The sequence below is a fragment of the Mus caroli genome, unplaced genomic scaffold (assembly GCF_978045245.1).
Source record: "Mus caroli unplaced genomic scaffold, Mus_caroli_1 scaffold_14, whole genome shotgun sequence".
Classification (NCBI taxonomy): Eukaryota; Metazoa; Chordata; class Mammalia; order Rodentia; family Muridae; genus Mus; species Mus caroli.
In genome coordinates this window covers 52,888,061-53,030,071 of record NW_028227269.1, presented here as the reverse complement: position 1 = coordinate 53,030,071, position 142,011 = coordinate 52,888,061, and the positions used below count along the sequence as shown (strand labels likewise).

The 142,011-nt window shown below is 44.4% G+C and overlaps 2 protein-coding genes, 7 non-coding genes and 3 pseudogenes across 12 annotated transcripts; 7 read left to right on the top strand and 5 right to left on the bottom strand.

The window, feature by feature from the left end:
* Positions 1 to 22,751: 22,751 nt before the first annotated feature.
* On the top strand, positions 22,752 to 64,096 carry Snx6 (sorting nexin 6). Its single transcript, XM_021178804.3, has 14 exons — positions 22,752 to 22,835; positions 22,982 to 23,029; positions 34,774 to 34,878; positions 35,382 to 35,492; positions 39,521 to 39,642; positions 42,285 to 42,408; positions 44,732 to 44,827; positions 46,698 to 46,803; positions 49,751 to 49,826; positions 53,255 to 53,294; positions 55,864 to 55,950; positions 58,469 to 58,628; positions 58,702 to 58,787; positions 63,382 to 64,096. Exons 1-14 carry the CDS (start codon positions 22,830 to 22,832, stop codon positions 63,433 to 63,435), a joined length of 1,221 nt encoding a protein of 406 aa, XP_021034463.1. The 5' UTR covers positions 22,752 to 22,829; the 3' UTR covers positions 63,436 to 64,096.
* A 7,007-nt stretch (positions 64,097 to 71,103) lies between these two features.
* LOC115032860 (U1 spliceosomal RNA) lies at positions 71,104 to 71,267 on the top strand. The gene has a single exon (XR_015045307.1). It is a non-coding gene; the product is annotated as a U1 spliceosomal RNA (small nuclear RNA).
* A 3,578-nt stretch (positions 71,268 to 74,845) lies between these two features.
* Positions 74,846 to 75,009, top strand: LOC147001238 (U1 spliceosomal RNA). Its single transcript, XR_015045304.1, has one exon. It is a non-coding gene; the product is annotated as a U1 spliceosomal RNA (small nuclear RNA).
* A 2,246-nt stretch (positions 75,010 to 77,255) lies between these two features.
* Positions 77,256 to 77,726, top strand: LOC147001237 (jupiter microtubule associated homolog 1 pseudogene; annotated as a pseudogene).
* A 797-nt stretch (positions 77,727 to 78,523) lies between these two features.
* On the bottom strand, positions 78,524 to 78,687 carry LOC147001236 (U1 spliceosomal RNA). The gene has a single exon (XR_015045302.1). It is a non-coding gene; the product is annotated as a U1 spliceosomal RNA (small nuclear RNA).
* Positions 78,688 to 92,318: 13,631 nt separating this feature from the next.
* Positions 92,319 to 92,482, top strand: LOC147001235 (U1 spliceosomal RNA). The gene has a single exon (XR_015045299.1). It is a non-coding gene; the product is annotated as a U1 spliceosomal RNA (small nuclear RNA).
* A 710-nt stretch (positions 92,483 to 93,192) lies between these two features.
* Positions 93,193 to 93,656, bottom strand: LOC147001234 (jupiter microtubule associated homolog 1 pseudogene; annotated as a pseudogene).
* A 2,293-nt stretch (positions 93,657 to 95,949) lies between these two features.
* Positions 95,950 to 96,113, bottom strand: LOC147001233 (U1 spliceosomal RNA). Its single transcript, XR_015045315.1, has one exon. It is a non-coding gene; the product is annotated as a U1 spliceosomal RNA (small nuclear RNA).
* Positions 96,114 to 99,674: 3,561 nt separating this feature from the next.
* Positions 99,675 to 99,838, bottom strand: LOC147001232 (U1 spliceosomal RNA). The gene has a single exon (XR_015045308.1). It is a non-coding gene; the product is annotated as a U1 spliceosomal RNA (small nuclear RNA).
* A 5,744-nt stretch (positions 99,839 to 105,582) lies between these two features.
* On the bottom strand, positions 105,583 to 105,746 carry LOC115032849 (U1 spliceosomal RNA). Its single transcript, XR_003838508.1, has one exon. It is a non-coding gene; the product is annotated as a U1 spliceosomal RNA (small nuclear RNA).
* An 873-nt stretch (positions 105,747 to 106,619) lies between these two features.
* Eapp (E2F associated phosphoprotein) lies at positions 106,620 to 132,521 on the top strand. 4 transcript variants are annotated; one of them, XM_029484846.2, is made up of 7 exons: positions 106,632 to 106,864; positions 109,749 to 109,930; positions 111,235 to 111,330; positions 118,493 to 118,604; positions 124,066 to 124,179; positions 128,808 to 129,087; positions 132,442 to 132,521. In XM_029484846.2, exons 1-6 carry the CDS (start codon positions 106,791 to 106,793, stop codon positions 129,073 to 129,075), a joined length of 846 nt encoding a protein of 281 aa, XP_029340706.1. In that variant the 5' UTR covers positions 106,632 to 106,790; the 3' UTR covers positions 129,076 to 129,087; positions 132,442 to 132,521. The 4 variants fall into 4 exon arrangements, with proteins under 4 accessions (XP_085686501.1, XP_085686502.1, XP_029340706.1 ...); XM_029484845.2 differs by lacking the exon at positions 132,442 to 132,521 and adding an exon at positions 130,146 to 130,458; XM_085830375.1 differs by lacking the exon at positions 132,442 to 132,521 and having other exon boundaries at positions 106,620 to 106,864; positions 128,808 to 130,458.
* On the top strand, positions 122,758 to 123,415 carry LOC115032796 (centrin-4-like; annotated as a pseudogene).
* Positions 132,522 to 142,011: the final 9,490 nt, after the last annotated feature.

The window sequence follows — 142,011 nt, the reverse complement described above, 5'->3', positions numbered from 1 at the left end:
CACACCTTTAAACCCAACACTCGGGAGGCAGAGGCAGGTGGATTTCTGAGTTCGAGGCCAGCCTGGTCTACAAAGTGAGTTCCAGGACAGCTAGGGCTATACAGAGAAACCCTGTCTCGAACCCCCCCCCCCAAAAAAAAAAATCTGGGCCTTTGAGCAGGGATTCTTCTTCTCTTCCTTTTTTTTTTTTTTTTTTTTTTTTTTTTTTTGGTTTTTTTCGAGACAGGGTTTCTCTGTATAGTAGCCCTGGTCTTCCTATTATTCTTAGGTTTGATCTTTTCATAGTGTCCCAGATTTCCTGGATGGCTTGTGTTGGGAATTTTTCAGACTGAATCATTTCTTTGACTGATTTATTTATGTCTTCTAGTGTCTTCAATGCTTAATAGCCTCTCTTCCAAATCTTATTTTTGTTGGTGATGCTTGTGTCTGAAGTTCCTGTCTACTTACCTAGATTTCCCATCTCCAGCATTCCTTCAGTCTGTGTTTCCTTTATTGCTTCTATTTCCATCTTCAGGTCTTGAACAGTTTTACCCATTTCCTTGAGCTGTTTGTTTTCTCTTGGCTTTCTTGACATTCTTTAAGGGATTTACTGATTTCCTCTAATTATTTGATTGTTGTTTCCTTGATTTCTTTTAAGAGATTTATTCATTTCTCTTTAAAGACCTCCATTATCTTCATTAAGTTGATTTTAAGGTTTTTTTTGGGGGGTTGCGTTTTTTGGGGGGAGGTTCTTTTTCAGGGTTTCTCTAACAGCCCTGGCTATCCTGGAACTCACCTAATAGACCAGGCTAGCCTCCAACTCACAAGATCCACCTGTCTCTGCCCCCCAAGTGTCTGAATTAAGGCATGTGCCACCATGCCTGTCTTAGAGTTTTACTGCTGTGAACAAACACCATGACCAAGACAAGTCTTATAAAAACAACATTTAATTGGGACTGGCTTACAGGTTCAGAGATTCAGTCCATTATCATCAAGGTGGGAGCATGGCAGCATCCAGGCAGGCAAGGCACAGGCAGAGCTGAGAGTTCTACATCTTCATCCTAAGGCTGCTAGTGGAAGACTAACTTCCAGGCAACTAGGGTGAGGATCTTACGCCCACACCCACAGTGACACACCTACTCCAACCAGGTCACATCTATTCCAACAAGGCCACACCTCCAGATGGTGCCACTCCCTGGCCCAAGAATATACAAACCATCACAACGCCCATCTTAAGGTTGTTTTCTTATGCTTCAACTGTGTTGGAGTCAGGGCTTGCTATGGAGGGATGGCTGTGCTCTGGTTGTTTTTGACTGCATTCTTACATTGATGTTTAAGCATGTGGGTTTGGAGTGATTATAGGTCTAGGTGCTGATTTCTGGGCTTGTCTTTGTTGGATGGGTGTTTTCTTCCCTGGTTTCTGTTTCCTCTCTGGTCTTCTGGCTGGAGTAGCCTATTGTTGAATAGAGGATGGCCACCTAAGTTAGGAACTAGACTTCTTATGGCCTGAATGTCCTCTTGTTAAGCAGGGGATTTCTCTCCACCTTAGGGTCTGAAGGTATATTGATGTGTGTGCCTTCTGATCTGGCCCAGGGTCCTCTGAAGTTCAGGAGACCTGGCCTCTGTTGGGGTAGGAGGCCACTAGAGGTGTGGGCCAGGATATAGTGATGAAGGAGGGGCAGTTGGAGTTGGGGTTTTGTTGGGTGCTAAGGGTTAAGAATGTGGGCTTCTGCTCACTTCCCTTCTTGGCCCTGGGACCCCATCTGGCCCCTGGGACCCTTAGACCCAGGTAGGCCTGCTTGCTGCCACCGTCTCTGTGAGCTAGTGTGTGCACCAGCCCTACTGTGTTTAGAGGGCCTTTTTTCCTTGGTGTCCTCCTGCCCTTGTCTCTTTCTGCCATCTCTTCCTCAGGGTTCCCTGAGCCCCGGGGGGAGGAACCTGATGAAGATATCCCAGTTAGAACTGAGTGTTGGGAGATCCCTCACTCTCTGTACATCGTATTTTTCTCATCTTCTGCAGGAGGAAGCTCCTCTGATGGTGACTGAGAAAGACCCTAGTCTAGGAGTATAGCAGAATCTTGTTAGAAGCCTTTTTATGGCTATGTTCCTTCAGCAGTTAGTATTTGGTGTTCCCCTAGGCCCCTGGCCTATCTGGCTGCAGGTATTTACTCGGCCACCTGTCTGTTTTGGTTTGAGAAAGGGTCTCACTCTGTGTAGCCTTAGCTGTTCTAGAGCTCACTATGTAGACCAGGCTGTCCTTGAACTCACAGAGATCCCCTTGCCACTGCCTACCAAGTGCCAGGATTAAAGGTGTGCACCACTACACTTGGTACCAGCACTCAAATTTTAGGCCTGCTAGGATTGCATTATTAGCTTTTGGAGACAGCTCAGGCTGGCCTCCAACTCACAATGAACTACCTTCCATTGCTTCTTGATTACTAGGGTTAAAGTCATTCACCACCTTACCCGGCTGGATTGTATTATTTGTTTGAGACAAGGTCTCTAGCCCAAGCTGTTTTCAAACTCCCTTTGTAGCTAAGTATGACCTTGAACTCCTTGTCCTCCTGCCTCTATTTTTCCAGCACTAGGGTTGCAAGCATGCTCCACTATGCCCAGGTTCAGTTACATGACCTTTTATAGTACCATCACAAAAGAAAATCAGCAGGGCGTGGTGGCCCACGCCTTTAATCCCAGCACTCGGGAGGCAGAGGCAGGCGGATTTCTGAGTTCGAGGCCAGCCTGGTCTACAGAGTGAGTTCCAGGACAGCCAGGGCTACACAGAGAAGCCCTGTCTCGAAAAACCAAAAAAAAAAAACAAAAACAAAAAAAAAACAAAAACCCAACAACAAAGCACACATATTTATATTATAATTCATAACAGTATCAAAATTACAGTTGTGAAGGAGCAACAAAAATTGTATGGTTGGGGGTTTCCATAACATGAAGAACTGTATTAAAGGGTGGCAGCATTAGGAAGGTTGAGAACCACTGGTTTAAAGGATAATAAAGGAAAGACTGATATAGAAATGGTAGTAAATTACTATTAAGAAGATGAAGGGATACCCCAAGATAATTGTGGCTGTGGATCTGTTACCTTCCAACTCTCTGCAATTATCACATTCTAATCAGTTTGCAGTCTTCAACACAGGGAACAGTTCAAAGGACATTCTAACAACATTCTAAGAAATTTTTTCCAATGTTAGCTTTCCAGTCTCAAGACCAGGCTGCCCAGTCAGCGGCGGCTCAGGTATTTGTCATGTGACAGGCCTTGCATTCCAGCTCCAGTTGTGACATTACCTTTCATCTGCTTCTGTCTGGTGCCCTCTCCTCCACTTTCTTCCCCAATGGCACTTTCAGTCTGTCATTGAGGACAGCTGCCGCACTGGGGTAAGACTCCCAGTCTGCACTCTGGCTACCATGTTCCATTTTCCCAGAAGACTCCCTCACTTACTACCCTAACTGCTGTCTTATACTAACCTGTGTGTGAAACAGGTCCCAAAGAAACTCAGGATGCCTTTTTAATACACCAAAGTACAAGCTGGCTTCCTGGTTCCTGTCCCAGAGTCCTGGCTCCTTCCAACACTTCTCACCCCTGACTGCTACCCTAAACCTCCCCAGCCCCTGAGCTCAGCTTCCATTCTCCCAGCCTCTGATTCCCATAAAAACCTGCCATTTCAGCCACCAGGTCTCTTGTCTTCTTTGTCATCGTGGTCTGCTACTCTTGGCTCCTGGGCCCCTCTCTTGCTCCTCTCCACTTCTTCTCTTGCTCTCCCCCATCTCTCTCCTCTCTCATGCCCTGATCTTTTCTGCCTGCTTTCTTCAGTCTGGACTCTTTCAGATGCCTCTGGCTGTTTTCTCTTGTTGTTTTAAGTAACTAAATTCCAGTTGTTCAATCTTACTATTGAAGACTCAGGAACCTGATGCTTGGTGAAAACCTGCTAGCTCAGAGAGGCAGAGAAAGCACCCAGCTGACCTTCCTACTCCACCAAAGTCCCAGAAGGAAAGGCTCTTCCTCCATGATGTCTTAAAAACCCTTCAACTCTGTCCCTCCTTTCTGTTTACTTATGTTCAGTTCCTGTCTGCTGGTTGTTTGCTCTGTCTCTTGACATAGGGTTGACTTTATTTAGGTCTTGGGTTAAAGGTGTATGCTATGGTTGAGCCACAACACAGGGTTTTTTTCTAGTTCACAGTCTAGGGGTTCACAATGTGATCAAATATCCTGCCACATTTTCCATAATATCTACAATAAAAACCCTCTCCTCCACCATACCTAGGAATAGTAATGTCTTCATTTTCATTCAATATTGAAATTCCAGTTTCAGGCTGGGCATAGTAGCACCTGCCTTTAATCCCAGCAGGTAGAAAGGCATTTGAATCTCTGTGAGTTTAAGTTCAGCCTGGTCTTCATAGGGAGTTCCAGGGCAGCCAATGCCACAGTGACACCTGGTTTCCGGGAAAAGGAAGGAAGGAAGGAAGGAAGGAAGGAAGGAAGGAAGGAAGGAAGGAAGGAAGGAAGTGAAAGAACCTAGTGGGGAAACCCCCACTCAACTCCCAATTCGGCGTGCACCCAAGAATCAAGAACAGAACAGAACGCCTTGATGTAAAAACATGAGGTAGTTTAATGGCGGAGCTCTGGGTCGAAATGTATCTCACGCAGGAGAAAGTGGTTTCAACCACGAGGCTTGAAAGCTAGGGATTTTTATAGAAAAGGGGTGGGGCTGGGGGAGGAATTGGCTCCGTTTCTCATGATTGGTTCATTTAAACATCAGCAGACTGTTAACATTTAACTTAGGTCAGAAGGGCGGGAGATAGGGAGGCGCTGGGCCAGTCCAGCATGTCATTCTCTTTATCTTCATGGCCAAGCAGCCTCAGGAATGTCTTAATGACGGGCCTGCCCGGGCATGTCCTGGCCTATTCTGCTATGTTCTCAGCTCCAGTTTCAAAGCTCACAAACAACTCTTTGGGCTATTTGACATAAATTACATGAATCACAGGTCTCAAGTTTTATTTTCTTTCATTCCCCTCTTCTTCTACTAAGTAATTCTAATCTTAGAATTTTAGAAGTCTATATCTATGTGGAGAATAGAAATCATACTCTTTTTCTATAAGAACAAAAACAGAATAAGAAAGAATAGTAGGGGCTGGTGAGATGGCTCAGTGGGTAAGAGCACCCGACTGCTCTTCCGAAGGTCCAGAGTTCAAGTCCCAGCAACCACATGGTGGCTCACAACCATCCGTAACAAGATCTGGCGCCCTCTTCTGGAGTGTCTGAGGACAGCTACAGTGTACTTACATATAATAAATAAATAAATCTTTAAAAAAAAAAAAAAAAGAAAGAAAGAATAGTAAACAGAACTAGGCAGGGACCCTTCTAGTGAGGCTTAAAGGTCTGGGCATGATGTAGGTGTACGTGGATCAGATCTTGAAAGACCCACAACGTGAGGACTCCCCCACGTTCTGACTCAGGAGAGGCGACACCCCAAATCACACAAGAAACAGTCTTGCTGCAACTGCAAGAGGATTTTTATTTGAGAGCGTTCTCGGGCCCATGGTCATACACCACGCAGGGGTAGAGGACCATGGCGCGCTGAGTAGCTGAGTAAGGGGGTATTTAAAGGAAGAAACAACAATTCATGGAGGTGGGGAGGGCGTTGTTGGAAAATACCAAAAATACCAGTTAAGAGTCACAATGAAGTATAAAGTCACAAGTGTCAGGTTATCTCTCAAGACAGTTTCTAAGAGCCCCTAACAATCTAAGAGCCCCTAAAGATAGCACATTTGCATTGCAGGTTCCAGTAATGGTCAGGGTGCCATTCTTTGAATTGAACCCAGGAAGCGGGTAGGTGGAGGAATGTCGCTATCTGTTTTATGACCAGTACCTGGAGCACTAAGCCACAAAGGCTACACTCCCAAGCCTGGGCCCAAAAGCCTCGAATTTTGTTTTTACTTTGCTATACCTTTTTAATACTTCTTCAATCTCTGGCTGGAACTGGTGAGATGTCTTTTGTGGTACCCGGCTAGTTCGCTGTAGCCAATTGTGACCAGCCTTCTTTCTGCACCACCTGCAAGCCTTTTAACTTAGCATACAGATTATTATTACAACAACATATAGGGTTTTGGGGTTTTTTTAAGATTTATTTATTTTTATTATATGTAAGTACACTGTAGTTGTCTTCAGACACTCCAGAAGAGGGAATCAGATCTCATTATGGATGGTTATGAGCCACCATGTGGTTGCTGGGATTTGAACTTCGGACCTTCAGAAGAGCAGTTGGGTGCTCTTACCCACTGAGCCATCTCATCAGCCCAACATGTAGGTTTAAACACATCATTTAAGACAGTTTGGGCATGGGGAAGGAGCACCAAGTCTGCACCAGTCTCTTTGGTTAATCTTGTCAAGGTGTCTTTTAGAATTCTATTCACCTTTTTTACTTGTTCTGAGCTTTGGAGCCTGTATGCACAATGTAACTTCTAGTCAATCCCCAATAACTTGGCCAGTCCCTGATTTACCTGGGCAACAAAGGCAGGTCCATTATTGGACCTGATTTCCTTGGGTATCCCAAACCTCGGGAAGATTTCTTCTAGGATCTTCTTGGCTATCACATTGGCCATCTCAGTCCTTCAACCGCGAGGCTACTGCCATCTGTGTACCAGCTCGAACTCTCAGGCCAAGGCTGATCTGATCCTTCAGATCATTTCGAGTACAAGTTTCTTCTGCCAGAACATCAGCGCAGTGATGAGTAGGTGAAGTCTTGGGCAGTAGGGTAGCGAGATTGAGGACAGCAGGTGGAGCAAAGGTCACTTGTTCAGTCAACAAAAAGCTCTGATAATGTGTCACAGGAGCGTTGGTTGTTATCCATCAGTCATGGGGCTTTCAGATAATGCTTTCAAGAGTGTGGGGTGCCACTACAGTTATTTGCTGTCCCAGAGTGAGCTTATTAGCATCCTTGACAAGCAGAGCTATGGCAGCAATAGCTTTCAGACAAGAAACCCACCCACTGGCAACAGGGTCTAACTTCTTGGGTAGGTAAGCCACTGGCCTTTTTCAAAGTCCCAAAGTCTGAGTAAGAACTCCTCTGGCGACCCCTGATCTCTCTTCCACATAAAGAGTGAAAGGCTTGGTTGGGTCAGGCAAAGGTCAAGGCTGGCCGTCAGTAGGGCCTTTTTAATTTCTTCAAAGGCTTTCTGGTGATCTGGGATCCACACAAACACCTCCCCTTCCTTGGTTAGGGGGTACAATGGGGCAGCTAAGGTCGCCAACCCAGGTATCTAGAGTCTGTAGAAGCCAGCGGTACCCAAGAATTCTCTTACTTGCCTTGGTGTAGTTACAGTCTTTTTCTGGCTTCTTTTAGCCACTGTTTTCCACCTCGAAGGGTGTATCTCAAATAGATAACTTGAGTCCGAAACAGCTGAGCCGAAGGGGAGAGAGAGAGAGAGAGAGAGAGAGAGAGAGAGAGAGAGAGAGAGAGAGAGAGAGAAAGGGAGAGGAAGGAAGGAAGGAAGAAGAAAGAGAGAGAGAGAGAGAAAGGAAAGAAGGAAGGAAGGAAGGAAGGAAGAAAGAAAGGAAGAAAGGAAGGAAAGAAGAAAGAAAGAGGGAAGAAGAAAGGAAGGAAGGAAGGAAGGAAGGAAAGAGAGAAAGGAAGGAAGGAAGGAAGGAAGGAAGGAAGGAAGGAAGGAAGGAAGGAAGGAAGGAAAGAAGCGGGAGAACAATGAATAATAAAATGTCAGTCAGTCTTTGGGAGGTTTAGTAGCACACACATGTAATCCTTTCATTTGGAAGACTGAGGCAGGAAGATAACCCACCATGAGTTCAAGGTCATTCTGGGTTATATGGTGAGACCATATTTTATTTTATTTTATTTTTTCGAGACAGGGTTTCTCTGTATAGCCCTGGCTGTCCTGGAACTCACTTTGTAGACCAGGCTGGCCTCGAACTCAGAAATCTGCCTGCCTCTGCCGCCTGAGTGCTGGGATTAAAGGCGTGCGGCACCACTCCAGGCTAGAGACCTTATTTTAATAAAACAAATTTCAGTGGTTACACCAGTCACTGCTTTCAAGTAAGTTACCATAAACGTTATTGGTTTCAAACCACAATCATTCAACTAGGCATGGCGGCTCACACCTGTAATCCTAGCGACTAAGTCAGGATCATTGTCACAAATTGGAAGCTACATAGTTCCTGGAATAGCCTGGAATACAAAGTGAATTCCTGTCTCAAACAAACAAACAAACCAACCACCAACTGGGTGTGGTGGTAATGAACCACTGTTACTCCAGCACTGGAGCAGTGAAAACAGGAAGATTGGGAGTTCAAGGTCATTCTTGGCCACTAGTAACTTTGAGGCCAGCCTGGGATAATGAACACCCCACACACCACACACATACAAAAGAACAAGGTGTTGAGACAATGGCGTTTGGTTGACTAGACTGGGTTTAAGGCAGACAGTGGAGGCACAGTCAGGATTAAGGCCCAGGAACCCAGTCATTTCCTCTTGTACTGTTGAAGCTCCCGAAAGGGTTAAACAAATAAGTTCTCTCCCAGGACTTAGCTTTTGGCTGCTCGCCTGAGTAAGCTGCAGATCAAGTCTTAGTAATGATATGTTACACTCTCCTTTCCTCCAAACCCAACGCTGCCCAACCAGAGGCTACAGGAAGCAGCACTTTTGGCCGAGAGGCCAAAGAGCATGGCATTAACAGGTTTATTATAAGTGTGTGTGATGGTGGTACATGACATGGGACATGTCAGAGGACATGTGTGTGGAGTTGTCTTGCACAGTGAGCTCTTTACCAGATGATTATTATTCTGAAGATTCTCTTCCTCCTCCTCCTCCTCCTTTTCCCCCTCCTCCTCTCGCTCCTCCTCTTCCTCCTCCTCCTCTTCCTCCTCCTCTTTCTCTTCTTCTTCTTCCTCTTCCTCCTCCTCTTTCTCTTCCCCCTCCTCCTCTCTCTTCCTCCTCCTCCTCTTTTTCCTCCTCCTCCTCCTCTTCATCCTCCTCTTTCTCTTCCCCCTCCTCCTCTCCCTCTTCTTCTTCCTCTTCCTCCTCCTCTTCTTCTTCCTCCTCCTCCTCTTTCTCCCTCCTCCTTGTTCTTCTTCTTCCTCTACCTCCTCCTTGTCCTCCTGCTCCTCCTCCTCCTCTTCTTCTTTTTTCAATTTGTTGTGTTTTTGGTTTTTTTTTTTTGTTTTGAGACAGGGTTTCTCTGTGTAGCCCTGGCTGTCCTGGAACTCACTTTGTAGACCAGGCTGGCCTCGAACTCAGAAATCCGCCTGCCTCTGCCTCCCGAGTGCTGGGATTAAAGACATACACCACAATGTCAGGCAGTCTTACTGAGTTCTTAATTTTCTTTTTTAACATTTATTCAATTGGGGGAAGGGATGTTTATGGAAGCCATAAGAGAGGTTATAGGAATTGGTTCTGCTATACCACATGGGTCTCAGAGGTCAAACTCAGGTTGTCAGGCTCCGTGACAAGTGGTAAGCTCTTTTAACTGCTAAGCCATCTGACTAGTCCCCCTTAAAATATTTTTGTTTGAGCCGGGCGTGGTGGCGCACGCCTTTAATCCCAGCACTTGGGAGGCAGAGGCAGGCGGATTTCTGAGTTCGAGGCCAGCCTGGGCTACAAAGTGAGTTCCAGGACAGCCAGGGCTATACAGAGAAACCCTGTCTCGAAAAACCAAAAAAAAAAAAAAAAAAAAAAAAATTTGTTTGATTGTGGGTTTTTTTTCTTTTTTTTTTTTTTTTTTTTTTTTTTTTTTTTTTGGTTTTTCGAGACAGGGTTTCTCTGTGTAGCCCTGGCTGTCCTGGAGCTCACTCTGTAGACCAGGCTGGCCTCGAACTCAGAAATCCGCCTGCCTCTGCCTCCCGAGTGCTGGGATTAAAGGCGTGCGCCACCATGCCCGGCGATTGTGGGTTTTTTATTGCTTGTTTGTTTGTTTTGAGACAAGGTCTCACTATATAGTACTGGCTGGTCTTATACTCACAATGATCCACCTGTCCCCCTCTGCAGCGCTGAAGTTAAAGGCATGTGCCACCACACCGAGCTGTAAGGTACAGTCTTACCTCTAGCATAGCTTGGCCAGGAACTCACAATGCTGCCCAAGCTGCCCTCAAACTCAGCATTCCCCTGCCTCAGTCTCTTAAATGTTGGGATGTATACATAGCCTACCATGTCCAATTTATGTTTTGTTTGAGGTTCACAGGGTTAGGAGTCCTATAGACCTTTGTAAAAGCAAGATGAATAAACAACCCTGGTGTTCACCTACATGAAACCTACACCCTACCCCCCTTCTTTGCATAATTGGCTCATTTAAGGGCAAGAAGTGCAGCTCAGTGGTAAAGTGCTTGCCTGGCATTTACAGGACCCTGGATTTTATCTCTAGTACCATAAAGAAACAGCAAGGAAAGACGTTATGCTTTGTATGACCGTGTATGCCTGTAATCCTACCACCAAGAGACAAGAGACTAGCCTGGTCTATATGTCAATCAAAACAGGAGATGCCATCCCTCCCCACTCAAGAGATAGTCATTCAAGTAAAGCTGGATTCTTGATCATGTCTCAGAAAACAATTTTAAGATGAGACTGAATTTATTTTTTACGATTTATTTATTTTTATGTGCCTTGATGTTTTGCCTACATGGCTATCTGTGTGAGGGTGCCAGATGCCCTGGAACTGGACAGACAGCTGTGAGCTGCCATGTGGGTGCTGGGAATTGAACCTGGGTCCTTTGGAAGAGCAGCTAATGCTCTTAACCACTGAGCCATCTCTCTGGGTCCCCAGTGTGAGTTTATTAAGATAAAGGAGAATGCACACTTTAGGTTTAAATGGAGGCTTTAGAAAATGGAGCAGATAACCTAAATGCTTTACAACTGGAGAGTTCCCCTTATGGAGATATACCTATACCTATACCTATACCTATACCTATACCTATACCTATACCTATACCTTTACCTATACCTATACCTATACGTATACCTATATGTATATTTTTTTGAGATAGGGTCTCATGTAGCATAAGCTAAGGATGACCCTAAACTTCAGCTCCTCTTACCTTCACTCCCAAGTACTGGGATCACAGGAAGGCTAAGGCTACTAGAACCAGATCCATAACTATCCAAGTTACAGTGTTCATAGCATATAATTTACAGTAAAGTTTAAAGATAAAGCAAATAAAAACAAAGTTTAACAATTAAGTAAAAACATGGTTTACGGGCTGGCAAGATGGCTCAGCAGGTAAAAGCACTGACTGCTCTTCTGAAGGTCCCGAGTTCAAATCCCAGCAACCACACGGCGGCTCTCAACCACCAGTAATGAGATCTGACGCCCTCTTCTGGTGCTACAGTGTACTTATGTATAATGATAAATAAATCTTTGAGCCAGAGTGAATGGGCCGATGGGAGCAAGCAGAGGTCCTAAATTCACAAGAAGGCTCACAATCATCTGTACAGCTACAGTATACTCACGTACATAAAATAAATAAATAAATCTTAAAATACAAAACATGGTTTACTCATTTCTCTTACCTAAAGCATTTCCTTTTCTAAACAAAATTGAAGTGTAGTTTCATGAGGTTTGGATTTAAGGATCACAGGAATTCTAGATAGTAAAACTCAAGGTTGCAAGTATCCTGGCCCTGACTAAGCATGTTTATTGTTGTTTCCGACAACCCGTGTTTGAGAAGTCTTTAGGGAAGCACACATTCTCTCTCCAGGCAGTCTAGGCATTATCAGCTGTGGTCAAATTCTTGCCCTTTGGTCAGCAGGAAAGGCAAACCAGATTGCAGGGAGAGTGCTCTTCCCTTCCTTTGTCCCCTTAATTAACCGCTCTTGTGTAGGGCCACATAGCTGTACCCAACAAGAAAACAGAAGAGACAACAGAAAAGAAGGCAGGATGGTCAAAAGGAAGCCAGCCACAGTGGTGCACATCTGTAATGGGGCACAGCGGAAGCTGAGGCAGGAGGATTGGTGAGTTTGAGGCCCCATCTTGAAAACATACTGAAACCCTGTCTGAAACACAAATGACCCAGCAAGATGGCTCAGGGGGTAAAGGTGCTGGCTTGTCTAAGCCTGAGGACCCGAGTTCCATCACATTAAGAAAAAGGAGAACGACTCCTGAAAGTTGTTCTCTGACCACCACATGTTCACGCTGCCTCCCAATAAATACAGAAATCGATAACTGTAAAAAAAAATGTTTAAATAAATATCAAAAGTCAAGGCAGGAAGAATATTAAGCAAGAGATAGATTCAGTACTTGGACTGATGCATGAGAGGATCGTAAGACCTAGGAATGCAGAAGGCAGAGAGGGCATGGACTTACATCTCCTGCAAGTCTCTAGGAGGTTCCTAGTCTGCCCAGCCCTGACTTTAACCACGTGAGGTGTACTGGGGGTAGATGTAGGCACATCATTCCCAGCCATTGTCCATTGAAACCTCTTACCCAGCTGCTCCTAGCCTGCCTCCTTTACAGACTTTAATGGAAGTTTCTAGGCATTGGGTACCAAGAGTTAGGCGGATGCTGTTAAGCTCCACGAGAATGACAAACTTTGAAGAAAAAAAGAATACACACCTTGGTCACACCATACGTTCATGACCTTTACAACCTCAGTGTCTCGGTGAATTCTGTACAACCGAGGTTGGTTTCCTCTGGAAGTTTTTAATGTTTTCTAAACAACAGGTAAGGAAGGTACCTGGTCTGTTAAATGGGAGAGGGGTAAAGAAATAATCGGAATAAATGTAGAATTCAGCGTGTGCAGCCTATGTGCTTCTAAAGTGAGGACACACACACATGTTCTGTGTTACTTACCTTTAGATACTGCAGGGCTAAGGAAGTTATGTACACAGCGAGGCTGAGGAAGTGACTAACTAACCTGGCTGTGGAATCTCGGAGTAAATAATTCATTTCTGGACTCCAGAGCAGAAACAAACAGCAGGAGGTTGTGCATGCATGCGTGCGTGCATGCGTGCCTGCGTGCGTGCGTGCGTGCGTGCATGCCTGCGTGCGTGCTCTAGGCTTCTCAGAAGGCCAGGACTAAATCCATCCTAGGTGTGGTGAGGAAGGGAACAGATAAAGGGTAGACAGACAGGAAGAGGGTCTAAGCCAGGCATGGGGACGTTATATTAGGGCCTAGGCTTTCTTTTCTTTTTGTCCCCTCCCTCCCTCTCTCTCTTACTTTCTTCCCTCCCCTTCCTCTTCCTCCCACTTCTTCCCTCCACCCTCCTTTCCCTTCCTTCTCCTCCCCCTCTTCCTCCTATTTGAAACAGGTCTTGGTATGTAGCCTAGGTCTTGCTGTTACTACATAGACCAGATTGCCCTTAAACTTGTGGCAATCCTCTTGCCTCAGCCTCACAAACACAGAATCTGCTACCATGCCTCTCCTTATCTGAGCCCTCTGAAGACCTCTATTCCCACCCAGGCTTCAGTCCAGCTCCACCAGGAGTTTCGCCATGGCAGACCTGTTGCACAGCACAGACTCTCGGCTGACTCCGGAGTTTGAAGAGGGGCTCACACAGGTTGAAAGATTTGGAGGTTCCACAATACCACGGGGAAAGCCACACACCTCCAGGTTCCCTCTGCCTGAATGGAGCCACACTGAATAATAAGGGGGCAGCCTGCTGGTGCCTCACATCAAAGGACTCCCCTGGGAAGGAAAAAAGCCTCAGCTCAGGGCAGTAAACCTCCAGAATCTTAGCCTAGAAATGGAAAGCTGTAAAGTTTAGACATCAAAATTTAGAGACTTACATTTGGCATGCAGTCAGTCAGTCAGTCAGTCAAGACAGAGGCTCATTATACAGCCTGCTTGTCCTGGAACTCACTATGTAGAACAGGCTAGCCTCAACTCAGAGATCAGCTTGCCTTTGCCTCCCAAGTGCTGGGCCTAAAGGTATGTGACACTGTGCCTGGCTAAACTTGGTATTTCAGTATTTACAAAAGCAAACTCAATTTCATTTAAGTGGCAAGTCCAAGACTGAAGTCCAAGCAATTCTGTCTGATTTAAGTCAATGTTTGGAAACCCCATTCTCTAGCTTTTCTGCTCGCTGTCCTACTTCCTATTTTTCAGCTTCTTTCTGCATTTTATTGCAACTCAAAAACTATTTACTGAAGGTCTGTTAAGGACTTGTCCCTAGTCTACTGTCATAGCAGACAGACAACTTTCTTTAAGATTTAAGTAGGGGTTGCAGAGACGGCTTGGCAGTTAAGGGCACTTACTGGTCTTACAGAAGACCTGAGTTTGGTTCCCAGGACCCACACATCAGGCAGCTCTCAAACAACTGTAACTCCAGTTCCTGGGGATCTGACACCCTCCTCTCTCCTCCAAAGGCATGCAGATGCTCATATGAACATATTCCTACACAGACAGATACAGACATACTCAAATGAAGATAAAATAAATCTTTAATGGGCCAAGCAATTCTCAGAAAATAATAATCTCATTATAACAAACAGCTGTAACAGGTGTGTATTTTTGTTTTGTAAGTTATGTGTGAGTGTGTTTTGTTTTATTTGTTTTGTTTTGTTTTGTTTTGGGGTTTTTCAGAACAAGGTTTCTCTGTGCAGTCCTGGCTGTCCTGGAACTTTTGAGGTTAGACCAGATTGGCCTCTGCCTCTTGAGTGATGGGATTAAAGACTTGGGATACCAGACCCGGGAGTGGGGAGGGTGGGGGTGCATGCGCAGGTATCCCATGACACTCATGTGATCAGAGAATAACTTGCCAGAGTCAATTCTCTTCTTCCATCAGGTGGAGTCATGGAAGTTTGAACTCAGGTCCCTGTCTTGGCAGAACATGTTCTTACCTGCTGAGTCATCTCACCTTGTGTCTTAGTTACCTCTCTATTGTTGGGACGAAACACTACAACCAAAGTAACTTACTGAGAAATCCTTCAACTGTTCTATGGTTTCAGAGGGTTGGAGTCCATAATGGAGAAGCAAAGGCAGGACGGCAGCAACAGCTGAGAGCTCACATCTTGATCTGAAAGTAGGAGACAGAGAGTCTCTTCTGGAAAGATAGCCCAATCCCAGAGACACGCCTCCTCCAACCAGGCCACACCTCCTAATCCTTCCCAAACAGTTCCAACAACTGGGGGTCAATCCAAACATAAAAACCTTCAGAGTGCCAGGCGTGGTGGCACACGCCTTTAATCCCAGCACTCGGGAGGCAGAGGCAGGTGGATTTCTGAGTTCAAGGCCAGCCTGGTCTACAAAGTGAGTTCCAGGACAGCCAGGGCTATACAGAGAAACCCTCTATCTCGAAAAACCAAACCAAACCAAACCAAACAAAACAAAACCAAACCTTCGGGGAGTCATTTTCATTCAAACCACCACCACATTTGCTATACATAGTCTTTAAAAAAAATATTTAGTGTATGTGTGTTTATATATGTGAATGTGCACACCATGGCCTGAGTGTGGAGGTCTGAGCACAACTTCAGGGATAGGTTCTCTCTAACAACCATGGGGGTCCCAGGGATTGAATTAGGTCATAAAGTGTTGCAGAAAGTTCCTTTACACACCAAACCATCTCACCAGTTTTTAAAAATCAATTTAATTGCGGTGTGTGTGTGTGTTTGCCATGGAGCATATATGTTAGGTCAGAGGACAACTGTAGGAATTAGTTCTCTTTCTATCATGTAGGTCAGAGTTTGAACTCAGGTTGTCAAGTCTGGCGGCAAGTCCCTTCAATCCACTGAGTTATCTGGCCAACCCCCTGCAAGGTCTTTTAAGTATAGGCTCGCAGCCAGGTGCCAGGCACATGTCTATAATCTCAGCACTTAAGAATTGGAAGCAGGAGGATCAGAATTTAAAAGACATCTTGGGATAGAGAGAGAGTTTGAGGCCATCTGGGCTGTGTGAGACAGAGAAAGAAATTCCTGTGTGTGTGTTGTATGTGGGCAGTGCATGCATATGACATTACATGTGCATGAGCCCATGAGTGAGAATTCAGAGGCCAGAGCAGGATGTCATGTATTCTTTTCTATCACTTTCTACCATACTGCCTTGAGATAGGCTGTCTTGATGAACAGGGTTTTTTATGTGGGTGCTAAATATTCAAAGTCAGGTTCCCGTGGTTGTAAAAAAAAAAAAAAAAAAAAAAAAAAAAATGTTCTTATTCACCAAGCCATTCCCCTCCTCCTTAAACTTTTTTTTTTTTTTTTTTTTTTTTTTTTTTTTTTTTTTTTTTTTGGTTTTTCGAGACAGGGTTTCTCTGTATAGCTCTGGCTGTCCTGGAACTCACTTTGTAGACCAGGCTGGCCTCGAACTCAGAAATCCGCCTGCCTCTGCCTCCTGAGTGCTGGGACTAAAGGCGTGCGCTACCACGCCCGGCTTCTCCTTAAACTTTTAAAACAGATTTATCTGCTTGTTTGTTTGTTTGTTTTGAGACTGAGTTTCTCTGTATAGCCCTGGTAGTTCTGGAACTCATTCTGTAGACCAGGCTGGCCTCAAACTATTTTTATTTAGTTAGTTTTATATTTATGTGTATATGGATGTGTATGTGCCATGGGTGTCTATGGAAGCCAAAAGAGGGAATCAGATCCCAGGAGCTGGAATTACAAGATGTGGATGTTTTAAAAGAGCAGCCCAAGCTGAGCATGGTGGTGGTGGTGGCGCATCCCTTTAATCCCAGCACTCGGGAGGCAGAGGCTGGTGGATTTCTGAGTTAGAGGCCAGCGTGGTCTACAGAGTGAGTTCCAGGACAGCCAGGGCTATACAGAGAAACTCTGTCTTGAAAAACAAAAACAAAACAAAAGAGAGCAGTTCATGCATTTGAGCCTGGAACCACCTCTCCAGGCCTCTCCTTAACTTTTATAACTTTTTGTGTGTTAGTAATATCAGTTACTGATGCTTAGTGCTTTTGGTTTTTTTCTGTCCTGGAATTCACTATGTAGATAAGACTGAGCTTGAATTTGAAGAGACCCACCTGCTTCTGGCTTCCAGGGCTAAGATTAAGGGTGTGTATGTCCGAGTTCGGCTGATAATTACATTTTAAATCACTCACAGAATAAAGCTTGTGCCCTTTACTCAGTAAGGAAAGCTTGGGTATTAGCTAACCACATCATTGTTTCAAGGACAAATTCTCTTTATGCACATGAGTTTTTTGCTATGGAACACAGCTGCAGTGAGTACCATAGGTCTTTTTAGTCATTTAAATTATGCTAATTGTATTTCCAATCCTGTCCTGTATGTTTTTTATAAGTAAGGATTTTAACATAAAACATATCATCTTTGGCATATAAAGATTACAGTGTCTCTGGGCTTCATTTAAATGACATTTAAGACTTTTGGGTAATGACTGATGTAGGGCCCCTGAGATGGCTCATGGGTAAAGGTGCTTATGTGCAGAGCTGACTACATCAGTTCAAGACTTTGAACACATGGTGAAAAGAGAGAAACAACTCTCAAAAGTTATCTCTGACCTCCACATGTGCCACCCACCCACACTCACTCACATCACACACACAAATATTAATAAATAAGAAATTTAGGGGGCTGGAGAGATGGCTCAATGGTTAAGAGCACTGACTGTTCTTTCTGAGGTGCTGAATTCAATTCCCAGCAACCACATGGTGGCTCACAACCATCTGTAATGGGATCCAGTGTCCTCTTCTTTCGTGTCTGAAGACAACTATGTGTACTCATGTACATAAGTAAAATAAGAAAGAAATTTAAGCACCCGGGGGGCAGGGGGTGGGGTGGGTAAGAGGCAGGCAGATTTCTGAGTTTTAGACTAGCCTGGTCTACAGAGTGAGTTCCAGGACAGCCAGGGCTATACAGAGAAACCCTGTCTCAAAAAACAAAACAAAACAAAAAAAAGAAAGAAATGTAAAAATAATCAAGGCTTCTGAAGTGTTTTTGTGTGATCCTCTCAACCTTCATCTACATGGCCAAACAGGACTCTGCTATGAGTTGTACACAAATCCTGCTCATTAACTGCAGCTGTGTGTGTGTGTGTGTGTGTGTGTGTGTGAGAGAGAGAGAGAGAGAGAGAGACAGACAGACAGAGGGAGGAATAGAGGGAGGGAGGATCCCATGTGGCTTCCACTGGCCTCAAATTCCCTTTATAGCTGAGGAAGACCCTGTGGTCCTGTTTGGGCTTATAGGTGTTGTTTTGGGAGGGGTGGGTTTTTTGTTTGTTTGTTTTTTTTTTCGAGACAGGGGTTTCAGGGTTTCTCTGTGTAGCCCTGGCTGTCCTGGAACTCACTCTGTAGACCAGGCTGGCCTCTAACTCAGAGATCCACCTGCCTCTGCCTCCTGAGTGCTGGGATGAAAGGTGTGCGCCACCACGCCCGGCCGAATTTGACATTTCTTAAGAGCTTCAATTCAGTGAGATAGGATGGGGGACATGGCAAAGTCGGGAGATATTCAAACAAGGAGGGCTTAGAATTGCAGTGTGAACAATTTGGACCATTACTGGTGGACATTAGTGGTGGCTCTCATTAAGACAACTAGGGGGCTGGAGAGATGGCTCAGTGGTTAAGAGCACTGAATGCTCTTCTGAAGGTCCTGAGTTCAAACCCCAGCAACCACATGGTGGCTCACAACCATAGGTAATGAGATCTGACTCCCTCTTCTGGAGAGTCTGAAGACAGTTACACAGTATACTTACATATAATAAGTAAATAAATCTTAAAAAATGTTAAAAAAAAAAAAAAGACAATTGGGAGCTAAAGTGCTTGCTACTGCAAGCTCAATGATCTGAATTTAAACTCCCCAGTAGTTACATTAAAAAGACAAAAAACAAGCCAGGCATGGTGGCGCATGCCTTTAATCCCAGCACTTGGGAGGCAGAGGCAGGTGGATTTCTGAGTTCGAGGCCAGCCTGGGCTACAAAGTGAGTTCCAGGACAGCCAAGGCTACACAGAGAAACCCTGTCTCAAAAAACCAAAAAAAAAAAAAAAAAAAAAAAAAAAAGACAAAGAAAACCAAAACATGGACATGAACATGGTAGCCTGGGCCTATCTATGAGCCCAGGACTGGGGAGGCACAGACAGGAGTATCATGGGGTTTGATGGCCAGAGTGACCCTGTCTTTAGCAATGAGGAAAAGCATGATAGAGAAAGATAATACCCTTCAACCTCTGACCTTTCTCTCAGGTACACATGGGGCACACTGTGCACAGACATGCATATACATCTATACAGCCATAGCTTGAACACATGAATTACTGAGTGGAGTAACCTTGCCACCATCCACATCTGTGTTGTATGATGACATCTGGAAGCAGTGTGCAGGATAAGGGAGAGAGATGGGAGCATAAGAAAAATTAGGAGATATTCAGTAGTGATCGTGCACACTATAATCTCAGCACTTAAGAGGCTGAGTCAGGAAGGTCACAAACTTGAGGACAACCTGGGCTACACATTCACCTGGAAAGTCTTGGGAAAAGATGACTGATAATTGCTAATGGCCAGAGAAAAGACATGAACGGTGACTACGGAGGAATAAATAAAGAAAACACACACACACCCCACAAAAATTAAGCCAGGTGTGGTAGCAGACACTTATAACCCTGGCATCAGGAGGAACTCTGCAAGTTTGAGGCCAGCCTGGTTCACCCAGGTCACTTTGGCCAGTCAGAGGTACATGTCTCAACAACCATAAAGCCAAGGCATGGTCTATAACTTTAATTTTTTCAAATCCTATTTTTAATGATTTTTTAAAAGACTTTATTTATTTTATGTATATGAGTACACTGTTGTTGTTTTCAGACACACCAGAATAGCACATCGGGTCCTACTACAGATGGTTTTGAGCCACCATGTGGTTGCTAGGAATTGAACTCAAGACCTCTGGAGAAGAGCAGCCAGTGCTCTTAATGGCTTAGTCATCTCTCCAATCCCTTAATGATGGTTTTTAAATGCTTTAACCTTCCTTGTAACCCACTGCCCATCAGAGGTAGTGGAAAAGAAAGGATACAGGGGAAGTGGACCTGTTTAGAAAGGTTCTTTGGAGCAACTCCCATCTGTGTTGTCTGGAAATCGACTGTTCAGGTCACAGGTCAGCAGGCAGTAGCAGCTCGATCCACTTGCAAACACCTCACAGATACACCAGCAGTCCAGTTTAGTAGAGTCCGTTTAGTGACAGCAGAGACACCCTGACCTCAGGCCTCTCCTCGAGTCAGCAGGAGGGACCAACAGGTACACCAGAAATTCTCAGCTGTGAATCTCTCAGGGAAGCAAAGATCAGCTATGAAGAGAGACCTACAAGTGTTGCCCAGCTAGCTTTACCAGCAAGCCAAGTTCTATTCCATCATTCAGTAGAGTCCTATTTATGCCCTCCAAATATCACGTCTCCTCCACGTACCTTACCTCAGCCTTGGCTTTTGCCTCCGCATGTGCATCCAATCAGCCTGAGTCCTTGGAAGCAGCAACAAACTGTAACACACCACAGAAGTTTTTTGGTGCATTTCTCTCTATGCCGTCCCAACAAATGTAGCTCAACTATGCAATGTAAGGCGGACCAATACATGCGTGTTAGCAAAGAATCTTTCATCACGTGTCCTGTCACGTGCTTGCTTTAGCAGCACATCCTCTTCTCCTGTGTCTGCTTCAGACAAACGTTCCTTCACAAGTCTGCCTTAGCCTTTCACCTGTGTCCACTTTAACAAAACGTTCATTCACGTGTTTGCCTCAGCAAAACACCATCTAATCAACTTTCCAAAGAACCCTTAAAAAAAAAAAAAGATTTACTTATGTATTTACTTTATGTGCCTGTTTTGTTACTGTTGCTCTCTTCAGACACACCAGAAGACACATCAGAAGAAGAGATTAGATTCCATTACAGATGGTTGTGAGCCACCATGTGGTGGCTGGGAATTGAACTCAGGACCCCTGAAAGAGCAGTTAGTACCCTTAACCACTGAACCATCTCTTCGGCCCCCTAAAATCCCTTAAAGTAAACTCAGTGGTCTCTCTAAGACCATGGTTGAGAGGAAGTTCTTATTATAGATACAAGAGAGGGTACAATCAATTGGAAGAATCCAGAGCAAGGAGAGAAAGTAGAATTTACATGAGCAGCAGACTGGACCAGGGCATGAAAGGAGAAGGGGGGTGGGGAGAGTGAAAGAGGGAAGGAAAAGAGAGACAAGAGAGAGGGGACCAAGAGATCACATAGGTGGCTGGAGAGATGGCTCAGTGGTTAAGAGCACCGAATGCTCTTCTGAAGGTCCTGAGTTCAAATCCCAGCAACCACATGGTGGCTCACAACCATCTGTAAGGAGATCTGACACCTTCTTCTGGAGTGTCTGAAGACAGCTACAGTGTACTTACAGAGAGAGAGAGAGAGAGAGAGAGAGAGAGAGAGAGAAGAGAGAGAGAGAGAGAGAGAGAGAGAGAAAGAACATGGTCAGAATGCAGAATGGCAGGGCTATATAGGAATGGAAGCTGGGGAGGGGAAGCCTATGAGCTGGAGATGTTTAGGGTTGGGGCAGGGTGAGAAGAGCTGAGAGGAGCCGGGCTGCCATCATGGGCCCTGTAGTAGATATTTGAGATGCTAAGAGCCTGGAGGCTGGCCAGCATGCACTTTGGTCATTTCAGAGTTTTTGTTGATGATAAAGGGCAATGGAATCTCTCTGTAACTGCTTCTTGGCTGAAATTAGGGTGTCAATGTCAGAGCCCAGGAAGGCTGAGATGCTAGTAAGGCCAGGGGTGGAGAGAAGATTCACACCAGCAGATCATTATATACATGTATATGTGTAGGAAGGGAGGTGGAGAAAATGAGTCAATTGCAGACACGGTGGTATTTGTTTGGATGTGAGGCGCGAGGAGATGAAGGATCTGAAGAGGACAAGTAGAAACCAGGCTTGGACCTTGAGAGTGATGATGTCATTAAGTGGAGACACAATAGGCTGGGCAGTGGTGGCATATGCCTTTAATCCCAGCACTTGGGAGGCAGAAGCAGAGGCAGGCAGATCTCTGAGTTAGAAGCCAGCCTGGTCTACAGAGTGAGTTCCAGGACAGCCAGGGCTATACAGAGAAACCCTGTCTCGAAAAAAAAAAAAAAAAAAAGTGGAGACACAAGCTTAGCTTGAGTGATCCTTTGTAGAAGTGAAGTGTGGTAAGTTAGAAATGATTATTTTTATAAAATTAATTTATTTATTGGTTTTGTGTGTGTGAAAGGACAATCTGCAGTACCATTCTACTTTGTGGGTCGGTCCTGGGGCTTGAACTTAGGCCTCTAGGCTTAGCAGCAAGTACTTTTCCTCACAGCTAAACCATCATGCTGGCCCAAGGGATTATTTTCTTGAAGCATCTGTGGATGCTCGTTTTCTGCTACTCAGCTGGACAGTTAAATCAGGTCTGGGGATTGTTTCTTAGTATAAAGGCAAGGAATACTCTTGTAATGAGAACGGCTCTGTTTTTATAGTGCTCGGTCATTAGCACCCCAAACTGAGGTAGTTATTACTTCCCCAGCAGTAAAAGCTTGATTATAGCCCCTGTCTGCTTACTGTGTGAAGGCTTTTGGCTCCTGAAACTTCCACAGGCAATATGGTATTAATGGTGATTAATCATCATGTAACTCAATACAAAGACAAGAATATTTACTGTGACTTCCTGGGAGTGCGGGTACAGTTTTTTAGGGGCCCTCGGGGGCAAGAGAAGTGGACCGTTCTCCGGGTGGCCCTGGGGCCTTCCCAAGCCTGAGCTAGCCAGCAGTGAGCAGCGACTATCGCTCTGGGCCAACCCTCCCTCTTACCTGGAGCAAAGGACCCTGCGTCCTTTCCCCTTCAGGGACTGCTCCCCCTCCTGGAGCGGGCGGGGGGCGGGGCTGGCGCTCGGCTCCGCCCCCCGCCCCACCCGCGCGGCCGGCTCCGTTCGTGGCCTTGCTTGTGCGACTGCGCGAGCCCTGGACTCGAAGCAGCCATGATGGTGGGTGTTCACGGCGGCGCCGAACTCGGGGCGCGCGGTGGGGGCGGCGGGCGCGGGGACGGCGCGGGCTGGGCGCTAATGTCTCTCTTTGTGTCTTCCCCTTTCCCTGCTTTCCCTTCGATGTGCTGGGCCCGCCGACCCCACAGGAAGGCCTGGATGACGGCCCCGACTTCCTCTCGGAGGAAGACCGCGGAGTAAGTTGTGTCTTCTGTCGTCTAGGACCCTCGGTCCCTCCCCCGTCGTGGCCCGAGAAGGGGTCCAGGCTGCGCTGCCGCCCTGGGTCGCCCTCCCGACCTCCGCGGCGCGCGCCCCGCCCTTCTGCAGCCCTTCGTCCCTGGGGTCGGGCGCTTCTCGGTTCCGCTGGTCCCGTGGCCGCTTTCTCGCCCTGGGCGGGCGATCCAACCCTGTGCTGAGCTTGCTTTTCCCAGGCCCCGCTGCAGGTGGGGTGGCCGGGTTGGAACGCCCCCATCCTTGACTCTCTGGGCCACGAAACCCATTTTCAGACCTTCCCGGTGGTACCGTCAAAAATCTTCTTTCTGTGGCTTTCTGGTACCTCGTTTCTCCTTTCTCTGCTGAATGGTATGGATTTGGTCTAAATTTACTCTTTTGTAATGATTTTTTTGCAATCAGCAAATCTCAGTTTTGCCCTAAAAGATTTTGCAAAGAACGGGTAGCTTTCAGTATCTTTACTTTTTCTAGTATATTCCTCAACCCCCATCCTTTTCAGGATTCTCTCGATATTGTTTCCCATCTCTAGCTCATGTTAAGGTATGACTTACAAAATAATAATTTATATAAAGATGTACAGCATGATATTTTGATGCGTGTAGAGGTTGTGAAATAATTACCATTGTCAAGTTAATGAGTACAGACCTCACACGGGACCTTACTCAGGTACCTTCATTTTCTTTTTGAGGAGAGTACTTGGTCTGCTCTCAGCAGAGTTTCAGGTATCCATTATTATTAATCACTCCACTGTACATTAAGTATCCAGAACTGAAAGTTTGTATCCTTTGACCTCTCTCTCCCCTCCCCAACCCCCCATTCCTGCCCCTTGTTCAAAGGTCTCATTTATCCCTCCCACTGCATCCCCCCAGCACTCCATTTGTCTTAGTGAAGGGTAGCATTGCATGTAGAGCCTTGTACAGGTACACTGTTACTGATGTATGACTGCCACTAAGCAAAGTTTCATTGTCACCATTTTATCACTCAGCAGCTCACACTTGTCCAGAAACTTGGTTTGAAACAAGTTTCCTTGTACAAGGCAACTTTTTTCCTGCCTCCCAAGTGTGGATGTGGCGCATGCCACCTAGCCTCGTTTTCCTTTTGTTTTCTATTTTGTGTCTACTTATCCATCCTAGAAAATGTGAGAGATGCAGGTGTTAGTGGATTCGGGATAGATGGTAACAGTGCAGGATATTGTTGTTGGTAAGAGATTCTTTGTCTGTGTGGTGGGTAGGTGCAACTATGTACAAACAAGTGTCAGACCCCAGAGGCTGGTTTCACAGGTGGTTGAGAGCAATCTGTGTGGATGCTGGGAGCTGAATTCAGGTCTCTAAGAGCAGTGTGCTCTAACTCCTGAAGTCATCTCAGCAGCCCCTGAAGCAGAGTTTTAAAAAGTGTGTGTCACAGAGGGGCACATACTACTGCTGATCTGTTTCCTTCCTCCAGATAGCCCCCTGTCTGTTCTGCTTTTCTGTCATATGTATTCCATTGCAGAGAACAGCTTGGAAGACCAAGCTCTCTCCTACTACTTGTACGTGGGTTCTGGGATTGAACTCCGGTTGTTAGCAAGCACTTCACTTACCGAGCCATCTTGCAGGCCAAGGTTGGGGTTTAATAAAGCTGTTTAATTCAGGCTTAAGCATGAGGGTTAGGAAAGAGCCACTCTCTTGGAAAGAAAGACAGGCACACCCAAGAGCATGGGATGTAAGTTTCTCTAAGGTGTCTTTAAAAGTCCTGTGGTGTGGATAGAGACTCCTCACCGGGGACCTGAGAGTAGCAGCCAGATGGTTTTTTGGTTTTTCCGAGACAGGGTTTCTCTGTGTAGCCCTGGCTGTCCTGGAACTCACTGTAGACCAGGCTGGCCTCTAACTCAGAAATCCACCTGCCTCTGCCTCCTAAGTGCTGGGATTAAAGGCGTGCACCACCACGCCTGGCTAAAGATGCTTTTGTAAATGATACATGAATTCCCTCAGTTTACATAGCAGCTTCATTCGATTTCTGGTTTCTAAAATTTAACCTCTAGTTAACTATAAAACAATGCTTATGTGTATTAATTACAAAGTGTGTGTGTGTGTGTGTGTGTGTGTGTGAGAGAGAGAGAGAGAGAGAGAGAGAGATTTGGATAAGACAAAATTAGAATTTACTAATTGTATTTTGGGGTTTGTTTTATTTGAGGTTTTGAGACAGGGTCCTGCTTTGTAGCTGTGTCTGGCCAGGAACTCATAGATACTTGCTTGCCCCTCCTCCTCAGCACTAAGGTTAAAGGCATGAGCCACTGCCCGGCATATTTTGGACTTTAAGGGAAAAGAAGTGGGGTTGAAAATGAGAGGTGAGTGTAAGACCTTGGCCTCGATCCTTGATTCTGGAAATAAAATAGGAGAAACTAGCAGTTAATTGATGAAATGAGATTAGTTTTAGTTCAGTTAAACTGATTGTTCTAAAAGCATGTGGTCTTCCTTGTTTAGATAAAAAACTGTCTTTTGTAGTCTACCATAAGAAGCAAATAGGAATTGTTTGTGTGTTAATTTTTTGTTTGTTTGTTTGGTTTTGGTTTTTCAAAACAGGGTTTCTCTCTGTGGCCCCAGCTATCCTGGAACTCACTCTGTAGACTATGTTGGATTCGAACTCAAGAGATCCACCTGCCTCTGCCTTCTAATCTCTGCTGGATTAAAGACATGCACCACCACAGCCAGGCTAAAGTGTTAATTTTTAAAGATTTATTTAGTTTATGTATATGAATACACTGTAGCTGCACAGACACACCAGACAAGGGCATTGGATCCTGTTACAGATGGTTGTGAGCCACCGTGTAGTTGCTGGGAATTGAACTCAGGACTTCTGGGAAAACAGTTAGTGCTCTTAATCACTGAGCCATCTCTCCAGCCCCGATATTTTTTTTACATTAATTATATGAAAGATGGAATGTTTTCTAATGCATGACCTGTGCTGCTGGCTTTTTACCTTTGTAAAATGTGTATATAGAACTGAAAGTACCTCAGTGATACATCTGAGAACTTCACACGTCACAAGATTCGAGAGCGGAAAAGCAAAGGGCGTAGGTACCCAGGGGTAATTGTGGAAGGTTGTAAAGGAAAAATTACTCATTCTTAATAGAGCAAGTGTCAATTTATTAAGGAAAAGTGAGAGTGGAAGGGGTTCCAAGGAGGCATACTCTAAAAACAAACACACAAACACAACATAGGCTGGAGGTGTAGCCCAGCGGTGCAGCTTGCCGGCAGAGTTCTGTGCCTGGGTTTGAACTCCCCTCCCCTAAGTGGAAAAAGGCATCATGAGTTAGAAATTGTGCACTGCAAGCGTGGCTCCCCCAAGGCTGATGGCCTGAGTTCAGTCCTGGGATGCAGATGATGGAGAGAAAACCAGTTCTCACAAGTTGCCCAGTCACTGACCTCCACATGCATTCTGTGGTTTACATCATCCCTCACGTGGAAAAAAAAAAACCAAAAAACAGAAAGAGAAGGCAGCCTGAATCTCTAAAAAGAAATGTTTTAGGCTGTTAGGACGTAGAGGTGGCTGTGTGTCCCGTCCAGTTCTTCCTTGCTGTGCTGCTGTGGAACTGGCGAGTCAGCAGTTATGGCTGGACCGTGTGCTAAGCACTGTCAATATCTGAAGCCTAGTTTCTCTCTCCTTTTACATTTATTTGTGTAGAGTATGTGTGTGGTGGGGCCGCAAGGAGTATGAGTTTAGGAACCAATCACAGGTCCCCTGGAAAAGCAGCAGCCATGCACAGCCATGCAGCCAACCTTCCAGCCCATGTACAGAGTTAGAAGGCAAACTTCAGGAGTCAGTTCTATGCTGGGCAGTGGGTCCCTGGGCTTGAACTCAGCTCAGCAGGCCTGTACAGCACTCAGTTCACTTACTGAGTGCTTTCTCTCTCTTGCTCTCTCTCTCTCTCTCTCTTGCTCTCTCTCGCTCTCTCACTCTCCTCTCTCCCTTCCTCTCTCTCTCTCTCTCTTCCCCTCCCCTCCCCTCTCTGGCTCTAACAACCCATGAAGTTTCTTGTTCGCTGAAGTTTGATTACTGTTGCACATTTAGTTTGCTGTTTCCTCGTTTTTGGAATAGAAGTGTCTGGCCTGTTTTAATTTGTCTGGCCTGTTAGAAGTAGATCCCAGCAGTCAGATTTTAAGGCACTGCAGTTTTTGTTTACAGTTCAGGTCAGTAGTTTTCAACCAGTAGGTCATGACTCCTTTGTGGGGAAATATAAGGACCCTTTCACAGGGGTCTCCTAAGACCATCAGAAAACACAGATATTTACATTACGATTCATAACACTAGCAAAGTTACAGTTATGAAGTAGCAACAAAAATAACTTTATGGTTGAGGTCACCACACCATGAAGAGAGAGCTGTGTTAAAGGGGCACAGGGTTGGGAAGGCTGAGAAGCACTGCTTTAGATCGTTTTGCTCAGCCTATAAAAAAGGGACTCTTCCCCCTCCCCCTTCACATTGTATTTGTTTGTTTCATTTGGGGGATGCACAAGTAAGGTCAAAGGACCACTAGTGGGTGTTAGTTCTCTCCTACCATGTGGGAACTCATGTTCTCAGACTCCTTCACCCACTGAACTGCTGTGCCAGCCTTTCTCCCCCTGCCACCTCTCTGCTTTGTTCTTCAGATAGATCTCTCTAGGTAGCCCCCAAACCCTGTTTTTCCTGCCTCCTTCTCCCAAGTACTGGGACTGCCGGTGTGCACCATCATCTCCAGCTTTTGAAAAGGACTCTGAGAGGAAAGTATAAAATGAGTGTTTGATCTAGGTAGCAAAAAGGAACATTAAAGATTCAGAAATAACACTGACATGTAGAATAATGAGTAGGTAAAAGTAAAGCCGGTATTTTAAAGGAAATCTTTTAAAGCAGATGTAGGGTTTCATCATGGTATTTTTATCAGGACAGACTCAGGACAAAAAGAAAATGTTTTATGGTGACTAAAAAGAAGGCTTAAAATAGTGTATTTGGCAACATATACCAGTAATCTGTGCTCTTGAGAGAACTGAGGCAGAGGGATTTCCAGGCTAAGAGTATGAGACCCCATCTAGTGTGCTCCCCTCTCCCCAAAAGTTAAAAAACAAAACCAAACCTCACAGCATTACAGCTATAGGCTCAGCCTTGGTTTCTTCAGGAGCCACACACAGAAATGAAGGACGATAACGAATCATTTAATAAACAAATGCGTCCTTTGAACGGGACCATCACTGTGTTTTGATATGCAGTGCATGTCAGAGTGATGACCTAATTGCCTTAGCATGTGCTTTCAATTATAAATGGCATGCTGCTTTGAAAGCAGATGTGGTCTGCTGCTGATGCGTCTTCTGGACTCCCCTCTTACTCCAGCTGTGTAAAAAAAAATGCTCAGTCAGCTCACACAGGGATCCTCAGGTCACAACGTCTCGGAGGCCAGCTTAAGTTCACTTCGGAAATATTTGCTGTATCTTTTAAAAACTTGTGAGACTTTTATTTATTGTTAATTGAAAGTGTGGAGGTCAGAGGACAGTTTGATGAAGTTGGTTCTCTGTACCTTTGCATAGGTTCAGCGATCTGATCTCATCAGGCTGTCTTTGTGTGTGGTGGTCTGCTTTGCTTTCTGTTGTGACACAGCCCTGATTAGAGCCTCCCTGGCTCTCAGGTGATATAATCCACCAACTAGGGAAGCCAGCGCAGGAGCTCACAGCAGGAGCTTAAGCGGGGCTGTCTGTGGAGGAGTGCTGCTCGCTGGCCTGAGTAGGGTGGCACCGCCTACTGGGGGCTAGTCTGATAAAGTCAGTTCCTCAGTTAAGTTTGCTCTTTTCCAGCGACTCCTAGTCTGTGTTGACAAAACCCAGCCCAAGTGGCAAGTGCATCTCATTGGCCCTCCCATCTCTCTCTCCTGCAGCCTTGGTGTAGCAGAGCTTCCATCCTTCTGGCTGCCGTTCTCCCTCATTGTTTTCTCACCAAATCACTTCACTTTCCAAAAGGACTTCCCTGTACCTCATTTCTTTTGGAGTAAAGTCCAGCCATCTTATGCTCTTATTTATCACTGTTGACAATCCTTTGTGGTGGCCGGCCCATACCTCTCCTACCCCACACAAACTGTCTTTCTGTCTTTGAAGCGCCTCTGCACTTTGTCTATTTGGTATATGTAGTTCAGTGCTGTAAGGGGCTCCCCACACATTTACTTTGACTGAAAGTTCTTTTAAAACCTGGAACAAAGATTTGCATTATTTGTGTGCCTGTACAGTATTTATCCACACATCTATATAGATTCAGAAAGACTGAAGAACTGGTCGTGATCATATATAGCTAGTAGGAGCTGTAGTCAGACACACTATTGAGTTCTAGTTTCTGGACTCCTAACCTTTTTGTTGCCACCATGAATTTAGCTCTCCGCCCTTCTTTAAATAAAAATAACTTTGTTTTTGAGACAGGGTCTCACTATATAGCCCAGGCTGCTTCTAACTCAAGAGATTAGCTTGCTTCTGTCTTTGGAGTGCTGGGATTAAAGGCATGTCCACCATGGTCAGCTTAGTGGATTTGTTTTTGTTTTTTGGGGGTTTTTTTTGTTTTGTTTTGTTTTTTTTGAGATAGGGTTTCTCTGTATAGCCATGGCTGTCCTGAAACTCACTTTGTAGATCAGGCTGGCCTCAAACTCAGAAATCCGCCTGCCTCTGCCTCCTGAGTGCTGGGATTAAAGGCGTGCACCACCACACCCGGCAAGGTTCTTTTTTTTAACTGTGTGTGTATGTGTTTGTGCAAGCACCTACAGTGCAGGACCCCTGAAGGCCAGAAGAAGGTGTTGGATCCTCTGGAGCTCGAAGCACTATCAGTTGTGAGCCATCACTCGGGTGCTATAAATCAAATTTCTGTCCTCAATTCTTGGAAAAATAGCAGGTACTCTTAAAACGCCTAAGCCATCTCTCTAGCTCGGGATCTTTAAACTTTTATTTTAGTTTTTTGTTTTTTGTTTTTTTTTGGTTTTTTCTTTTTTTTTTTTTTTTTTTTTTTGAGAGAAAGTTTGCTATGTAGACCAGGCTAGCCTCAGATTTCCAGAGATCTGCCTGGTGCTGCCTCCAGCCCTGGAATTAAAGGTGCGCACCACTTCCCTGGTCTTTTAAGCTATTTTTAATGATACTGTACTTTTTGTTGCTTAACATGTCTGTCTTACGAAGAGCAGCACAATATTTAACCTACTCTGTCTCTGAAGTACAAAGTTTATGGGACCAAATAAAAATTAAACCAGTTAAAGCCTAGTTAGAAATTTCCTCAAACTGAACTCTTGCAGAAATTTGATCAAATGTTGGTAATCATAGGATGTCTCTACATTAAGTCTTTCCCTTATTAAAACCTTCTAAAGTTACTGGCTTCCTTCCCCCACCCCCAATGGGAAACAGAGTCTACCTGAGAAATCTGTATAATTTATGTGATTGACATTAAATTTACAATGTTTTATGATGTCTTAGTGAAGGTGATTGAAAATTTTTTCTGTATAATACTAGGAAATACAGTTAACTGAAAGATCTATTTCAAGTGTGTTAAAATATAATAATATTCACTGAACACCCAGCAGTGGTGACACACACCTTTAATCTGGAAGCAGGGTCAGGCAGATTTCTGTAAGGACAAAGAGCCTGGTCTATAAAGAGAGTTCAGATCAGCCAGGGCTACATAGAGAAACCCTGTTTCAAAAACCAAAACAAACAAACAGAAAGCACTGAAACAATATAGCAAATGAATTTTCAGTGGATTTTTGTGCTGATGTGATAGTACCACATGAGATAAGGGAGCAGAGGGATTTCACTTTAGAGACTGGCTTCTCCATGTATACCTTGGTTATTATAAACAGGTCTTGAAAAAAGTCTTACATATATGTAGTATGAAGTACAACTTACTGTCAAATAGAATAATCCTTTATATGTCTACTTTTTTTTTTTTTTTAAAGGCTCTGTTTCTCTGAACCAGGCTGACCTTGAACTCTGAGATCTGCCTGCTTCTGCTTCCTGAGTGCTAGGGATTAAAGCCTATGTCGCCACCACCTGTTTGGTTTGTACTTCCTAAAAACAAATCTAGAGCTAGATTTTGTTTTTGGAACAGGGTCGTGAACTCAGCTTTTAAAAGAGTGAAAAAGACGTGGTAGATTGAGTTAATAATAATAACTTTTTTTTTTTTAAGATTTATTTATTTATTATATGTAAGTACACTGTAGCTGTCCTCAGACACTCCAGAAGAGAGAGCCAGATCTCGTTACGGATGGTTGTTAGCCACCATGTGGTTGCTGGGATTTGAACTCTGGACCTTTGGAAGAGCAGTCGGGTGCTCTTACCCACTGAGCCATCTCACCAGCCCAATAATAATAACTCTTAAGGTATAGTGCAAAGTATATAATATAAGGTGTGCAAAAGCGAAGTAACAGAAAAGTCAGGAAGCTAAGAACTAGGTCTCAGGGCTGGAGAGATGGCTTAGCAGTCAAGAGCACTGGCTGCTTCTGCCGAGGACCCAAGTTCAATTCCCAGCACCCACATGGTAGCTCACATTTGTCTATAACTCCAGTTCTAAAGGATCTGGCACCTCTACACAGACATGTGTAGGTAAAACACCAATGCACATAAAAATAGTAAATCTTAAAAGAACAAACAGGCTGAAGAGATGGTTCACTGTGCTTGCTGTACAGACATGAGGATCTCAGTTCAGACCTCCAGAACCTGCTGAAAGAGAAAGTTGGACATAGCAGTATATACTTAAAATTCCAGTACTGGGGACATGAGTACAGGCAGATCCTGGGGGTGGGTGACCCACCAAACTGTCAGCTTCAAGTTTGATGAGAGACCCAGTCTGAAAAGATAGGATCAGGTAGGGATGGTGTCATACTCCTTTAATCGTACTATGTGAGAGGGACAGGATAGCTGACCTACGCTTGCAAGTTCTCATATGGCCAGGGCTACACAGTTGATACCTTATCTTAAAAAAGTATGTGTGTGTGTATGTATATATATATATATATGTGTGTGTGTATGTATGTATATGTATATATGTGTGTATATATAGCATCGTGACAGGTGACATTGACACTTGACTTTAACAGCACAAAGCACATGCACCCCCCACGTGTTTATAAGCCGGACACAAGAACTAAAGGCAGAGAAGTAAAGTTTGTTAAAGGGATGCAAAGGAACTCTCTGAAAATGAAAGAGGTCTTTCAGTATCTCAGTTTGGCATTTTGCAATATTAAGACTTGCATATTATATGTAAATTTTACCTAAAAATTATAATCATGGACTAAATCAGCAGTTATTTGGGTTTTGTTTTTGTTTGTTTGGTTTGGTTTTTTGAGACAGGGTTTCTCTGTATAGGCTTGGTTGTCCTGGAACTCACTTTGTAGACCAGGCTGGCCTTGAACTCAGAAATCTACCTGCCTCTGCCTCCCACATAATGAACTTTTATTTCGTCCAGTGGTTCTCAACCTTCCTTATGCTGCCACCCTTTAATACAGACCCGCATGTTGTGGTGACCCTCAATCATAAAATTGAAACACACAAAAAAAGTTCATTATGTGACACAGAGACATTTATAAAGATAGAAGAATCAAAATCACCATTGCACACACTAGCAAGATTTTGCTGAAAGGACCCAGATATAGATGTCTCTTGTGAGACTATGCCGGGGCCTAGCAAACACAGAAGTAGATGCTCACAGTCAGCTATTGGATGGATCACAGGGCCCCCAATGGAGGAGCTAGAGAAAGTACCCAAGGAGCTAAAGGGATCTGCAACCCTATAGGTGGAACAACATTATGAACTAACCAGTATCCCGGAGCTCTTGACTCTAGCTGCATATGTATCGAAAGATGGCCTAGTCGGCCATCACTGGAAAGAGAGGTCCATTGGACTTGCAAACTTTATATGCCCCAGTACAGGGGAACACCAGGGCCAAAAAGTGGGAGTGGGTGGGTAGGGGAGTGGGTGGGAGGGTATGGGGGACTTTTGGGATAGCATTGGAAATGTAAATGAGGAAAATACCTAATAAATATTAAAAAAAAAAAAAAGGAGAATCGAAAAGACATGTCTTCTGGGGCATGGTGGTGGGTACCTATAATTCCATTGAACCTGTAAATCCTAGCCCTCAGGAGTCCTTCCTTGAATTCAAGGTCAATCAGGGCTGTAAAGTGAAACCTTGTCTCAGATAACAAACTGGGAAAAGTCAAGTGTTGTGCCATAGATAAGGGGGGGCTTGTATTTGATATAGAAAGATGAGAAAGTTGAAGAAAAAAACTTTTAATTATGTGGAGTAATCTTTGTTTTCTGAGACAGAGTCCTGGCATACAGCTCAGGCTGGCCTGTTGCTCATTATGTAGCCTAAGCTAGCCGCAGACTTTGACTCCTCTTGGGCCTTCTGTCTGTGGGATTTCAGAGTGCACCACACACCTGGTTGCTGATTCTTATCAGGTGTGTTTAGGAACTGCTGGTGTGGGCAATAAAAACAAAACAACAACAACAAAAAAAAACAGGTGGGGAAATATGCGTGTAGCTCTGCAGTAAAGCCCTTGCTTACCAAGTGCAAGGATGAACCGGGACACCCTACCCCATCACGCCCCACCCACCCCCAGCTCGTGCGTGCCTGCACACAGAACAAGATAAATAAAGGTAAAGTTATTCCCAAAACTATGTGATTCGTGTACTCGTTTGCTTTGGGTGTTGCAACAAATCACCTCAAATGGGCTAAAACAACAGCAATTTTTAGAATTCTAGAGGACAGAGGTCAGCATGACTGCCCAGAGACCCAGTACCTTCCCCCCGAGTCTGTAGGGTCTTCTTTCTCTTTCAACTTGGAAGTAGGTGGAACATGGCTGCGCTTTGCAGTCAAGCAGCCTTTTCTCAGTTGAATTAGTTGGGCTTGTTTTGAGACAGGGTTTTAAAACCATACAGCCTTGGCTGCCTTGAAACTTGATCTGTAGATCAGGCTGCCTCTAACTTACAGCGCTTCATCTGCTTCTTCCTCCAGAGGGTAAGGACCACCATGCAAAGTTGTTTGTCCCTAAAGACTGGTATAGGCTGGAGAGATGGCTCAGCGAGCACTGACTGCCCTTCCAGAGATCCCGGGTTTCAATTTTCAGCAATTGCATGGTGGCTCACAACCATCTGTAATAGGACCTGATGCCCTCTTCTGGTGTGTCTGAAGACAGTGACAGTGTGCTCATCCATAAGATAAATAAAATAAAAATAAATAAGGCTTAAAGTACACCAGAATGATCTCCTCTGGAAAACCCTAAGTGAATCACATCTGCAAAATCCTTTTGGCCACATAAGGCCCAATTGCAGATTGTGCGGATTTGGATAGAGATACCTTTTGGGAGCCATTAGCCAGCCTGCCACAGGAATTATTTTAAAAGTGGCTTGAACATGAGTTAAGTAAACAAACCAAAAAGGAAAACCAGTTCCTACACTTTTGCTGGTGGAGGTTAAGATGGGGTCTAGCTGGTCTTGTATTTGCCATTCTGCCTCAGCCTCCTGAGTCCTAGGACCACAGGAGAGTATAGGCCTGGTCTCTGGTTTGTTTTTGTGTTGTCTTGTTGCTTAAGACCACATAGCTGCCAGTAATGCAGAGGGTCCTACCCCTGCTTCTAACCCTCTTGGGCTCCTTCATGCGCATGGTGCACATATTTACACTCAGACGCGCACACACACAGATAAAATAGAGCAAATTTTCTTCATGTTGTGCTTTCTCTTTTTTAGCTTAAAGCAATAAATGTAGATCTCCAGAGTGATGCTGCTCTGCAGGTGGACATTTCTGACGCTCTCAGTGAGAGGGATAAAGTCAAGTTCACTGTTCACACAAAGGTAAAGTGGGGCTTTGTGTTTTGCGTTACTTTAGAAAGGCTGTTACTTGTGTAATATGTTTATTGGAACTTAAATTTTAAGTATATTGGAGTCATAGGTCTTAATTGGCTGCTATTTTAACAAACAAGATTAGGGAAGTTACTTTTTGTTTGTTAAGTGTTTTTCGAAATGGTATGTAGTGTTCTGCCTGTCTTGGAACTGCCTATGTAGACTAGGCTGGGAAAGTTACTTGTGTAATGATTTTAGGAATTATCATAGAACGTAGTCTGACCAAGTAGCTTTGGCTGTCTAGGAACTCACTGTGTAGACTGGGCTCACCTCAACTCCTAGGTCTGCCTGCCTCTGCCTCTGGCCTGCTGGGATTAAAAGTGAGCACCTCCGCACCGAGCTAAAGTATAGATTTAAGGGATGATATCAATACAATATATAAGTGCCTATTAACTTGTTTTTCAAAGATCTGAGGATAATGTTACTTTTATTCAAGAAAATTGTTGTCTTTACAGAGTTCATTGCCAAATTTTAAGCAAAATGAATTTTCAGTCGTTCGACAACATGAGGAATTTATCTGGCTTCATGATTCCTTTGTTGAAAATGAAGACTATGCAGGTTACATTGTAAGTATGGGGCAGGGGTCTTTTTTCTTCTTCCTTCCTTCCTTTCTTCCTTTTTCTTTTCTTTTTTTTTTTCTGATGTGCATGTATCTAGGTGTTGTGTGTGCAGGTACCCGCAGACGCCAGAAGAGATACCCTAGAATTTGAGTTACAGCAAGTTGTAAGCTGCCTGACATGGGTGCTAGGAACCAAACTTAGGTCCTATAGGAGAGTACCAAACTGCTGAACCATCTCTCCGGCTCTTCATTTATTTGTAATGATGTATCTGTGTATCTGTGTGTGGGTGTGTACATGTGCCTGTGGAGGCCAGGGCATTGGATGTCCCTGGGGCTGGGCTTATAGGTGGTTGTGAGCCACTCAACAGTGTCAGGAGCTGTTCTTGGCTCCTCTGCAAGACACTGATATCTTTAGTTCTAAGCATACCCCAGCCTGAGTTTTCATTTTCTAAGAGCATTTTGGAAACTCCTGTGGTTTCGTTTAGCATTTTTAGTAACTGATGTGATTTGTAAAATGGCAGCTGTGAGGCGTTGGCTTACCACCTTTTATCCTGGGCTGTCTTGTCTGACTTTGAGTCTGTTACATTTCTTACTTGATCTTGAATTCTTTGGGTTTTTTTCAAAGTAGAGTCTTGCTGTATTGCCCAGCCCCTTCCTGGTCTGGAACTCACTCTATAGTCCAGGCTGACGTTGAACCTGCAACAGTCTTGACGCTGCCTGTCAATTTCTAGGACTATAGATAGGAGCCCTTCTGAGTTTGGGTAGTTACTGGTAGTTTGGGTAGTTACTGGTAGTTTGGGTAGTTACTGGTAGTTTGGGTAGTTGTTACTGGTAGTTTGGGTAGTTGTTACTGGTAGTTTGGGTAGTTGTTACTGGTAGTTTGGGTAGTTACTGGTAGTTTGAAGTGGGTGATTAATGAGGAAATGTTTTCTGGATTTGGGCTCTGAGTGGACAGGTACTTAAAGGTTAGAAGGTTCCTGAAGACATGGCAGTCAAGAATAAGTAGTTAGTTATTCTTCCCTAGCTGTTGACATTTATGAATTCCCTGAGGTCATCACAACTTCATTGTGTCTCCATCCTGAGACACACACACACACACACCCTTGACTTGTATAGCTCAGGATTTGGTGACTGAGCAATAATGCCTTCTTTCTGTAATCTAACCCCATCTTTTCCTCCAACCTCTCACAGGAGAGTACCTTTTTCCGCTTTCTCTACCAGGAGGCCAACTATTCCTCATCAAGGCTTTTAAAAGAGTGTATATCATAAAGAGTATGTATCATAAAGAGTATAAGTTATCTGTAAGCTCTTTGCTCACCATGGTGCCTGCTGTATAGGAGCTGTTTAATGTGTATATCCTGAAGTGTATGATGCTGTCTGACTCTGTCCCTTTTCTCAGAGCAATTTGTTGTTGTTTGTTTTGTTTTTTAACTTAGGGGAACTGGAGAGATGGCTCAACAGTTAGGGGTGCTTGCTGCTCTTTCAGAGACCCAAGTTCAGTTCCCAGTACCCATATGGCAGCTCACAAATGTCTGGGAACTGCCGGGATCCTATGCATTCTTCTGGCCTCTGTGAGCACTAGGCATGCATATGGTACGCAGACATAATCAGAGGCAAAACACAAATGCACTTCAAGTTCTTTAATTTTAAAAATTCAATTCATGCTTATCTATTTATTTGGGCTTTTTTAAGATTAAAGATAGATTTTTTTTTCATGCAGTATATTTATATTCTAATCATGGTTTCCCTTTCTTCATTGCCTCCCAGATTCTCCCCAACTCCCCACCCATTCATCTCCACACCCATCCATCCCCACACCTTCCTGTTTAGATAACAGACAAAAACAAAAAACAAAAAAAAAAACGGAGGGGGCACACACACACAGATTGGAAACTAGAATATACAAGTGAAAGACTGGTAGGGTTAAAAATGCCCAGACAAAACATTATGATTAAAAAAGTGTGTGTGGGGGCTGGTGAGATGGCTCAGTGGGTAAGAGCACCCGACTGCTCTTCCGAAGGTCCAGAGTTCAAATCCCAGCAACCACATGGTGGCTCACAACCATCTGTAACGAGATCTGGCGCCCTCTTCTGGAGTGTCTGAAGACAGCTACAGTGTACTTACATATAATAAACATATAATAAATAAATCTTTAAAAAAATAATAAATAATAAAAAAGTGTGTGTGGTGTGTGTGTGTGTGTGTGTGTGTGTGTGTGTGTAAGTGTAAGTGTAAGTGTAATACTATCAAGTTCATTTGTGTTGGCTGTTTGCTGCTATGGTGGGACCTGTCCTTAAGTGTGATTTTTGTACACAGTGAGACTCTATTGGAGAAAACTAATTTTCCTTTGAGAGAGATTATCAGCTAGAGATAGCTTCTTTGTTAGGGATGGGAGCTCATGTCTACTTCCTCCTCTCTTTGCTGGGATCCTGTCTGGCTTAGACCTGTTCAGACCCTGTACATGCTGCCAGTCTGGAAGGTCATCTGTGCATCCTGTTGTATTTAGGAGGAGTGAAGGCCTTCCTTCCTTGGTGACTTCTTCAGAGCCCTGAGAGGGGAGGTTTAATAGAGACATCCATTTAGGACTGGTTGTTCCAAGGTCTCTTACTTTATACATGGTCCAGTTGTGGCTCTCTGTACTTGTTCCCACCAGCTTCTCTGATGGCTGAGCAAGACACTGATCTACTTTCCAGGGCATGACCACTGTCTTAGGCAAAAGCTTATGCAGCCAAGGCCGGCCTTTGGTTTGCTGTATGGAGAGCACCAGCTCCATGAGTGCTGGGATCATGGGTGCATGCCCCCATGCCCGGCCTGCCTTTCGGTGCTGCAGAGCTTCTACCCTAAGCCATCACTCCACCCCTTGAGGACTGTGCTAAAACAAACAAACAGACTAACAAGTAGATAAAGGATGATGGCAACTGGCCACTTGGAGGGGTGAGGCAAGAGGGTTTGGTTTTTCAAGATCAGTTTACTCTATATAGCTCACTCTGTAAGCCAGCCAGGCTGGCCTCAAATTCACAGAGATCAGCCTACTTCTTCCTCCCAAGAGCTGGGATTGAAGATGTGGACCACCACCACCAGTAGAACCCACAGATCTTGATTTCTCGAACTGGAAATGTTTTCTAATCTGAATTTTGGCATCTCAGGTGCTCAGTTCTTTTTGGTTTTTCGAGACAGGGTTTCTCTGTATATCCCTGGCTGTCCTGGAACTCACTTTGTAGACCAGGCTGGCCAGAAAATCTGAAAATCAGAAATCTGCCTGCCTCTGCCTCCCAAGTGCTGGGATTAAAGGCGTGCACCACCACACCTGGAGCTCAGTTCATATTTTGTACTTTGGCATTATCAAAACATTGTTGTATTTTGTTGAGTCGGAGTTTCACTTGTAACTAAGGCTGTACTCAGAAGTATTAGCTTGGCCTCACACTTGCAGCCATCCTACTCCAGTCTCCCGAGTACTGGAGCCATCATCCTCAGATACAGCACTGAAAGAAATGGAACGGGGCTGATGGGATGGTCATCAGGGAAAGTATCTGCCACCAAGCCCTGAAGGCCTGAGTCTGACCCCAGGTCTCAGATGGTAGAAGAGGAGAGCCAGTTCCTGCAAGTTGTTCTCTGATCACTATACGTGCTAGGATTAGTGTGTGTGTGTGTGATCACTATACATGCTAGGACTAGTGTGTGTGTGTGTGTGTGTGATCACTATACATGCTAGGGCTAGTGTGTGTGTGTGCGCGCACTAGTGTGTGTGCTCTCGCGAGAGTGCACACACACACACACACACACACGCACGCACGCACCCCCCCCCACACACACACACACAGGTTTAAAAAAAAACTAAATCACCGGGCGTGGTGGTGCACACCTTTAATCCCAGCATTTGGGATTAAAGGCGTGCACCCTTTGGCAGAGGCAGGTAGATTTCTGAGTTCCAGGACAGCCAGGGATATACAGAGAAACCCTGTCTCGAAAAACCAAAAATAGTAAAACGAAAAAAAGAAATAATTCCTTAAAGTTAGTTATTTGGTTTTGTTAAAGATCCCACCAGCACCACCAAGACCTGATTTTGATGCTTCACGGGAAAAACTGCAGAAGCTTGGAGAAGGGGAAGGGTCGATGACAAAGGAAGAATTCACAAAGATGAAGCAGGAACTGGAAGCGTATGTGATGTTTTTTGTTACTTTTGTTAATTGTGCTCTCTGATACCCGTTTCACTGTAGTGAGTGAAAAAGCCAGGGTAAGTCATAATGATCTGTTAATGGCCACGATCAGAGCCTCTTCAGAAAAAGAGCACCATTGTCTTCATTGTCAGATTTTAAATTATTTAAATAGACTCTGAAAGTTGAAAATTGAGCATCTAAAACCTTATTGAAGGAAGGCAATATGACCTTAAAACGTTACCCATTTTCTAAGAATTATTTATAAGGCCTCAGTCATCCTCACCTGTCTCTGTTTTCTCAGCGTGTATCTGCCCTACAGCTTCCATTTCTTGTAAAAAGTGTGCTGAACATCTCTTTACATGTTTTCTTTTATGGCCTGGTCTATAGAGTGAGTTCCAGGACAGCCAAGGCTATACAGAGAAACCCTCTCTTGAAAAAAGAAAAACAAGCCGGGCGGTGGTGGTGCATGTCTTTAATCCCAGCGCTTGGGAGGCAGAGGCAGGCGGATTTCTGAGTTTGAGGCCAGCCTGGTCTACAAAGTGAGTTCCAGGACAGCCAGGACTATACAGAGAAACCCTGTCTCGAAAAAAACAAACAAACAAAACAAAAAAACAAAAAAAAAAGAGAAAGATATATAATAAAACAGGCATGGTGGTGCGTGCCTTTGAACCTAGCACCTGGAAAACAAAAGCAGGTGTATCTCAGATGGAGGCTACACAGTGGATGCCAGGCTGGCCAAGGCTACACAGTGAAAAGAGCCTAATCATAGTAGCACAAACCAGCAAGGTCTGCTGGCACAAGCCTTTAATCTAAGCACTGTGGAGGCAGAGACTGTCAGATTTCTGTGAGTTTGAGGCCAGCCTGCTCTACAGAGTGAGTTCCAGGACAGCCAGATCTATTACAGAGACAGACAGATAGACACTGACTCGAAAAACAAACAAAATGGGGGGTAGGAGGGAAGCACAGACCTCTAATCCAGTACTTGGATGGTAAAGGCAGGAGTTCAAGGCCAGCCTCATCTATATAGTGACTTAACTCCACCCTGGGTCACATAAAACTCTGTCTCAGAACAACAACAAAACATGTCAAGTGCTTGTGTATCTCCTTCCCTCTCCTCTGCCAGCTCTAGGGGACCTAAGATGATGACAGGACACACTGATGAGAATAGTCAGACAAGTTCTCTTCTCATTAATTTCTTTTAGGGGGCTGGAGAGCTGGCTCAGAGGCTAGAGTGCTTGCAGCTCTTGCAGAGGACCTGAGCCTATCAGATGGCTTACAACTGTGACTCCAGCTTGGGGTATCTGACAGCCTCTTCTGGCCTCCCTGGCAATGAAACACATGTGCACAAACACATGCAGACAAAAGTATTATTTTTATATACCCTCAGAACACATTAAGTTCTTGAAATTTTGATCATTTTTTACTTTTAACATACTTGACAAGATAGTTTCACTCTCTTTTGAACTTTGTCATTTTGGGAGGTGTGGAAATTTACTTTAGTTTTTATGATAGTAGGCATGCCATCATGTGTGATCTTGTATCCCAGAGCATCCCAGGCTGCCTGCCAGAAACAGAGATGTTTGCCAGCCACCCTTCCAGATCTTAAGTGATGATCACAATATGGCCTGCCATCTCTCCCTTTGTGCATTTTCTTTATCTTTAAGTTTGCTTTCAAGCATCTAATCACAATGTTGCTAAACTCCTTGTCAGAATGCTGAGTGATTTATAATGAAGCAATAAATGAACAAAGTAGATGATTGTTAAAATGTAAAGTGACACATCAGAATTCTGTCAGTTCTAGGTGCAATAGTAGTCAGACTAGAAGCTAGAAACTATCGGAATACATTATTGTTGAAGCTCTGGCTTCTCCGTGGCCCTGGTCATGGTTCTTCTGTGGTCTGGGTAGGGATTGGAGAGCAGAACACTGGGTTTGCTCTACTGCCCACCTGCATCCTCTGCACCTTTCTTTTTGTCTTCACTGAGTGACCACCCTCCCAGAGCTCAAACTACTCCCAACACTGGCCCTGCTGGGGTGCTGGTACGTAAAACTTACTCTTCTTGCACGAAGTTGAAGCAAGACTATCTCACACACACACACACACACACACACACACACACACACACAAACCAAAACTGTTGTGTGCTGCTCTATGGCTGCTTGAATGCATTGATAATGTAACTTAAACACATTTCTTCAGTATGATGGCATAAGTAGTTGCTCTGTGGTACATGTGTGTGAAAATAATATTAACACTGAAAAATGATTAATGAAGATTTGCGTATCTTTTGCATATGTATATTCAGGCTACAATTATATAAAAATTGTGTTGTTGTTAAGGTTGTATCATAATTATTCTATACCTAAAAAACAAATATCCCAACCTAACATCAACTTGCATAATAGAAAAGTTTGTTAAGAGTTGAGATTTTTAACATTTACATGTAGTAAACACTAAAATAGCATGAGGCTTTCTCAGAAATGAATCTTAAACTTCTACTTAACAGTGCAACTAAAAGCTTTGTTGATATGAATTATGTCATGCATTTTTAGTTTTACATTTATAATGCTCCAGTGAATGGAGCTTGGGATGACTTTGTAGTTGAATCCATTGTTTATACTCTTAATTTTGTCTCGTTTCTAGTGAATACCTGGCGATCTTCAAGAAGACAGTTGCAATGCATGAGGTGTTCCTGTGTCGGGTTGCAGCGCATCCTATTTTGAGAAAAGATTTAAATTTCCACGTCTTCTTGGAATATAATCAAGATGTGAGTGTCAGACTAATGAGAGCAGCGATGGAAGTTGTTGCTGCCGTCTGTTATTTTTATAAGGGTTTTGAAGGTGGGAGAGGAGCACGGTCCTGGCCCAGCTGGGCTTGATGCTAGCACCGGATGCTTTAGAGTCAGGGAGCGATAAAGAACTCCTTCCACCATGTGGGACCTGGAGGTCACACTTTAGTTGCCAGTGGTCCCCTTTAGTTTTTCAGGGTCCGAATGCTTTGATTTTTCAGGGCAGTTTAAAGTGCCACATTTTCAGTAGCAAAGTAGTTTTAGTAGGCCTTGAGGGGATCAGTTAAATCAAGTTATAAGTTGAACTTCCATAATCTGAAAGCCTGAATTCAAAAACTTTGTTTCTCTGAAACAGAAGCCAAAGTATTCCAGATTGGCCTCAAACTCTGTGCAGCCCTGGATGGTATGGGGTGCCTGCTCCTCTTTCCCCATCGTGATTGCTGTGATTATAAGCATGTGCTATTGAGATCAGTTTGAATGTGGTGCGGGGGAGATAACCTAGAGATTTAGTTAGCCTCTCTGAACTGAGCTATGTCCCTAGCCCCAAACCTTTTTTTTTTCTATTATTTTTAGTCTGTATTTCAGTCTAGCCTCAAACTCAGTACTGTCTCTGTTTGCTTACTTTGTTTTAAAATTACAGGCATGTGCCAGACTGAAACCCAAACCTTTTATTTTTTTAAACCATTTTCATACTCAGTAAGTTTCAGGGCCAGTGAGGTGCCTCAGAGAAGAAGCTCTATCCCCTGTGTTCCATATAACCTTTTCTCTTAACACCAAGCCCCCAGCTGAGCCCTGGGCCAGATTGTTTGATATTCAAGCATTCTAAGTTTTAGTTATATTAATTAATGTAAGGCCAAATGCTTATTTTTGTGGCATAAGAAGTTTCTATTGGCTAGGCAATAATCCCAGCACTTGGAAGCAGAGGCAGGTGGATTTCTGTGAGTTCATGTCCAGCCTAGTGTACAGAGTAAGTTTCAGGATAGCCAGGGCTACACAGAGAAGCTGTCCTGAAAAACAACACAAAACAACCACCTAGAAACTGAGAGACGTTCCTTTTGTAAACTCAGGGGTGGGGAGCTAATGGTGATAATCAGTTTGGTGGCTCTAAGTTTATTGTTTGTTTTTCAGTAAAGAATGCAAATATGAAAGTAAAATGTTATTTTAAAAGTACTTATAAACTGGGCGTGGTGGCGCATGCCTTTAATCCCAGCACTCAGGAGGCAGAGGCAGGCGGATTTCTGAGTTTGAGGCCAGCCTGGTCTACAAAGTGAGTTCCAGGACAGCCAGAGCTACACAGAGAAACCCTGTCTCGAAAAACCAAAAAAAAAAAAACAAAAAACAAAAAACAAAAGTACTTATAAGAATAAATAACTGTGGGTTGGAGAGATGGCTCAGCAATTAAGAGCACTGACTGTTCTTCCAGAGGACCTGGGTTTAATTCCCATCACCAGCATGGCAGCTCACAACTGCCTATAACTCCAGATCTGGGGGACTAGACACTCTGACACAGACATACATGCAAGCAAAACACCAATGCATGTGAAATAAAAATAAAAAAGTTTTTTTTTAAGTAAATAATTGTAAAAGGGCTAAAGCTGTAACTCCATTTAAGTGCTCACCTGGTACGTGACAGCCTGGGTTCTTGAGCTCCCAGCTCTCCTGGCTGGTCTGGAACGCCACACATAGGGAGTTGACCAGGTTGTCTTCTTGGTGCTGAGATTAAAGGGGTGCACCATCACACCTGACTCTAGCACTTTTTAAAGAATTTTTAGTTACATTTCTTTATTGTATGTGGGTACACTTGTGGAGGACACAGGATGGTTTGTGAGAGACCTTTCCTTCCACCATGTAGAGTCCAGAATTGAAGGTGTGTGTGAAGACAGATACAGTGTACTCATATAAGATAAATACATACATCTTAGAAAGAAAAAAAGAAAGAGAAAGAAAGGAAGGAGGGAAGGCAGGAAAGAATTTGCCTAATGTATTTTAGAGCTGGTAGAGAATCATAACAATGTGGTGTTGTCTACTACATTTCTTTTTTTTTTCCCTAAGATTTATTTATTATATACAGTGTTCTGCCTACATATATGCCTGCATGCCAGAAGAGGGCGCCAGACCTCAGTACAGATGTTTGTGAGCCACCATGTGGTTGCTGGGAGTTGAGCTCAGGCCCTCTGGTTGAGGACTCAGTGTTTTCAACCTCTGAGCCACCTCTCCAGCCCCTACTACATTTCTTATGAATAAAGGAAATCCTGTATTAAACTTATTTTGTGTTTTTGTTTTTTGTTTTATTGTCTTTCAGTTGAGTGTTCGAGGAAAAAATAAAAAAGAAAAACTCGAGGATTTCTTTAAAAACATGGTTAAGTCAGCAGATGGAGTCATTGTTTCTGGAGTAAAGGTAAAATTTATACTTGATGAGTAGCACTAGGGGAGAATAGACTTTGTTTTGTAGATAGGGTTTTGCTGTATAGCTCTGGTTGGACTGGAATTCACACAGACCCATTTGCCTGTGCCTCTCATATTCTGGGATTAAAGGTGTGTGCCCCTATACCTGGCTGCCCTATGTATTTTATGAATGCTCTGGAGGTCCGACCATGAGGCAGCAGGAGAGAGATCTAAGGGAGAACTGTCTATGTAAAATGGATATTAAATCCCATGTACCCAGGGCCTTCAGGGTGCAGGACAGACGGCTGTAGGCTGGCCTGCCTCTGAGCACTTGCTCTTGCTTGCAAGTATGGGTGCAGACCTGGGTTTGGATTTGGGTAGATAGAAGCTGAGGTTTCCAGAGTGTCTTTGGGTAAAGTGTGATCTTGGGAAAACTGCCTTCTCTGAGTCTGTTTCTCCATCTTCAAATGAAGTAATATCACATGGTTCATGGGATTGTGGGAAAGATAATCTGGCATCTTTTTCTGTAAATGTTACAATATCAGCAAATTCTAGATAAATAGTGCTTCTAAGCCGGGCGTGGTGGCGCACGCCTTTAATCCCAGCACTCGGGAGGCAGAGGCAGGCGGATTTCTGAGTTTGAGGCCAGCCTGGTCTACAAAGTGAGTTCCAGGACAGCCAGGGCTACACAGAGAAACCCTGTCTCTAAAATAAACAAACAAACAGTCTATTTCATGTTACTGCCAGCTCTTAAGTTACTGCAGCTCTTAAGTATGAGCTATTTGACTTTCCCTCTGAACTGGTGTTAACAGTCCAAGTGTTGACTGCTCTCCCATGGAGACTCAGTCTGCATCCTCTCTGCTGTTGCTGTGCATTAATAGTTAATGGATTTTCTTAGCTCGTAAATACAAACATCCATTCTACACAGACAGTTCTCCCTTAATCCCATATTAGCTATGATTTTGGTAGTCAGTGGACATTTTTGAACATGTATAATATATTCATTTGAGGCTTGTGCTTACAGTCTTCATTATAACCCTACGAGTTAGATGTTTATCCTCATTTTCATGGTTAAGAAAAGTGGTATGTTTGAAGTGATGGTTAAATGCCATTTTCTTTAAAGCAGACTCTTGGTCAGATTCTGTTGCTATAAATGCTAAATTATATAAGTGACTCAAAGAATAGTTGCTAGAAAGCACTAATAGTGATTTTATTTTCTAATTTAAAACATATATCTAGCCTTATTTCAAGAAGAGATTGGGGGCTGGAGAAATGATTGTTCGGTGTTAATACCATAGGCTGTCTTCCAGTGGACCCAGGTTTGATTCCTGGGTCTGCAATTCAGCTTCAGGGAATCTACTGCCCTCTTTTGTTCTCTGTGAGCACTAGGCACACAGGTGGTGCACAGACATTCATGTAAACAAAACACCAATACATGTGAAAGGAAAATAGATAAATGTTAAAAAAAAAAAAAAAAAAGATTGAAAGTGGTGCTTAACTGTATCACTGTTCCCACAGAGCTCATTTGGCTAGGTTTGTCCCAGCAGTTAGTTTGCTAGGCAGCCCCTGAATGACCCGTGAAATGTATAATAGATCAGGAAAAATAGGTTTCTCATGTATAGATGCCAGAGCTTCCCCCTTCTTCAAAAACATCTGTTCACTCCTCCTGCAGTGGTGTGTGTGGCATCCTGTTTCAGGGTAAACACACTCTAGCCTTCAGCCATAAACCCTGGGCTTGTCTGCTAAAGTCTCGCTGTGCCAATGGCGAAAAGCCAGAGTCCTAGAAGGTAGCGCTCCTTTCCTGACTGTAAGTGATGACAAGGTTTCAGATCACAGTAGAGCGAGCATGTGTAAACAGCCACTGCTCTTTCCTCATCCCGCAGGATGTAGACGACTTCTTTGAGCACGAACGAACATTCCTTTTAGAATATCACAACCGGGTTAAGGATGCATCTGCTAAGTCGGACAGAATGACAAGATCTCACAAAAGTAAGGCTTCTGTGGTAAAACTTTTTTTTTCTTTCAAGATTTGTTTGTTTTGCTGGCCATGGTGATGCTTGTCTTTAATTCCAGCATTCAGAAGGCAGTCTGCTAGTTCAAGGCCAGCCTGGTCTACATAGTGAGTTGTAGGAAACCCAGTGCACCGTGGAGGCCAGAGAGGACCTGGAGTTGGAGGTGGTTGTGAGCCACCTGATACGAGTGCTGGGAACCAAACCCAGGCAGGTCCTCCACAAGACCTCATGTCGCTAGCCTCCAAACTGAGACTGTAACTGAAATAATTGTAAAGTCAACATGTTACTTACAATGTAAAAGTCTGAATAGGAAGGACAGTGGTCTATGACATTCAGGCCCCCCCCAGTGTCTTCTTTGGGTCAGAATGTATCCCAAACTGTTCTTGAAATCACTGTGTAACCAAAAATGTCCTGGAGCCTCTGGTCTTCCTTTGTTTTGCCTAAACTGAGATTTTAGATATGTGCTGTATCCAGTTTTTATGTGGTGGTGGCCTTAAAGCCCAGTGCTTATCCAGGCGGTGGTGGCGCACACCTTTAATCCCAGCATGGGAGGCAGAGGCAGGCTGATTTCTGAGTTCAATGCTAGTCTGATCTACAAAGTGAGTTCCAGGACAGCCAGGGCTACACAGAGAAACCCTGTTTCGAAAAAGCAAAAAAAAAAAAAAAAAAAAAAAAAAAGTCCCAGTGCTTTATGAATGGTTAGTAAACATATTCCCAGTTAAGCGGCAGGCCTACCCCCCACCCCCACCTGTTTTGATTCAGTCTGGCCATGAACTGTGAGGCTTCCTGCCTCAGCTGTCCCAGAGACCTTTTTAAGCTGTGTCTGTTGGCTTTGTTGGTATGTACTGGTAATCCCATTGCTTGAGGACCAGCCTGGGCTATGTAGCAAGTGAGATGAGATAGCTCAGTGGGTAAAGAGCTGTACTGTACAAGCACTGTTCAATCCCAGGAACCCACATAAAGGTGGAAGAAGAGAATCAGCTCCATAAAGTTGTCCTCTGGCCTGCAGCTGTGACATGCCTGTGCCCATGCTCAAAACACACTTTAAATAATGTTTAGTTTCTTTCTTTTTAGTATTATTAATTTTTTAAAGATTACTTATTTTATGTATATGAGTACACTGAAACAGCCTTCAGACACACCAGAAGAGGGGATTGGCTCCCATTACAGTTTTGTTTGTTTGTTTGTTTGTTTTTTGAACCACCATGTGGTTGATGAGAATTGAACTCAGAACTCAGGACCTCTGGAAGAGCAGCCAGTACTCTTAACCGCTGAGCCATCTCTCCAGCCCCTAATAATAAAGTTTAAATAAATAATGTTTTAAGGAAGAAAAAGAAAAAGGTACGGTGAGGGAATGAATTGAAGAAAATATTAGTGAGTTGTATTAATTTGGCCAAACAGATGGTAGCTAAAGAGAAATGATCATGAGTGTGTATTCCTAGTTGATAATCACAAAATAAAATAGAGCAGCTCATGGTAGTGTGCTCCAGCACTGTGGAGGCAGGGGCAAGAGGATTGAGTGAGCCTTGGGTCACCTCATAATAAGTTCTGGAATTACAGATTTAATAAACACGTTGAGGCTGGAGAGAGATCAGTGGCCAAGAGCGCTTGCTGTTCTTCAGAGGGCCTGAGTTTGATTCCCAGAACCCATGTTGGACAACTCAGTAGCTGCCTGTAACTCTAGCTGCAGGGGGTTTGAAGGCTGTCTCTTTCAGCCTCCAAGGAGATGTGCAGTCAAGAACACATACCCTTACACAGATACACATAATTTAAAATGTTTTTAAACTATAAAAATATAGAACCATTCTAATTTAAATAAGTAATAGTCAAGTGTTTATCAGTTAATTTTGTACAGCGTAAGTATAATGTAAGGATTATTGTTTTAAGAGACAGACACCAATGAAAATACTGCTACTGTATTCCCAGAGATCTAATATGTGGTAATTACTTTGTGCTATGTTCTTGTGTAGCGTGTAATTTATATTCCAGACACTTTGTAATATTGAATAACTCATTGAATCCCCCACATAAATTTTGGTATGGGTACCATTGTCATCCTCATTTCCATATCCGGCTGCTAACACAGGGATGCACCCAAGCGCATTCCTTTCCCACCGAACTAGAAGCACTCACTATAATCCTCTCAGCAAGTGCGTGCGATGCCCGTGGGCAGATCCCTGGAATTGTGCTCAAATTTAGTCCTCTGCCCTGTAGCATCTGTGAATAAAGGCGCTACCATCTGTGTATATCCCCTCTGTATATCAAGTCTCTTGTTTATAATTCCTACCTACCAGACCTTCTCGCAACTTTCTTCATTGCTAGTATCTATTGTCAGGGGACTGCCTGCTTCTTGGTTGGTCATTCTCCTTTTCAGTCCTTCTACTTTTAGACTGTAGCTAGCCGGCTTTTCTGGAGGGGTTGAAAACTCTGGTGGTTTCTAAGACCTTGACCTCCAGAATGCCTCCAGTTTTCCTTTCTTCACTTCCTTGGCTCCCCTTTGTTTCCAGCTGTACTGAGTCACACCCACTCTCTGGGTGTGCTGTTCTCTGTTGCTGTGACCCTTCTCCATGCAGTTCCCTTTAGTCAGGGTGCACTCTCTCTGCCTGGGAAAGACTTGTTCATCCCACACACAGGAGTTCATTCTGTAGTTTCCACCATGTCCCCAGCTTAGGTGGCGTTTTACATATGTGTGTAAAACAAATATGATATGTGCATGTATGTGTGCATATATACACTTCTGCTCCCATCCATCCTAAAGCAGTTCGCATGGCCAATGTTGCCTGCCACACTGCATTACAGTTGCTTGTTCCTTTACTGGGTGTCTTAGATTACATTTTGCAGATAGGAGATCAGTAAGTAGTTTTAAATCAATAGGTTAATATATTATTAAACTTGCTTTTTAATTTTTCAAACTTTCTCCATAGGTGCTGCTGATGATTACAATAGAATTGGGTCTTCATTATATGCTTTAGGAACTCAGGACTCTACAGATATATGCAAGTAAGAATTATAGTTAAGAACGTTAATATAAGTAAAGCAGGCGAAGGGCTTTGCTGGCAGCGAAGGAAATAGTACTTGTAATTTTCATAGGCATTTTAGGATATTTTTATCAACGCATTTTTTTTATAAACTGGGTTTTTATTATTATAAAATACTTGGTTTCTTTTTTTGTCTTCTCATTTTCTAATTATTATTTTAAAATGTTCAACACTTCAGGCTAGGCATGGTAGTACATCCTTTAATCCCAGCACCTAGAAAACAAAGGCAGGCAGATGATCTGTGAGTATGAGGCTAGCATGGTCTACATAGTTAGTTCTAGGCCATCTCTGTCTACAAACCCTCTCGATAGATAAATAGATAGATAGATAGATAGATAGAACCTCTTGATAGACAAACAGAGAAACAGACAGACATTGGACACTTCACATATTTGCTATATATTTCATTTGAAGTCAGGGTGAACTTTTTTTTTTTTTTTTTTTGGTTTTTCAAGACAGGGTTTCTCTGTATCGCCCTGGCTGTCCTGGAACTCACTTTGTAGACCAGGCTGGCCTCGAACTCAGAAATCCGCCTGCCTCTGCCTCCCGAGTGCTGGGATTAAAGGCGTGTGCCACCATGCCCGGCTTGAACTTTTTTTTATAATGCCTTAGTTACCTTTTCCCCCCTCCAGTGGTGGGGCCAACCCTTAAAGTGTTAAACAATTAATGTAGCCTATCACTGAGCTACCACTGTGCCCCACCCCACAGCCCCATTACCCTTCTCAACACTTGGTCATAGGTAGCCCATGCAGGCGTCGGTCTTACTATGTAGCTGAGAATGACTTTGGACTCTGGATTTTCCTGCTTCTGCTACCTGAGTGCTGGCTGCTGGGATTTACAGGCATGCGCTACCATTCCTGTCACTGACATTGAAATTTAAACAATTGTTTTTTACATGTATTTATTTTGTGTATGTATGTGTGATAGGGATCTATATCATATCATGCAGTTGAGACTGGATCAAGTTTGGTAAACCCGACACTTTGTCTCAAAAATAAAACTGGGGAGCAGATATAATATACATCTCATCCTAGTACCTGAGGCTGAGGCGGACTAATTTTGAATTCTAGGCTAGCCTGGACTACATAGTAAGACCTGTCTCATAAAACCAAGAAAGAAGGGGAAAGAAATACATCTTGGAACTGGAGAAATGGCTCGGTTTGGTCCTAGCATCTATGTTGGTGGCTTACAGCTACCTGTAATTTCAGTTCCAGGCGATCCATCACCTTCTTCTGCACGTATATAGAATACTCACACAACATATCTACTTTAAAATTTAAAGTTTAGGGGCTGTGAGATGGCTCAGCAGTTAAGAGCATTGGCTGCTCTTCCAGAGGTCCTGAGTCCAATTTTCAGCAACCACATGGTAGCTCACAACTATCTATAAGGGAAATCTGGTGCCCTCTTCTGGCCTGTATATATGCAGCAGAGCACTCATACATTAAATAAATTAAAAATATTAAAATTATATATATTTTCATGCAGGCAAAACACTCATACACATAAAAATAAGTAATTTAAGTTATACTATATATATTCTTTGTATATTCTATATACATACGTTTTTTTTCTTTCCATTTGTATGTATGTGTGTGAGTGTATGACACCTGTGTGCTAGTGCCCTCAGAGGACAAGGAGTGTGTCCGATCCCTTAGAACTGCAGTTACAGTAAGTGGGAGTCACTGGCTGCATGGTGCTGTGAACAGAACTCGGGTAGCAAGGGCTCTTAACTGGTGAGCCATCTACTACAGGCCCCTCCATTCCAACCCTCTTCTTGTTGACATAGAATCTTACTGTGTAACTGCTGGTCCCTTAACTCACAGACATCTGCCTGCCTCTGCCTCCCAAGCTGGGATTTAAGGGTTAAACCACCACACCCAGCCTGGGGTATTAAAAAATTGATATTTAGACTTGCCACACTGTCTATTTGAAAATAAATTCTGAGATAGCAATTGCTTATTTATTTTTTGTTTTCAGAACAAAGCTGCTATATCTAGAAGTGTTTAAACTGGGGCTGTAGTTTGGTAGTAGAGCCCTTGCCTAGAGTACACGAGGCCCTGGGCTCAATTTTCTTAAGTGCCAAAAATAAAGAACCAAACAATTTTTAAAAAATATTTAAAGACTGGTGAGATGACTTAGTGGTTAAGAGCACTGACTGTTCTTCCAAAGGTCCTGAGTTCAAATCCCAGCAACCATATGGTGGCTCACAACCACCCGTAATGAGATCTGATGTCCTTTTCTGGTGTGTCTGAAGACAGCTACAGTGTACTTATATATAATAATAAAGAAATCTTTTTTAAAAATTGTACTTATTTTATGTATGTGAGTGCACTGTAGCTGTCCTCAGACACACCAGAAGAGGGCGTTGGATTCCATTATAGATAGTTGTGAGCCACCATGTGGTTGCTGGGAACTGAACTCAGGACTTTTGGAAGAACAGTCATGCTCTTGACTGCTGAGCCATCTCTGCAGCCCCAGAACCAAACAATATTATCAGAGGATTCTAAAATCTGTTCTGACTTCAGTGTCTTCCTTTTTTATTTTTTTTAATATTTATTTATTTTATGTATGTGAGTACACTATAGCTGAACAGATGGTTGTGAGCCTTCATGTGGTTGTTGGGAATTGAATTTTAAGACCTCTCCTGGCTCTGGTCAACCCCACTCACTTAAGCCCAAAGATTTATTTTTTATTATAAGATAATAAGTAAATTTATTATTATATAGATAAGTACACTGTAGCTGATTTCAGATGCACCAGAAGAGGGTGTCAGATCTCATTACAAGTGGTTGTGAACCACCATGTGGTTGCTGGGATTTGAACTCAGGACCTTTGGAAGAGCAGTCAGTGTTCTTACCGGCTGAGCCATCTTGCTAGCACCAATGTTTTCCTGTAATTGCTTGCTTTTAAAAAAATGTTTTAACCTTTTTATTTGTTTGTTTTTGGAAATAGTGTCTCACTGTATCTCTATAGACCTTTGTAGACCTATACAAAGGAATTCATAGAAATCCACCTGCCTCTGCCTCCTGAGTGAGGGGATTAAAGGTGTTCACCACCACACTTGGCTGTCTATTTATTTGAGAGACACACACTTCTATGTGTGCATAAATGTAGCAATCAGAGAACAACTTGGAATTTTTATTTCCTTAGCAACATATAGATTCTAGGGGATCAAGATAACACTATTCTGGAGTTTTTAATAAGCAGTTTATTGTTATAAGTGCAGAGAGTATTTTTTTACTGTTGAAGTCTTCAGTTAACAAGACCATCAGATGTTTTATGTGATGAAACAAAAATGTCCTTTATTAATATGGTTTGGAGTCATTATCTCTAAACAAAGTGAAAAATTAATCAGATGATGGTTCTAATGAAAGTATTTTTCCCTTGCAGGTTTTTCCTCAAAGTTTCAGAGCTGTTTGATAAAACAAGAGTAAGTACTAAGCTTGAGAGAACTGCTGCATAGACTGTGCTTATTGGAACATTATGCTGCATTGTAAAACTAACGTTGTACCGCACTGTAAAACAGTGAGGCAGAAGAGAGGTCTCATACTTCTCAGACTTCCACACATGCACGATGCATGGTGGCACAAAGTAAAAGTAATAGTATTGCAAAAAATTGTTCAAACCGGGCAATGGTGGTGCACGCCTTTAATCCCAGCACTTGGGAGGCAGAGGCAGGCGGATTTCTGAGTTCGAGGCCAGCCTGGTGTACAAAGTGAGTTCCAGGACAGCCAGGGCTATAACAGAGAAACCCTGTCTTGAAAAACCAAAAATAAAAATAAAAATAAAAAATAAAAAATAATTGTTCAAAATATCAGCTGTGGTGACATGTCAACATCTAGTGTGTGGGGTCCTAAGGGTAGAGCCGCATTAACAGGACACAGGAGGTACAGAGCCAAGTCAGCCAATGCACACTTTATTCAAGGCTTCAGCTTTTTTTTTTTTTTTCTCTGTATAGCCCTGGCTGTCCTGGAACTCACTTTGCAGACCAGGCTGGCCTCGAACTCAGAAATCTGCGGCCTAGCCGGGCGTGGTGGCACATGCCTTTGATCCCAGCACTTGGTAGGCAGAGGCAGTCGAATTCTCTGACCTTCTGACCTTCAATACTAGCATCTCATGCCGTTCCATTTACCACATTTTGTTCTCGTTTGAATAACTTTTCGCATTCAGGATGCTCTGTGAGCTTGCTCATACTTGGTGGGTTTTTTGTTACCTGTGTTTTACCTACTTGGTGAGTGTGCCTTTAAGAAATAAACAGACAGACAATTTTAACAGTAATTTTAAATACATAATTTTGAGTCAGGTTCTAGCCCAGGTTAGCCTTGAACTCTGTGTAGCTGAGGATAACCTTAGAATATTGCTCATCCTGTCTCTACCTCTCAAGTGCCGGGATTGGATTACATGTGTGTCCCAGCACACCTGACTCATTTCCGACGCATAGGGAAGTTATATAGGGTAGTGAGTAGAGTATAGAATAGTGAAAAATGTCACATACACATCACCAAGGCTCCCTCAAAACCATCATTTCTATGTTGCTTTTTACTTCGTTTTTATTTTCTGTGTTCTTTTATTCCAGATATTCATGTTTATCTTTATTTTCATCTTGGTTTTCTTTTTAAAGTTGAATTATTTTTTAATATAGCCAATACTGAAATGAAAAAAATTTAAAAATTTAAAAAAGGAAAATCCAGGTAGTGGTGGATACCTTTAGTCCCACCACTTGGGAGGCAGAGACTGTAAATTCAAGGTCATCCTGGTTTACAGAGAGAATTCTAGAACAGCCAGGGCCACACAGAGAAATCCTGTCTCAAACAAACAAAAAATATAGCAGTAATATTGTTTTTCTCAATGCTACCAAATACAGATTTCTCCATTTACTTTCTAAGTAATTAAGTGACTTTTTGTGGTATAACTTAAGTCAGGAGACACATTAGATCCTTTATTGCATTTAGCATATAAAACATCTCTTTGGACAGATGTGTTGGTGTACATGTGTAATCCCAGCGCTCAGGAATTAGAGGTAGTTGAATCTCTTGAGTTCAAGGTCGGCCAGGGCTGCACAGTGAAACACTGACTATCTCAGAAAATAAACCAGCAACATCTCTAAGCTGGGTCTGATGGTGCGGTACATACCTTACTTAATTTTAACACAAGAGCAGCAGTGGCAGGGTCCTAAGTTTGAGGGCTTCCCAGGTTTGTGAGTGGAAGGGGCGTTTGAAGGGATGGAGAGAATGAACTGAGAGGAAGCTGGTAAGATGACTTAGCAAGTAAAAGCTTTCCAAAATTCCTGAAACCAATGTAAAGTTGAAAGCAAGGAACCAATTTGCAAAAGTTGTTCTCTGACCTCCATACGTGTCGGAGTGTGTACACTCACATACGCATATGTACATTAATAATAATTTTTTAAAACCACCCCCTCCAAATTACATGAGCCAAATGTAATGGGCATGCCTGTAATCTCAGCACTTGGAGGCTGGGGCAGCGGACTCATGAGTTCAGGCCATCCTGGGCTACTTAGTGAGACACTTTCTCAAAACCATACCTTTATCATCATCATCTCTTTTTTTGGAGGAGGACAGCTTTTGGAGACTCTGTAGTCCTGACTCTCCTGGAACTGTTCTGGAGACCAGACTGGCCTCGAACTCAAGTACTGGGATTAAAGGTGTTAGCCATCACTGCCACCACCTATCTTTCCATCTCATCTCTAAAAGCTTCATCTATGGATGGGCACCTACCAGTGCCATTGCAGTAGATTCTATAATGGTGAAGCTAAAAATGGTAGGAAAACCAGTTTTCAAAGGTAGAAATTCATTAATGTTATTCCATAAATTTGTTATTTATTATTCCACAAATTCATTAATGTTATTTGATTCTTCTGTTCATTTCATGTTAGGATTACAAAAGTCACCCTGAAAAAGCAGAATGGGGTCTGTAGTTCTTCAGTGTTTTAATTAAAATAGAATGTAGCAGGTGATCTAATATACAGGTCCCCTTTTCAGAAAATAGAAGCTCGGGTGTCTGCTGACGAGGACCTCAAGCTTTCTGACCTATTAAAGTACTACTTGCGGGAGTCTCAAGCCGCTAAGGTAACTGCTGTCATTTCTTCAGCTGTGATTGGATGGAAAAGTGTGAAGAGTTGGCTTATGGGGACACTGATTTTATTTTCACGCTGTGCAGTGCTCTGTGATGGATAGGATCCTACCACTTGGTAGGGTGGACAGGAGAAATGAATGTGAGGCTATCTTGGGCTTTGTACAGTAAGACTTTGTCTCAAAAGATAAATAAATGCTGTATGAAAGTAACTTTCGTGGAGCAAGACATCTTTAATCCCAGCACTCTGGAGACAGAAGCAGGTAGACCTCTGACTTGGAGGCCAGCTTGGTGTATAAATTCCAGGACAGCCTGGGCTACGCAGCAAAACCCTGTCAGAATGAATGAATGAATGAGGTGCTCAAATAAGATTCATGTACATGAGCACACTGTAGCTGTACAGATGGCTGTAAGCCTTAATGTGGTTGTTGGAGATTGAATTTAGGACCTCTGCTCACTCCAGCCCAAAGATCTATTTATTATAAATAAGTACACTGTAGTTGTCTTCAGACACGGGTGGTTGTGAGCCACCATGTGGTTGCTGGGAACTGAACTCAGGACCTTTCAGAAGAACAGTCAGTGCTCTTACCCACTAAGGCATCTCGCCAGCCCTACCTACTAGGTTCTGATTTGGTCTAAATAAGTCTCTGGCTGACTTGAGAACACAATTAAATAGTATTTTAAGGGAACTCACACATTTCCTGCTGTATATAAAAGACTTAATTACCAAACAGCAAAGACTTAGAAAAACAAAATCTAAATATTTTAAGACAGATGCAGGAAAGTACTGAGAATACCCTAATTTTCAAAGCAGTTGTGATTTGTGAGCTTGCATGGTTGGGGGGAAGGGGGGGTTGCTGGAATTGAAGATGTGCCCACCCCCCCCAGCTGGCTTGAACGTGGTTCTTGCATTTGTTCTACTACTTAGCATTGTCCCCAGCCCGGTTCTTCACTTCTGAAGGCTTTGTTAAAAATGTGGTTGAAGCCGGGCGTGATGGCGCACACCTTTAATCCCAGCACTCAGGAGGCAGAGGCAGGTGGATTTCTGAGTTCGAGGCCAGCCTGGTCTACAAAGTGAGCTCCAGGACACAGCCAGGGCTACACAGAGAAACCCTGTCTCGAAAAAGCCAAAAAAAAAAAAAAAAAAAAAAAATGTGGTTGAAATGGGTAACTTTTTAGACATGGCTTTAAAGGTGAATCTGACTGCTGCTCACCTCAGCAGCACATGTATTAAATTGGAATGTGTAGAGAAGATTAGTGCAGCCGACTAATGTAAAAATGATTGCAGGGGCTGGTGAGATGGCTCAGTGGGTAAGAGCACCCGACTGCTCTTCCGAAGGTCCAGAGTTCTAATCCCAGCAACCACATGGTGGCTCACAACCATCCGTAACGAGATCTGGCGCCCTCTTCTGGAGTGTCTGAAGACAGCTACAGTGTACTTACATGTAATAAATAAATAAATCTTAAAAAAAAAAAAAAAAAAGATTGCAAATCCTTTTGGGGAGTTGAGGTGCAGTGGTCTCACCGTAAGGCCTTGGCTGGCCTCCAGCTCACAGAGCTCTGCCTGCCTTTGCTGCCTCAGATTAAAGTCACAAATCACACCCAGCTCAGTATTTTCTAAGCCCATCTGAGGATCAGCATTTACCTTTTAATAAACATTGTGGAAAGGAAGAAATGAGCTAGGTATGGTAGCCCTTGCCTTTAATCCCAGCACTGGGAAGGCAGAGGCAGCTGTATCTCTTTGAATGCCAGGCCAGCTAGGGTTACGTAGTGAAACATTCTGTCTCACAGAAAGAAGCGGGGGTTTGGGTGGGGTGCTAAATCGGGTCTACTGTTGGCATGCCTGTAGTCCTAGCCCTAGGGAAGTGGAGACTGGAGAGAGATCAGGAGTTCTAAGTCATCTTCAGTTTGTAGTGAGTTTGCAGCCATCCTGGACTACTTGGGACCCTGTCCAGAATAAGTAAAATCATGGAGACCAAAAATTAATAGTGAGTGGGTTTTCTTATTGAATGGTAAATAGTATCTAAAATTGGTTCAGATAGTCAGCTCTGTGCACATAGTATAAGCCATGAGCTATATATTTTACATGGGTGAGTTGTAAAGTATGTGAATTCTATTTCAATTAAACTATTGTTTATTAAAAACATTTAGGGGCTGGGAGCATAATTAGTGATTAAGCGTGAGCCCTGGCTCAAGCCCAAAACAAAGTATCTAGAAGTTCCCCGTGTGGGCCGGTGAGATGGCTTAGCAGTTAAGAGCACTGACTGCTCTTCCGATGGTCCTGAGTTCAAATCCCAGCAACCACATGGTGGCTCACAACCACCTGTAATGAGATCTGGCACCCTCTTCTGATGCATCTGAAGACAGCTACAGTGTACTTAGATATAATAATAAATAAATCTTTTAAAAAAGAAGAAGAAGTTCCCTGTGTGTAAGTGTCCCTGCTGCTGCTGATGGTGTTGCATCTAACTGTGTTAAGGGCTCAGCACACACTGTGAATGTTCTGTCTTGCAGGACCTCCTCTATAGAAGGTCTAGGTCGCTGGTGGACTATGAAAATGCCAATAAAGCACTGGACAAGGCGAGAGCGAAAAACAAAGATGTTCTACAGGCTGAAACTTCCCAACAGTTGTGCTGTCAGAAGTTTGAAAAAATATCTGAATCTGCAAAACAAGGTACTGAAGACCTCCTTTGGGCTCGGCACATGCTTTATGGTGGCCGTTCTAATTGTTTTATTTTTGTTTGCAGAACTGATAGATTTTAAGACAAGAAGAGTTGCTGCGTTCAGAAAAAACTTAGTGGAACTTGCAGAACTAGAACTGAAGCATGCAAAGGTAGTGTCATTAAATATTTAATCATGGGGGCTGGAGAGATGGCTTAGTGGTTAAGAGCACTGGCTGTTCTTCCAGAGGTCCTGAGTTCAAGTCCCAGCAACCACATGGTGGCTCACAACCATCTATAATGGGATCTGATGCCCTCTTCTGGTGTGTCTGAAGACAGTGACAGTGCACTCACATACATAAAATAAATAAATCTTTTTTTTTTTGGTTTTTCGAGACAGGGTTTCTCTGTATAGCCTTGGCTGTCCTGGAACTCACTTTGTAGACCAGGCTGGCTCGAACTCAGAAATCCGCCTGCCTTTGCCTCCCGAGTGCTGGGATTAAAGGTGTGCACCACCACGCCCGGCTCAATAAATCTTAAAAGACTATTTAATCATGTAATTTTAAATTGAATCAGTTATAAAATAGTTATAAAATAACTAATCCTTTGATCAACCTCCTACAGGAGATTGGCACAATTGCCCTTGGATTATTTGAATGTTTTCTTTTACACTTTTGTGTGTGTGTGCACATGTTTGCATGTATGTATGTGTGGAAGTCAAAGGACACCTCTTGGGTTTGCTTCTCCTTTGTATAAGTTTCCAGATAAGCTGAGGGTTTATCCAGATAAACTGAGGCTTAATTAGCCCTCTCATCGGTCCTTATTGGGGTTTTGTTGTTTTCAGTACTAAAACTACCTAGGAAAAGTAGGATTCCCAGCCAGCATTCTGTCACTGAGCTACATTCCCGTGCTGACAGCATGGGAATAAGGTTGTCTGTCTGTCTGTCTGTCTGTTGTTGTTGTTGTCGTTGTTGTTGTTATTGTTATTGTTGAGGCAGCTTCTTAACTCTACAGGCTTGGTTAGAGCTCACTAGGTAGACCAGGCTGGCCTTAAACTCAGTGATCTTCCTGCCTCAACCTCTACTTGGGACGTTGTACTTTAACCTACCCACATGCTGAGACACACACACAAACTGGTGTTTGCCAGTAGTGGTAATGTATACCTGTAGGATACACTGGAAGAGGCAGAGGTAGGGTCACAAGTTCAAGGCTAGCCTGGGTTACATCTTTGGTGCTGGAGAGATGCCACAGCAGTTACAAGCAGCACCCGAGTCAGGTGGCTCATAACCATCCTAGCTCCATGTTCAGGAGAGAGAACATCCTTTTGTGGCCTCCATAAACACCTGAGTATATGTGGGATACACATACAAATAAAAACATATCTTTTTAAAAAAGATATGTCTCAGAAAAAAAAATGAAAGCAATCAATATTCTATCTAGTGGGTGAATGGATGAATTGTAGCATATTAATACATAGGCTATTATTCTATGATAAGCATAAAAAGAAATAAAGTCCTAATAGAGCATGGAAGATTTTTTCATTTTTTGTTTTTTCTCTTGAGACAGGGATTTTGTATAGCCTTGGCTCTTCTGGAACTTGCTTTATAGAACAGGCTGACTTTGAACTCACAGAGATCCACCTGTCTCTACCTCCAGAGCAATGGGATTAAAGATGTGCCACCACCACTCAGCAAGATAATTTTTTAAAATTATTTTTATTTCATTGCCTGCGTGTATATCTGTGAGGGTGTTGGATCCCCTGGAACTGGAGTTAGAGACAGTCGTGAACTGCCATACTGGAAATTAAACCCAGGCTCTCTGGAAAAACAGGCAGTGCTTTTTAACCATTGAGCATCCATCTCTCCAGCCCCATATCCTTATGTTTTAAAACCCATCAGTGTGTGATGGAGAAAGAGCTCATCAGGCTAAGAGCTAAGTTTTTTTAGAGGGGATGGGGATGGGTTTCACCCCCAGCACTCACATGTGGTTTGTAACTCCAGTTCTAGGGAATAACAGGTCCTCTACAGGAACCAGGCATGCATGGAGTGTACATACATGCATACATACATGCATACATACAGGCATACAAAAGCTCATATACATAAAGTAAATCTGAGATTTTTGTTTAATCCATGAATGGTTCTTGCTCGAAACTGCTATTATGCTGGCTTCGGGATGTTGATTTTCATTTTTCTTCTCTGTGATGCCGATCAAATCCAGGACTTTGCATATGCTAGGCAAGTATTCTACCACTGAGCTACACCCCATCTTTAAATGTTGATTCTCTTTCTCTTTCTCTCTCTTTTTAATTTAAGACTAACATCTTCCAAAACTTACTCTGTAAATTCAGGCTCAGTTTAAACTCATGGCAATATTTCTGTCCTGAGTTCTAGGATTACCAGAATGTGCTAGAGTCTCAGAGTCAGTCAGTGTCTCTGTCTCTCTCTCTCTCTCCTTCCCTCGCTCCTCCCTCCCTCCCTTTTTCCTTCCCTCCCTCCCTTTCTCCTTCCCTCCCTCTCTCCCTCTCTCCCTCTCTCCCTCTTTCCCTCCCTCTCTCCCTCCCTCCCTACTGATCCAGAGGCAGCAGGCAGACCTCTCAGCACCATGTCTGCCTCCAAGCTGCCCTGCTTCCCACCATGATGATAATGGGCTGCATAGCTGACCCTGTGCACCACCCCCAACTTACCTGTTGTCCTCTACAGGAGTTCCCATGGTCACGGTGTTTCTTCACAAGAAGTACAAACTCTAGCTAACAACCATCTGGGATTGCAGATGGTCCACTAGACTTAGCTTTTTACTTGGGTTTCAGGGACTCAGCTTAGGTCACCAGGCTTGTGAAGCAAATGCCTTTACCTGTTTGTCTGCTCCTCTATTCACTGTACCTCAAGTTTAAAATGGCAGGGTTTTCTTATGTAGTCTAGCACGGTCTCAAACTGACAGCCTCCTGCCTCAGGCCCCCAGGAGCTAGGGTTACTGCCTGCAATGGAAAGTTCTTCCTGTAGCACAGTGTTGTGTCTTAGTCACTGTTCTAAATCTGTGAAGAGACACCATAACCGCGGCAACTCTTTTTTTTTTTCTTTTTGATTTTTGAGACAGGATTTTTCTGTGTAGGCTAGGCTGGCCTGGAACTCACAGAGATCCACCAGCCTCTGCCTCTGCCTCCTGAGGGCTGAGATTAGAGGCATCACCACCATCCAACTCAAAGAACCTGTTATAAAAGAAAGCATTTAAACGGGGACTGGCTTATAATTTCAGAGGGTGGTCCATTATTATCATGGTAGGGAGCGTGGAAGCATGCAGGCAGTAGCTAGAACAGTCTGAGACCTTCACATCCTGATCCACAGCAAAGAAAGCCTGGGTCTGGCTTGGGCATTTGAAACCCCAAAGCCACCCCACCCCCCAACCGCCTCCTTGACACAGTTCCTCTAACAAGGCACACCTCCTAATGTCACTCCCTAAGTATTTAAATATGAGCCTACTCAAACCACCACAGTGGTTGTGGGGAGTTTAAACCGGATCTCTGTAGTCTTGGCTATACTAGAACTTCCATAGATCCATCTACCTGCCTCTATGTCCCAAGTGCTGGGATTAAAGATGTGTCTCACCACCAGGTGGAGGCAGAGGCAGGCGGATTTCTGAGTTTGAGGCCAGCCTGGTCTACAGAGTGAGTTCCAGGACAGCCAGGGCTACACAGAGAAATCCTGTCTCAAAAAATGAGGAAAAAAAAAAATAATAGTAAGATGTGTCTCACCAGATCCCACTTTTTTTTTCACCAGAAGAGGGCGTCAGATCTCATTATAGATGGTTTTGAGCCACCATGTGGTTGCTGAGATTTGAGCTCACGACCTTCGGAAGAGCAGTCGGAAGAGCAGTCGGTGCTCTTAACCGCTGAGCCAGCCCGGGTTGTTTTTTTATTTTTTGTTTTTGAATATTAGTTTAATGCTATTACACAATTCAGAAATCAATTTCACTAGTTTACCTTGGACTCAAAAGTCTTATTTTACAGCTGGGCAGTGGTGGCACACGCCTTTAATCCCAGCACTTGGGAGGCAGAGGCAGGCAGATTTCTGAGTTCCAGGACAGCCAGGGCTACACAGAGAAACCCTGTCTTGAAAAACCAAAAAAAAAAAAAAAGCCTCATTTTACCCTTGCCAAAAACATGTCAAGGGTGTGGAAAGATGGTTGGCTGCTGAGAGCATTGGCTGCTCTGCTCTTGCAGAGGACCCAGGTTCTTCAGTCCCAGCACCCACGGTGACTTAAAGTGATAATTCCAGTTCTGGAGGGGCTGATGCCCACTTCAGACTGAGGGGTGCCAGGCACACAGGCAAAGCATTCAAGCACATACAATAAAAGTGAATCTTTAAACTAAGCCTTTGTGGCTCACACCTGCGATCCCAGCACTCTGGAGCCTGAGATAGGGGAATCATTAGTGCAAGGCCAGCCTGGTATACACCATAAAAGCTTTGTCTCAGATGTGAAATAAAATATATTTTTTTAAAAATGAATTTTTTTTTTAAGTAGAACAATCTAAACCATCCATTCTCATCTAGGTAGAAACTTATTTACTTAACAGGTTGGTACTTTGTTTTAATTGTGACATTAGAGTACAATTTTTCTCTTATGCTTGCTTTCTTGCTTGCTTGTGTGTGGCTCCTGACAAACATGCAGGCAAAAAACACCCATATACATCAAATAGTAATAAAAACAATATTTACAAACAACTCTTTGAAGCTTTTAGGACTGACATACCTGTTTCCTCCTTACCAGGGCAACCTCCAGCTCCTGCAGAACTGCCTTGCGGTTTTAAATGGAGACACATAGGCTTCACTCCGCCTTCTGTCAAAAAGGGCTGCCTTCAAATCCAGTTTGTTTTCCTGACGACCTCCCTCCGGCATCTAAGCTCACTGGGAACAACAGAGACAGCGGGCACAGTGCATCGGCTCTTCTTCTGAGAGACAGTGGAGCAGCAGGGCTCACCGGCTGCATGGCAGCGGCCTGCCACCTCGCACTCCACCTTCCAAGAAGCCCAAAGTTCAACCCTCTCTTTTCTTTGAGAAGCCTGTCTTACTGTGTTTATTTTCTATGGGGCGGTTCTGTGGCTGCAGGCCTTATTTAGAATCGCTTGTCCTGTTTTAACACTCTCAAAGTACTCTGTTCACACAAGATAAAGGTTGCCTTTCTGAATATTTTTTAAGCATCCTGTTCCCTTAGTTCTTTCATGTATCTGTGTAAAGCGTCTTAACGAAACTTACTTTGAGTTAATGAACGTAGAAGTTTCGGGTCAGACTTTATGTAAGCTTTATAAGTATGATCTCTGAAGAAAAGCAGATGCGTTAGTATGTTTGCCTTAAACTTGTGGACTAAACCAATATTGTAAACGCCCAGAGACAGCAGCGGCGTTTTGACTCCGTGCTCCTTGTATGGCTCTGGAATTCGGGGTAGCGATAATAAATCTACTCCGGCATTATGCTTTACAGTAAAAGTCTTTATCTTTTTTTTCTTTCATTCTCCCCTCCCCCACCCCCCCCACCACCCCCACCCCCCGTTTGAAATGGCCAAACCAGGTTCACTGAATGCTTTACCTCACATAGAGTGACCTTCTGGGTGCACTGATTCAAAATGCAGGAGTATCATGGTTCCCTAGATTCTCGTCTACAATTCCCTGGATTCCCTGTCTATCTCAGCAGATAACCGGGAGACATTGGTCAGCCGAGCCATTTGGTGGCTACCATGGCTGTCTAGTGAGTGGTATAGAGGAAAAGATGTCTGCTAGGAGGAGGGAGGGGCGCGATCCCCAGGACGAAAGGTGGGGTGCAGACAGGATGAAGAGTCCCTGCGTCTGTGTCACCTACGCCCGGTCTTTCTGACTGGCCCAGACTGCTTCCTGTGCCCCCAGTGTAAACTGGACTTGGATGATGGACTTCTCATATTTTTCTTACTCCTCTCCTATTTGGAAACCACAGGGAGTTTAGCCGGTCACCCTGGAACGGATTCCTAGTTTGTTTACATTTCTCCAAACCACCCTGACGATTCGGGTCAGGGTCTACCCAAGACCCAGACCCAGCCTCTCTCAGCGCACAGCGACCCAGGCTCCTCCCTCTGCTGGTTGGTGTGCTCGCTCTCTTCACGTGTTTGCCGGGGCCATTCCAACGTTGGTTTTCCTGTTGTCGGCCCAGACATCGTTTTTGTCCTTTGTGTGCAGTAACCCTAATTGGTAGAAACACACCCACGCGTGTCCCAGTGGGTGAGTGCAGGACCAAGGGCCCTTGCTTCTGGATTCCCTCCCATCCTCACCAGCTGCTCTTGAAGCCTCAATCCGATACGGGCAAGATCCTCTTCTGGCTCCTCCGTTCTCTGCTGTAAAGGACATGTTGACCTACCTCACAGGGATGTTGTGAGGACTAATAAATGTTGGTGCCGTGCTTCAGAAATGTGAAGGTGTTGTGTAATAGCCGAGAGATGGAAGAGGGACAAAGGATACCCGTGGGTTATTTTGTTTTTAAAAAGGTGGTCTATTTAGGAGCAGAAAGGAGTGAGTATTCTGAAAATTTTTATTAGATTTTTTTGCTTATTTTTTATTTACTCTGTATGAGCTCTTTCGCCTGCTCATCTGTCTGTCTGCTCCAAGTGCAGTGCTGGAGAAGGCCAGAAAGCGGGGAGGTGGGGTAGAGGAGAACATAGGATCCCCAGAACCGGAGCTTCAGTGTAGTGGATGCTGGGAAACCAACCAAGGGTCCTAGGGAAGAGCAGCCGGTGTACTCAGTCACAGAAACCGCTCTCCAACCCAGTTCTATTTTCAGATGAGTGCATGTAATGTGTGAGGGCAGGGACCTGAGCGGAAGTCAGAGGAGGGCTTCTGGGAGTCAAATCTCTCCTTCCACCACGTGGATGTGACTCCAGCTCTAAACTGTGGGGCAAATGTGTTTACCACCCCTAAGGCCACTTGACAGACCCCGGGTTCATTGTGACCATATGTCCTGGGGTCTGGGGTAGTAGGTAGCAGCTGCATATACTAGCTAGGGGGTGACCCCAGGACAGCTGCTGTGAGTCTTAAGGCCAGGCAAGCCCCAGAGGGGAACACCTGCCTCTGAAACTAGGGGAGGACAGGTGTGGTGCCTGCCTGTAACCCCAGCTGTGGCAGGGGAGCTCTGAGTCTCATGCCAGCCTAGTCTACATAGGAAGTTCCAGGCCAGCCAGGGACTAATAGATGTTACACTCCACCCACTCCCCAGAAGGGTTTGGAGCAGCAAACAGGGTGGCTCACTGGGTAAAGTTCCCTGCTGTCAACCGCTCTCCAACCCAGTTCTATTTTCAGATGAGTGTATGTAATGTGTGAGGGCAGGGACCTGAGCGGAAGTCAAAGGAGGGCTTCTGGGAGTCAAATCTCTCCTTCCACCACGTGGATGTGACTCCAGCTCTAAACTGTGGGGCAAAAGCCTGAGAACCTTGGTTTGATCCCCAGAGCCCTGGGGTTGGAGGAGAGAACCAGGCCCCAGAAGTTAGCACGCCCACATGCACAGGATTAGGTGTAGATGAAGGGACCCAAAGCAAGAAGCACGAATGTGCGTACAAACATCGCTCTCTATCTGGGGTATGCAGAGGAGAGCTTTGTGCCGGTGGAGCAGTCATTGACTGCTCTCTGCTACATCCCTGTACACACAACACCCACTCTGGATTCACTCCATTGAGGTGTCCGTGTTTGCCTATCATCCTGGCAGTCTAGGGAGAGGTGGCACTAGCAGATGCCAAAAGCATGCAGGGTTCCAAGCCCAGAGGCTGATTTTTACCTACCTGGTTGAGGAGGCCCAGGACATGAAACTGAGTCCTCAACACCATGGGAATGGAGTGGGGGTGGGGGTGGGGTGGGGTTTAAGAGTTTGGCAGTGAATGTGAAGAGGGACACACACATACGCACAAGACTTGCTGGAGGGACCGGTGTAGGCTCCAGACAACCCAAGAGACAGGTAGGAGATAGAGGACAAGGGAGAGGGATACATGGGGGGTGAGGGGTGGAGTGAGGGCCGGAGGAGGAGGGCCACCAAAGGACTCCTTCTGGACAGAGGGAGATAGACCTGAACCACTGGAAAATGGCAGTTTGTAAGGTAAAATGGGAAAGCCCAAGTTAAAATGAGGTGCTTCAACTTGATTGGATGTGTTAATTGGGGTGGTCAAAAGGGGGCTTTTAATTGCTGGACTTGAAAACTTTGGTAGCTGGGCCTTGATAGTCAGCTTCTAGAGGAGGAAGTGACCAAGTAACCGTGGAGGCTAGCTTTAGGGATGTAATCTAAGCGTGTTTTAGCACGGCAGAGGGAAGTGGGGAGAAGGACGAGGCCTTCTTGTTTGCCATGCTGCCCAGTGCTTGCCATGCTCTGGCTGATTTACTTGGGCAGTGAGGCTGGAAAGCTGGGTCAAGTGGAGGTGCAGAAAACGGAGCGAGGCTGTCTCCAGCAGCTAGATTTTAACAAGCTCCGGCTGCTGTCCGCTAACAGAGTCATTTGTTTGGGCTGGAAGTAGGGGCGCTGAGAGGGCCCATCCACCAAGAGCCTGTACCACTCTTGCAGAGAACGAGAGGATCAGCAGCATCCACGTTAGTCATCCCACGACAGCGCACAACTCCCACTTCCAGGGTTTCCCATCCCCTTCTCTTGGACTCCACGGAAACTGCGCACAGCACACGCGTACACTGCTGTGGACCCCTTTCTCCACACGATGGGAACTTCTTGTTATTTTTTCTTTTCTTTTTTCTTTTTTTTTTTTACAGAGCTGAGGACCGAATGCAGGGCCTTGCACTTGCTAGGCAAGCGCTCTACCACTGAGCTAAATCCCCAAACCCCCACCCCCATAAGAATTTCTTTCTTAAGGTGGAGGCAACAGGACTCAAAATAGCTTCAGGAAGTCCGTGAAACTGACCAGCTCCACCAGCCCCCACCCCCACCCCACCCTCCCAGGAGTGAACAGTAAGGGCTGCTGTGCTGAGGGTCACCCTCAGAGAAGCAAGCTGCAAAAGAGCCTCTGAGAGCAGACCAGAGAGGTGTAGATCGGCTGAGCCGCCTGCAGGGGGCACTCTCCAGCCTGCTCCCCTTCAGCGGCCTGAGGCTGCTCGGTGCGGTGTGCACTCACTCCGGGGGTTCCTGGCTCTCTTTGCTGAACTGTTTCCCAGGCTGAGCTCTGATGATGCAGCTCCTCACAGCAGAATAACAGCTCTGAGATTGAGTTGTTTGTAAGTAAACGCCTAGGCCCAAAGCTTTGGCTACTTCCCACTACCTTGTAAATCAATTATCCATTCATTCTCTTCTAGGTCCTGCCTCCAGGCTAGTTCTGGCTCCTAGGGTTCACTGGCCTACAGTCTCCATCAGCATTCTGGGAAAATAACTCTAGCTCAGAATCCTCTATCCAAAAATACAAAACAAAACAAACAAACAAACAAACAAACAAAAAGTTCGCCGGGCGTGGTGGCGCTCGCCTTTAATCCCAGCACTTGGGAGGCAGAGGCAGGCGAATTTCTGAGTTCGAGACCAAATCTTTTGGGTTCAGACTCCATCTTAGAGAACCTGACCTAAGGTTGAACTCAAGTTAACAGGCTGGTTCCTAGCACCTCATTCCAGGTTACCCCCCCCCCCCCCACACACACACACACATACACAAGACCTGTGTGTAGCACCAGTTTCCAGGTTACTGCCCAACAAATCTGCACCTTCAGGTTACAAATCTGCCCCTGACATTTCACTTCCTAAGAGCCACCAGTGAGGGGGAAAACTGAAGCTGAGTTTAGGGTTTGGCTCCCAGCACCAGCCAATTACGTTAAAGGCTGCAGTGGCCCTCCTCTCAGAAGTGCACCAGGCTAGATACCAGACCTTTCTTGCCTCTACAAATGCTTGCCTGAAACTGGGTTCGGGGCCACGCCCCATTCTCCCGTGTCAGAGAAGGTGATATAGCCCAAACTCGAGCTTAAATAAAGAGACCCCAATGCTATGCAAGGGATTCGACCGCTTGGTGGTCTTCTTCGGGTTTCCTGGCCCAGCGCTCCCACTTCCCATTTCCCGCCTAAGCTAATATGCCAACAGCTTTTTTATTGACAGGTGATGCTTCCCAACAGGACCCAAGAGAGTCTCTCTACACAGCTGTCTTTGAGTCATCCCTGCTCCTGTAAGTCACCCTTCACCCGTAGTATTACTGTAAGCAGCTCCAATGAGGATCCTTGGTCCACCGAGGTGGAGTTGGACTTTGGTAGCAACCGTACTTTTGTCTGCTGTGGGCCCCCTATCTGGAGTGCGTAGACCTGTGTGTTGCCTATCCCTTGAAAAGGCTTGGCACACAACAACTTGCAATTAAACAACAAAAACAAAAACAAGAAGCTTTTGAAGGGAAGTGAGGTGAGACACTCCCTGTACTTTGTATCGTATGGTGGAGTTTGTCCACCCACATCCCTCTGCTTCCTCGAAACTCGGGGTGTTGAAGAGGTGTCTGTTGGAATTTAACATTGACCGGGGGAAACTAAAACTGAGCACCGCAGACAGGAAGGACTACCCTCTACAAACCCACACCCCTGTCGACCATACCCAGAGAAGACCCATTGGAGAGAGCTGTCTGTATTCCAGAGCAGTATAAACCAGCCCACCTAACCGTGGCCTCTGGGCACCGAGCCGCCTGCTGATTTCCAAGTAGAGCAACTGGGGAGGCAGAGAACTTAGAACAGGGGTTTTGATTTTCATTTCCTGGCAGATGCTCTCCCTGGGGACTGGCCTGTGTCTTAACTGGTCAGAGCTGTGTGTGTCCTGTGTGTGGCCCAAGCTGTTTGGGGGGGCGGGGGGGACGGGGGACGGAGGGGATTAAAAAAAAAAAAAAGTCGATCCTGGAGGCCAGAAGCAAGATCTGTCGACTGGAAAGCACTGATCATCAGCGTGCAGATCCCACAAAATGACGAGTCCAGCTAGATGTAATGGCTGGGTTTGTGCTTTTGACATGAGATAGGAAGGGAGCCTCAGTGGAGGAAAGGCCTCTGTGAGATTCTCAATTAGTGATCGTGAACCATCCCTGAGTTCCATAAGAAAGCAAGCCATGTAAAGCCAGCCAGTCAGCAGCACTCCTTCATGGCCTCTGCATCAGCCCCTACCTCAGGCCCTGCTCACGGTCCTGTCCTGATGCCCTACAATGCCGGACTATGATCCGAAAGTGTAAGCCAAAGAAACTCTTTCTTCCCCAGCTTGCTTTTTTGGTCATGGTGTTCTGTGAAAGAAATAGAAAACCCCTAACTAAGCCATTAGTGTGAGAGTGAATATTTTAAAAGGGAGGGAGGGAGGGAGCCGGGCGGTGGTGGCGCTCGCCTTTGAACCCAGCACTTGGGAGGCAGAGGCAGGTGTATTTCTGACTTCGAGGCCAGCCTGGTCTACAGAATGAGTTCCAGGACAGCCAGGGCTACACAGAGAACCCCTGTCTCAAAAACAAAATTAAGGGCTGGTGAGATGGCTCAGTGGGTAAGAGCACCCGACTGCTCTTCCAAAGGTCCGGAGTTCAAATCCCAGCAACCACATGGTGGCTCACAACCATCTGTAACGAGATCTGACTCCCTCTTCTGGAGTGTCTGAAGACAGCTACAGTGTACTTACATATAATCAATAAATAAATCTTTAAAAAAAATTTAAAAAAAATTAAAAGGTAGGGAGGAAGGGAGGGTGGGTGGGAGGGAAGGAAAATGAAAAACTAATTCACTCCTTCAATGTATACCAATAGTTTGGAGTCAGTTAAAGGGGATGGGAGGGAGCGTGCAAGATGGCTCTGCAGGTAGAAGCTGCTTAGAGTTACAGCCACTCCTAATGACCGGAGAGGAATCCACCCCCACCACCATAAAAATAAGTGAGGCAACAGGAAGAGTAGGTCCAGACCCTTCTCTTGCGTCTGGTTCGCAACCGTTAGGTTCCAGGCAGGTGTGAGCCTCCATAGTCAGTGTAGCAATGTTTTCTGCCTGAGAACTTGTAGGCGGGTTTATATGTGTATTTCATAGGGCGGAGAGTGTAGCTCGACAGGGTAGACTGACTTGCTTGCCTCGGCACGCACAAACCCCCGAGGGTCATCCCAGGCCATAAAGAAACCTTAGTCAGTTCATCTCATATATACATAGTGTGCCCGAGGCTGTGTGCCCATCGCGGTCTCCTTCAGGCCAGGGGAAGAAAAAAGAAAAGAAGAGAGGAGAAGAGAGAAAAGAGAGGAGAGGAGAGGAGAGAAAGAGAAGAGGAAGAGAAGAGAAGATTGGCCGCCTGTGGGCGGGGCGTATGCAGATGAGAGGCGCGCATTGGCTGCCGGTCCCGGGGAACCCGAAGAAGCAGTCTCGCGTGGAGTGTCCCGCGTGACAGGCGTGTGATTTTCGTGAGAGAGGAGCTCAGTGGCAGAGGTGTGGAGGGCGTGAGGGCGAGGCGGTGGCGCGGAGGAGGCGACCGTGCGTTTGAAAGGAGTGCGTGTTGAAGGAGAGCGTGTTGTGGGCGGCAGCAACTCATACTTACCTGGCAGGGGAGATACCATGATCACGAAGGTGGTTTTCCCAGGGCGAGGCTTATCCATTGCACTCCGGATGTGCTGACCCCTGCGATTTCCCCAAATGCGGGAAACTCGACTGCATAATTTGTGGTAGTGGGGGACTGCGTTCGCGCTCTCCCCTGGTATTTGTGGTTCTAAAAGACAGAGTGAACTAGCTAAGTGCACGCTGCCTTCTTAAGAAGAGCTCCTAAGAGCCTCTAAGGTTTCGCTCTTATCTGCAGTGGTGTTGAGCTGTTAGACAGGTCAACTGTTATGGTCTTTTACTGGATTCTTCTGGAGTCCGTTAGGGAACTGGGCAAGAGTCATTGTAGGTCTATGAGGGTGCACACAGTTCCGGAGGACTGTATTACATAGGTCTGCACTTCATTTTTTCCCCTTTGTTCTCCTGGGGTTCTGGAGCCTCTTTCTGCTACAGCCAAGGACCTTGCCCAGTCAACAGCTCCTTGCTCCAAAGCACCAGCAACCATGTTGCCCATCCACAGGGCATATAGTGGGCCCCTGCAGTCGGGTCGGGCAGCCCCAGAGAGAGGAGACAGAGAGGACTTTGTGGCCGACTTCGCCGGAGGCGGGCCAGCAGGGATGAGTGCTTTTCCGTTTCATCCTCAGCTGATAATGGAGGGTTCATCTCTGCAATGCCGCTCTGATCAACTTTCTAATCCAGCACCTCTACTCTTTCTGAGGTCCCCAGGTCCAATGACTACCTGCTCTAGGCCAGCCTGGGTTGTTGAGTGACAAGACACCCTGTCCCAAAAGCTGGTTGAAATGACCCCAAGGAAAGGGAAGAAGTACCCTTCCTTTCTGGGTTGGTCAGGTGGCAGTCGCTTCTCCAAAGATGGAATGAGTAGAGAGAGCACGGCCAACCCTGGGGGCTGGTTGAGCACAGTTGAACCTGGCCACACACTCAAACTCCAGTCCTTTGAGCCGGCACCTTTGTTGTCTTTAAGGCTGGGCGCTGGGACTGCATCTCTTTGGTTCAAGCTTCTAGCGTCCGTTTTGCAGAACCAGAACAGTTCTAGGTGCTGGAAGTCGATATATATAATCTCCATATCTATATGTCTAGAGAGGCGGCTCAGCAGTTAGTATTGGGTTGCTCTTCCAGAGGACCCGGGTTCAATTCCCAGCATCCACACGGTAAGGTAACTCACGATTGTAATTCCAGTTCTAGGGATCTGATGCCCTCTTCCGTCCTCTATTGGGCACTGTACACAAGTGATACACAGATATACACACAGGCAAAACACTTATACCCATTAAACTAAACAAATCTCTTAAGTAATAATACTAATAATAATTTGGTGGTGGTGGTGGTGGTGTGGTGGTGGTGGTGGTAGTAATTTTGGTTTTGTGAGACAGGGTTTCTCTACGTAGCCCTGGCTATGCTAGAACTCTCTCTCTAGAGAACTCAGAGATGTGCATGACTCTGCCTCCCAAGTACTGGGATGGAAAGAGAGAGAGAGAGAAAAAAGAAAGAAGAGAGAGAGAGAGAGAGAGAGAGAGAGAGAGAGAGAGAGAGAGAGAGAGAGAGAGAGAGAGAAAGGAAGGAAGGAAGAGAAAGAAAGGAAGATAAAAAGGTAGAAAAAAAAAGGTTGTTTCGTGTGTAGAGATGTTTTGCCTGGATATATGATTGTGAATTGAGCCCTGTTTCCCTGGATGCGCAGCCACTGCTCTTAACCTCTGAGCCATCTCTCCAGCATCGGGATACTTTCAAAAGTTGAGTTCAATACCAATCTCAATTAACTTGCGAAGTTGACGTCTCAAGTTTGCTGTAGAGAAACACACATACACACACACACACACATACACACACACACACACACACACACACACACACACACATCCACCCCATTCCACACACCAGTTCTTCTGACATGCTGGTTTCAAGTTTAAAGCACTGGTCCCTGTTTTTGTTTTTCACCTTGGTAGCAAGCCAATCAAGTGTTCCAAGGTAACGGTCAACAAGTCTGGCGTCCAGTGCCTCCGTTTAGGGGCACTACCGGGGCCACGGCAGCCGGGGCCGGTCAAATCTGCTACTGGTCAAAAGCCTGATCCCGGGTGTTTTGACTGAGCATGTTCATGTATTTAATACACGGGTGCTGAGGATCAACCTGACACGCTAGGCATGTCCTCTTTCACCAAGCCACATATAAGCCCCTACCCAAGCCCCGATTCTCGTGTGTCAGCGTTTGGAGACTGGGTCTCACTGTGTAGCTCTGGCTGTCACGGAACTCGCTTTGTAGACCAGCCCGGCCGCCTGGAACTCCTAGAGATCCCACTGCCTCCGCCTCCTGAGAGCTGGCTGGGAGGGACTAAAGGCTGGAGCCAAACAACCATATCTGGCACAAAGTCCTAGTTTTTTCATTGAAGTTTCAGGAGCAGGCCGCACTCTTGTTTCTGCCACCTCACAATATGCAGGACAAATTACATATATAACTTTTTTTTTTTTCCTAAACAAAAGTTTCAAGAACATCGTTTTGTTGTCATGACAAAAACAAACGCAAAAGTCAAACGTGGATCCCCAAAATTGAGAGAGTGACAATAATTTCCTTTCCCTATTTGTCATCATCAGCATGCGGCAGTTCTACGTAGTAGTGCGATTCATTATGACGTTTTCATACGCGTACACAATGTATTTCAACCCTGTTCGTGACTCTGGTCACTCTCCTGTCTCCCAAACACTCTCGCAGAGCCCCTTCCTCTTCCCAACCATCCTCCTCCACTTAATTTTTTTTAAAAAAAGATTTGCTTGTTTATTTCATGTATGTGGGTACACTGTTGCTGTCTTTAGACAACGCCAGAAGACGACATCGATTGCCCATTACAGATGGTTGTGAGCCACCATGTGTTTGCTGGGAATTGAACTCAGGACCCTTGGAAGAGCAGTCAATGGTCTTAACCGCTGAGCCATCTCTCCGGCCCCTATTTTATTTTATTTTATTTTATTTTTACCTTAATATGTATTCATGTGCTCCTGAGTGTACGGCACCATACGAACCTGTGCAGGTCAGAGGAGGATCCTGGATCCCCTGGAACTGGGGTTGTGCTGGCTTGCGCTAGATACAAGTTACTGCCTGTGAGAGGAGGGAACCTCGGTTGAGAAACTGCCTCCAAAAAGCTCAGGCAGGGAAGCGCGAAGGGCATTTACTTATCAGTAGTGATGATGGGAAGGCCCAGCTCAGCGTGGGGCAGTGCTACCCCTGGGCTGGTAAGAAACCTTGGCATGCACAAATCCCCGAGTGTGTGGTGTGGTCCCCAGTATGGACGATGGCATCTACGCAGGATCAGAAAGTTAAGGGTCATCTCAGGTTGCATAGTGCGATCAAAAGTTTAGGGTCATCTCAGGCTCCAGGCTACACAGTGCGCTCGAAGTCACTGCCCGGGTCTCGATGTCTTGCCTGCTAAAAAAAAAAAAGAGCGAGAGAGCGAGCGCGAAATCTAGAGCGAGAGCTAGAGCAAGAGCAAGCGGCGCGTGGGCGGGGCGTATGCAGATGAGAGGCGCGCAGTGGCTGCTGGTCGTGCGGATCCCGAAGGGCCACGTCTGGGGTGGAGTGTGTCGCGTGACACGCGTGTGATTTTCGTGAGAGAGGAGCATCGTGGCAGAGGTGTGGAGGGCGTGAGGGCGAGGCGGTGGCGCGGAGGAGGCGACCGTGCGTTTGAAAGGAGTGCGTGTTGAAGGAGAGCGTGTTGTGGGCGGCAGCAACTCATACTTACCTGGCAGGGGAGATACCATGATCACGAAGGTGGTTTTCCCAGGGCGAGGCTTATCCATTGCACTCCGGATGTGCTGACCCCTGCGATTTCCCCAAATGCGGGAAACTCGACTGCATAATTTGTGGTAGTGGGGGACTGCGTTCGCGCTCTCCCCTGGCTTTCTCTGGTTGCAAAAGTAAGGCTGTAGCATCTTAATTTCTCTTTTCAAGCCTTGTTTCTTCTCGTAGTCGTGATGGGCTCTACCTATTTTGGAAGTAAAAAGACCCTGCGAGTGGAGGTTTCTTGCTCTCAATGCCTGGACTCACGGGCTGTCACGTGGAACTGTAAACCAGTTAAAGCTTTCCTCCTCATGTTGCGTTTTTTTGTCTGTGGTGTTTCCAAAGGAAACCCTAAAATAGTATTGGGAATCATACCGGCGGGTGCCAGACCCCTCCTCTACCTTCATGTCTTACTCGTTTGGTCTGCGTGGGTTTGTTTGATTGTTTTGGGGTTTTTTGTTTGGCCGGGTGATTCCGTTTGCCCAGCCCCTTCGGGGTTCACAACCAGAAGGAGGATGTGTGTGCCACCAGCGAAAGAAGACTTGGACCAAGGAGTGTGGTTCACACATTCTGGCACTGAGACAACTCAGGCCACCTTTATATAACATCTCCCCCGCCGGTCCTCCAGCCCAGGCTGAGAAGATTTTACATCCATTTTCTCCCATACACAGTCTCTTTTAAGAACTTTCTACACTTAATAACGTACGGACACACTGTACCCTTCCTCAATCCCCGAGGTTTCCGCTAACCCTTGGTCTGTATCAAGAAGGAGGAAACATTGGTTTGGCTGGCTGGCTGGTTGGTTGGTTGGCTGGTTGGCTGATTGGTTAGCAGCTGGTCGGTCGGTTAGTTGGTTTGTTTTGTTTTTTCCAGACAAGGTTTCTCATGGCTATCCTGGAACATATTCTGTAGACCAAGCTGTAGACCAGGGGATCCATTTACATCTGTTGCAAGATATTTGGTCACACTGTGAACCCCGAGATTGTGTCGTTTACTGGAAAAACCTGTTTCTAGTTGTTAGGGGCTGGAGAGATGGCTCAGCGGTTAAGAGCACTGACTGCTCTCCCAGAGGTCGAGTTCAAATCCCAGCAACCACATGGTGACTCACAACCATCTGTAACAGGATCTGATGCCCTCTCCTGGTGTGTCTGAAGACAGCTACAGTGTACTCCTCATATACATAAAATAAATAAAACCTTTTAAAATTTAAAAAGAAAAAAAAAAGGGGGCTGGTGAGATGGCTCAGTGGGTAAGAGCACCCGACTGCTCTTCCGAAGGTCCAGAGTTCAGGTCCCAGCAACCACATGGTGGCTCACAACCATCCGTAACGAGATCTGGTGCCCTCTTCTGGAGTGTCTGAGGACAGCTACAGTGTACTTACATATAATAAATAAATAAATCTTTAAATAAATAAATAAAAAGAAAAAAAAAAGAGGGCTGGTGAGATGGCTCAGCGGTTATGAGCATCGACTGCTCTTCCAAAGGTCCTGAGTTCAAATCCCAGCAACCAGTTGGTGGCTCACAACCGTCTGTAACAAAAATCTGATGCCCTCTTCTGGAGTGTCTGAAGATAGCTACAGTGTACACACATTAAACAAACAAACAAATCCTTTTAAAATAAATAAATAGATAGATAAATAACAAATTTTTAAAAAGAAAGTAAATTTAGTTTGTAGAAGGAAGCACCTATGTTTAAAAGTGAAGTGTAATTGAAAGGCACACAAAGTGACAAATCAGAGAAAGACTTGACAGTAGAATATGCCCAACTCTCACGAGGACAGGGAGAAAAGAGAGGCTACTTAAAGAGATGGCAGTGCAGAGAGAAAAAAGGAGAGAAGGCAGGTTTATTGGGACAGCTGTTACAGAGACGGGTTGCAGAAAGAGAATGAGGAGGAGCCAGAAGATTAGAACAGATTGCCAAAGTTAGTATGAGGCCAGGCAGAAGTTGAAAGAAGCCAGTTTGCCGGGCAGTGGTGGCTGGCGCACGCCTTTAATCCCAGCAACTAGGGAGGCAGAGGCAGGCTGATTTCTGAGTTCGAGGCCAGCCTGGTCTACAAAGTGAATTCCAGGACAGCCAGAGCTATACAGAGAAACCCTGTCTCAAACCCACCCTGCCACCACCACCACCACCACAAAAAAAAAAAAAAAAAAAAAAGATTGTACCGAGGCTAAAAGCTTCCAGGACTAGGCCTATGTTAGCAGACAGAGGCAGTAAGCCTCTGAGAGGACAACTACTGCTGGCAAAATGAAAGATACTAGCGGTAGAAGCTCGTGGAGCCCCAGTGGTTTAGCTTGTGGAGTCGTCTGCACCGTTTAGTCCCAGTCCCCCTCGGCGTTTTCAGGGCCAGCCTACCTCGCCCCTTGGCGCCATGACCACTACCACTGCCTTTAAGGGTGTGGACCCTAACAGCAGGAACACCTTCCGGGTTTTGCGGCCTCCAGGTTTTTGGGTCCAATTTTTCATTAGGCTTTGATGAGCCAACAGAACAGCCTGTGAGGAAGAACAAGATGGCTTCTAACATCTTTGGGACACCTAAAGAGAACCCCCCATCTTGGGCCAAGTCAGCAGGTGCCAAGCCTAGGGGTGACAGGGAAGATTCGGAGTCGCCAGGAACACAGAGAAGTGACTCGTCTGAAGCAAGCTCTGGAGATTTCTTAGACCTCAAGGGAGAAGGGGATATGCATGAAAATGTGGACACAGATTTCCAAGCCAACCTGGCACAGATGGAAGAGAAGCCGATGCCCAATGCTCCTGTGCCCAGCCCAGTGGCTCCAGCCCCGGTGCCATCCAGGAGAAACCCCCCTGGCAGCAAGTCCAGCCTGGTCTTGGGTTAGCTTCTTGTGTTGGAACTCTGTGCTTTCTGTTTTTCCATGCTTGTGAACTGCACAACGTGAGCCTGACTGTACATCTTTTGGATTTGTTTCATTAAAAGAGAAGGAAGCACTAAGAAAGAGAGAGAGAGAGAGAGAGAGAGAGAGAGAGAGAGAGAGAGAGAAAGAAAGAAAGAAAGAAAGAAAAGAAAGAAAGAGAAAGAAAGAAAGAAAAAAGAAAGAAAGAAAGAAAGAAAGAAAAGAAAAGAAAAGAAAAGAAAAGAAAAGAAAAGAAAAGAAAAGAAAAGAAAAGAAAAGAAAAGAAAAGAAAAGAAAAGAAAAGAAAAGAAAAGAAAAGAAAGAAAGAAAGAAAGAAAGAAAGAAAGAAAGAAAGAAAGAAAGAAAGAAAGAAAAAGAACTTTGGATTCCCATTGCTGTGAAGAGGCACCGCGATCAAGGTAACTCTCATTTAGTTGGGGCTGGCTTACATGTACCATTACAGTCCATCAATAATCATCAAGGTGGGAGGAGGGCAGCTTCCAGGCAGGCATGGCACAGCGACTCCAACAAGGCCACACTCCCTAATAGTAGTGCCACTCCCTGGGCCAAGCATATTCCGACCGCCACCCCGAAGTTCGGGGAACTCGGAAGGGGCCCACCCAATCTCTCTCTTTCTGTAAGAACTGTGAGGGTGGAAGGAGAGCTGTGAGGAGACCTTGCCTTCTGGCTCCCAGACACATAGCCAACATGTCCTATCAACCTCTATACAGTCCAGAAGCTGGCAAGGCTCAACAACATCTGCTTTTGCAACCAGAGAAAGCCAGGGGAGAGCGCGAACGCAGTCCCCCACTACCACAAATTATGCAGTCGAGTTTCCCGCATTTGGGGAAATCGCAGGGGTCAGCACATCCGGAGTGCAATGGATAAGCCTCGCCCTGGGAAAACCACCTTCGTGATCATGGTATCTCCCCTGCCAGGTAAGTATGAGTTACTTCAGCCGCGTGCGCATAGTCCCTCACCGCCCACTCACTTCTAACATACGGTCACCGCGTCCGCACGTCCGCTTCGCCATCATGCCCTCCAGACCGGTCGCTGTCTTATCATCTCTCAGGTAAATCATAATCACCTCATAAGACTACATACGACATATTCGCGGGACGCAGCACCCTGGAGCCACCGGACCGACAGCCTCCGCGCGCAGCCTCATATGCATGCGCTCCGCCCTCACCCTGAAGTCGGAGGCCCTAAACCCCACCCCACCCCTACCCTGCTCCGAGACTCCGCCCAGTGTGCACCCAACGCCAAGGGCCAGCCCCAGTGGAACCTGAAGAGACTCCGCGGACAGAGCCCCGTGACCACCCTTTAGACACACACCATCCGTGGGGACCCTGTCCTGATCGCGTTTGCGTCCAACTTCCAGAAACACGACTCGCCGGGGTGTCCATTCAGAGTTGTGGAGAGCCTGTATTTCCAGCACAATCCAGCACAAGGAGGACCAAGAGTTCAAAGCCACCCTCAGCCAGATAGAGACTGTGAGGCCAGCTTGGGCTACAAGGGGCCGTATCTCAAAAGGAAAAAGAAAAGGAAGAAAGAAAGAAAGAAAGAAAGAAAGAAAGGAAGGAAGGAAGGAAGGAAGGAAGGAAGGAAGAAAGAAAGAAAGAAAGAAAGAAAGAAAGAAAGAAAGAAAGAAAGAAAGAAAGAAAAAGAAAAAAGAGAAAGAGAGAAAAAAGGAAAAGGAAAAGGAAAAGGAAAAGTTCACAGGAGGGGCAGATGGCTTAGCCCGTTCAAGTGCATGCTACAGAGGCAGAGAGGCCAAGGGGACGGCAGATCTCAGTGAGTTCCAGGACAGTGAGTTCCAGGGCTGTTACACAGAAAAACCCTGTCTCCAAAAACCAAAAAGGAAAAAAAGAGAAGAAAACTTTTAACAGAATTCTCACGAGAGCCTGCCAAAGGATGGATAGGCCCCGTTCCTCTGCTCTGCCAGGAAAGTTAAACACACAGCTTACCTCTTCAGGGGCATGAGATGCTTCAGGGCTCTTCTCAGAACGCCAGCAATGAGGTGGTTTTACAACCTGGTGATTCTTGGCTGTCTGCTGAGACGGGCTCTTCCCGTATCTTCCAGAATTTTAGGGATTTACTTATCCCAGACCCTTTCCCCTAAATCTTGAAAGTCGCTCTTAGGTCATAAAACCCATTCTTGTTTGTTTGTTGTTGTTGTTTGTTTGTTTTCCAGACAGGGTTTCTCTGTATAGCTCTGGCTGTCCTGGAACTCACTTTGTAGACCAGGCTGGCCTCGAACTCAGAAATCCACCTGCTTCTGCTTCTCCTGGGATTAAAGGCGTGTGCCACCACGCCGGGCTTAAAACCCATTCTTTTGGGGGCTGGTGAGATGGCTCAGCGGTTAAGAACACCGACTGCTCTTCCAAAGGTTCTGAGTTCAAATCCCAGCAACCACATGGTGGCTCACAACCATCTGTAACAAAAATCTGATACCCTCTTCTGGAGTGTCTGAAGACAGCCACAGTGTACACATATATAATAAATAAATAAATCTTTAAAAAAAAAAAAAACCATTCTTTTGAGATAGGTCACCTGTGCTTTCCAACAGCCTGAGTGACTTCTCTGCTAGCTTAGGGCCAGGCCTAGTCCGACTCCCACAGCCATTGTGATTACTTCAGTCAAAATCCCTAGACACCAAATCTTGGACATTGTCTCTGTGTGAAGAGGACCCATTCTTGTGAAAGAGGCCACGTGGACTTTGTAAACAACTTCAATGTAAAAGGGTTTTATCCTTTAAATAATTAAAGGATAAAGGTGATTCATACCAGAGAAGGTCGGTATGGGCTAAGCTGAAACAGTGTTAAACCCGAGCGCTGGTTCACTTAGGTTCAGCAGTGAAGCTTAACAGGAGCTGGGTACTGTAACAGTCGGTAGGCCGTGGCTCGCAGAAGCTCCATTTTTAGGAGTGAGAAAAGAAACGGTTTATTAAAAGGAAATTAATAATCAGGCAGATTGCATCATGAGGGAGGAAAATGTCCCAAAAAGCAGAGAGAAATGTCAGGAGTGCCATGCTTTGTTCTCTCTGGGCCGTATAGTAGTACTGTGTCCCCTTCTGTGTCCTGTCTAATGTCTGGTGCACCAATCTGTTCTCGTGTTCAATTCATGTATGTTCGTGTCCAGTCTGTATGAATGAATGTTCTATGTTTTATGTTGGATAATAAAGATGGTATAAAAAACTTTATCTGGGGGCTGGTGAGATGGCTCAGTGGGTAAGAGCACCCAACCGCTCTTCCGAAGGTCCGGAGTTCAAATCCCAGCAACCACATGGTGGCTCACAACCATCTGTAATGAGATCTGACGCCCTCTTCTGGAGTGTCTGAAGATAGCTACAGTGTACTTACATGTAATAAATAAAAATAAAATCTTACGCCGGGCGTGGTGGCGCACGCCTTTAATCCCAGCACTCGGGAGGCAGAGGCAGGCGGATTTCTGAGTTCGAGGCCAGCCTGGTCTACAAAGTGAGTTCCAGGACAGCCAGGGCTATACAGAGAAACCCTGTCTCGAAAAACCAAAAAATAAATAAATAAATAAAATCTTTATAAAAAAAAAAACAAAAAACTATCTGCAAAGCCGAGAGCTGCCACGTGCTTCAGCCAGGAATCAGACACATGGCAGGAGGGCCCCTGCTGGAAAAACTGTTTGTTTTAGGAGAAAAGGGCGAGTGCACAGCCTCTTAGTTTTGGAGTAAAAAAGCTGATAAATGGTTCGTGACTAATGTGTTTGACAAATGGTAAAGTGCCTTTTATTCTATGATTGTAGCTACAAAAATTAATATTCTCTGAATGGTCTAAATGTAACTGCTTCATTTGGTTCTTTTTTATTGATAATGTGCTCTGCATGTTTTCACATTCAGCTCATAAGTTGTTGGTTAAGATTAATAATTGTTACATTGCTACCGATGATTAGTGTCAAATTTGATAACTCAAGTTTAGAGTCCTTCCGACATGTGGCATAAGGCAGGCCAAGAGGCTGGGTCTCTAAAGATATTTCTAGTTTAGATAATAATTAATGTGGTTCCTATCCTAAATAGTAAAATTTACGATAAGATTTAAAGCAATGCCTCTTTATTAAAGCATTAAAGCTTCCTTTAATATGTATTCATAGGTACTCATAGGTATTAATTGGCAGCCAAACTTCGTAATATGATAGTAATGCTTCTAATATTGATTTTAAAGATGATAAATTGTTTTAAACTTGGGTTTTGCTTTCCCAAGGTTGTAGATATTATCCTAACGTTACAAAAGAAGCTTTAAAATTATGGTTAAGGGCTGGTGAGATGGCTTAGTGGGTAAGAGCCCTCAACTGCTCTTCCAAAGGAGTTCAAATCCCAGCAACCACATGGTGGCTCACAACCATCCGTAACGACATCTGATGCCCTCTTCTGGTGTGTCTGAAGACAGCTACAGTGTACTTACATATAATACATAAATAAATCTTAAAAAAAAAAAAGTTCCAGAGGATCCAATGTCCTCTTTATAAAAAAAAAAATTATGGTTAAAACTGCCATTGTTCCATTGACTGCAGCTTGCAGTTTGATTGCAAATTTAAGATTTTCTACTCACCCATATATTGTTAATTAAGATAATTACACCGGGCGGTGGTGGCACACGCCTTTAATCCCAGCACTTGGGAGGCAGAGACAGGCAAATTTCTGAGTTCGAGGCCAGCCTGGTCTACAAAGTGAGTTCCAGGACAACTAGGGCTATACAGAGAAACCCTGTCTCGAAAAACCAAAAAAAAAAAAAAAAAAAAAAAAAAAGATAATTAAAGAGTAATCATCTTTTGAAAGCGCTAATACAGCTCACTTCATACAAAACTGTGACAAAGTTATCTAGTTATGTTTGTCTTTGTGAATAGATTAGACCCTCAATCAGTTTGGCTATAGTTGCTGCCTGGCAGGAAATTGCAGTATGGGCAATTTTTTCACAACACTAAAGTTGTGAAGAACGTTTTATCTGTAAGTCATTTTAAGAAAGAGTATCAAAAATTAGAGGCATAGACAGTTATATTGTTCCTCTAGAATCGGTCCTTATTACAGGAGGGCCAGGATGCTCAGATTAAAAAGTATTTTACGTTTGAGTCAATTTAGGGCTCTGGGCAGCCTCAGAGCAGCTTGTGGCCTTCTTGTGTTTTGCAAACAGTGCCTGAGAAAGTTTTTCCCTGTGTTCAAGAAAATTTCTTTTTAACAGTGTTGCAGATCTATTCAGATGTTTAATAATGTTTAAATTCAAAGAGTTTTGCTTCTAGTAAACTGGTAATCACTAGAAAATTTTGCCTCTAGGTATAGCTAATATAGCTTTACATTATGTAAGAAAAATTTGTTATTGTTTCTGCTTCTATACAAAAGAAGCCAACAGTTTTAATCTTTCAGTGTAAGTGGAAAGTATTTTATTAACTAATGCTTCTCAAGGTAAGTTTACCTTAAATCCTTGCTCTCACCCAAGAGATTCAGAGACAATATCCTTTTATTACTTAGGGTTTTAGTTTACTATAAAAGGTTTTACAAAAGCCAGGCGTTGGTGGTGCACGTCTTTAATCCCAGCACTTGGGAGGCAGAGGCAGGTGGATTTCTGAGTTCGAGGCCAGCCTGGTCTACAGAGTGAGTTCCAGGACAGCCAGGGATACACAGAGAAACCCTGTCTCGATAAAAACCAAAAAAAAAAAAGGTTTTACAAAAAATAAAGAAAGCGTTTATAATTGTTATTAATTATATTCATTGATAATTAAATATTAGTTGTGCCCAAGACAATTCTTTGGCCAGAAAAAACATTATTGTAAAGTCATTTTTCTCATCCTCCCAGCCAATCGTTGGCCCACGTGGGCCCAACTAGCTGCTGTGGGGCGGAGTCTTAAGACACTCAGTTTCCCCTGTTCCAGCACAAATAATCTAGTTGTGTGCTGTAGATGTTGTTTTAAAATGCTGAACAATCAAACCTTAATTTGTATATTAATAGTCAATGCCATATCTCTGAGCTCACAATTGCTTAAAATTGTTCATCCCTCAGATACTATTAATTCTCAAATTTGCAATTGCTTATGCATATTTCTAGTTAATAAATAAATAAATTATGCACATGTGACTCTTAATAACTTTTCAAGCTTTCTAGTTACAACCACTCCTTAAGAAAAATGATTGAAAGTGCAATTAGTTACTGCCCCTTTACAGCCAAGTATTTAAAATGTTTTGTCAACAAGTTATTAATTCAATAGGTTAGATATTGTGAAATTTTAAAACTTTAACTTCTTAAAAGACAAAAAAGGAGAGAAATTGTATCCCCGTGCATACTATTTAGTGCATTCCCATGCACACTATTTAAATCATACCTTTATTTTCAAAATTTGAAATTTAAATGTCAAGAATTTAATAAATGCTTTATAGTATCTTAAAAGGATCTACTTATTGGCTTATAGATTGATCCTAAAACAGCTACCTTATTAGGAAAGGGAAAAAACAGGTTCTCTCCACAGAACGCTGCAGAAGCATATTAGTAATTCATGTGACGAGCTGGCAGGTAAGTTGACTCAGTGTCCTGATTGTAATGACTAAAAAACTAAATTAAATTCATGTTTTAGATCCATCCTTGCTTGCCATTTTTCCAGTTTAGACTAGCTTCTAGCCTTTTAACTTTATGGCAATAGTTCATCAGAGACTGTATATTCTGACTTAGTAAAATTAGTCATTTAATAGAGTCATAATGATTTTTCTCTTTTCTTCAGTGTGACCAGTCATTCTAACTCAATCTTAGACTGGTCTAATATTCATTGAGTCCAATATTAGAGATTCCTGTATTCTAAATTACCTAGCAAAGTTAATTCAGAGCACATCCCCCACTTCCCCTAGATCCCTAACCTCAGAAGGATTGCTGGCCTTACAGCTAGTGGAAAAAGCTATTGAAGAGCGATTTGTCACTTATATAGATTACTCCTTGCCCCTGCATCTGTTAATTTTTAATACGACTCATGTGCCTATGGAACTGCTATAGCAAAAAATTTCCTATAATGCATCCCCCGCCCCCAAGAGCACACAGGTGGCAACTGCTATCTTCATTCCAAGGACATTCCAGCACGTGGCCTTCGGTCTAAATTGAAATTTAGGTTTACCAAGAGGGCTAGAAAAGTAGATATTTCAAATATTAAAAGAGATTGGTTTTTATTTTGATAGACGGGCTTAGTCCCTTAGCTGGCCTCTGGCTTTTCACCTTTGCTGTTTTTTTTTTTTTAAAGATTTATTTATTTATTATATGTAAGTACACTGTAGCTGTCTTCAGACACTCCAGAAGAGGGCGCCAGATCTCGTTACGGATGGTTGTGAGCCACCATGTGGTTGCTGGGATTTGAACTCTGGACCTTGGGAAGAGCAGTCGGGTGCTCTTACCCACTGAGCCATCTCACCAGCCCCTCACCTTTGCTGTTATTGCAAGGTCCCCTTAGTTCCTCAGGCTGTGGGAATAACAGAGATGAGGAGGATGACTTCCAGCTCCTATTTCAGCCACAAATCGTGGTGTTACTAATGACATAATTCTTGCCTAGGCCTTGCTAAATCTGAGGTTGACAATTCTCCTTTAGGAGCTGCACAGTACTCAGAACTCTGCATACTGGTTCGTGATCATACAAATACAGTATGGGTATTGCTTGGTGCAGAGAATTACTGCAGGGGGAGGTCCAGCCTGACCATTTCTGAGTTCCCTGTGCGATATACCCAGTTTGATGGAGGTTGGTATCTAATTCCAACTAAAAACCAAAAATATCTAAGGCTCTGTCTCCCCTCCCCAAAAGATACCAAGAGCCACAGGTGTGGGCCGTGTCAGCACCCACGGGAGGAATCGGGTCAATTTCCACCCAAGTCAAGGTTAAAAGCCCACTCATCTACGGATGAGAAAATCATTTGATCACCTCAGTTAAGCGTGGCCTTTTTAAACTTAATTAATAGGGGTGAGAGAGGTTGGAGACCATACTGTTGGAAGGGCAAGCCCTTCACAGCCTCCCACCCAAAAAAAAAGCCAATTGGCCTTGTACTAAGGAGCTAGTCATTACCCACTTCTCCCTGTTTCCTGCCTGTCATCCAAAAATGCGGAGGAATATCAACTCAGTGTTATTCTTAAATAAGTGCATTTCAAATTTGTTCAGTCAAACTTCTGCCAGGGTTCCAACGCCCTACTTAAAATTCAACTAGGAAGTTACCTATTCAGCACTAATTAGCATTATAAAGTCAGAGCCTACAGCTCAGGGCTTTTCTGTTAGTTGTTTACTAGGATAGAAAGTACAGTCTTATCCAGACATGGTTTTCCATAAGAAAAGTTAGGGAATCCCACAGAGACAGGTTTTTTCTTTAGCCCTAAGAATTCAGGCAGAACTATTGAGCATAGATACATTTTTTTGCCTCAGGCCAGCCTTTTCTTTTTTCTTTTTATTTTTATTAACAACAGGGAGGAGATGCAGCCTCTCCTCACCCAGCCTTAATGGTTCCACTGTTTACACCTGGATGGAGCTTGCCGGCTCAATTGTTCTGCCACGCTCACTGCTGGAACCTGCTGCTTTGCTGTTCGGAGCCGTGCACGTGGTCACCCTGCTATTGGACCCCAAGGTTAATTGGCGGGAATCGGGCCCCTCCCCCTTCCTTTATAATGGAGTGCCGGAATAGTAAAAATTGAACCTTGAGCAGAGACCTTTGTCTTGGTTCTTTCCTTATCTCGCTCAGCCCAGCCCCTCTTCTCAGCCCTTCCAACAGTATGGTCTCCAACCTCTCTCACCCCTATTAATTAAGTTTAAAAAGGCCACGCTTAACTGAGGTGATCAAATGATTTTCTCATCCGTAGATGAGTGGGCTTTTAACCTTGACTTGGGTGGACATTGACCCGATTCCTCCCGTGGGTGCTGACATGGCCCACACCTGTGGCTCTTGGTATCTTTTGGGGAGGGGAGACAGAGCCTTAGATATTTTTGGTTTTTAGTTGGAATTAGATACCAACCTCCATCAAACTGGGTATATCGCACAGGGAACTCAGAAATGGTCAAGCTGGACCTTCCCCTGCAGTGGTTCTCTGCACCAAGCGGTAGCCATACTATATTTGTATGATCACGAACCAGTATGCACAGTTCTGAGTACTGTGTGGCTCCTAAAGGAGAATTGTCAACCTCAGATTTAGCAAGGCCTAGGCAAGAATTATGTCATTGGTAACACCATGATTTGTGGCTGAAATAGGAGCTGGAAGTCATCCTCCTCATCTCTGTTATTCCCACAGCCTGAGGAACTAAGGGGACCTTGCAATAACAGCAAAGGTGAAAAGCCAGAGGCCAGCTAAGGGACTAAGCCCGTCTATCAAAATAAAAACCAATCTCTTTTAATATTTGAAATATCTACTTTTCTAGCCCTCTTGGTAAACCTAAATTTCAATTTAGACCGAAGGCCACGTGCTGGAATGTCATTGGAATGAAGATAGCAGTTGCCACCTGTGTGCTCTTGGGGGCGGGGGATGCATTATAGGAAATTTTTTGCTATAGCAGTTCCATAGGCACATGAGTCATATTAAAAATTAACAGATGCAGGGGCAAGGAGTAATCTATATAAGTGACAAATTGCTCTTCAATAGCTTTTTCCACTAGCTGTAAGGCCAGCAATCCTTCTGAGGTTAGGGATCTAGGGGAAGTGGGGGATGTGCTCTGAATTAACTTTGCTAGGTAATTTAGAATACAGGAATCTCTAATATTGGACTGAATGAATATTAGACCAGTCTAAGATTGAGTTAGAATGACTGGTCACACTGAAGAAAAGAGAAAAATCATTATGACTCTATTAAATGACTAATTTTACTAAGTCAGAATATACAGTCTCTGATGAACTATTGCCATAAAGTTAAAAGGCTAGAAGCTAGTCTAAACTGGAAAAATGGCAAGCAAGGATGGATCTAAAACATGAATTTAATTTAGTTTTTTAGTCATTACAATCAGGACACTGAGTCAACTTACCTGCCAGCTCGTCACATGAATTACTAATATGCTTCTGCAGCATTCTGTGGAGAGAACCTGTTTTTTCCCTTTCCTAATAAGGTAGCTGTTTTAGGATCAATCTATAAGCCAATAAGTAGACCCTTTTAAGATACTATAAAGCATTTATTAAATTCTTGACATTTAAATTTCAAATTTTGAAAATAAAGGTATGATTTAAATAGTGTGCATGGGAATGCACTAAATAGTATGCACGGGGATACAATTTCTCTCTTTTTTGTCTTTTAAGAAGTTAAAGTTTTAAAATTTCACAATATCTAACCTATTGAATTAATAACTTGTTGACAAAACATTTTAAATACTTGGCTGTAAAGGGGCAGTGACTAATTGCACTTTCAATCATTTTTCTTTTTTTTTTTTTTTTTTTTTTTTTTTGGTTTTTCGAGACAGGGTTTCTCTGTGTAGCCCCGGCTGTCCTGGAACTCACTTTGTAGACCAGGCTGGCCTCGAACTCAGAAATCCACCTGCCTCTGCCTCCCGAGTGCTGGGATTAAAGGCGTGCGCCACCACGCCCGGCTTCAATCATTTTTCTTAAGGAGCGGTTGTAACTAGAAAGCTTGAAAAGTTATTAAGAGTCACATGTGCATAATTTATTTATTTATTAACTAGAAATATGCATAAGCAATTGCAAATTTGAGAATTAATAGTATCTGAGGGATGAACAATTTTAAGCAATTGTGAGCTCAGAGATATGGCATTGACTATTAATATACAAATTAAGGTTTGATTGTTCAGCATTTTAAAACAACATCTACAGCACACAACTAGATTATTTGTGCTGGAACAGGGGAAACTGAGTGTCTTAAGACTCCGCCCCACAGCAGCTAGTTGGGCCCACGTGGGCCAACGATTGGCTGGGAGGATGAGAAAAATGACTTTACAATAATGTTTTTTCTGGCCAAAGAATTGTCTTGGGCACAACTAATATTTAATTACCAATGAATATAATTAATAACAATTATAAACGCTTTCTTTATTTTTTGTAAAACCTTTTTTTTTTTTTTTTTTTTTTTTTTTTTTGGTTTTTATCGAGACAGGGTTTCTCTGTGTATCCCTGGCTGTCCTAGAACTCACTCTGTAGACCAGGCTGGCCTCGAACTCAGAAATCCACCTGCCTCTGCCTCCCAAGTGCTGGGATTAAAGATGTGCACCACCAACGCCTGGCTTTTGTAAAACCTTTTATAGTAAACTAAAACCCTAAGTAATAAAAGGATATTGTCTCTGAATCTCTTGGGTGAGAGCAAGGATTTAAGGTAAACTTACCTTGAGAAGCATTAGTTAATAAAATACTTTCCACTTACACTGAAAGATTAAAACTGTTGGCTTCTTTTGTATAGAAGCAGAAACAATAACAAATTTTTCTTACATAATGTAAAGCTATATTAGCTATACCTAGAGGCAAAATTTTCTAGTGATTACCAGTTTACTAGAAGCAAAACTCTTTGAATTTAAACATTATTAAACATCTGAATAGATCTGCAACACTGTTAAAAAGAAATTTTCTTGAACACAGGGAAAAACTTTCTCAGGCACTGTTTGCAAAACACAAGAAGGCCACAAGCTGCTCTGAGGCTGCCCAGAGCCCTAAATTGACTCAAACGTAAAATACTTTTTAATCTGAGCATCCTGGCCCTCCTGTAATAAGGACCGATTCTAGAGGAACAATATAACTGTCTACGCCTCTAATTTTTGATACTCTTTCTTAAAATGACTTACAGTTAAAACGTTCTTCACAACTTTAGTGTTGTGAAAAAATTGCCCATACTGCAATTTCCTGCCAGGCAGCAACTATAGCCAAACTGATTGAGGGTCTAATTAATCTATTCACAAAGACAAACATAACTAGATAACTTTGTCACAGTTTTGTATGAAGTGAGCTGTATTAGCGCTTTCAAAAGATGATTACTCTTTAATTATCTTTTTTTTTTTTTTTTTTTTTTTTTTTTTGGTTTTTCGAGACAGGGTTTCTCTGTATAGCCCTAGTTGTCCTGGAACTCACTTTGTAGACCAGGCTGGCCTCGAACTCAGAAATCCGCCTGCCTCTGCCTCCCGAGTGCTGGGATTAAAGGCGTGTGCCACCACGCCCGGCTAAGATTTTATTTTTATTTATTACATGTAAGTACACTGTAGCTATCTTCAGACACCCCAGAAGAGGGCGTCAGATCTCATTACAGATGGTTGTGAGCCACCATGTGGTTGCTGGGATTTGAACTCCGGACCTTCGGAAGATCGGTTGGGTGCTCTTACCCACTGAGCCATCTCACCAGCCCCCAGATAAAGTTTTTTATACCATCTTTATTATCCAACATAAAACATAGAACATTCATTCATACAGACTGGACACGAACATACATGAATTGAACACGAGAACAGATTGGTGCACCAGACATTAGACAGGACACAGAAGGGGCACAGTACTACTATACGGCCCAGAGAGAACAAAGCATGGCACTCCTGACATTTCTCTCTGCTTTTTGGGACATTTTCCTCCCTCATGATGCAATCTGCCTGATTATTAATTTCCTTTTAATAAACCGTTTCTTTTCTCACTCCTAAAAATGGAGCTTCTGCGAGCCACGGCCTACCGACTGTTACAGTACCCAGCTCCTGTTAAGCTTCACTGCTGAACCTAAGTGAACCAGCGCTCGGGTTTAACACTGTTTCAGCTTAGCCCATACCGACCTTCTCTGGTATGAATCACCATTATCCTTTAATTATTTAAAGGATAAAAAAAAACCCTTTTACATTGAAGTTGTTTACAAAGTCCACGTGGCCTCTTTCACAAGAATGGGTCCTCTTCACACAGAGACAGTGTCCAAGATTTGGTGTCTAGGGATTTTGACTGAAGTAATCACAATGGCTGTGGGAGTCGGACTAGGCCTGGCCCTAAGCTAGCAGAGAAGTCACTCAGGCTGTTGGAAAGCACAGGTGACCTATCTCAAAAGAATGGTTTTTTTTTTTAAAGATTTATTTATTTATTATATATGTGTACACTGTGTCTGTCTTCAGACACTCCAGAAGAGGGTATCAGATTTTGTTACAGATGGTTGTGAGCCACCATGTGGTTGCTGGGATTTGAACTCAGAACCTTTGGAAGAGCAGTCAGTGTTCTTAACCGCTGAGCCATCTCACCAGCCCCCAAAAGAATGGGTTTTAAGCCCGGCGTGGTGGCACACGCCTTTAATCCCAGGAGAAGCAGAAGCAGGTGGATTTCTGAGTTCGAGGCCAGCCTGGTCTGCAAAGTGAGTTCCAGGACAGCCAGAGCTATTCAGAGAAACCCTGTCTGGAAAACAAACAAACAACAACAACAAACAAACAAGAATGGGTTTTATGACCTAAGAGCGACTTTCAAGATTTAGGGGAAAGGGTCTGGGATAAGTAAATCCCTAAAATTCTGGAAGATACGGGAAGAGCCCGTCTCAGCAGACAGCCAAGAATCACCAGGTTGTAAAACCACCTCATTGCTGGCGTTCTGAGAAGAGCCCTGAAGCATCTCATGCCCCTGAAGAGGTAAGCTGTGTGTTTAACTTTCCTGGCAGAGCAGAGGAACGGGGCCTATCCATCCTTTGGCAGGCTCTCGTGAGAATTCTGTTAAAAGTTTTCTTCTCTTTTTTTCCTTTTTGGTTTTTGGAGACAGGGTTTTTCTGTGTAACAGCCCTGGAACTCACTGTCCTGGAACTCACTGAGATCTGCCGTCCCCTTGGCCTCTCTGCCTCTGTAGCATGCACTTGAATGGGCTAAGCCATCTGCCCCTCCTGTGAACTTTTCCTTTTCCTTTTTTCTCTCTTTCTCTTTTTTCTTTTTCTTTCTTTCTTTCTTTCTTTCTTTCTTTCTTTCTTTCTTTCTTTCTTTCTTTCTTTCTTTCTTTCTTTCTTTCTTTCTTCCTTCCTTCCTTCCTTCCTTCCTTCCTTCCTTCCTTCCTTCCTTTCTTTCTTTCTTTCTTTCTTTCTTCCTTTTCTTTTTCCTTTTGAGATACGGCCCCTTGTAGCCCAAGCTGGCCTCACAGTCTCTATCTGGCCGAGGGTGGCTTTGAACTCTTGGTCCTCCTTGTGCTGGATTGTGCTGGAAATACAGGCTCTCCACAACTCTGAATGGACACCCCGGCGAGTCGTGTTTCTGGAAGTTGGACGCAAACGCGATCAGGACAGGGTCCCCACGGATGGTGTGTGTCTAAAGGGTGGTCACGGGGCTCTGTCCGCGGAGTCTCTTCAGGTTCCACTGGGGCTGGCCCTTGGCGTTGGGCGCACACTGGGCGGAGTCTCGGAGCAGGGTAGGGGTGGGGTGGGGTTTAGGGCCTCCGACTTCAGGGTGAGGGCGGAGCGCATGCATATGAGGCTGCGCGCGGAGGCTGTCGGTCCGGTGGCTCCAGGGTGCTGCGTCCCGCAAATATGTCGTATGTAGTCTTATGAGGTGGTTATGATTTACCTGAGAGATGATAAGACAGCGACCGGTCTGGAGGGCATGATGGCGAAGCGGACGTGCGGACGCGGTGACCGTATGTTAGAAGTGAGTGGGCGGTGAGGGACTATGCGCACGCGGCGGAAACAACTCATACTTACCTGGCAGGGGAGATACCATGATCACGAAGGTGGTTTTCCCAGGGCGAGGCTTATCCATTGCACTCCGGATGTGCTGACCCCTGCGATTTCCCCAAATGCGGGAAACTCGACTGCATAATTTGTGGTAGTGGGGGACTGCGTTCGCGCTCTCCCCTGGCTTTCTCTGGTTGCAAAAGCAGATGTTGTTGAGCCTTGCCAGCTTCTGGACTGTACAGAGGTTGATACGAGATGTGGGCTATGTGTCGGGGAGCCAGAAGGCAAGGTCTCCTCACAGCTCTCCTTCCACCCTCATAGTTCTTACAGAAGATTGGGCGGGCCCCTTCCGAGTTCCCCGAACTTCGGGGTGGCGGTCGGAATATGCTTGGCCCAGGGAGTGGCACTACTATTAGGGAGTGTGGCCTTGTTGGAGTCGCTGTGCCATGCCTGCCTGGAAGCTGCCCTCCTCCCACATTGATGATTATTGATGGACTGTAATGGTACATGTAAGCCAGCCCCAACTAAATGAGAGTTACCTTGATCGCGGTGTCTCTTCATAGCAATGGGAATCCAAAGTTTTTCTTTCTTTCTTCTTTCTTTCTTTCTTTCTTTCTTTCTTTCTTTCTTTCTTTCTTTCTTTCTTTCTTTCTTTCTTTCTTTCTTTCTTTCTTTCTTTCTTTCTTTCTTTCTTTCTTTCTCTCTCTCTCTCTCTCTCTCTCTCTCTCTCTCTCTCTCTCTCTCTCTCTCTCTCTCTTTCTTTCTTTCTTTCTTTCTTTCTTAGTGCTTCCTTCTCTTTTAATGAAACAAATCCAAAAGATGTACAGTCAGGCTCACCTTGTGCAGTTCACAAGCATGGAAAAACAGAAAGCACAGAGTTCCAACACAAGAAGCTAACCCAAGACCAGGCTGGACTTGCTGCCAGGGGGGTTTCTCCTGGATGGCACCGGGGCTGGAGCCACTGGGCTGGGCACAGGAGCATCGGCTTCTCTTCCATCTGTGCCAGGTTGGCTTGGAAATCTGTGTCCACATTTTCATGCATATCCCCTTCTCCCTTGAGGTCTAAGAAATCTCCAGAGCTTGCTTCAGACGAGTCACTTCTCTGTGTTCCTGGCGACTCCGAATCTTCCCTGCCACCCCTAGGCTTGGCACCTGCTGACTTGGCCCAAGATGGGGGGTTCTCTTCAGGTGTCCCAAAGATGTTAGAAGCCATCTTGTTCTTCCTCACAGGCTGTTCTGTTGGCTCATCAAAGCCTAATGAAAAATTGGACCCAAAAACCTGGAGGCCGCAAAACCCGGAAGGTGTTCCTGCTGTTAGGGTCCACACCCTTAAAGGCAGTGGTAGTGGTCATGGCGCCAAGGGGCGAGGTAGGCTGGCCCTGAAAACGCCGAGGGGGACTGGGACTAAACGGTGCAGACGACTCCACAAGCTAAACCACCGGGGCTCCACGAGCTTCTACTAGCCAGTATCTTTCATTTTGCCTGCAGTAGTTGTCCTCTCAGAGGCTTACTGCCTCTGTCTGCTAACATAGGCCTAGTCCTGGCTTTTAGCCTCGGTACAATCTTTTTTTTTTTTTTTTTTTTTTTTTTTTTTTTTTGTGGTGGTGGTGGTGGTGGCGGGGTGGGTTTGAGACAGGGTTTCTCTGTATAGCCTTGGGTGTCCTGGAATTCACTTTGTAGACCAGGCTGGCCTCGAACTCAGAAATCCACCTGCCTCTGCCTCCCTAGTTGCTGGGATTAAAGGCGTGCGCCAGCCACCACTGCCGGGCAAACTGGCTTCTTTCAACTTCTGCCTGAATTGCTCTGCCTGGCCTCATACTAACTTTGGCAATCTGTTCTAATCTTCTGGCTCCTCCTCATTCTCTTTCTGCAACCCGTCTCTGTAACAGCTGTCCCAATAAACCTGCCTTCTCTCCTTTTTTCTCTCTGCACTGCCATCTCTTTAAGTAGCCTCTCTTTTCTCCCTGTCCTCGTGAGAGTTGGGCATATTCTACTGTCAAGTCTTTCTCTGATTTGTCACTTTGTGTGCCTTTCAATTACACTTCACTTTTAAACATAGGTGCTTCCTTCTACAAACTAAATTTACTTTCTTTTTTAAAATTTGTTATTTATCTATTTATTTATTTATTTATTTTAAAAGGATTTGTTTGTTTGTTTGTTTAATGTGTGTACACTGTAGCTATCTTCAGACACTCCAGAAGAGGGCATCAGATTTTTGTTACAGACGGTTGTGAGCCACCAACTGGTTGCTGGGATTTGAACTCAGGACCTTTGGAAGAGCAGTCGATGCTCATAACCGCTGAGCCATCTCACCAGCCCTCTTTTTTTTTTCTTTTTATTTATTTATTTATTTATTTATTTATTTAAAGATTTATTTATTTATTATATGTAAGTACACTGTAGCTGTCCTCAGACACTCCAGAAGAGGGCACCAGATCTCGTTACGGATGGTTGTGAGCCACCATGTGGTTGCTGGGACCTGAACTCTGGACCTTCGGAAGAGCAGTCGGGTGCTCTTACCCACTGAGCCATCTATCTCACCAGCCCCTTTTTTTTTCTTTTTAAATTTTAAAAGGTTTTATTTATTTTATGTATATGAGGAGTACACTGTAGCTGTCTTCAGACACACCAGGAGAGGGCATCAGATCCTGTTACAGATGGTTGTGAGTCACCATGTGGTTGCTGGGATTTGAACTCGACCTCTGGGAGAGCAGTCAGTGCTCTTAACCGCTGAGCCATCTCTCCAGCCCCTAACAACTAGAAACAGGTTTTTCCAGTAAACGACACAATCTCGGGGTTCACAGTGTGACCAAATATCTTGCAACAGATGTAAATGGATCCCCTGGTCTACAGCTTGGTCTACAGAATATGTTCCAGGACAGCCATGAGAAACCTTGTCTGGAAAAAACAAAACAAACCAACTAACCGACCGACCAGCTGCTAACCAATCAGCCAACCAGCCAACCAACCAACCAGCCAGCCAGCCAAACCAATGTTTCCTCCTTCTTGATACAGACCAAGGGTTAGCGGAAACCTCGGGGATTGAGGAAGGGTACAGTGTGTCCGTACGTTATTAAGTGTAGAAAGTTCTTAAAAGAGACTGTATGGGAGAAAATGGATGTAAAATCTTCTCAGCCTGGGCTGGAGGACCGGCGGGGGAGATGTTATATAAAGGTGGCCTGAGTTGTCTCAGTGCCAGAATGTGTGAACCACACTCCTTGGTCCGAGTCTTCTTTCGCTGGTGGCACACACATCCTCCTTCTGGTTGTGAACCCCGAAGGGGCTGGGCAAACGGAATCACCCGGCCAAACAAAAACCCCAAAACAATCAAACGATAGTGCGCAGACCAAACGAGTAAGACATGAAGGTAGAGGAGGGGTCTGGCACCCGCCGGTATGATTCCCAATACTATTTTAGGGTTTCCTTTGGAAACACCACAGACAAAAAAACGCAACATGAGGAGGAAAGCTTTAACTGGTTTACAGTTCCACGTGACAGCCCGTGAGTCCAGGCATTGAGAGCAAGAAACCTCCACTCGCAGGGTCTTTTTACTTCCAAAATAGGTAGAGCCCATCACGACTACGAGAAGAAACAAGGCTTGAAAAGAGAAATTAAGATGCTACAGCCTTACTTTTGCAACCAGAGAAAGCCAGGGGAGAGCGCGAACGCAGTCCCCCACTACCACAAATTATGCAGTCGAGTTTCCCGCATTTGGGGAAATCGCAGGGGTCAGCACATCCGGAGTGCAATGGATAAGCCTCGCCCTGGGAAAACCACCTTCGTGATCATGGTATCTCCCCTGCCAGGTAAGTATGAGTTGCTGCCGCCCACAACACGCTCTCCTTCAACACGCACTCCTTTCAAACGCACGGTTGCCTCCTCCGCGCCACCGCCTCGCCCTCACGCCCTCCACACCTCTGCCACGGTGCTCCTCTCTCACGAAAATCACACGCGTGTCACGCGACACACTCCACCGGAGAGGTGGCCCTTCCGGATCCGCACGACCGGCAGCCACTGCGCGCCTCTCATCTGCATACGCCCCGCCCACGCGCCGCTTGCTCTTGCTCTAGCTCTCGCTCTAGATTTCGCGCTCGCTCTCTCGCTCTTTTTTTTTTTTTTAGCAGGCAAGACATCGAGACCCGGGCAAGGTGACTTCGAGCGCACTGTGTAGCCTGGAGCCTGAGATGACCCTAAACTTTTGATCGCACTATGCAACCTGAGATGACCCTTAACTTTCTGATCCTGCGTAGATGCCATCGTCCATACTGGGGACCACACCACACACTCGGGGATTTGTGCATGCCAAGGTTTCTTACCAGCCCAGGGGTAGCACTGCCCCACGCTGAGCTGGGCCTTCCCATCATCACTACTGATAAGTAAATGCCCTTCGCGCTTCCCTGCCTGATCTTTTTGGAGGCAGTTTCTCAACCGAGGTTCCCTCCTCTCACAGGCAGTAACTTGTATCTAGCGCAAGCCAGCACAACCCCAGTTCCAGGGGATCCAGGATCCTCCTCTGACCTGCACAGGTTCGTATGGTGCCGTACACTCAGGAGCACATGAATACATATTAAGGTAAAAATAAAATAAAATAAAATAAAATAAAATAGGGGCCGGAGAGATGGCTCAGCGGTTAAGACCATTGACTGCTCTTCCAAGGGTCCTGAGTTCAATTCCCAGCAAACACATGGTGGCTCACAACCATCTGTAATGGGCAATCGATGTCGTCTTCTGGCGTTGTCTAAAGACAGCAACAGTGTACCCACATACATGAAATAAACAAGCAAATCTTTTTTTAAAAAAAATTAAGTGGAGGAGGATGGTTGGGAAGAGGAAGGGGCTCTGCGAGAGTGTTTGGGAGACAGGAGAGTGACCAGAGTCACGAACAGGGTTGAAATACATTGTGTACGCGTATGAAAACGTCATAATGAATCGCACTACTACGTAGAACTGCCGCATGCTGATGATGACAAATAGGGAAAGGAAATTATTGTCACTCTCTCAATTTTGGGGATCCACGTTTGACTTTTGCGTTTGTTTTTGTCATGACAACAAAACGATGTTCTTGAAACTTTTGTTTAGGAAAAAAAAAAAAGTTATATATGTAATTTGTCCTGCATATTGTGAGGTGGCAGAAACAAGAGTGCGGCCTGCTCCTGAAACTTCAATGAAAAAACTAGGACTTTGTGCCAGATATGGTTGTTTGGCTCCCGCCTTTAGTCCCTCCCAGCCAGCTCTCAGGAGGCGGAGGCAGTGGGATCTCTAGGAGTTCCAGGCGGCCGGGCTGGTCTACAAAGCGAGTTCCGTGACAGCCAGAGCTACACAGTGAGACCCAGTCTCCAAACGCTGACACACGAGAATCGGGGCTTGGGTAGGGGCTTATATGTGGCTTGGTGAAAGAGGACATGCCTAGCGTGTCAGGTTGATCCTCAGCACCCGTGTATTAAATACATGAACATGCTCAGTCAAAACACCCGGGATCAGGCTTTTGACCAGTAGCAGATTTGACCGGCCCCGGCTGCCGTGGCCCCGGTAGTGCCCCTAAACGGAGGCACTGGACGCCAGACTTGTTGACCGTTACCTTGGAACACTTGATTGGCTTGCTACCAAGGTGAAAAACAAAAACAGGGACCAGTGCTTTAAACTTGAAACCAGCATGTCAGAAGAACTGGTGTGTGGAATGGGGTGGATGTGTGTGTGTGTGTGTATGTGTGTGTGTGTGTGTGTGTGTATGTGTGTGTGTGTGTGTGTATGTATGTGTGTGTGTGTATGTGTGTTTCTCTACAGCAAACTTGAGACGTCAACTTCGCAAGTTAATTGAGATTGGTATTGAACTCAACTTTTGAAAGAATCCCGATGCTGGAGAGATAGCTCAGAGGTTAAGAGCAGTGGCTGCGCATCCAGGGAAACAGGGCTCAATTCACAATCATATATACAGGCAAAACATCTCTACACACGAAACAACCTTTTTTTTTTTCTACCTTTTTATCTTCCTTTCTTTCTCTTCCTTCCTTCCTTCCTCTCTCTCTCTCTCTCTCTCTCTCTCCTTTCTTTTTTTTCTCTCTCTCTCTTTCCATCCCAGTACTTGGGAGGCAGAGTCATGCACATCTCTGAGTTCTCTAGAGAGAGAGTTCTAGCATAGCCAGGGCTACGTAGAGAAACCCTGTCTCACAAAACCAAAATTACTACCACCACCACCACCACCAAATTATTATTAGTATTATTACTTAAGAGATTTGTTTAGTTTAATGGGTATAAGTGTTTTGCCTGTGTGTATATCTGTGTATCACTTGTGTACAGTGCCCAATAGAGGACGGAAGAGGGCATCAGATCCCTAGAACTGGAATTACAATCGTGAGTTACCTTACCGTGTGGATGCTGGGAATTGAACCCGGGTCCTCTGGAAGAGCAACCCAATACTAACTGCTGAGCCGCCTCTCTAGACATATAGATATGGAGATTATATATATCGACTTCCAGCACCTAGAACTGTTCTGGTTCTGCAAAACGGACGCTAGAAGCTTGAACCAAAGAGATGCAGTCCCAGCGCCCAGCCTTAAAGACAACAAAGGTGCCGGCTCAAAGGACTGGAGTTTGAGTGTGTGGCCAGGTTCAACTGTGCTCAACCAGCCCCCAGGGTTGGCCGTGCTCTCTCTACTCATTCCATCTTTGGAGAAGCGACTGCCACCTGACCAACCCAGAAAGGAAGGGTACTTCTTCCCTTTCCTTGGGGTCATTTCAACCAGCTTTTGGGACAGGGTGTCTTGTCACTCAACAACCCAGGCTGGCCTAGAGCAGGTAGTCATTGGACCTGGGGACCTCAGAAAGAGTAGAGATGCTGGATTAGAAAGTTGATCAGAGCGGCATTGCAGAGATGAACCCTCCATTATCAGCTGAGGATGAAACGGAAAAGCACTCATCCCTGCTGGCCCGCCTCCGGCGAAGTCGGCCACAAAGTCCTCTCTGTCTCCTCTCTCTGGGGCTGCCCGACCCGACTGCAGGGGCCCACTATATGCCCTGTGGATGGGCAACATGGTTGCAGGTGCTTTGGAGCAAGGAGCTGTTGACTGGGCAAGGTCCTTGGCTGTAGCAGAAAGAGGCTCCAGAACCCCAGGAGAACAAAGGGAAAAAAATGAAGTGCAGACCTATGTAATACAGTCCTCCGGAACTGTGTGCACCCTCCTAGACCTTACAATGACTCTTGCCCAGTTCCCTAACGAACTCCAGAAGAATCCAGTAAAAGACCATAACAGTTGACCTGTCTAACAGCCCAACGTCACTGCAGATAAGAGCGAAACCTTAGGGGCTCTTAGGAGCTCTTCTTAAGAAGGCAGCGTGCACTTAACTAGTTCACTCTATCTTTTAGAACCACAAATACCAGGGGAGAGCGCGAACGCAGTCCCCCACTACCACAAATTATGCAGTCGAGTTTCCCGCATTTGGGGAAATCGCAGGGGTCAGCACATCCGGAGTGCAATGGATAAGCCTCGCCCTGGGAAAACCACCTTCGAGATCATGGTATCTCCCCTGCCAGGTAAGTATGAGTTGCTGCCGCCCACAACACGCTCTCCTTCAACACGCACTCCTTTCAAACGCACGGTCGCCTCCTCCGCGCCACCGCCTCGCCCTCACGCCCTCCACACCTCTGCCACGGTGCTCCTTTCTCACGAAAATCACACGCCTGTCACGCGGGACACTCCACGCGAGACTGCTTCTTCGGGTTCCCCGGGACCGGCAGCCACTGCGCGCCTCTCATCTGCATACGCCCCGCCCACAGGCGGCCAATCTTCTCTTCTCTTCCTCTTCTCTTTCTCTCCTCTCCTCTCCTCTCCTCTCCTCTCTTTTCCTCTCTTCTCCTCTCTTCTTTTCTGTTTTCTTCCCCTGGCCTGAAGGAGACCGCGATGGGCACACAGCCTCGGGCACACTATGTATATATGAGATGAACTGACTAAGGTTTCTTTATGGCCTGGGATGACCCTCGGGGGTTTGTGCGTGCCGAGGCAAGCAAGTCAGTCTACCCTGTCGAGCTACACTCTCCGCCCTATGAAATACACATATAAACCCGCCTACAAGTTCTCAGGCAGAAAACATTGCTACACTGACTATGGAGGCTCACACCTGCCTGGAACCTAACGGTTGCGAACCAGACGCAAGAGAAGGGTCTGGACCTACTCTTCCTGTTGCCTCACTTATTTTTATGGTGGTGGGGGTGGATTCCGCTCCGGTCATTAGGAGTGGCTGTAACTCTAAGCAGCTTCTACCTGCAGAGCCATCGTGCACGCTCCCTCCCATCCCCTTTAACTGACTCTAAACTATTGGTATACATTGAAGGAGTGAATTAGTTTTTCATTTTCCTTCCCTCCCACCCACCCTCCCTTCCTCCCTACCTTTTAATTTTTTTAAATTTTTTTTTAAAGATTTATTTATTGATTATATGTAAGTACACTGTAGCTGTCTTCAGACACTCCAGAAGAGGGAGTCAGATCTCGTTACAGATGGTTGTGAGCCACCATGTGGTTGCTGGGATTTGAACTCCGGACCTTTGGAAGAGCAGTCGGGTGCTCTTACCCACTGAGCCATCTCACCAGCCCTTAATTTTGTTTTTGAGACAGGGGTTCTCTGTGTAGCCCTGGCTGTCCTGGAACTCACTCTGTAGACCAGGCTGGCCTCGAAGTCAGAAATTCACCTGCCTCTGCCTCCCAAGTGCTGGGTTCAAAGGCGAGCGCCACCACCGCCCGGCTCCCTCCCTCCCTCCCTCCCTTTTAATATTCACTCTCACACTAATGGCTTAGTTAGGGGTTTTCTATTTCTTTCACAGAACACCATGACCAAAAAAGCAAGCTGGGGAAGAAAGAGTTTCTTTGGCTTACACTTTCGGATCATAGTCTGGCATTGTAGGGCGTCAGGACAGGACCGTGAGCAGGGCCTGAGGTAGGGGCTGATGCAGAGGCCATGAAGGATTGCTGCTGACTGGCTGGCTTTACATGGCTTGCTTTCTTATGGAACCCAGGGATGGTTCACGATCACTAATTGAGAATCTCACAGAGGCCTTTCCTCCACTGAGGCTCCCTTCCTATCTCATGTCAAGCACAAACCCAGCCATTACATCTAGCTGGACTCGTCATTTTGTGGGATCTGCACGCTGATGATCAGTGCTTTCCAGTCGACAGATCTTGCTTCTGGCCTCCAGGATCGACTTTTTTTTTTTTTAATCCCCCCCGTCCCCTGTCCCCCCCGCCCCCCCCAAACAGCTTGGGCCACACACAGGACACACACAGCTCTGACCAGTTAAGACACAGGCCAGTCCCCAGGGAGAGCATCTGCCAGGAAATGAAAATCAAAACCCCTGTTCTAAGTTCTCTGCCTCCCCAGTTGCTCTACTTGGAAATCAGCAGCCGGCTCGGTGCCCAGAGGCCACGGTTAGGTGGGCTGGTTTATACTGCTCTGGAATATAGACAGCTCTCTCCAATGGGTCTTCTCTGGGTATGGGCGACAGGGGTGTGGGTTTGTAGAGGGTAGTCCTTCCTGTCTGCGGTGCTCAGTTTTAGTTTCCCCCGGTCAATGTTAAATTCCAACAGACACCTCTTCAACACCCCGAGTTTCGAGGAAGCAGAGGGATGTGGGTGGACAAACTCCACCATACGATACAAAGTACAGGGAGTGTCTCACCTCACTTCCCTTCAAAAGCTTCTTGTTTTTGTTTTTGTTGTTTAATTGCAAGTTGTTGTGTGCCAAGACTTTTCAAGGGATAGGCAACACACAGGTCTGCGCACTCCAGATAGGGGGCCCACAGCAGACAAAAGTACGGTTGCTACCAAAGTCCAACTCCACCTCGGTGGACCAAGGATCCTCATTGGAGCTGCTTACAGTAATACTACGGGTGAAGGGTGACTTACAGGAGCAGGGATGACTCAAAGACAGCTGTGTAGAGAGACTCTCTTGGGTCCTGTTGGGAAGCATCACCTGTCAATAAAAAAGCTGTTGGCATATTAGCTTAGGCGGGAAATGGGAAGTGGGAGCGCTGGGCCAGGAAACCCGAAGAAGACCACCAAGCGGTCGGGTCGAATCCCTTGCATAGCATTGGGTCTCTTTATTTAAGCTCGAGTTTGGGCTATATCACCTTCTCTGACACGGGAGAATGGGGCGTGGCCCCGAACCCAGTTTCAGTCAAGCATTTGTAGAGGCAAGAAAGGTCTGGTATCTAGCCTGGTGCACTTCTGAGAGGAGGGCCACTGCAGCCTTTAACGTAATTGGCTGGTGCTGGGAGCCAAACCCTAAACTCAGCTTCAGTTTTCCCCCTCACTGGTGGCTCTTAGGAAGTGAAATGTCAGGGGCAGATTTGTAACCTGAAGGTGCAGATTTGTTGGGCAGTAACCTGGAAACTGGTGCTACACACAGGTCTTGTGTATGTGTGTGTGTGTGTGTGTGTGGGGGGGTAACCTGGAATGAGGTGCTAGGAACCAGCCTGTTAACTTGAGTTCAACCTTAGGTCAGGTTCTCTAAGATGGAGTCTGAACCCAAAAGATTTGGTCTCGAACTCAGAAATTCGCCTGCCTCTGCCTCCCAAGTGCTGGGATTAAAGGCGAGCGCCACCACGCCCGGCGAACTTTTTGTTTGTTTGTTTGTTTGTTTGTTTTGTTTTGTATTTTTGGATAGAGGATTCTGAGCTAGAGTTATTTTCCCAGAATGCTGATGGAGACTGTAGGCCAGTGAACCCTAGGAGCCAGAACTAGCCTGGAGGCAGGACCTAGAAGAGAATGAATGGATAATTGATTTACAAGGTAGTGGGAAGTAGCCAAAGCTTTGGGCCTAGGCGTTTACTTACAAACAACTCAATCTCAGAGCTGTTATTCTGCTGTGAGGAGCTGCATCATCAGAGCTCAGCCTGGGAAACAGTTCAGCAAAGAGAGCCAGGAACCCGGAGTGAGTGCACACCGCACCGAGCAGCCTCAGGCCGCTGAAGGGGAGCAGGCTGGAGAGTGCCCCCTGCAGGCGGCTCAGCCGATCTACACCTCTCTGGTCTGCTCTCAGAGGCTCTTTTGCAGCTTGCTTCTCTGAGGGTGACCCTCAGCACAGCAGCCCTTACTGTTCACTCCTGGGAGGGTGGGGTGGGGGTGGGGGCTGGTGGAGCTGGTCAGTTTCACGGACTTCCTGAAGCTATTTTGAGTCCTGTTGCCTCCACCTTAAGAAAGAAATTCTTATGGGGGTGGGAGTTTGGGGATTTAGCTAAGTGGTAGAGCGCTTGCCTAGCAAGTGCAAGGCCCTGCATTCGGTCCTCAGCTCTGGAAAAAAAAAGAAAAAAGAAAAGAAGAAAAGCTGTCTGCTAGAAAGAAGAGCTCTTGCCTGTGAAGGGGAAAGTAGGTTTCCTAGGACGAAAGGTGTGCACCATCACCACAAAGCAAGTTCTAATTTTTAAAATTTGTCTGGGGTTCTGGAGAAATAGCTCACTCAGTGCTTAAGAGTACACTTGGTTCTCGGGCTGGAGAGATGGCTCAGTGGGTAAGAGCACTGACTGCTCTGCCAGAGGTCCTGAGTTCAATTCCAAGCAACCACACGGTGGCTCACAACCATCTGTAATGGGATCTGATGCCCTCTTCTGGTGTGTCTGAAGACAGCTACCATGTACTCATATACATAAAATAAATAAATCTAAAAAAAAAAAAGAGTACTTGATTCTTTTGTAGAAGGTCCAACTTTGGTTCCCAGCACTTATGTCAGGCATTACACAAGTGCCTATAACCTATAACTATAGCTCCAGGGGATCCACCACCCTCTCCTGGCCTCAGCAGGCAGGCAGGCAGGCAGGCACACTTGCAAGCACACACACACACATACACACACCCCAATTTAAAATTTATTTTGGACTGGGCCTGAGACAGAAGCAAGCAAATCTCTGTGAGTTCAAAGCTATCTGATCTACATAGTAAGTTCCAGGAGGAAAAAAACAAAAACAACACCCCACCCCGAAAAAGCGGGGGCTGGTGAGATGGCTCAGTGGGTAAGAGCACCCGACTGCTCTTCCAAAGGTCCGGAGTTCAAATCCCAGCAACCACATGGTGGCTCACAACCATCTTTAATGAGATCTGACTTCCTCTTCTGGAGTGTCTGAAGACAGCGACAGTGTACTTACATATAATAAATAAATAAATCTTAAAAAACAAAACCCAAAAAGCAAAAAGCATGTAGATATGTGCGGTGTGCATGCATGTTTACATGTATGAGCGCATGTGTGTGTGTTTGAATGTGGGAAAAAGTTACAGGTTGAGATAGAGCATCTTCCTTGATTTCTCTCTATTTACTAAGGTTCTTGCTGAACTTGGGAGCTTGTCTTGGGCAATATCCTTCCTCTGCTTCTGGAACTGGAGTTACAGGCAGATGAGCTGCCCCACTCAGTGCTGGGAAGGAAAATCTGGTCTTCTGCAAGTGTTCTTAACCACTGAACTATCCCTGCAGCCTCCTTGTGCTGGTAACCACAGCTTCAGTGAGGTGATGCATGCGGCAGCTGGGTCCTGTCTAGAAGACAGCTCTTAACAGCTCTCCTCCCACTCTGACAGTTCTTACAGAAGACTGGCCTCTTTCGAGTTCCCAGAATCTCGGGTGGGAGTAGATGTAGACCATTCACCTGCAGTTGAGCACTGTTCCTTATTCTTTGCATTTTGATCAGTTGTGGATCTCCTCAGAAACCACTACACTAATGTGCTGCAGTAAAATGCTTGACAGTTTTTCAACCGGACAATTGAAAGCAACACAAATCCTTGGGTATAAATATAAATATTTAGAAGGCAACGTGGCAACATGATAATGTAGCAAACTAACAGTACATATTAGAGGGGAGACCCCTCACCTCCCATATTACATTAAATTTCATACAGACAAGCCTAACGAAATTAATTGGGTCGCAACAAATGATGCCTGTCTTATGGTTTCTGGTCCAGGGTCAAAATCAACTAACTTGGGGAGGAAGGGTTTATTTCAAGGCAGAAACCGGATGTAGCAGATACTGAAGAAAAGGTTGTGGAGGCATGTTGCTTACTTTACTAGCCTCTCATACCTTAGCAGGCAGGGGTACGAGCCAGGGGTAGTAGAAGACAGCCTGGTCTACAAAGTGAGTTCAAGGACAGAGAAACCCTGTCTTGAAAGTAAAGCTGTCGGTGCTAACAGTGTGAAAAAAACGGTAGAATTTGCCTCAACTGAGAGTTAACTTATACATTATTGAAAACATCAGGCAAAAAGAACTAAGTCTTTATAATACTCAAAGACATTTTCTATTTTTTCAACAAAAAAGCCAGGGGAGAGCGCGAACGCAGTCCCCCACTACCACAAATTATGCAGTCGAGTTTCCCGCATTTGGGGAAATCGCAGGGGTCAGCACATCCGGAGTGCAATGGATAAGCCTCGCCCTGGGAAAACCACCTTCGTGATCATGGTATCTCCCCTGCCAGGTAAGTATGAGTTGCTTCCGCCGCGTGCAGGCTCTCCATCATTGTATACTTACTTTTTAATTACGGTCTCTTCTTCAATGCGTCTTCTCTACATTATATTTTCTTTTCTAACTTTGCCCCGTAAATATACGCTCTATATTATGTAAATATTATCAATAACGGAAAAAATGTCTATTTAGGGAGAACCGGTAGCCTTTGCGTGAAATTCTTATCTACATATTCCACGCCTCTGTGGTGACGCCACGGGAACTCGTGTGTAGGCCCCTCAACGCGACTCCGCCCACTAAGGCTGTGAGGCGGGGGCGGGGTTTGTTGTTAGTGGACGATCGAATCTCACAATCAAAACCTAAGCTTCTGCCCAAGGTACGCTCCCCAGGCTCTGGGCAAAGAGAAAGTTTTTTAGCTCAATTCAGTTTTTGCTAGCGGAGGACCGGATTCTAAGAGATTCACCCTTGTTAAGTTTAACTAGTAAAAGAAAAATCGTTTTTCCGTGGTGTTTTTCTGATTAGGTCTATTATACATTATTTACTTGCACACAGCCAATAAACCTAATAAAAACCATGAGAGAAAGGCTAAGATAACAACTTTGAGGAAATAAATCTGACTGGATAGTGACGTACAACTGTAATCTCAGCTCTCCGCAGGTCACGGTAAGCAGAGCGAAGCCAGCCTGGGCTACATAACTGGCTACAGGTTAGACTGGGTTAGTGAGACCTTCTCAAAACCTAAATAAAGCTTAAGCCAAGAGGAGGAGGAGGAGGAGGAGGAGGAGGAGGAGGAGGGAGGAGGAGGAGGAGGAGGAGGAGGCGGCGGCGGCGGAGAGAAGAAAAAATGCACAAAGACAACTGCTATTTTCAGCGGAAAACGTAAAGAGACGTGTTAACTTTGACCCTCCGCACGCCCCGTCTCTCGCATCCTTGTCCCTGGACGGCTTGCGCAGGCGCACAGGAAGGACTCGCAGTACGGGCGGAAGTGGAATCTCCGGGAGGCTTTGGGGAAGGCGCTGGCGGAGTACACAGACGCCTGGGCGGTGTAGGCGTCCTCTGGTCGCCATGAACCGACTCCAGGATGACTATGACCCGTACGCGGTGGAAGAGCCGAGCGACGAGGAGCCGGCTCTGAGCAGGTGGGCCGCGTCTCCGCCCTGCCTTGGCTGAGGCCGTTGTGTTGGTCGCGCCCGCCGTCCCTGGGCGCAGTGTCGCCCGCTTCACTTGCGGGAGCCTCGGGGCGCTTGATGGCGCTGCTCAGTCTCTAGGGATCCAGGATGGACAGCAGTGCGGGAAGAGGGATGTTCCGGAATTACGTGGGCCCCCAGGCGTGAAGCCTTAGATGAAACCCTGTTTACCGTTTACTAGCACTGTGACCGAAGGCAAGTCAGTTCTTCTCGGCCTCGCATCTGTAAATGGAAATACAAGTATGGGACAGTGTCCTAAGCTAGTGAGGGCCACAGGCCTTAGCACGAAGTACTTATCTTGAAGACTGTCAAGTAGAAACTAGGGAATAGAGAATGGGCTTTTTTTTTTTTTTTTTTTTTTTTTTTGGGTAAGTTATGACCTCCACACGCATGCCATAGCACCCGTATGCCCATATACACTTTTTTCTTTTTTCTTTTTTTTTTTTTTTTTGGTTTTTTGAGACAGGGTTTCTCTGTATAGCCTGGCTGTCCTGGAACTCTGTAGAGCAGGCTGGCCTCGAACTCAGAAATCCGCCTGCCTCTGCCTCCCAAGTGCTGGGACCAAAGGCATGCGCCACCACGCCCAGCTATACACAACATTTTTAAAACTGTAATTTAAAAGTCAGACATTTTCTCTGTGTAGCCCTGGCTGTCCTGGCACTCACTTTGTAGACCAGGCTGGCCTCGAACTCAGAAATCCGCCTGCCTCTGCTTCCCGAGTGCTGGGATTAAAGGCGTGGGCCACCACGCCCGGCTATACACAACATTTTTAAAACTAATTTAAAAGTCAGACATGGTAGTGTACGCCTATAATCCCAGCACTTAGGAGGCCAGAGGGTGAAGAGTTCAAAGCTGGCCCTGGGCTACGTAAGACTTTGTCTTAAAACAAGAAAAAAATGTCCAAGACATTTCTTGCAGCTGGCCTTTGCTTTGTTGTTCTTTTTCCCGCGTTTTAATCAACAACTTGTCTCCTTCCATGTGGGTCCCAGAAATTGAACTCAGGTCATGAGGCTTGGTGACAAGCCCTTTGTCTGTTGCTGAGTTATCTTGCTGGCCCTGACTTAATTCATTTTTGTTGTTTTATTTCTTCTAATTATTGATGTACATTTATTATAATTCTGTTGATAGGAAACTAATCACAGAAGTCAGTATACGATGACAGAAGTTAGTTAGGATTTGGAATGTACTGTAATTTTCTTAGGGCTATGATGTAGCTCAGCAGTAGAACAGGTGCTTAGTGTACAGGAAATGCTGGATTCAGTTTCCAGCTCCAGGAAGAACAGTCAGTCAGTGTGCATAGTTCTCTCTATTCACAGTTTTCTGTAGCATAGTTTTCCACATCTTTTAAATTAAATTATAATATTTAATTGCTATTAAATATTTTATGTTGGGATATTAATTGTATATAATTATCTTGGTTTTATTTAAATAAAACTCTCAGTTCTTTGAAGAAAGTTTTTTTTTTTTAGTTTAATAGAATTAGTTATGAACTGGTATAATGGTATTGGAAAGCAGTGTGATAATACAAGAAGCCAAAAGGAAAGCTGGAAAGACGGCTCAGTGGTTTAAGAGCATTGGCTGCCCTGGCAGAACACCTGGATTAGATTCCCAGATCTCACAGGGCAGCTCACACCATCTCACAGTAACTCTGGGGGATCCAGTGAGCATCAGGCAATACAACTGATATACAGATACACGTACAAGCAGAACGCCTATGTGCATACAAGAAGAAAGAGATCAGGTTATACTTGTGGCTCATGTCTGCAGCTCAGCATTCAGGGAGCAGAGGCAGGATTGTTGCAGGTTTGAGGCTTGCTCTATATAGCAAATTTCAGGTTAACCAGAGCTATATAGTAAAACTCTGTCCCCAAAACAAAAAAGAAACCCAAAAAGCCAAAACTGAGAATAGGAAGGATTAGCTTATCTCTTGCCTATTAATGAGCATTGCCTATATGTAATATGGTAGGTATATCACATGCAAATTTTTAAAACTTAAAATTGCCATTGAGCAGTGTCTTAGGGTTTTACTGCTGTGAACAGACACCATGACCAAGGCAACTCTTCTTACAAGGACAACATTTAATTGGGGCTGGCTTGCAGGTTCAGAGGTTCAGTCCATTATCAAGGTAGGAACATGGCAGCATCCAGGCAGGCAGGAGCTGAGAGTTCTACATCTTCATCTTAAAGCTACTAGCAGAATACCGACTTCTAGGCAGCTAGGATGAGGTTTTTGTTTTTGTTTTTTGTTTTTTTTTGGAAAACTCACACGCAACTTTAATAGGAGCAGCCTGACAGCATGCTCTCATGTAGGCACAGACTAAAGAATAGGATGAGGTTCTTTTTTTTTTTAAAGATTTATTTATTTATTTATTTATATGTAAGTACACATTTATTTATTATATGTAAGTACACTGTAGCTGTCTTCAGACATTCCAGAAGAGGGCGCCAGATCTTGTTGCGGATGGTTGTGAGCCACCATGTGGTTGCTGGGATTTGAACTCTGGACCTTTGGAAGAGCAGTCGGGTGCTCTTACCCACTGAGCCATCTCACCAGCCCTAGGATGAGGTTCTTAAAGCCTATGCCCACAGTGACACACCTACTCCAACAAGGCCACACCTCCTAATAGTGCCAAGCACCTCCCTGGGCCAAGCATATACAAACCATGACAAGCAGCAAGATGATGATAGAAGTTTTAAGTAATTTTGTTTTGTTTTGTGGTGCTATACCTCAAACTGAGGGCTCTGCACATGCTATATATGTAAGTGCTATACCTCTGAGCCACACCCAGGCCCTGATTTTAATATTCATATCCTCTGTGCTTTAAATGTATGCTAGTTCTGAAGATGAAGTGGATGTGCTTTTACATGGAACCCCAGACCAAAAACGAAAACTCATCCGGGAATGTCTTACTGGAGAAAGTGAGTCATCGAGTGAAGATGAATTTGAAAAAGAAATGGAGGCTGAACTAAACTCCACCATGAAGACAATGGAGGACCAGTTATCCTCGCTGGGAACAGGTCAGCTTGGGCTTAGTTCTCATAAATATCCTGTAAAGGGTTGTGTTCTTTTGTGTCTCTAGAACTTTGTGTAGGTGCTGAAGAATTACTCTGTGTGTGAGTGTGTGTGTGTGTGTGTGGCGGGGGTGCTGGGGGTTAAACCTGGGTCTTGTGTTTGCTAGGCAAGTTGTTCTACCACTTAGATCTTTTACATTTTTAAAAAAGATTTATTTTATGTATATGAGTACACTGTAGCTGTCTTCAGACACACCAGAAGAGGGCATCAGAACCCATTACAGATGGCTGTGAGCCACCATGTGGTTGCTGGGAATTGCAGCCAGTGCTCTTAACCACTGAACCATCCCTCCAGCCCAATCTCTTCTAAATTTTTGAGACAGGGTCTGGCTAAGTTACCTAACCTTGAACTCACTGTAACCTCTGTGCTCCTTTTGCCTCAGTCCCTTGAGTAACTGGGTGACAGAGCTGCACCAATGGGTCTGACTAACACAGCACTTACTAAATGAAGGAGTGGATATGCTTGGTGACCTGGGCTAGAGTTGGCTTTGATGACTGATGTGTCATGTAGTATTGGAAAGATATTACTTAGTAGCAAGTCCCTGCATTACTTCCTTTTGTAGTTAGAATAAGAAAGCACAAGGCATACAAAAATATTTTTAGAGTTTGATGGCAAATTTAATGGTGTGTCACTACAAATTCCTGTCCCTTTGTTGTAAGTAATAAACACGTTTCATTTTTAGGTCTTTATATATAATTTACTTGACCCAAACATTGGTTTGGGAAGATAAGACTGATGAGAACTGGTTTTTATATTGGTATGTTTTACAACTTGACAAACTGAAAGCTGTGACTGAGGCAGAGGGAGAGTCAGGGACAGGCATGTCAGACATAAGCTGGAGAGGAAGTGTGTTCTTGGCTCATCGCCCTCCCTAGTGCCCCTTGAATCAAGATAGCCCTTTCTTATTTTCTGTGGTGGATTGTGTCATTAAAAGGTATGCTGGTATACACATTAAAAGCATGATATGTGTGCTGGAAACCTGGAAATATGACATTTAAACTTTAATTAGATTTGTGGGAAAGGAAAAAGAATGATTTTTCTCTAATTTGGAAAATTCATCAAGGAGTAATTTCCTATAGTTGTATAGGGCACAGAATCAAGTAGGTCACGGCTGTAAAAATACTTTATTATACTAATGAGATTGTGAATAAGTTATTACTATTTGAAGTGATGGAAGTGTATGTGGAGGCTTATTCTCCTTGTGGATCATATGTGGTTTAGTTTGTAAACTTCACTTCTGGTTTGGTAGGGTCTTCTTCAGGAGTTGCCAAAGTGGGAGGAGTCACAGAAAAGTTCTATGATGAGATATATTTTGATTCTGATTCTGAGGATGAAGACAAAACAGGTAAGTAGCATTTAGCAGATATATTTTATGAATAATATCTGCCTTAACAGTTATTTGATATTAGATTTTCCCTCGGTTTTATATTTAAACATTTTATTTTATGTTAATGGTGTTTTGCCTGCATGTATATCTATCTGCACCATGTGCATGCCTGGTGCCCTAAGCGGCCAGGATAGGGTATTGGATTCCCTGGAAATAGAGTCATAGATGTTTGTGAGCCACCATATAGATGCTGGAAATAAGCCTGGGTCCTCTGAAAGAGCAGTCAGTGCTCTTAACGGCTGAGCCATCTCTCCAGCCCCTTTCTTTTTTTTCTTTTTTCTTTTTAGTTTTTCAAGACAGGGTTTCTCTGTGTAGCCCTGGCTGTCCTGGAATTCACTCTGTAGACCAATTCACCTGCCTCTGCCTCCCGAGTGCTGGGATCAAAGGTGTGCGTCACCATACTTGTCTCCAGCCCTTCTTTCTTTCTTTTTTTTTTTTTTTTAAAGATTTATTTATTTATTATATGTAAGTACACTGTAGCTATCTTCAGACACTCCAGAAGAGGGCGCCAGATCTCGTTACGGATGGTTGTGAGCCACCATGTGGTTGCTGGGATTTGAACTCTGGACCTTTGGAAGAACAGTCGGGTGCTCTTACCCACTGAGCCATCTCACCAGCCCTCCAGCCCCTTTCTTAATTTTATTTTTAAGTAACTATAGCCAAAGCCAAGTTTGGCAGAACACACCTTTAGTTTCACACTGAGGAGGGCAGAGGCAGACTGAATTCTGTGAGTTTGAGGCTGGCCTGGTTTTTATAGCAAGTTTAAGGCCAGCCAGAGCTACACAGTAAGGCTCTGTTTCAAAAAGAAATGTATGCTATTGATGTCTCTTGGGAAGGCGGGTCAGGGGCACAGCAGGATTGATTAATAAGAAAGGCAAGGGGGGGCTGGTGAGGTGGCTCAGTGGATAAGAGCACCCGACTGCTCTTCCGAAGGTCCAGAGTTCTAATCCCAGCAACCACATGGTGGCTCACAACCATCCGTAACGAGATCTGACTCCCTCTTCTGGAGTGTCTGAAGACAGCTACAGTGTACTTACGTATAATCAATAAATAAATCTTTAAAAAAAAAAAAAAAGAAAGGCAAGGGGTGCAGCTGTGTGCATTCATTTACAATAGTGGGTCTCAACATGTGGGTTGCAACCCATTTGGGGGTGGAACTACCCTTTCACAGGGGTTGCCTAAGACCATCAGAAAACACATATTTCCTGTGGTCTTAGGAATTGAGACACCACTCTTCTATCCATATAGGTTAGGGTTAGGGTTAGGTCAGCCCATATACGATTACCTGGTGTGAAGACATCATCCAGCCAACCCCATCATATACATCCTTATATACTGATACACGTGTATGTGACAGGTTTGGCACCATCATGTTCGTATGTGGACCAGGTGTCCATGTGTAGAAAGCAGCAGTGTTGGAGGTAAAAACGACACTTCATGAGTATAATTACTGGGCAAATGTAAAACTATGTGCTGTAAAATCAGCAACTACTGCAAGAAAACAAAAGACACCCCCAAACACAAAAAACCCAAGAAACTAAAACTGTACCATTGGAACTTTACCTGGGGTGATTGGTCTTTATATTCAACTGTGGTTGATGTGAATACTGCCCCCTTCTGATAGTAACAGGTATGTTTTAAAAACATCAACATCAACAACAACAAAAACGGAATGGTAAGTCATAGGAAACTTAAAAGAACTGTATTGACTAAAGTATCTTTTATATTATTAAAGCTACTGTTATATATTATTTTCATTTAAAAAACTGTCATATGACAATGGACCATGTAGAAAAAAAAGAAAAGAAAATATAGTGAGGATTTTTTTTCCCTCTATGTAGCCCTGCTGTCCTTTCGAAACCTGCCTGCCTCTGCCTCCCAAATGCTGGGATTAAAGGCATGAGCCACCACGCCCAGCATGAGGATTTTTTACAGTGGTTTTACCTTAATAATTACAGTGGGAGTTGAGAAATCACAATATGTTATTTGCTGTGAAATTCTATCAGCAGAAAGTATGAAACCAAACAAACTAATAAACTGAAAGAACATTGTTATAGCGAGTATCAGAGCTTTGCTGCTGCAAAAATACCAACTATTTTAGAAGCAAAGCTGATGAGCTCAAGAAAGCCTGACCTAGCCAGACAGTGGTGGTGTCTCACGCCTTTAATCCCAGCACTCTGGAGGCAGAGGCAGGTGGATCTCTGAGTTTGAGGCCAGCCTGGTCTACAGAGCGAGTTTTAGGACAGCCAAGCTGTGGTCATTTGAATATGTTTGGTCCAGGGAGTGGCACTGTTAGGTGGTGTGGCCTTGTTGGAGGAAGTGTGTCCCTGTGAGGGTGGACATTGAGGGCTCTTAGTGCTCAAGTTGGCCCCCCCCCCCCCCCAAAGACAGTCTTCTGGCTTTGCATCAAGATGCAGAGCTCTCAGCTCCTTCTCGCACTGTCTATCTGCATGTCTCCATGCTTCCTGCCATGATGATAATGAACTGAACCTCTGAAACTGTAAGCAGCCCCAATTGAACATTTTTCTTATTAAGAGTTGCCTTGGTCATGGTGTTTTTTCATAGGAATGGAAGCCCTAACTAAGACACAAGGTTATATAAACTCTGTCCAAAAAAACAGAACAAAACAAGTCTCCTCAAAAAAGATGAGGCTTGACTCTGGGGGAGAGTACCACAAAGTGTAGCAGCCATTGAAGATTCATATTTGGTAGAACTCAGAATTGCCAGAGCTGTAAAACTTCACATCATTGCTGAGTTTTTACTGTTGCTGTTGTTCAAGCTATGATCGGAGACAAATTTGGAACAGGATTGAGTGCAATATCCTTATCTAATGACACAGTCCAAGACTACATGACATGTCTGCTGATGTTCTTGATCAGGTAATCCAGGATCTGTGCTACTTCCAATATTTAGTATCCAGCTTGATGAATCTATAGATGTTGCAAACTCTTCGCAGTTAACAGGTTATGTGAGATATATTAATGATGGCTACTTTAAAGATAAGTTTTGTTTTTGCAAACTTCTGGAAACAACTGCTGAAGGAGATATGTTCGACACATTGGTTCATTTCTGAAAGAGCATAAGATCTCTTGAGAAAGGGTGCTTCAGCTATGCTAGGATGCCGATCTGGATTTCAACATTTCCTACTGAACAAGTCACCAAAAGTCGTGACAATTCTGTATGATTCATCAGCAAATGCTAGCATCAAAGATGCTGCCACAAGAAGTAAAGAAGAGCGTCTCTAGTTTTGTCAGTTTTGTAAGTGAGTGAGCGCCTTAAACAGTCAACTGTACAGCTGTGCAACGAGTTGATGCAGTGAAGAAGGCTCTGCTAATTCACACTGAAGGAAGATGGCTGTCGGGAGGAAAAGTTTTGGGATGAACTCAAGATGTTTTCTAATCTGAAAGCAAGACTGCAGTTGAAGCACTTTTCAGTGATAAAAGTGAATTGCAGAAACTAGCTTACTCAGTTGCCATCTTTGCCATTTTGAGTGAGTAGAAATTATCACTGTTGCAAGGACCAAATGCAACATGTCTCAATTTGTCTGAAAAGATCCAGTCATTCCAAATGAAACTTTAGCTTTGGCAAAGAAATTGGATGAAGATAAGCTTTTCCTGTTGTGCACCTTCCCTGCTTTCTTTGAGGAATATGACATTGAACCAGTCAAAGGATTAGGATGGTAATTTCTGTGAAAGGACACTTGTACATGCTTGCAGACAACATTTCCTCATGCTTTCCAGATCTACCAGATGCCCATTTGTACTTGCTAGAAACCCATTCACGATAAGTTGAAGATGTTTCTGAGACAGCACAAGAGGCATTTATTGAACTTACTCATAGCAAGGCAGTGAGATCTGACTTCTCTGCAATGCCAGTAACAGAATTCAGGATCAGGTCTTTGAGTCATATCCCATTCTGTTGGAGACCATGTTATGCCTTTTTTTTTTTTGGTTTTTCGAGACAGGGTTTCTCTGTGTAGCCCTGGCTATCCTGGAACTCATTCTGTAGACCAGGCTGGCCCGAACTCAGAAATCCACCTGCCTCTGCTTCCCAAGTGCTGGGATTAAAGGCGTATGCCACCACTGCCCAGCCATGTTATGCCTTCTAATTCCATTTCCTACAACATATCTTTGTACAACAGGGGTTTCCAGCTTGTTGATTGTCAAGTAAGTCTAAATACAGGAGTAGACTTGTTGCGGAAGATGATGAGAAAGAAGCAATTCCCCCGTGGTGACAGAGTTTCTCTGTGTAGCCCTGGCTCTCTTGGAACTAGCTCTGTAGACTGGCTTTGAACTTAAGAGATCTGCCTGCCTTTGCCTCCCAAGGGCTGGGATTAAAGGTGTGTGCCTCCTCCTTGCCAACCCCAGCAAAAGAAGCAATCTCAGCTTTCACACTGACACACTGGCTTTTTATGAATACTGTCCCAAAATGCAGTAATGTAGTTTAGTGTTAGTAACACTGTTACCCATGTTACACTATGCTTCAAGACAAAATTTTGTTTATTTGTAATTAGAAATAAATATTTTACAGTATATATAACTACATATTCTTTTGTGGTTAATTACTGTACTTTAACTATGTTCAATTTGTAACAATGAAAACACATCCAGCATATTTACATTAAGATTCATAACAGTAGCAAAATTAAAGTTATGAAATAACAATGAAATAATTTTGTGGTTGGAGTCAGCACAACATGAGGAACTGTATTAAAGGGTCGCAGTGTTAGGAAGGTTGAGAACCGCTGGATTAAAGGTATGCACTACTACATCTGGCTGGAAATACAGACGTATTTATTTTTCTCCATTTTTAAAGACAGGGTTTTTCTGTAGCCCTGGCTGTCCTGGAACTCATTCTATAGACCAGACTGGCCTTGAACTCAGAAATCCACCTGCCTCTGCCTCTCTAGTGCTGGGAATAAAGGTATATGACACCACTATGTTGCTCAGGACCTCTGGCAGAGCAGCCAGTGCTCTTAACTGCTGAGCTATCTCTTGACTCTAAAGTTTACTTTTTTGTTTTGTTTTAAATATCCTGGGTCCTTAAGAATGTTAGACAAGGGGCTACAACAGTGTGGTTCTCAGGGAAATCCTGAGATGCTTTCACACAGTTTCTCATGTTGTGGTGATCCCCAACTGTAACATTTATTTTTATTGCTACTTCATAACTCATTTTGCTACTGTTGTGAATTGTAATGTAAATGTGTTTTCTGATGGCCTTTAGTGACCCCTGTGAAAGGGTCCTTCAACATCCAAAGGGGTCACAACCCTGAGAACCCCTGGGCTAGAGCAATGGCCCAGAGTATAAGAGCACCTGCTCTTTTTTGCAGAGGGTCTGGGTTCAGTTTCCAGAACTCACATCGTCCGTTACAGCTATCTATACATAACTCTAGTTGCAGAGGACCCGGGTCCCTATTTTGGCTTCAGCATGCACTAGGCATTCATGCAGTGTACTTAACATACATTCAGGTAAGCCAGGCAGTGGTGGCGCATGCCTTTAATCCCAGCACTTGGAAGGCAGAAGCAGGCAGATTTCTGAGTTCAAGGCCAGCCTGTTCTACAAAGTGAGTTCCAGGACAGCCAGGGCTACACAGAGAAACCCTGTCTCAAAAAAACCAAAAACCAGACCAAAACAAAAACCCATACATTCAGGGAAAACACTCATGTATGTAAAGTAAACCTTAAAAGAATTACCATTGGTTTTAAAATATGTTTTGTTCTCACTTCAGTGTTTATTTGAGAGGTGGTCTCAGAGTGTAGCCCCATCTGACCGGAAACAACTGTGTAGCACGCACTGGCCTCTGGTTCCTGGCAGCTCTCATGCTTCTGCTTTGCAGGGTTAGGGCTGCAGGTGTGAGCCACCCTTGTCTGCTTTAGTAATGACTTTAGGTTTGAGAACTTGTGGTAATCTTACATGGGAGAAGTAGCTCGTGGGACTAAGACGGAGCTCAACTTACAGAATTGCTTGCCTGGCATATGCAAAGCCCCAGGTGTGATAGAACTGGGTGCAGTGCACACACCTGTGATCCCAGCGTTTGGGAAGTGAAGGCTGGGCTATCAGAAGCATAGAGTTATCCTAGGCTGCATAGTGAGTAGAGGCCAGCTCTGGCTACACAAGACCCAAATCACATTCTTAGCATTTTTTTTCCTTAATTAAATTATTCTGTGTGTGTGTATGTATTTATGAGAGCTCATTCTACAGCTCACATATGGCTGTAGAAGACAACTTAGGAGAGTCATTTCTCTTCTGCCACACTTGAGTCCCAGGGATTGAACTCAGATTGTCAGACTCATTGTGGCAATGAGCTATCTCACCCTCCTCTCTTCTGTTCTTGATGGGTCTCATATAGGCTAAGCTGGTCTCTAACTTGGTATGTAGCCAGGATGACCTTGAACTCATAATCCAACTGCCTCTATCTCTCAGGCACTGGGATTACAGACATGTGTCACCGTGCCCAGCTGGTTTTAAGTGGGTTTTGTGAGACTGAGTTTTTATTATTTGAACTTAGCCCTGTCACCTCCTTTATCTTTTGTTTTAGTGTCTTAATTAGACAAGACTCTTATTTGTTTTTTGTTTTTGTTTTTGTTTTGTTTTGTTTGAGACAGGGTTTCTCTGTGTAGCTCTGGAACTCACTCTGTAAACCAGGCTGGCCTCTAACTCAGAAATCCGCCTGCCTCTGCCTCCCAAGTGCTGGGATTAAAGGCTTGCACCACCACTGCCCGGCCAAGACTCTTATTTGAAGAATAGCTTTATTTTAGTGAATTTTATGCATTGTTTTGGGGATAGGGTTTTACTTTTGTTGTCAGGGTACCCTGGGACTCACTGCTTAGCCCAGGCATGGCGGCTCTGCTTCAACATTCCAAGTGCCAGGACTGCTAAAGAAAGGCCTTAGGCATCTTTTATTTTATTTTATTTTTTTACTTTCAGTTTTTACTAATTCCTTTATATTTGACTAACTGCCCCTCTCCTGGTCACTCCCTCCCATTTAGGCAACTTTAAAAAGATAATGAAAATAGAATAGATAGTATGGGAAACAGGAGAGTCATTTTATAGTAAAAGTAGTGTGAACTTTAGACAGGATACTGATCCATATTTTTAACCTTTCTGAAACTAACACAAGTGACCAAGAAGAAGAAGAAGAAACAACACAGGATTCCAACAAACGATGAGCTGCTGTATGATCCAGAGAAAGATAACAGAGACCAGGCCTGGGTTGACGCCAAGAGGAGGGGGTAAGAATTTAAATCTTTATTTAGCATCTTTAGAGAAAGCCAGAGTGATTTTTCTTTGCTTTTCTGTTTCACTGTATGTGTCTTTGTTTTCACACAAACACATCAAAAAAGTTTGAGGAGAAAAACTTGAATACTTTATTTGAAAATAACCAGCAAATTTTAGTCAAATAGTTTTTAATCCGTCTGTCTGTCCGTCAGTCTCTCTGTTTTTGAGACAATACCTCTCTATGTTGTCCTGGCTGTCCCAGAATTTGCTCTGTAGGCCGGGCTGTTCTTTTTTTTTTTTTTTTTTTTTAAAGATTTGTTTATTGATTATAAGCTGTCTTCAGACACTCCAGAAGAGGGCGCCAGATCTCATTACAGATGGTTGTGAGCCACCATGTGGTTGCTGGGATTTGAACTCTGGACCTTCGGAAGAGCAGTCGGGTGCTCTTACCCACTGAGCCATCTCTCCAGCCCCGGCTGGGCTGTTCTTAAACTCAGAGATCTTCTCTACCTCTTGAGTTCGGGATCAAAGGTGTGTGTCACCACTGCCTGGCTGAATTTTTATTTATTTTTAAAAAGACTTATCATGTAACCCAGACTGGCTTGGAACCTTATTACGTACTTGGGGCTGGCCTTAAACTCCTCTACTTTCCAGATGCTGTCTGAAGTTACAGGTGTGTGTCACCACAACAATTAATTGTTGTATTATTGGTGAATCTAAACCGTTAGAGTTTCTTCATTTAAGAAACAAAATAACTTTTTATTGTTCTTCTGAGACAGTGTCTTGCTGTGTAGCCCTGGCTACCTGGTTCTCCTTATGTATGTTGCCCTGGCTAGTTTGTAGCAATCCTGCCTCAACCTAAGTGCTGGGATTGTAGGTATTTGCCATCATGCCTGGCCTTCCCTTTTGCCGCTACAATTTAGGTTCCTGAGTATGCTGGGCAAGTGTTGTATCCTTGAGATGCATCCTTAACCCCCATTTTGCTTTTTAAAACAAGGTCTCATTAAGTTGTTCGGGCTGGCCTTGAAGTTTCTCTGCAGCCCAGTGGGCCTGGCATGTGCAGTCCTCCTACCTCAGCACCTGAGAAGCAGGGACTACGCTCTATACTGATAGGCCTGACTATAAGACTAACTTTTCAGTGGTTGTTTTTTTGCTCTTTTAAAATTAACTTTTCCCAAATAGAGATGCTAAACCTTTTGTTTGTTTGTTTGTTTTAAGTTTTTTGCTTGTTTGTTGAGATAAGGTCTCTCCTAGACTGGCCTTGAAGTCCCTGGGCTATTCTGCCTCAGCCTCCCAAGTGCTGGGACTATGAATATTCACCACTGTGCTTATCTTATAATTTTAAATTATTTTGAGATTAGGGTTTTAGCATCTAAATTGTTACTTTTATTTTTTTAGCTATCCAGGAACTATGGAGACTAGGCTGGCTTTGAATACCCAGAGTTCCATCTATCTCTGCCTCCCAAGTGTTTTTTGGCTCTTGTTTTGTAATTCCAAATGCTGGGATTAAAGGTTTGTGTCACCTTGCAGGCCCAAGAACAAAATGCTTTTGAGCTCTTCTACACTGTAGCACAGTTCGTTCGCTTTCTTTCTTTCTTTCTTTCTTTCTTTCTTTCTTTCTTTCTTTCTTTCTTTCTTTCTTTCTTTCTTTCTTTCTTGTATATGAGTACAGTGTAGCTGTACAGATGGCTGTGAGCCTTCATGTGGTTGTTGGGAATTGAATTTAGGACCTCTGCTCACTCTGGTCAACCCTGCTCACTCCCTGATGGCTCTGGCCCAAAGATTTATTTATTACTATGCATAAGTACACTCTAGCTGTCTTCAGATGCACCAGAAGAGGGTGTCAGATTTTATTACGAGTGGTTGTGAGCCACCATGTGGTTGCTGGGATTTGAACTCAGGACCTCTGGAAGAGCAATCAGTGTTCTTTCCTGCTGAGCCACCTCTCCAGCCCCCACAGTACTTCTTTTTATGGCTGAACAATGCCATTGTATATATGTCTCCCAACTTTTTGTCCATTTGTCCACCGAGAGAAGTTTGTGTTCTGCCTTTTGACTGTCATGAATAGTGTCAACACTGATGTACAGATGCTGATTTGAGTCCCTACTTCTGTTTTTTGGTTACAAACCTAGAAGGAGCATGGTAGGATTTTGTGGTAATTCTGTGTTGTAACTTTTTGTGTGCTTGTACATGTGGTGCTAGGTATTGCATACATGCTTTTCTATATGCTTGGCAAATACTGTGTTGCTAAGCTACACCCTCAGTGCCTAGGAGGCTTTGCTTCAGTTCATACGGGCATGGGTGTCTGTTTTTCAAGTCTGGAGGGCTGATGTTGCTCTGGGATCACACTGTACACACCCTTTAGCTTCAGTTCTTCCACAGTCCTTTCCCTCTTCCTGACTTACTCCTGTGCTGCCTCCTCCAGTGCCCTCTGGTGTCCAGTTACTACAGCTTCTTTTATTTTATGTTCTGAGGCAGGATCTCCTCGGAAGCATACTTTGGCCTGGAATTTGCCCAGCGTTACATTGGAAACTTTTTTTAAAAAGTTTTTTATTAGGTATTTTCTTCATTTACATTTCAAATGCTATCCTAAAAGTCACCCATACTCTCCCCCCACATTGGAAACTTTTGCTCTTCCTGCCTTAGCTTTCTGACTTTATTTTACTTTACATTTATTTATTTACAAATTATTTATCACTATGTGCATATATATGTGTCAAGTCTTGCTTGTGGAGGTTAGAGGACAACCAGTAGGAATCATGTATGTTTTCCAGATTGAATTCAGGTTGTCAGGTTAGTGGCAAGCACCTTTATGTGTTAAGCCATTTTATCAGCTCCTCTACCTTTAGTTTTTGAGGCAGAGTCTGTGTAGTGAACCTTGAGCTATGTTCAGCTGGCTGGCCAGTGAGCTCCAGGGATCCACCTGCCTTTCTCCATCCTCTGTGGCCTGCTCTTTACATGAGTGCTGGGATCTTAGCTTAGCTCCTCACACTTGCACAGCAGGCACCATCCTGGCTACATTTCCCCGGGCCTCCTGGGCCCTCGTTTTGAGTGTTTTAGAGACTCTCTCAGATTGGTCTGCAGCTCACTGTGTAGCTCAGTAGTCCTTTGACTTTTTAGTCTTCCTGTGTTGTCTCCCTAGTGCTAGGATTACTAGTGTAGGCTCCCTTGCCTGGCTAACCTAAGTTCTTGACTACAAATAAAAAATAGTTTCTTAGATTTTTCTTGTTTGTGGCATCTTAAGTATTTTGAAGAGCCCTGTCCAGGTATGAGAAAGAGTTAGTTTCCTGTTAGAATTCACCTGAGATTTTTCTCACAATCACACTGATACTACATTTTTTTTGTTGCTGTTGGTTTGTTTTTATTTGGTAGGTTTAGCTTTTATGAGATTGTCTCATTTTAGGCCTTGAACTCTGGCTCCCCCTGCCTTTGCCTCTGGAGTGCTGGGATTACAGGTGTGGACCACCACATCCCACTAAACTACCTGCTCTGAAAGAAAGTTACTGTGTGTAGTTTAGACCTAAAGAGTGAGGAGTTAAGCTCTACTGCCCTGAGATTTGATTTTTGTTTTTCTTTCTGAGCACCTTTTCCTTTCTGCTTCTGCGAGGTGTTTTAGAGCTTGTAAACCATATCCCTAGAATATCCCTAGAATTAGCCATTTCTGGTGCTGGAGAGATGGCTCAGTTGTTAAGAGCACTTGATGCTCTTGTAGAGAACCTGAATTTAGTTTCTGTTTTTTTTTTTAAAGATTTATTTATTTATTATAGGTAAGTACACTCTACCTGTCTTCAGACATCCCAGAAAAGGGCATCAGATCTCATTATGGATGGTTGTGAGCCACCATGTGGTTTCTGGGATTTGAACTCAGGACCTTCGGAAGAGCAGTCAGTGCTCTTACCCACTAAGCCATCTCTCCAGCCCCTGAATTTGGTTTCTAATATTCACCATCCTTAAGTCCCTAGGACCCCACACCTCCCAGGACTCCAGATGCACTTAGATACAAGCAGATAAAACATTCATACACTTAAAGTAAAATAAAAATATAAGTAATAATAATTGTGCAGTTAACTACTTCTCTGGGTACTGATTCCTTTTCTGGACAGTGACATTAGAAACCAGGATTTTGGGGGCTGTTGCATGGCATGGGTGGGGGTGCTGGTAAGGGACATGGCATCCAGTCATTGCACAATTTTAGACCAATGGAAGAAAAAAGGCAGCAAAAGTTGAATTGAATGACACCCAAAAGCAAGAAATTAAAGAGACCTTTGACTTATTTACGCAGTAGTTGATGTGTCTGGAACCATAGATCTGAAAGAATTGAAGATTGCAATGCAGGCCTTGGGATTTGAGCCAGAGAAAGAAGAAGTTAAATGATAACTGAAACCAACAAGGAAGGGCTGGGACCATTAGTTTTGAAGATTTCTTTTGCCATTATGAGCATAAAAATAAGTGAAAAAGATGAGAAGGAAGAAACACTGAAGGCATTGAAGTTATTTGATGATGATGCTACTAGAAGCATATATATCACTAAGTAACATCAAGAAAGGTGCCAAGGAGATGGGGGAAAGTTAACCGAAGATGAATGACAGGAAATGCTTGATGAAGCTGACCCTGATGGGGATGGAGAGAGAAATGGGAAGCATTCTTGAGGACGACGAGGAAGACCAGCCTTGATTAGCTCTGCTTTGTGCCTTCGAGGAAGACTGCACAGCTTGGCTGTTGAGCAGTTCAATAATGTATACATTAGAGTATCCATTTCCATTTTTAGTTTAGGTTACGTCCCTTGGTGTCTAATCCGTGCCAGAAGTTATATGTCCCTACCAGTGTTATTAAATCTGTAGTAGCAAGAAAAAAAACCATGAGCTATTTGGACTGTGAATCCCAAAACAATATTTGCACGTGGTATTTTTAAAGCTATAGATTCCAAAGATGCTTAACCTTTGTTTTTCAGTTGGACCCCAGATCCAGATGAAATTGGTTTTTCAATTTTTTCCTTTTATATGACTTTTATTTTTTTTAAGATTTATTTATTTATTCTGTGTATATATGAGTACGCTGTAGATATACAGATAGTTATGAGCCTTCATGTGGTTGTTGGGAATTGAATTTAGAACCCCGCTCACTCTAGCCCAAAGATTTATTTATGTACCTGTCTTCAGACACTACTGAAGAGGGCGTCAGATCTCATTACTGGTGCTTGTGAGCCACCATGTGGTTGCTGGGATTTGAACTCAGGACATTTGGAAGAACAGTCAGTACTCTTACCTGCTGAGCCATCTTGCCAGCCTTATATGACTTTTTAAAAAAAAAAAACCTGATAAATGTGTGTGTGTGTTTTATGAGTTCCTCAAATATGTAAAGTATTAATAAAACTGGCTAACTTACAGTGTTTCTTTAAAAAAAAAAAAAAAAGAAGAGATCAGGATTTGGTAGATTAATGTATTTTTCCTTCCCAAATTTATTTTTCTGTTTTAGTTATCATGCTTTTGGATTGCAAAGACCACGTCAGAAACAACAGCCTGTTCCAAACAGTGATGCTGTTCTGAATTGCCCAGCCTGTATGACGACATTGTGCCTTGATTGCCAGAGGTAAGGGACAACGGTACCACATGGGAACAAGTGAGCACACCCTGACCCTAGCAAGCCTCCCCCGAAACAGAAACAGTTTGGTGGTCCTTTGCTTAAATCAGAAATAAACTTTTTTAAAAAAAATATTTATTTATTTATTATATGTAAGTACACTGTAGCTGTCTTCAGACACTCCAGAAGAGGGCGTCAGATCTCATTACTGGTGGTTGTGAGCCACCATGTGGTTGTTGTGATTTGAACTCAGGACCTTTGGAAGAGCAGTCAGAGCTCTTAACTGCTGTGCCATCTCTCCAGCCCCTAGAAATAAACTTTTTTTTTTTTTCAAGACAGGGTTTCTCTGTGTAGCCCTGGCCGTCCTGGAACTCACTTTGTAGACCAGGCTGGCCTCGAACTCAGAAATCCGCCTGCCTCTGCCTCCCAGTGCTGGGATTAAAGGCGTGCGCCACCACGCCCGGCAGAAATAAACTTTTTCCTGTTGTTGTTATGTGAAAATTTATTTGACCATACTGTAGAAAGTGATAACTGTGATGTATGATGTGGTTACAAGAATCCAAAGAACTGAGTGGGTTTAAGTGCACAATTCATTTCTCTGGTAGTGTACAGCAGGAGTGAGGGCAGGGGGCATTCAGTTAAACCAGATGCAGGGTGATTTTCAGTCTGAATCTAAGCTGTAGTTGTCCTCACACCACTGGAGTCATGTGGAGTATTCCAGTCTGACAGACTGTTAGCTGAGAAAGCAGATCTAGGCCAGGCGGTGGTAGCACATGCCTGTGATCCCAGCTCTCAGGAGACAGAGGCAGGCGGATCTCTGAGTCTGAGACCATCCTGGTTACAGAGTGAGTCCCGGAACGGCCAGGGCTACACACGGAGAAACCCTGTCTCAAAGAAAAAAAACCACAACAAAGCCAAAAACTGTGCAGCTTCTGCTTCCACAGTACTCCATATCCAGTTCAAGCCGGAGGTGTCTTGGTCTTTTATTAGTGTCATTCCAGAAGGATTCAGATCCTGGCAGAGCAGAGTTCCATTTTCCTTTCTCTGAACAGTGGAGATGAAGCTAAGCCAGTTCTCTTTCCGTCATTACCTTGCTCCTGGAGTCACCCATTTGCTGCCAGTCTTTGCTCATAGACTCATTTGCTCAGTGTAGTGCTGACTAGCAGTCTGTCTGTTCTTTTGAGATAGACTCTCACTGTGCAGCCCTGACTGGTCTTCAACTGTCTTTGCACACAGGCTGGCCTTGAACACACAGAGATCCACCTGCTTCCTAAGTGCTGGGACTAAAGTCATGCACCATTAGACTTGGATTTTATTTATCTATTTTGAGGCAAGGTCTCACTCACTATGTAATACAGATGGCTCTGATAGTCTTGATCCTCGTGCCTCAGCCTTTGAGAGCTAGATCCCGGGCTACACTGGCACAGGCCCAGTGAGCCAGAGTGTGGGCCTGTGTACTGGAGGCTTTCCACGGAGATACCTGGCCTGGCCAGGTGAAGGGGGGAGAATGCGAGCAGGGAGGGGGAATTGCAGCTGCCTCCATTTCTGTCTCCACCCTGTTGCTGTTACAGCCTGGGTTGGTCGGTTGTTCGCTCTGTGCTGAGTCAGGCCAGGCCGAGCCGGTGGGAGGCTCAGTGAGCACTGTGGAGGAGCTTCTGGTGGCGCTTAGGAGAGCAGACCTCTTCCCAGGCACAGCGCTACAGCTCTTATGACAGAAGCTCTCAGATGATGGAGAAGTTCTCACACACATTTATTCCTTCTGGATAGGACCTTATAGACAGTTTTTGGGTGGGTCAGGGCCTGAGAGCAAGGGCTTCCTATTGGCTTGGTGTGAGAGTTTGGGGATACCTTATCTACATGTGGGAGGACTTGGGGTGCTACTCCTACGTGACTGATGGCCACAGACCTCTCTACGGGGGAGGGGGAGTTTTGGGGGGGCTGTAGCTATGTGACAGGAGTCAGGTGCCTAGGAGCAGGGCGAAATGCCTTTGGTCCCTTCAGGGTCACTGGGGGTTTCTAGTCTTTGCTCGACCAGGAACCAGGCTGCCTCTCACAGCCCACCACCCCACACCAGAGTTTATGGTCCTCAGCAACAACTAATTTTGTTTTTTTTTTTTTTAGATTTATGTGAGTGTTTACATGCATGAATGTATGTGCATCATGTATGCTCTTTAGAGGACAGAAGATGGGACAGAACAAACTAGAACTGGAATTAACAGACAGTTGTGTGTGCCATGTTGGTACTGGACGCCAAACCTGGCTTCTCTGAAAGAGCGAGTACTCTTAACAGCTGAGCCATCTCTGCAGCCCATGTTCATGTGTTTATTTAGTATGCATGTGTTTGCACACATTCTGTTCTGTGGAGGTCAGATGACAGTGTGTGGGAGTTGGTTCTTTCACCACGTGGGTTCTGGAGATCAAAATCAAATTCAGTACATCATACATTCAGAGCAAGTTCTATACCACTACTACACCCAGGTGACAGCTTTTAGTTTTTAAATATAAAATTCTTCACAAATTTGCGTATCATTGCTAGGTGTAGTGGTGTAGGCCTTTAATCCTAGCACTTTTGAGGCAGAGGCAGGAGGATGAGGAGTTAAAGGCCAGCCTTAGTTACTTAGCAGGTTCAAGGCCAGCCCAGGTTATGTAAGGACCTGCTTCAAAACAACCTTAAGTATCATCCACTAAGTTTCCAGCAATGTTTTTTGTTTTAAATTTAAAAAACAAATTTAAAAATTGTTCTATAAATTATTTTTTTTTCTAGGATAAAAGTTGTTTCTTCTCCTTTCTTTTATTTTCCAAGACGGTTTCCCTGTGTGTAGGTGTGCACCACCACTGCCGGCTTTTGTCCTTTATTGTACTAATATGGAAGTTTTGCTTACATGTACGACTGTGCATCATATGTGTGCAGTATCCACAGTGGCCAGAAGAGGGTGTCAGATCCCTTGGGACTGGAATTACAGATGTTATAAGCTAATATGTGGATAGTGGGAATTGAATTCAGGTTCTCTGGAAGAGCAGCCAGTGCCATTTCTCTAGCCCCTAAAAGTTTTTTTTTTGTTTTTTTAAAGATTTATTTATTTTGGGATGAAGAGATGACTCATTGGTTAAGAAACCCTGACTGCTCTCCTAGAGGTCCTGAGTTCAATTCCCAGCAACCACATGGTGGCTTACAACCATCTGTAATGGGATCTGATGTCCTCTTTCGGGTATGTCTGAGGAGAACAACAGTGTACTCACATAAGTAAAAATAAAATAAATAAATAAGTCTAAAAATATTTAAAAAACAAAACAAAAAAAGGATTTATTTTATGCATACAAGTATTCTATCTGTATGTATACTTGTGTGCATTATATTATTTGGGGTCCCAATATTGCACGAGAGAGAATCCATATGTAAGACGCTGAGGGTCCCTGCTACCAGTTGGTTCTGATTGGTAAATAAATTTGCTGGGCGGCAACGGCAGGGCAGAGAGATAGAGAGGGGACTTTAGGATTTGCAGGCAAGGGACAGAGAGAGAAGGAGGAGGAGAATCACCATGCAGGGAAAGGAGTAAGATCCAGGCTTGAGAGCTGCAGAAGGGAGAGCACAGGAATCACTTAAGAGCCGGGAAGAGCAGCCCCAGGGGCCCCCATTGGATTTAGGGCAGCAAAGGTGGAATACAGATTTTAGTAAGTAATAGCTCAGGAGTGTCAGAGGGGAGGTGTTAACATCGTTGAAGTTTGGGAGTGGCCCAGCCATTGAGCTGTTCAAAGCATATTAAATAGAAGGCTTCGTGTGTGTGTGTGTGTGTGTGTGTGTGGTGTGCGCCTTTCAATCAGGAACTCAGAACAGAACATTGGGTCAGGTATGGAGTAACTCATGCTGCCATCTGGGTGATTTGAATAGTGTTAATTACCTAATGCAACACGAAACAAAACAAACAAACTTATAGCTGGAGCCAGGCATGGTAGGTGGCACATGCCTTTGAGCCTGGTAGTCATGGGGCAGAGGCAGGTGAATCTCTGTGAATATGAGGCTGGCCTGGTTTACATATGGAGTTCTGAGCTGGTGAGGGCCTGATTTGTGAGACCCAGGCCCCAAAAAAAAAAAAAATAAATAAATCATTGCTGGAGATTAAATCTCAAGACTTTGTTCATGCTTTATCATTAACCCAGCAATATATTTCCGTTTGCTTGTTTGTTTATAGTTTTTTGAGGCAGAGTATCTCTATGTATCCCTGGGTGTCCTAGAACTCAATATGTAGATCAAATTGGCCATGAACTCACAGAGATCCTCCTGCCTCTGCCTCCCAAGTACTGGGATCAAAGGTGTGTGTCACTATGGCCCACCTTGCATTCCATTTAAGGAATATGTTTTTCCATGAAGTGGTGGTCCATGCCTGCAATCTCATTACTTGAGAAGTTGAGACAGGAGGATTGTGAGTTCCAGGTTAGCTTTTGCAGCTCTGTCTCAAAAAAATAGATAAAGAGATAAAAGATGCTCTGTATTCTAACAAATTCAAATTTCCTTACATTCACATTTCATTCCCTTATCTTTATTTTGGTAGATATTCATGTAGGTTTTTGATAGTCTCAAATTTGATCTAAAATTGACCACTATTACATCCAAATTCTTTATTTTATTCTCCTTATAGGCATGAATCCTACAAGACGCAGTACAGGGCAATGTTTGTGATGAATTGTTCTATCAACAGAGAAGAGGTTCTGAGATACAAGAATCCAGAAAACAGGAGGAAAAGGCGGAGTGCTAAGAAGATGAGGTCTAATCCTGAAGATCCCGCAGAGAGAGAAGCCGAGGAAGTCTACCACCCTGTCATGTGCACGGAGTGCTCAACTGAAGTGGCAGTCTATGACAAGGATGAAGTCTTTCACTTTTTCAATGTTTTAGCCAGTCATTCTTGATCAGTGTGACAGGTAACTGCCCAGCTCTGTGTATAAGGCAAACATAGACTCTTGTTTTCCTCTTTCCTATTCATATCATTCAGTGATGTTGTCATTAAAACAATATTTCATCTTTATGAAAAGGAGTGGTTATCAACCTCTATCTCTTCTCCCTCTTTGCCTTTTAATTTTCCCATGAGGACAGATAGGACTGATTATTCATTCCATTTCTAGTGCGTATCTGTAGACTTTGGAGCTTCTTATTTATTAAGTTAGCTTTCTATACTCAAACAGTTTTAGAGTAAGTATTTGTTTCCTAGTGTTTGGTCCATTTTCTGTTGCTGTAACAAAATACTACAGCCTGCAGTGTTTTATAAAGAAATGAGGTTTAGCTGTTGGCAAGATGGCTCTGCACTTGGCATGCAAGCCTGATAACCTGAGTTCAATCCCTGGAATCTGCAGTGGAAGGAGAGAATCAACTCTTGAAAGTTTTCCTATTTCTTAACATAGGTGCATGCATACCGACCGACCGACAGACAGACAGACACACACTCTGTTTCCCTGAAGGGGCCTTGCGTATGCCCTGAGGGGAACTATTTCTCTCTCTGATTACCTTCTGGGCCTTCTCCAAGCTACAAGTTAGGAGAGTTGGGCCAGTGAGAGTTTGAATGGAGTTGAGACAACAGGTAATGAATGGTTCCTTTTGTCGTCTGTGGCTGGGGAGGAGCAGTGGTGGAGTTCGTGCTTGACAAGTGCAGGTTCCTGGACTGGATAGCCAACACTACACAAGCACACAAGTGAGTTTCTAAGACATTCTCAGTGCTTAGGGCATGGTGGCCTATAATTCAAGCACTTGGGAAAGGCAAGAAGGGAAGGAATGGGGGAAAGAAGTTGGTGTCAGTGCATTGGTGGCTAGCATATTTGATAATTTTTATAATATGGTGGTATCTATATGGAGGCAATATGTACTTGACATTTTTAGTTTCAAATTAGCACATGGGAGTATGTTATAGAGCAACACTCAGTCTGATTATTGTAGTTTTGTAGGATCTCCTCTGGTATTGCTATTGCAAGCCCTACTTTCTCCTCAGATTTAGTAAGCACCCTAGTGCACCACACCTCCAGTCCAGCGGGAAGTTCTGAAATCATCTGGAGAAGGCTGGAGAGACGGCTCAGCGGTTAGAGCACCGACTGCTTGCTCTTCCAGAGGTCCTGAGTCCAATTCCCAGCAACCACATGGTGGCTCACAACCATCTGTAATGGGATTTGACACCCTCTTCTGGTGTGTCTGAAGACAGCTACAGTGTACTCATATAAGTGAAATAAATAAATCTTAAAAAAAAAATGCAAAAAAGCTTGCCTTTGGGTCTCTCTGAGAAGATAATGCTGTAACAAGCAAGGAATCCCAATATGTAAAGATGTAATCTGATGGTAACAAGGGAAGAGAACAGCTATAGAGAGGAGAATTCTATGTACTATTTATACTAAGTTTACTAATTAGAACTACTTCTTTTAGGATGATATTTCAAATGCCCAGGATATTCATGGCAATATTACCAGGAAAAAAAAATGAAAATGAAGGATTAGAGAGATGGCTCAGCAGTTAAGAGCACTGACTTCTTTTCCAGAGGACCTGTGTTCAATTTCTAGCAACCACACGACAGCTCACAACTGTTTGTAACTCTAAGATCTGATATCATTACACAGACATACATAAAATAAAATAAAATAAATTGAAAATAATCTAAGAATAGACTATATTTACGCATAAAACTACTTACCACATGGGGAAAAGACCTAAAGGGGGAGGCATGTGTGGAGGTGGGGAAAACAAACTGTGGCATGCTTTGTCATGTGCACATTGTTATCCTTGAGTCTGTTGAAATACACATTCACACAGGCTCTGAAAAGTGGGGGAGACAGTGTTGACTGACAGTTTGGGGGCGAGCAAACATGTGGGACAGTGACTAGGAGCAAAGTTCAGTGCTGTGCGTATGAAAATGCCGTAATGAGTGAGACCTATTTTGTATACTTACAAAACCAACATTAAATAAAACACTATTAGCAGCTATTGTTCATGTCCTTTCATTAGAAAAAGATCTTGAGATGTCAGACACTGCCTACGGCCGTTTGGGCTGGACACCAAGAGCCATGCTGTGTTCCCATCTGATTTCCCTGTGTAGCTTTGAGTGTCTTTCTCTCCCTTCACTTGGGATGGTTTCTATAACGACCTGTAAATGCTGTTTCTGAGATGGAGCCACCTCATCTTTATCATTGCACCTCCATTTCTCTCTAGGTTAAGCAGCTGCCCGTAAACCTCTGAAGGATCACTTACGGCCTTGCTTTAGCCTCAGCTCTTCCCCGTCCTCCACAGGGTCTCCCGTAGCCCAGGCTGTCCTCAGACTCACCTTGTGGCTGAGGTCGACCTTGAGCTCCTGCTCACCCTGCGCCTACCTCCCCGCTCCCCACTGCTGCCAGCAGCATGACACAATCATACAGAGTAGCACACATCCACTGTGTTATATATTTTTTTCTTTTTTAATTAGAAGCCTGGCCACAGTTAAGCAGTGTATTTACTCAAGATTAGCTCACAAAGGCTATAAGGAACCTTAAAGACTTTGCAGTATATATTAGGTAATATACATTAGGTAATGTTCTCACGAGGCTAGGCAAGTATCTGTTCCAAGTATCAGGGTATTGGCAGACTGTGCATCTTTATAGCCATAGGACTGAAGTATCCCCCCCCCGCCCCCTGTTGTTGGCCTTGAAGGGATTGAAGTTTCCTTAAAAATTTTTTTTTGTGTGCTGATTGATTAACCAGGAAGTGGTGTCAGGTCCCAGAGGCTACTTACCTCTAGTTGTAGAAATATATAAAATATTAAAATCACTCATTAAGTCCTTTATTTATGTACCTATTTGTCTGTGTGAGTTGTGAGTGTGCAGGCAGTGGGAGGGGCTGGGGTACCCTCCTCCGTCACCCTCTGTTGTCCTTTCTGAGGCTGGGTCTCCTTACATCTGGGGCTTGTGTTTTCTCTGGCAGGCTGGAGATTAGCAAGCCCCAGCCATCTTCCTATCTCTTCCCTCCTTGATGCAGGGGTAACAGTCATTTACAGTAACACCCAGATTGTTACGTGGGCTCTGGGATCCAAACTCAGGTCCCCGTGATTACAAAGTAAGTGCTCTTAACCAGCGAGCCATTTTTTCCAGCTCCGCAGTCGTTTGGAAGCCTGTAGAGTGGGTCAGTCCCCCTGGTTGCTCTGCTCACTTTGGATTTTCAGTTGCAGAAGTGTTTTATTTTCCTAGAGCTCCTTTTCCGTTAGGCTCTGTTCCTTCTTGGGATCTAATTAATTGAAGTAGAGCCTTCTAACTTTATCCTCATGCTTGCAGGTTCCCTTAAGAAAAGCTCGAGGTCGGTGGAGCGTGGAAACAGGCCAGACTTCTCACTACTCGAGAGCAGCAGTTCTTAACCTTCTTGGTGCCGCCGCCCACTGAGATAGTTCCCCAGGTTATAGCAGCTCCCAACCATAAAATTATTGCTGCTACTCCTGCATAATTACAGTTTTGTCACTGTTGTGTATTGTAATGTAAATATCTGTTTTCTCCGGTGGTCTTAGGTGACCTCGGTGAAAGGAGTCATAGCCCACAGGATGAGAAACATCGCTCTAGAGGCTAACTGAGGACTGATAGTTCAAGGTCAACCTACACTACGTTGTGAGTTCCAGGATGGCCTTGGCTACATAATGAGACCACTAAAAATATATTTTATAAATATATATATTTTGATATATATTAAAGATCTGTTTCCAGGTGAAGTGGTGCATGCCTGTAATCCCAGCGTTGGTGAGTAGAGGCAGGAGGACTGGGAGTTTAAGTCACTCCCTGTTGAATTCTAGGCCACCTAGACTATGTGAGACTGTTGTCTCAAAGCAGTCTGTTTATCCCACCTAGGATAAGATACTGTCCTATACCTCGTCATTTTGTTTGCTTAGTTTTTGGGGGGCATTCCCCAATTTTATATTCTAGTATACTTATATTAGTTTTAAGTTTATTCATTACTTGAAATTCTTTCTTTTTCCTCCTCTTCCTCCTTTTCTTTTTCTCGTTCTTTATTGAGACAAGGTCTCAGTTTGTATCCTGACAGCTTAGAACTCACAATGTTGCCCAGGCTGACCTTGAACCCTTGGCCCTCCTCCTTGTGCTGGGATTTCAGGTATAAGACATCAGACCTTGCTCTTTTTCTTTTTCTTTTTCTTTTTCTTTTTCTTTTTCTTTTTCTTTTTCTTTTTCTTTTTCTCTTTCTCTTTCTCTTTTTCTCTTTCTCTTTCTTTCTCTTTCTCGTCCTCGTCCTCTTCCTCTTCCTCTCTTTCTCTCTCTCTCTCTCTCTCTTCCTCTCCTCTCCTCTCCTCTCCTCTCTTTCTCTCTTTCTCTCTTTCTCTCTCTCTCTCTCTCTCTTCCTCTCCTCTCCTCTCCTCTCCTCTCCTCTCCTCTCCTCTCCTCTCCTCTCCTCTCCTCTCCTCTCCTCTCCTCTCCTTTCTTTCATTCTTTCTTTTTGGTTTTGCGAGACAAAGTTTCTCTGTGTAGCCCTGGCTGTCCTGGAACTCACTCTGTAGACCAGGCTGGCCTCAAACTCAGAGATCCACCTGCCTCTGCCTCCTGAGTGCTAGGATTAAAGGTTTGTGTCACCACCGCCTGGCTTCTTTTTCTTTTGATTATATTTTTTTATAATGTTCTCATCTTGTTTTAGGAATATTATTATTTTTGAGGGGGTGGGGGCTTGAGGCAGTGTTTCACTATTTAGCTTTGGCTGACACTGAACTCAGAAATCTACCTGCCTCTGCTTGGGATTCAAGGTGTGGACTCCAGCACCCTGCTCACTCTTACCAACACAATGCTTTTAATGTTTCCAGTTCCTCAAATGGCTCCCAAACTCTCAGCTTTGGCTTTATCTACATAGCGACCATAAAGGGAATGACTAAACTGAGGGAAATACTGTACTTGAAATATCGTAGATTTCAAATGCCTAGGACTGGCTGCTCCATTTTATGTCCTAGCTCAGAACTTCATTGCTTTGTACCGAAGCCTCATTTTACAAACTATACCCTGCTTTACATTCGTGTTCTGCCTACTATTAATAGGTGTTCTATATTAATGGTGATGATGCTTTGATCACATAAGTTAGACACTGGATCAAACCAACTTACATGTTTAAAAATAAATTTGTTTATTTAGGTGTATGTGAATGTTTGTGGGTATGCCACATGTATATATGTGTCTTTGGAGAGGGTGTCAGATCCCCTGGAGTTCATCCCGTAACTTCCAGTGAACTGAATGGGTACTGGGAACTAAATTCAGGTCCTGGTATGGGTGCTGGAAAGTGAACTCAGATCCTCTGAAAGAGCAGAAAGTGTTCTTAACCTCTCAGCCATCTCTCTAGACGCCCCCAAGTTCCCTCTTACTGTAGGACTCCCAAGATCAAGTTTATATACTGTTATGGTCTGACCTTCCCTCCCCACAGCATAGCTGTAGCCATTTTGTTCCATGCCTGCCAGCTATTTCATATTGCTGTTGTTGTAATCTACCTGCTAATCACTGACATAGAAAAATTAATTACTTGACTGAGAGAAGGATCATGCGGACCATATCCCCTGTTATGTTCAGGATGTTGTGAGGTTCGTTAGTCTTAAGACATTCCACAAAGCTTTACGTAGGACCCATCAAATCAAAGTTCAATATGAATTGTTAGGTCTAAAATATCTTGAGCCAGAGCTGACCACCAGGCTGCACTTCCTGCATCTGCATATGAGCTCACTGTAGTTCTTGTGGTTGACAATGAAGAATGTTACTAATAAGCCAAAAAATGATGATTATAACACTCGTGCTCTGTTATTTCAATGTTCTAAAATGTTCACCACCCATTCACTACTCCTCTTAACTCACTCAGGACCAGTCAGCTCAAAGGTTAGCTGGTAATACTTTGTCTAGTAAGCCAAAATGTAATATTGCTCCTTGCTTTTGAAACATTTGAATCTGGTTTTTGTTTCCCCATAAAAAACCTGCTCTGAGAAATGTTTGATGTCATAATTCAGATAATTCTGAGCTATGTCTCTGGTCCAACCACTATAGGGTGTGCATTCAGTAAACTGTTCCTGCTTAATTGAGACCCGTGTCTGTATGGCTGGTGGGGTGATTCCTAAAACCCCAACACTAAGATGCATTCATTATTCTGCTCCAAGAAATTTCCTGATCCTTTTTGGGGGCTCTACAACGCAGGAACAGACTGGGGCTCCTGGACTGGATTTATTTATTTTTGTTTATAACTTTATCATCAAAAAGACCTGCAGATAAAATGTATATCTCATACAGAATTAACCAGACCCAAAGTGGATGCATTGCGGTGAACTTGTATACAGTTAGAATAGCTGTCATGCCTTCACTGTCTGATCTAAATGACTCCTTCGTAGGCTGTTCTGTCTCCAGTCTCATCTCCTAAGCTCGTGACTTACATTGCTTTGACTTCTAACTCACAAAATCCTCCTAAAAACCTCACGATTTTCACACAAAACAAGGTCCTCAAACCCTTCCATGTTCTTAGACAGACTTTCCTACCCGTTTCCCCTACATTCACCCAAGTATTTGTAGGTTACAGCCAAATAAATCATGAGTTTTTAATATCATGCTCATTGACTAAACTAACCAAAGGTCCCACACCTGCTCGCTCTTCACCTCTGTACATTCTGCCCGAAGCCTTCCCTGATGTGTTTCCTTCTTCAGTCACCACAGAGCTTGGAAGGATTCCCTCCTTCTGAGCTGTCACCATTTTGTTTGTGATATGTGTTCCAGGTTCAGCTGGTTGACTTGGCATGGCGGAGTCTAAGTACCCTGACAGCAGAATGGCCTTCTCCTCTATTAATCTTTGTGTGTCTAATGTTGGCTAAATGACTGCTAAATGAATTAGAATTCAAGTGCACTTTTTATTTTTTATTTTATTTTATTTTTTAAGATTTATTTATTTATTATATGTAAGTACACTGTCGCTGTCTTCAGACACACCAGAAGAGGGCGTCAGATCATTACGGATGGTTATGAGCCACCATGTGGTTGCGGGGATTTGAACTCCGGACCTTTGGAAGAGCTAAGAGCTGTCGGGTGCTCTTACCCACTGAGCCATCTCACCAGCCCTCAAGTGCATTTTTTAAAACTTTAAGACAGTCTTATTATATAACTCTGGGTGGCCTGGATCTTGCTATATAGACTAGGCTAGCCTCAAACTCACAGAGATTTACCTGTCACTGTCTCCTGAGTGTCAGGATCGAAGGTATGTGTTACCACGTCTGGACTCAAGTGCTCTTTTGAGTACCTGAAAGATAAGAGGGGGCTATAGTAAACATTACTGAGGTCTGGCAAAGATCCATATTATCCAGGGACTTTGTTTTTTTTTCTGACCATCAGTTGGATTCCAGCAGCTTCATCTTTTAAACTAGAATGAATGAAAGGAGTCCAAGAGGAGATCACAATAAGATTTGTTGCTATTAAATAAAATCATTTAATTAAAAAATGTTGGACTTGGGGCTCCTATATCCCATTACTTGCAAGTCTCATGGCAGTAATGAGATCAAAAGTCTAGAGCAGTCTGCTGTTGAGTGAAGGTCACACAGTGATCTTTGTGGGGGATGGGTAGAGATTCAGGTCGGCTGGAGCCCCCCATTTGGGATCTGAGGCTCTCCGAGGCCCCCCCTTCAGGACAGTGACATCTGGGAAGTGTTCCCCAGACTGAGGCTTTTTAGGTCAGAGAGGGTGTTACCTACACAACATGTCAAGTACCAAGAGGCAAGAAAGGAGAAGTTCAGGCTGGAGAGATGGCTCAGTGGGTAAGAGCACTGACTGCTCTTCTGAAGGTCCTGAGTTCAAATCCCAGCAACCACATGGTGGCTCACAACCACCCATAATGAGATCTGACGCCCTCTTTTGGTGTGTCTGAAGACAGCTACAGTGTACTTATTTATAGTAATAAATAAATCTTTGGGCCTGAGTGAGCAGAGACTGAGCGAGCGGGGTAGACCAGTGCAAGCAGAGGTCCTAAATACAATTCCCAACAACCACATGAAGGCTCACAACCATCTGTACAGCTACAGTGCACTCATGTACATAAAATAAATAAAATTAAAAAAAAAAAAAGAAAGGAGAAGTTGATCGAGGAGGCCAAGAAGGGTGGGTGAGACTCTTGTTTATTATAGGGGATGCATATTCTATCAAGTACCTGAAATGATACCAGAGAATCAGAAACTTTTTAAAAACAACTCCTTGCTACTCGTGTGATTTTCAAATTTTCTGATCTCTAGACTTGCCCTAAGCCGGAACACGAGGATGAGAAATAATTTCTGGCTTAAAATAAGCTATGATTGTTGCTTAGACCCAACTCTTTTTATTCTTTTAATTCGGGGGATCATTGGCTGACATTTTTATGGTTTTATTTTGTACTTTTAAGTAAGATTACTTATTTTTATGTGTATGAGTGTTTTGTCTGCAGGTATGTCCTGGCACCACACAGGTGCCTTGTGCCTGAGGAGGTCAGAAGAGGGAGGCCATCTGATCCATTGGAATTGGGAGTTGTGATTCCTAGTGTGGTCACTGGGGACCAAATCTGAGTTCTCTACAAGAGCAACAAGTGCTCTTAGCCACCGAGCCTTCTCTCCAGTTGCTATCTCTCTATTTATAAAATCTAACTTTATTTTTCTGTAACATTCAGTGCAAGCATAATAATATACTACATTAAAATATGTCCACCCAGGCCTGGAAAGTTGGCTCAACTGTTAAGAGCACTTGTCCTTGCAGAGGACTCACATCCCAGAACCTACATGGTAGCTCATGACTGTCTGAAACTCCAGTCCCAGGCAATGCAATGGCCTGTGTGGCTTTTGCAGATACCAGACATACACATGGTAAAAAAAACAAAAAACAAAAAACCACAGACATTCACACAGGTAAAACAAAACAAAACAAAACCCATATGCATTAAAAAAAAAAAAAACCCTTAAAAAAACCCCTGAAAATCTGCATCTCATGTTTTCCAGTTTCTTGTATTTCATTGTTTACAGTGGGCAAAGTGTGAGAGGTATGGTCAGAATAATAAGTTTTATTTTAATAGCAATGACTTTGGGAAACTGTTACCTCCTTTCAGCCTAGCAAGGCTGGCTGTGACCATCCGCTTAAGCGGAGTCACCTGCTGTGCTGCTCCTTTGATGTGCCACTACCTGCCTGAGGCCCAACCTGCCTGAGGCCGAACCGGTTCTTTTCCAAGAATTTTCCAGAGTTAGCACCGAACTGCGCGAGTTCCCACTAAAAGGCTGAACTATCTACTTCAAAGGAACTTTGCATGGCTAGGGATGGGCCTCCCCTCTTCTTTATAAAGTGTGTTTGCTGACATTAAAATTGAACCTTGATCAGACTGACTGTCTTGGTTTTATCTTTCTCTCGTCCGCCTAGTTCCCTCTTCTCTTCCAGATTCCAAGATGCCTTTCCAGAACAGAACCCAGACATGTGAGCCACTGGCCGGACACAACAGGAAACTGCTCCTTTTCTCTTTTGAGATGGAGTCTCTGCATGTGACTCAGGGTCTCCAACCCTGGATTCAAGTGATCCCCCTGTCTCAGTCTTTTGAGTGCTGGGATGAGAGGTGTGTGCCACCATATATGGCTGGTGTGTGTGTCTGTTTTTCTTTTTTTTTTTTTTTTTTTTTTTTGGTTTTTCGAGACAGGGTTTCTCTGTATAGCCCTGGCTGTCCTGGAACTCACTTTGTAGACCAGGCTGGCCTCGAACTCAGAAATCCACCTGCCTCTGCCTCCCAAGTGCTGGGATTAAAGGCGTGCGCCACCACCGCCCGGCGTGTCTGTTTTTCTGATGCTATTCTTGCTAACCCAGTCTTAGAAGCTGGGTCTGGTGGCAGCTGGGTCTGATCACAGCTGTCTTGGGGAGGAGGGAGTAATAGCTCAAGCTCTGGGCCGGTCTGGACTACAGTATGAATTCAAGGCCAGCTTGGCAAGTTTCGTGAGACTATGTCTGAAAGTAATCAGACAATCAAACAAAAATGTAAAAAGCAACCACGTTTTTAAAAAAATATTGGAGGGATGTGTCCAGGACTCGTTCTCCACGAGCTCACTGAATGGCAGGTACAACCTCCTTGGTAGACAGTGCCAATGCACGCAGCAGGAAGTCCAGGGTAGGGCTATTCTGGTGTCTTTTGCTCTTGGGGTTGATTCTTGATAGATGAACTGTAATCCAATAAGTAGAACAGGAGTTGGGAATCAAGAACACTTCCCAAGATAGACATAGTTTTCTGTTTGTTTGTTTGTTTGAAGTAAGTACAAGGGAAGGGAAAAGAGTTCATGCTACAGACAGTCATGATTCCAGGTGCCTGGGAGAAGAGACCAGAGCCTTTAGCATGCTTATCATGTGGAGGCACTGTAAGTCCTGGGCTGAATTAGAAGATTCACTGCAGCATCAGAGAGGAAGGCCTGGGCTAGGGGACAAAAAAAAAGGAAGACTAGGTGTGAGGCTCATGTATAGCAGGCGTGGGAGGGACCTCTTGACAATAGACAACTCCTTTCTAATTCCTATTGGAATTGATTAACGTTGGTAACTGACAGTATTCTTTAGTATTCAAAATTGTAAACATCCATGTGAAGATTAATTGTATTTGCTTTCTGATTCTGTGGTAAAATACCTGAGACAGTCAGTACGAAAAGAGGGGGTGTTTAACTTTGTTTCAGTTTTAAAGTTGTCAGTTCATGGTTGTTGGGCCTTGCTGCTTTGGACCTGTAACAATGTAGCAAACTACTGTTCCCTGAGGGAGGGGGGGGGGAGAGGGGGAGAGAGAGAGAGAGAGAGAGAGAGACTAGTACCTCTTCCAAGACATGCTCAGACGACTTATTTTACTAGGTGTTACTTACTTGTGGTGGTTTGAACGAGAAGTTCCTCTGTCACGTTCTGAAGACAGTGTTTCACACAAGTCTGTCCTGTCCTCTGGCTCTTACATCATTTCTCTCTCTTCTTCTGCAGTGTTCCAAAGTCTTGGAGCAGGTGATACAGATGTTTGACTTAAGGCTGAACACTCAATGTATTCTTAGCACTTTGACTAGTTAAGAGCCTTTGCTGCCAGGTGTGGTGGCACAGGCCTTTAATCCCAGCACTTGGGAGGCAGAGGCAGGCAGGCGGATTTCTGAGTTCAAGCCCAGCCTGGTCTACAGAGTGAGTTCCAGGACAGCTAGGGCTACAGAGAAACCCTGTCTCGAAAAACCAAACCAAACCAAACAAAACAAAAAGAGCCTTTGCTTTAGTCACACTCCCTGTAAACCATGGTTTCTCTGACCAAGGCTGAATATCATCGTAGTTATTTAAAGCCAGTTTAGCTAGAAGCCCACTTAACAAACAACAGTAATAGGTTGCTTCCTTGGGCGTTTGCCCTCCCCAGCCATGGGCTTTTTACCAGATTTACAGTATCAGAATTCTCTCTTGTGGAGCAGGCCTAAAATCTTGTTAGAAAGCAGTTGATTACCCCCTAACTCTTGCGCGCGTCCGACTCGACCAGCAAGAACGACGCTGCAACAGGATCCTTCTGCACGCGTTTATTGGGAGAGCTTGATTGCAGAGGCGAAAGGACCTTTTGCCCAGCCCTGGTGCTGCTTTATATAGGCCTAGGAGAGGCGTGTCTCACACCCGGATTGTGTTGTGTTTGGTTGATACTTACAACCTCATTTGCATTCTTACATCTGATTGGTTACTTTCTCTCTTATCTGATTGGTTACTTTCTCTCTCTTCTGATTGGTTACTTTCTCTCTTATCTGATTGGTTACTTTCTCTCTCTTCTGATTGGTCAATTTCTCTCTCTTCTGATTGGTCAATTTTGGTCAATTCTCAAAACCTCATCTTGGCAAAAGACTTTCCTGCCTATGTATGCGTGGTGGCCAGCAGAAGCCTGTGCCACTTTGCAACGGCACATGTGCTTCCCACATCTCCCCCTTTCTGTTTTAATAAAATGAGGCTGGACTAGGCCTGTGCAATTATGTCCATCTGCTGTGGCTCCTGTTTTAGGTCATTCCTCCAATGTCACAGTCTTTTCCCGTCGTAGGGTAACCCTATCGCCACCGGGCCCCGTGCCTTAGGTTGGCCTGTGCATGAGGAAAGTTGCCCGTCTCTGGATACCCCAGAGCTGTGTGACAGTAACTGCTAAATGACCTAGGGCGAACTCTACAAAAGAGGCCAGCCAAAAAATGAATTAGTGGGGAAATCATGATCACCCTGTCGTATGCATCAATGTGCAAGGGCTGATCAATGATTGTTGAGTCTCTCTCATGCGCAAGAGCAGAGAACTCAAATGCCGACTAATTCTTGAGCATAGATAACCAAACTTTGGGGGAGGCGCCGTTTTCAATAGCCAATAGTGCCTGAGATATAATCACCTTGTCACGTTTTTGTTGTGTTCTAAATTTGCATACCAACCAGAGCATGAGCGCCAGTCCACAGCATATGGCAGCACCAAACAAAATCACTCCCACCCATTCCTTAAAGTAAGAGAAAGCAGAGGAAAGCCAAGAGGTAAAGTCTCCAAAGGTCACAGGTTCCACTCTGGTTCCATTAAGGTTCAGGATCTGTATCTGCAGCCTCTTCTGCAGCCTGTCCAGCTCCTGCGACCAGTTTCCCTTCAGATAATTCGATAGGTCTGTACTTTTAATAAAAGAATTATTAATATACCTATTGGGAGTAATGCATACATGTGGAGTGGATGCCACACAACTCATTTGAATGACATCCATCATCTGTTCCATGTTATGCTGTAAAATATCCACTCTCTGATTTACTAACATTAATCCTGAGGCGAGATGAGAATCCACCCTTTGCAGAGTGAGCAATGCCTCAGACTTTTTTTCTGCTATCTGACTTATGGTATCAGCACTATTAACT

What these genes read in the sequence shown, in the direction of transcription:
- Eapp (XM_029484846.2), top strand. Translation starts at nt 106,791, where the DNA reads ATGAACCGACTCCAGGATGACTATGACCCGTACGCGGTGGAAGAGCCG. An exon ending in GTTATCCTCGCTGGGAACAG is followed by an intron (nt 109,931 to 111,234) that starts GTCAGCTTGGGC and finishes CTGGTTTGGTAG; the next exon opens with GGTCTTCTTCAGGAGTTGCC. An exon ending in GTTGACGCCAAGAGGAGGGG is followed by an intron (nt 118,605 to 124,065) that starts GTAAGAATTTAA and finishes TTTCTGTTTTAG; the next exon opens with TTATCATGCTTTTGGATTGC.
- Snx6 (XM_021178804.3), top strand. An exon ending in AGTTCACTGTTCACACAAAG is followed by an intron (nt 34,879 to 35,381) that starts GTAAAGTGGGGC and finishes TTGTCTTTACAG; the next exon opens with AGTTCATTGCCAAATTTTAA. An exon ending in ATCTGAATCTGCAAAACAAG is followed by an intron (nt 58,629 to 58,701) that starts GTACTGAAGACC and finishes TTTTGTTTGCAG; the next exon opens with AACTGATAGATTTTAAGACA.